At 49.0% G+C, this 144,179-nt stretch overlaps 1 protein-coding gene across 3 annotated transcripts; it reads left to right on the top strand.

Moving 5' to 3' along the window:
• The first annotated feature begins 7,322 nt into the window (after positions 1-7,322).
• On the top strand, positions 7,323-72,584 carry LOC146808927 (interferon-inducible GTPase 5-like). Of its 3 annotated transcripts, none has more exons than XM_085615728.1 (2): positions 7,323-7,437; positions 69,125-72,584. In XM_085615728.1, the coding sequence occupies exons 1-2, from the start codon at positions 7,340-7,342 to the stop codon at positions 70,362-70,364; spliced, it is 1,338 nt and encodes a 445-aa protein (XP_085471854.1). In that variant the 5' UTR covers positions 7,323-7,339; the 3' UTR covers positions 70,365-72,584. The 3 variants fall into 3 exon arrangements, with proteins under 3 accessions (XP_085471854.1, XP_085471856.1, XP_085471855.1); XM_085615730.1 differs by lacking the exon at positions 7,323-7,437 and adding an exon at positions 7,730-7,880; XM_085615729.1 differs by lacking the exon at positions 7,323-7,437 and adding an exon at positions 63,409-63,857.
• The last annotated feature ends 71,595 nt before the right edge of the window (positions 72,585-144,179 follow it).

A 144,179-nucleotide genomic window follows, 5' to 3' on the forward strand; every position in this document is an offset into this window, starting at 1 on the left:
ACAAGTTGGAGAACATCTCCCACCCGGGAGACCCCTCACATAGATGTTGATAATGAGGAGATTAAGGCCTTTTGTTGATTGAATCCTAATTACCAATATATCTGGGCTATCCATCGGGACCTCTACCACTGAAACACCCTCACATTGACGAACCCACGTGGTTAAACCACCCATCGGTCTACCCCTAAGACCCTTGACCACTGGTTTAAAAAAATTCAAAAAACCTGTACGGAATAGGGGGACCGTTGCCCAAGTCTCTTGAAACGACCAAATATCTATGTTGTCAATAAAACTTACCCAGTCTAGGATATCTAGCCTAGATACCAAGCCTGCAATATTCCATGAACCAATATTCAAGAACGAGCTAACAGGACCAGTTACCACCACCTGACAAGGCTCTTTCAAGGGGTAAGCTAAACAGACCCTAGGAGGCTGTAAGGTAATGGGAGAGTTAGGCAGACAATGAATTTCTCTAGGGAGCCATAACATGGCACTATCCGAACCCACATGACGTAAGGGAACCGAAACCCCAGGTGCTTTCGGCAGGGAATGATCGAAACTAACCCTGCGTCAATCGTTATCCTCCAAAGTGGATAAGATATCAAAGCGATTAAATGTCGGAATGGGCAGGTTTGGCCTTGTGGGGAAACTCGGCAAAACCCGGCAATCCCTCTTGAACTGGGTACTTCCTGGCTTAAAAAAAAAGCCCAGTGGGAGAATTTTGATCACATTGGGCACAATTGGCTGTTGAGAGGCAATATCTAATATATATTCAACCAGTGTCGGAGACCTGAAGCTCAGCACCACACAATCACCTGGTAGGGACTTATGAGACTGGCCGATCCAATTGATACGCCTCACCATTTTAAATTCATCAAACAAGGCCTTACAATTCCCTAATCTATTCCCTAGGTAGTGCAAGGATTTGTTCTTAAGGTTAGACCAATGTTCATAAGTCCCATCAGTGAGAGGTGGAACATTTGCTAAAATTATTGTGTAAGGGGTGGCTTCAGGGGGGAGGTGCAAATTGGGAAGTGTGTTAAAAACCCCAGCTCCCTCCTCCTCATTTCTTACCCTATTAACTAATAGAGGCCGACTTTGCTCAACATGGAGATTGGTACCCCTGTTAGAGACCACTTCCGTAGCTAAGATTTGATCCTTCACTTCCCTTCTAGGAAAATTAGCTACCGGGGCCCTAGTTGTCAAGGTCGATCTAACATTACTGTCCTCTATGGTAACGCCATCGGTCATTTCCCCATTCAACTGTGATGGTAGCCCTACAACAGAAATCTTACTACTATTAAATTTAGCTTCAATCATGTCTAACCTCTCTACCACCAGATCCAATCTATGTAAAACGGGTTTGTGGTATTCTGGATTCCCTAACGGGGAGGCTGGCCAGAAAACAACCCGTCGATTACCAATGCAGTGATTGTGACTTTATTTTAACAATTTTGGAAGGTTTGATAAAGGGTGTCCAGGTATACGCAGGGGTTGTAATATAATAGTCACAGGTAATCAACACAAAAACAAAACAGTCTCTGTCCGAGGGTTCTTCCTTGCGAGGGCTGTCCGCTACTTGGAGGGTTTTCGCCTTCTCTAATTCAGAGTCTGCCACTTGAGGGGCTCGCTAGATGAAGTGAGGGAAAAACAAAAGACAAAAGAAAACAGGTCTGAGTCAAGGCTACTCCTTATAATTCACTGTGTGCTACCATCACCGGAGGGGGTGTAGGGAGGGAAGTGCGGGAGTCCGGGAGGGTCTCACCCTTTTGTCTGGTGCCTTACCGCCCTTCACAACCTCCCCACCAACCCCACCCGAAAGGTCCCCGAAGAGCCACTTGCCTCGAGCCACGGCCCGTTCCCTGGACCGCGGCGCTGGGACCCGGGGCGTCTTCTCCTCCCTTCAGCTCACCGGGTTTGGTCGCAGTAAAGATCTCAATGTCTCTTCTGGGTCCGTCGTCTTCCGACTCTCCTTCCTGCACTCCTCTCGTCCGCCGTTCTCCTCCGCTCGTCGTCGCTCCTTCCTGCACTCCTCTCGTCCGCCGTTCTCCTCCGCTCGTCGTCGCTCCTTCCTGCACTCCTCTCGTCCGCCGTTCTCCTCTGCTCCTGGTCTCTTCATTTCCACCACACGCCTGCTCTCTCTCTCCGCTTCCTCCGGCCGTGTCTCTGCCTAACTCTGTGTCTCTGCTTTTCAGGCGTTCGGCTTCCTCTTCCGTCGTTTGTTCCTCCCCCTCGGTCGGCTTGAACGCTAGACCGTCTCCTACTTCCGGAGCGGTGCTCAGTGGCACAGTCCCGATCCGCTTCCGGTCCGTCTCGTACTCACAGGGTTCAATAAGGGCAACTAGTTGGTCCTTAAAGCTAGCACTTAGGGAATCCAAGAGAGGTTGAATCGTAGCCTGCGTCAGTGGTCTACCCTTAGAATCTAAACCCTTCCCCTTTACTAGAGACCCTCTAAGCTCTGGTTGGGCCAACAAAACAGTTTGCTTGCTAGCACCTTGCCCTTCTCTTTTTTTACTAGGCGGTTCTTTCGTTTTCCCTTTAAGGGCCATCCTCCCTCTCGTAGTGACCCTAGGTGAACTCGGTGTACTAACACAACGCTGGGACATATCAAGAGACCCCGTTGTAGGTGAGATAAGAAGTGGAAGAGGGGGGGTGCTGTCGTCAATACAGGGATTGCTGGTGGAAGGTGGAGCTACCGGGGGCTGGGCACAGGGCAATGAGAAAGGAGGTTCTAAAGAGAGTCTACGTTCAACAGCTTGGATCTCTTGATTCAATGCTGACTCTGCCCTGATTAAATAATCATCTAAAGTCCCCCCCACCCTGTCACCAACCTTCCTCTTGGTCATGTTGGGATGAGTACCAAGACCCACCATAAACAAAAAAAAACAAAAAACACTTTCCTTAGATACTAACTTAACAACCTACAGACGGAGAGCAGGAAGACAGTGGATAGAACAAATCCCAGAACGATCTCTAGAAAAACAACGATTAAATGGGCCCCACAAGGGTACATATGCCACTGTACCCGGGTCTTGTCACGAATGTCAGTCCTAGGCCGAAACCATCAGCTTAGAGAGCTAGCCCAGCCCAGCCTCTTCCTGCCACTGACGGGCAAGGACGGGCCCGGGCTTTGCCCGGGCGCGTCCCGCGCTGCGGGAGGCGTTCCCGGTATTTATCGTTCACTGCGCCCTCTAGTGACGCTTGACGTCGGCTCGCACAGCCCCCTGGGTGATGTAGGCGAAGCACAGGCCGTTTCCCTCACGGCAGATCAGGGAAGCAGACAGCAACACTGTTGGGAGGTTAGGAAGTTAAAAGCCCTCCAGCCGTTCCCCGCACGGCGTAGGTGAAATCAGGTTTGAATTTGGCACGTACCACTAAGCATATTGTGGCCTCCTGACCACCGCAACACCGCCAGGGAACGGCGGTTCTCTGGTGGCTGCGAATGGGTTGTGGCAGACTAACCGCCTAAATCGTAATAGGGCAGTAGGGAGATCACAACGCCTCCACAAGTCCGGCGGTCCATGGACCGCCAAACTCGTAATTGGGCCCTAAGTTGGGCAGTAAAGCCATGGAAGTGCAGAAGGAGAATTTGTCCTTTTAGTGCAACTTTTCTACTATTATCTTTTCCTAAATCATGGTAAATGTGTCTAGAAAGAACTCACAGGAGCAAGGGGGTTCTACTAGAAATAAGCATATAAACAAAAGTCCGATTGGCCGCACTCTGCTCGTCCTACCAGCGTGTTACCCCAAAGCATTGTGGTCCATGAAGTAGCGTCGGCGAGTACGCCTATGCCAAAGTTTAAAGTGAAAATGAGTGTCGCGTTAGCCATCCCTGGACACGTGTTTCGAGGTAGTTGCCTCTCGTCAGCAGGGAGTAGGTATGTGTGTAGGGTTGCTGCGTAGGCTGCCATAGAAAGTATTCTCAGGTAAAGTACCACTCAAGGCGCGCAGGTGCGTAGCCATGGGCTCGTCAGCCCCACCGGCTCAAGGGAGCCTGAATATAAACAAAAGTCCGATTGGCCGCACTCTGCTCGTCCTACCAGCGTGTTACCCCAACTCCATCAGAGATCATCAGTTCAACAAGTACTTACATGTACCAGCTTCCCTTGGGGCGACCCAGAGGAGGGGCTAGCGGAGTGCGGTCCATTGCGGTTGTTTCTAAAAATGGCTCCTTCGAGCTTTGAGCTGACGAGCTCCTGGACGACGCACCTGCGTGCCTGTGCGGGCACTGAGGCCTTTGACGGTTGCTTGGCGGCCCTCTCTTCCACCCCTAACTATTTTCTCTACTGAGGAGGGAAGTTATCCCGAAACCCGAGCCATGTCTCGGGCGATATTTTAAAACCCGGGACATGTATCGGGTCTAGAGATCATCAGTTCAACAAGTACTTACTTGCACCCACTGGGCTGAACCACTCAAGAACTTTATGTACCAGCTTCCCTTGGGGCGACCCGGAGGAGGGGCTAGCAGAGTGCAGTCCATTGCGGTTGTTTCTAAAAATGGCTCCTTCGAGCTCTGAGCTGACGAGCTCCTGGACGACGCACCTGCGTGCCTGTGCGGGCACTGAGGCCTTTGACGGTTGCTTGGCGGCCCTCTCTTCCACCCCTAACTATTTTCTCTACTGAGGAGGGAAGTTGTCCCGAAACCCGAGCCATGTCTTGGGCGATATTTTAAAACCCGGGACATGTATCGGGTCTAGAGATCATCAGTTCAACAAGTACTTACTTGCAACCACTGGGGTGAACCACTCAAGAACTCCATCAGAGATCATCAGTTCAACAAGTACTTACTTGCACCCACTGGGCTGAACCACTCAAGAACTTTATGTACCAGCTTCCCTTGGGGCGACCCGGAGGAGGGGCTAGCAGAGTGCGGTCCATTGCGGTTGTTTCTAAAAATGGCTCCTTCGAGCTCTGAGCTGACGAGCTCCTGGACGACGCACCTGCGTGCCTGTGCGGGCACTGAGGCCTTTGACGGTTGCTTGGCGGCCCTCTCTTCCACCCCTCACTATTTTCTCTACTGAGGAGGGAAGTTATCCCGAAACCCGAGCCATGTCTCGGGCGATATTTTAAAACCCGGGACATGTATCGGGTCTAGAGATCATCAGTTCAACAAGTACTTACTTGCACCCACTGGGTGAACCACTCAAGAACTCCATCAGAGATCATCAGTTCAACAAGTACTTACTTGCACCCACTGGGGTGAACCACTCAAGAACTTCATGTACCAGCTTCCCTTGGGGCGACCCGGAGGAGGGGCTAGCGGAGTGCGGTCCATTGCGGTTGTTTCTAGAAATAAGCATATACCAACTGAAACCAATGAATGTCAATAGAAAGTAAGCACTAGTTCAACGATTCAACTGGAATTTTCTCTATCACAGTTCATTATATGTCTAAAGCCCCAACTGCCTGTACACCTAAGGTAGTGGAAATCATTTGCAGCTAGTAAGGGCATTAGGATATAATGAACTTCAGTACTTCTGGAACAGAGCACAGAGCATTCCTTTCCTACAGTCTATGAAGCATGAGTGTACCAAGTGGGTAGTGCTCATCTGCTCTACCATTGTGCACCAGGAAAGAAATATGTATTTTACAAGTCTCTTATATCCACTGTTACTCTAATATTTGGGAGCAAGTAAAAAGATGTATGGATTCATGCTAGCTTGGCTGATGAGGGGTGATGCCCTGAAACCGGTCCCAGGGTGCTTGTTTCCGGTCCAGGGAGGACCTGGCTTGGCAGTTCGGGATGCACTGTTCTCATAAGGAACAGGGTCAAGACTGATTTGCATATGGCTGAGTCCAAACTCGGGTGGTGTGGTGAGCAAAAGAATGATGGATTAAACCCAGATCTTTGTGACTGGGGATGAATGTTTGCGTTGTTCAGCATTCCATCCACCATTTGTTCCTTTTACACAATTTAACAGCACACCACATAATCCAAATCCACAACATGCCACTGCACAACACACAATACCATTCCAAATAATAAATTCCATAACACAGTCTCACTCTACATAATTCCAGTACACTTTATACCATTTAATTACTATCCACATAATTCCACAGCACACCATGACATATATTTCCACTACACAAATCAACTCCACAGAATACCACAACTAATCCAATACAACCCAAATACATACACTCCATAACACATAGGGAAAAAACGTGGTCATTTACAATGCCAAATAGCTCAAACTCAAACAAATGCGATAACTATTGCATTTTCAATGCTTGTTTAGAACGAATTCCACTCAGAGGTATGGGGGCACCAGTTACATTATACAACAGGTTCATTTTTCGATTTTTAGGCACGCGGAAATAAGTGATTTGGCGAAGACCCAGAGACTCGTCTCGAACTAAGGGGCATATTAACAAGGAACAGGGAAAATTAACGCTAAGGGTGCTTAGCTGTAATTTTTTTAACGCCCGCTATCGCTGGATAATATCGCCTGGTTATCGCGTTATTAACAACGCTAACCGCCTAGGCGATAAAAAATCCAGCGATAGCGGCATTTTGGGAGGTTATCACTGGTAATGCAGCGAAAAAACTACCAGGCTAGGGATATCCTTGTTGATAGCCCATGGTGGATTTAGCCATGTAATCCACCTCCCATTGGATTACATGGCTAAATCTGAAAATTAGCAGACGCAAAAAAGCAGTATTAACCGTGGTTAGCGCTGCTTTTTTTGTATCTAACAGGGTTAGCGTGAAGCTTGATAATAGGAGAAATGTAGTTTAGCGACATTTCTCCTATTATTTCCACTTTGTGTCTCATTAGAGATGCAAAGGGAAGCGTAGTGAAAAAGGGTGCTAACATGCGATTTTGCATATTAGCACCCTGTTGTTGATAGGGCGATATTTTTATCTCTGCTTCTTTGGCTTTTAAAGCCAAAAATGCGGAGATAAAGCCCTTGTTATCATGCCCCATGGTTCTCCATTTCGCAGGTGGGCAGCTCCAACGTTATGCCACATCCTCTAGTACGTTCCCAAAAAAGTTAAACCTCCTTTTACATAAGTTATAAGTATTTTTGCTTCTTTTCGTATACATCGAATTATGAATGTTAATAAGAGATAACAGATTCCAAGTTTTATTTTTCACAATACCAGCACGTGCAATGTCCACGCGTGTTGCTTTCTTATTTAGTAAGGCCTTTATGCATTTCTCGAGATAGAAACCCACCATTTCCACACGTTTTTATTTATTTTCCGAAACGTTGGCCTAAACCTCGGAATAGACAGCAGACTCAACCGGCTTCCGCCCACCTCTATAAATAAGTCTCCGCCGCTTCGGTGCTACTGAAATTGAAAGAGGACTAAGTCGAGAAAGCTCCTCCAATGCTGAAGCATGGCCACCATCTTGGAATAGAAGAGGTTACCCGCAGATCATATGAAACACGGACAACCACAATTTCAAATCCAATGGCTCTGTCACGGTACTATTGCAAACATGTGTTAAGTTTTCAAAAAAGTGCAGTTTTTAACATCCTTGTTTTTTTAGATTTAAATACATGTAACAGGATTTAATAAAAAACCTACTAGTGAATAGAAAAATACGATGTAAAAAAAGGTTTTTAAGTTTAATTTGTTCGATGGAGATAGATAGGAGGAGGATCAGAAACAGATTATTCGTACTCCTGTTTGTGTGATGGATACTGTTACTGTCCGATTTTACTTTTCACAGCTAATTCTTCTATAGTCTGCTCTCGTCCTTGTGTGGGATTTCCCTATTGGGCAGTATTTTGCCACTATCTCGTCTAAAATAGATCTGCCAGTTTTGAACTTGAAAACGCATCCTCTCATGTTAGGAATTAAGCCAACTTCGGTCCCGCGGCTTTCTTACAAAAGGGGAAGTTAATACTACACTGCGGGATCTCAGGTAAAGCGACCTACTCGAAAATAATAATGTAAAACAGCAAGCAAGTCATTAATCCGTTAGTTTCTGGAAAGTATTGTCCTCAGATATTTAATCTGTGCCTTCCTCTGTAAAATATTGGTTAACAGTTTTTCACGTTCGGCGATATCACAATGACAAAACCCAAAACACGTAGAAAATTGTGTTACTGCGTATTCTTGTTCCCAAATTGTACTTTACGTGTATTTAAACACTGCCAGTGTGTGTGCTTCCATGCCATTCAGACACTTTGATTAGCCCTGGTTTACGTTGAATCTTTTTTAGGTCTCGCCTACGCAGCACATAGGAAAAAGACCTTTAGCCATCGGTTCCCTTTTTCGCCCACAAACGGGCACGCGTTGCATTGCTTTCAATTGCAACGCGTGCATGTTTGGCGATTCCCTTGCGGGATCGAGCAGCAGCGCCATATGTTATCAATTATAGCGCCATGCTGCTCGCTCCCGCAAGGGAATCGCGCAGGCCCCCTCCTCTCTCCCCTCCCCCTGCTGTTGCGCGTGCTTGTGCTTTTTTCTTTCTTGTCAGAGCTGCTGAGGGGCAAGAGTGGTGAACTGACAAACCCCAGTTGCAGTTCCGTGTGCCAAATCCATTATTGATAAACTCAGTTTTTCCGCTAGTGTGTTCCAAGCAAGCTGGCCACTGACTCCAAGTATTTTAAATCGAAAACACCACAAATTTGATGTGACTGCGTTGGTTAATGTTGCTCTCTTGTCTGAGCACATCTGACCACACTGTGAAAGGTGTCTTAATCAATCAATCAGTTAATTTGTAAAGCGCACTACATACACGCAAGGGTTTCAAGGCGCTGAGGGGAGGAGGGGGGTGCTGTTGCTACTGGTCGAACAGCCAGGTCTTGAGTTGTCTCCTGAAGGTTAGAAAGTCTTCGGTTTGTCGTAGGATGAGGGGGAGGGTGTTCCAGGTCTTGGCGGCGCGGTAGGAGAATGGCAAACTGCAGGACCAGTCGGTCATGTAATATTCCCGTTGGTGAGTTTGTGCATAATATTTACACAGAATAAATAGGGTGCTTACTAGGTAGTCCATATCTTTTTTGTAGAAATGAAAATCACAATGTAACGTTCTCGGAAAGATCTCGTTTAATAGTTCACCGTGTTCCCGGCTGAAATGCTTTTCTCCGGGCGAAGTGCAGGCAGCATATCCTGCCTTTATTATGTGGTGGAGAACGACAGGGTGGGTGTCGCCCAAGAGACGAGTTCTGCCAAGTTAACAGGAATAGCTAGGAGCTGAGAGACAAAGCCTACTGTCGCATGAAGCCCAAACGAGCGGAAGCGTCTGCTCTCACTGCCAGGTGTGGACTGGGGCAGAACATGCGCACCAAAAAATAGTTGCCCCAGTTGGCAAATTTGAAGATTTAAAAAAGTGACCACGTTTGAAAATAAGGCGAGACTGAACTTTTTAATACAGGCTTCCTTGGTTTGTTAGCAGGTCAAACTCATCACTTATTTGTGTTTGCTGCCTGCAATGCTTGTACCAATATTCACTATGTTCCTTCCCTGTCAAAAAGAGAAAAACATTGGCATGTCCCTGCGCTTCTACCGACAAGAGCTTTTTTGGGCCGCCAACCTTGCTTCAATGAGATAATAGCATCCACGCACTGTACGCATTTTATCAATCGGGTGCTCCTCCTCTCATCACGGGCCCTGCTATTCCACGTCTGCTGTTCTCTGCAAAACTTCAAGCTGCTGCGCCATTTTACTCTGGATAAGAAATGAAAAATGTTAATTGGCTGGGAGCACGCAATGCTTTGCAGCAGGCACGTTAATGGTTTGACATGTTCTATGACGCCACAAAACCAGCCCCACACACCGATGGCACAGCCAGATTTCCCTACAGGCCAGTCCACACCTGCTCGCAGTTAGCTATTTAAAATGCCTTAAAGTTCAGCATATCCAAGGTAGTGGGCCCTTGGAACATGCATAATCTTCGCGATACTAGGCCCATTCTCTCCTCATTTGGAGCCCATGTAAGATCTTGTAGCTGTGCTTATGTCCTCTTTGCAGGAGAGATTTTTTTTCTTAGATGAATGTCTTTAGCACGGTTTCATTTTGTTAACGCCTCACGTGTCGGGGTTTGAGTTTGGAGAGTTCCTCCGTGGCAAGTTGTGAGCTTTCCTTACATGTACAAGGATGTCTCTAGTTTTACATTTTTTCGTAGTCCATTAACGATGCTTGTTGCTGTCTGCATGAGGGTAGTGACTTGAGGCTTTGTATCAGAAGGCATAACTTTGGGGGCGTGAATCTTTAACCATTAATACTTCTCTGAGAGCGTGTGATGTCTACAAATGACAGCGAATGTATGCTTGTGCTGTGATATCAAATTAGTCTTTTCAGAACAGGAGAAATCTTAAACGACTCTTGAAGTAGGAGGATTCTGATTTTGAGAGAAAGCTCTTTAGGGTGTGTCTTTCACTTACCTGCTTTTTTTAATTTATTTTTTTAATACTGTATTTCTAACGTTTGACTGGTACTTCGTCCTCTTGTAAAAACTGTCGGGCGAGAGATTTACATTGTGTGATGAAAAAAATATCAACAGTTGGATACCCAGAAACATACCTTTTGTGTGTTTTTCCCAGACCAGGGTGTGCTCACTGTGTCACTGGAACCAATTACTGAGTCCATAAAATGGTCTTTCCAAAGTGCTAGGCAGGTTACTTGCTTCTTGTAGATAGGCATCGGGTTGTGAGTATTACATTTCCCCAAGCTCTCCGCTTTGTACTTTCATTCAATTTTTTGTTGACTTCGTGGGCCACATATGAAGGAGTAAAGCTTAGATAGCATGTTATACATCTGCAACTTAAAATATGCTTAAAGTGTGGGTATTGTTCGGCAGAGAAATTTCCCTGGTCATTTTCTGCTTTTACAGGATAATTGTTTGGCTGCCCTCCCTTTTGTATGTGAAGATCTCTTCTTGTCCTTGGTGTAGCCTTTACTGCGCCATGCTCCTGCTCAGACTGCTGCGCAGCAGAGGACAGCAGTCACTTATCCCCATTGGGGTTTTACCAGGTGGCTTTGAGTACAATAGCAACCCCTTGCCAAGGCCATGGCTTCAGCAATTTCTCAGCACTGCCAGGAGGGATGACAGTACAGAACAGGTGGTAGCCCTTAAGTAAGTAGCAGTGATGAAAAACGAAAAGTTCAGTAACTGAACTAAGGTTTCATTTTTCAATTTTCGTATTTCTGTTTAACTGAACTTCAGTTAAAACAAGCATTGGCATAGCCAATAGGTCTCGCCTTTGGGACCTTATAAGTGTTTAGCCATGCAACAGTTGATGTTGTTGCACCAAGGATATTGTGCTGCATAACTAAATACTTATAAGGTCGCAAAAGCGAGACCTATTGGCTATGCCAATGCTTGTTTTCCCTTGCAGTGTTCTTTAATAGCGCGAACCTCGCAGAAGTGCTTTGAAGCACAATATAGTAGACCCATACTTTCTTTTCCATTTTAGGCAGGGTACATTAAGGAATTTGGTCAGCATCACAGAGTTTGTGCCGAGATTGGAATTCAAGCCTGGTTCGCCATATGCCAAGGTTAGCAACTTTACCCTCTAGACCACAGTTCCCATCCATATAAAACAAGCATTTGCAATGCAATAGGTCTTGCATTTGTCTGAGTTAGAGCTATTGGCGTTGTAAATGAGAATGTCTTTTATCTATGTGTTATGGTTTGGAGTGTAGTGGATGTATGAACAGAGACACAGTTTCAGCACTGACCAGAGGACTTAGAATGAGGAATTACTGGCTTGACCAGAGAAGCAGCAAGCAGCACTGTCTAGAGGAGTTAAAATGATGAATTACTGACCAGACCAAAGATGCAGCTACAGCATTGCCTAGAAAACTTAGAATGGGGACTTACTGATGAGACCAGAGGAGCAGCTAGCAGCACTGTCTAGAGGGCTTAGAATGAGGAATTACTGACTGGACCAGAGAATCAGCTGCAGCATTGCCTAGAGGCCTTGGAATGAGGAATTACTATGGGGACTAGAAAAGCATCTACAGCACTGTGTAGCAGACAAAGAATGAATAATTATTTGATGGCCCATATGGCACCAATTTAACTGGTCTCAACTTGTTTTCTCAATGGTGGTGCCATTTGGGACTGCACCACTGGGGGCATAGTCTTCTGCTCTCAAAATCAGGTGACCTGAAAGCAGACGGGGTGGGGGTGAGGGGCTGGATATTCGCCTTATTGTGGTTATGTCTCTTGGTAATCCTCCTCTAAATTATGCCCTAAGCCTTTCGTGCTGGTGTTGCCTTGATGCTCCAATGGTGTAAATGGTGATACCCTATAGATAATCTATGATGGTAGCCGAAAATATTTAACTGAATGCTGTGATCACAGCAGGATTAGTCTGAATTTGGCTCTCTGAGGCAAGGACGGAAAACGTGACACATCTTACTTCTCTGTAGATAATGTTGACATGCACAATGTGATTTAATTCAGGCACCACGTCAATGCGCTTTGCTGGTATGCAGCCGGACACATTTTTTCCGGACCCTGTTGTGTCAACACTCGAAATAATAAATTAATGTGAATAGATTGTCTAAAAATTATGCTACCCAAGGTATAAGCAAACACATCCCCTTGCGCAATGCTAAGGATGATGACAGCTACGGCAGACAGAAGTAAAAGCAGCAAACAGAAACAGGCATATTTTCAAAAGGTCTCACTATTTTCTGCGAACATCATTCTGAAAAAGTCTCTGAAGTAACAAGGAAGAATTATTGTTTTTATGTATGGCAGCGGTGGGCCCTACATGCTACTCTCTGCAAAACCTGTCCGTATGTGGTCTCTGCTGAAGAGTGGAGGGCTGGAACAGGTCCAGATTCCCACCTCCTGGATTGAGAGTGAGTAAGGGACTATCCAAACCCAGAAGATCTCAAGGATTCTTCCTATTAAATGAATCTGTGAATCCAACAGGGACGTCCCGCAGGACAATGTCATTTCAAAGATGCATTACTGCACTTAACCTCCTCTTCCCTTTTAAAGGATTAGATCCTACTTGGCAACATATTATTTGTATGAAGAAACTGTTTCATATTAAAATGCTCGGTGTAATCCAAAGACATGCACATATTAGGATGCCTGAATCTTCATGTCAATAAATAAAACATGAAGGGGAGATGAACTACCATTTCGTACTTGGATAAGTTTGTAAAGAAGAATTACATTATTGTTTTGTTTGGCTATACATTAGCGTACTTGTATTTTAGTTTTTGAAGTGTGGGTAAGACTTTTTTGTGGCCTATGTGAGCTTCTGTTACTCACGTGCCCAATAATCATATTCAAACACTAATCTTGTTTAGGTCGAGTACTCCAGAATCAAGGAAAACTGAAGCAGTGGAATGCTGGACCCTGAATCTATCCAGGGCTCTCCAGGCTGAGATGAACACACCAAGGGGAAGAGCAGCAAGGCATGGTAAAGCACGCCATGGAGAAGAATCTAGTAAAAGCATAGAAAGAGATTTTCTGAGAGAGGCTGCTGTGCTTGCAGGGAAAGACCAATCAAAGCAATGCACAATTAAAACTGTAAAATGGCTGGTGACGCCTGGGTCTTCCTATAGCCCTAAAACATAATAAAACAGATGCTATAGGGAAGATAGAAGCACGGAATAAGCAGAAAGGATTCAGTGGTCCGCTCCCAAACAAATCCGAAGATCTTTAAAAAGAGATAATCCGAAGCAATGGCTTTACATGAGCACCAGTTACATTACAGGTCATTCCGTGCAACTTACAGGTGTCCATTCCAAAAATGCAGTTAATTGTCCCGGGGATCCGTGTGTAAACTGCAGGAACACATATTCAGTTCCTGGTAAAATATCTCATAACTGTGTGCACTGTAGGCATTTGTACGTCTAGAGGGATCCGTGTAAAAAAAACTCGCAAGCCTTGCCTTCATTACTTGTTCTTCTGTGGTTGAGTAGATGCATGCATTTCAATGGTGTATGTAGGAAAGTAGGATCTGCTTCTTAAGGTTACCCCCACATTTTGCTTGATGTTGCACTGTTCTGACCGGGATACTGCTAATCAGGACCCCAGTCTATCTGCTTTCTCTTTTAAATTGTTATGCATGTACTTTGGTACACTCCAGATTGGATACTAGTGACCCTTATAAGTCCCTCGTATATGGTACCCAGGGCATGGGTATCCCAGAGGCCTCCCATGGGCCAAATCATGTATTATGCGATCCATCAGTGGCCATGCAAAATGGAACTACAGGTCTTCTACGGCAAAGCTGGTGCTTGCACCACTCACTTTAGATATAGGTTCACTATATCTATAGGTCACTACACTTAAAACATATAAGTCACCCCTATAGCAGGCCTTATCAATCCTGAAGGCAGGGTACTGGGTTTTACGTGAGAAGGTGCCCCTGCATGAGCAGAGCTCCTCTGCAGCCTTCGGATACCATTCTCCTGGGTTGTCTGTGACTCAGCCGGACATATAGGTAGAGGTGCATTATAACCTTGCGGTAAATGCTATCTCGAAAACGGCTGCATACAAACATATCTTGTTTGGTATCAAACACCTTTGAATCATACCTCCCACACCAGTAACCGGTGTGGGAGGTATGATTCCAGCCTTCTGAATCGAGCTTTGTGGGGTCACTGGTCTATCCGGTGCCAACCTTCTCGACCCAGTCAGCACAAAATGGATGCTGCCGACCACAGACACATTTCTGCCCTCCTGCTGCTGAGCCAAGCTCGAGCAGAAGAAGGCAGCACTATAGGCATCCTGTCACAGGGAGGTGTAACCACCTCCCAGACAGGATTTAGTGTATTGGGGCTGGGTGGGTGCACTCTGAGAGTGCCTGAAAGTCTGCACTTGGTGCACATTTGGCGTTCCTGTGCATAGTCCAGCTGAAACCAATTCTGGGAGCCATTGGCTCCTGCTCTGGCGTGAAACTAGACAGAGGACATGGGAGTAACCTCCAGTCTGTACTGCCCCTCACCTAGGAGGTTCCCCTGAATCTGTCCAACCCTCTCCAGTGGGTACAAAAAGGCTTACCTGGCTGTAAGACTTTAGATTTTACGTGGACAAGATTCTACAAGAAGATGCCACTGACCTTCGACCGTCTGGACACTCGGGACATCGCTGGACTTCGACTGTGCTTCACTTTGTCTCCCTCTCCGTTCAAAGCTTTGTCTGTGCCCTTGCTCCATCCAGGCTCCATATAGGACCTGAGGTGCACTAAGGACAACTGAAGAATCTCCCTTGGAGTGAAGGAGTCACTCCGCTGCATTCGCAGGCACCTCAATGCAACTGACTGGTCTGCTGCTCCTGAGTTCCTGCAGACTCCCAAGATTTCAGCAACACAGGAGGTGGGTTTCTGAAGGTCCATAGGTTGATCTGCCCTCTCAACAAGTTTGAGGCCAGTATCCCTCGTGAGGACTGCATAGCCGTAACCCCTGTGCACAGCATCTATTTGCAAGGACATATGCTTGATGGCGATTCTCGAGCTGCCCCTGAAGAAGGGCGAACAGCCCGAAATGCATAGGGAACAACGTACATTTGGATGTTATTGAATAATTCAAGATTCATGGATTAAATCCAAGCGTTATTTGAACCTAAGGAGAATTAATTAAATTATACATATGATTTCAAACCAACATTGTTGAATAAACATTTTTTACTTCAAAATTAATACCCCACCTCTGTGGGTCCTATGTTGTGCCCAGGGGGCCGTTGCTGAGTCAAGCGCCGCAACCCATTGATATTCTCGAGCTTGTGCATCGGACTCAGTGTAGTCCTGACCCTGAGCAGTATTCCCACCAAAGAACTCCGGCCTCCTTGCACCGAGTGCTCCGTGGGCTGGTACTTTGTGATTTTGCTCGAGGTCCCCTCGCGACTCCTGCTCGTTCGGCCTGTGGGTCCTCCTGAGGGTCATCTTGAGTTCTATTGAGCTTCCCTGGTTGCTCCAGACGTGGCCTGACTCTCCATTTCTTGGAGAGTCCCCAGGACCTTGCTGGTCCTCGCCGTAACCTGCTTGACCTTCCTGCGTGGGTTGCTTTTGCCAAGGCTTGTTGGTGCTCCAGCTGGACACCGACCCCTCAGCACTCGACATCCTTCGTGGGACAGCTCGCGTCTGGCTCCTGATCATCATCAACTTCTCCTGGTCCTCATGGCTGCAGAGTAAAGCATCCCTTCTTTGCACCTGAAGCACCCGACATCGGTGGACATTCGTCTCCCGAGCCTCTGGTCACTCTTCAGTGACCCAGACTCTGTCCCCACTGCTTTCAGGTTCCTTCCTTCCAGAATCCAGGCTTGGATTCCACCGGACCCTTTTCACCTTCACAGCAGCAGTACTTATTCTCAGCCCTCCATTGAGAACAACGGTGGTTTCCAACACCACTTCAGACCTATGCACCCGGCTCCTCTGAGATAGGTAACTCTGGTACTATGGTATCCACGGGTGGGGTGGCTCTCCAACCTCTTAACTTCCAAAGGGTTTCCTCGAAGTCCTCCTAGAAGGGTCCTTAAACTGTAAAATTGCAACAGCAACTTCCCCATGGAATTGTACGGAGCCTGAGTTGTGTTAGCACACTGCACTCGTCCTCCGTGGGGTCCCTATCTACTCACCTTGGGTGGTTCCTTTGGATCCCAGCGATTCTATGTGCTCTAGACCTTGTCATGACCCGAGTCGTGGTTGTTATACCACTTGTTAGAAATGGGATTTCTGGTTGGCTAAGGCTTGCGTCAAAGCCAGGCAGAAACCACCATTCTAGTCAGGGCAAGGGAGGTACACACTGAAGATAACCCCTGCTCACCCCCTTGGTAGCTTGGCACGAGCAGTCGGGCTTATCTCAGAGGCAATGTGTAAAGCGTTTACACAACACAAACACACAGCAACACACTAGGCACACCACAAAAGAAACTCCACACAAGGTTATATTTAAAAAAAAGCCTTTGTATTACCATAGACACATTAGAAACCTAATCACACATTTACACTGTGCCAACTGGCACGGGCAATATTCACAGGGGATTATATACAGGACTGGGCCACGGTCAGAACCAAAACAATGCAGGTAAGTAAATCTAAAACACAACCAGTCACTACTGGTACTATAATGACCTAAGCATTATATCACATTAGTATAAACACATTATGCCTCACCAGCGTGACCACAGTATGCCATAACCTCCTAAGCCTACATACATTACACATTAGGTCAGAACATTGCTCATAAATATCCTAAGCATAAACAAGGTATGCGATCACTGTAGGCATCAACATTTATGCATGGGTCATCACGTTAGGGCCTGGCACCCTACCAACACTCTCAACTGACCCCCGGGCCAACTGGCCTTTTTTAGGGCTCGAATGCTCTATGTCCAGCAAAGTCAGGTCTACTGGCCCTCTGGCTGCCAATGCAGCAAAAAAGATGTGCGCAATGCACTGAGGCTTGGGGGAGTGTATCTCACCCCCCTCCTCATCACCAAAAATGCCCCCAAACGTAGCAGCTGTCCGCCACGGCGGTACAGCAGGGAACCAAACAAAGAGGCACGGGTACCACTGTCCCACTCCGGGACTTCTAACTACCAGCTATGGCCAAGTGAGCACCGATAATGTGCCCCGATTATCGCAGCTGCCCACTGTCAAGTGGGGCAGCTGAGGGAAATGCCTTGGCACTACTTTGCCCTGGAAACCCTTAATCGGTCCCAACCATTTAAAAGAGAAGCCCCACTCACCGGGGCTTGGCAGACTCTCCTCCCGCTGGGCTTCTTCTCAGGACTCCACTGGGGCTGAGGGACGACTCTGGCACTGCCTTGGGATCGGGCGGACACAGGCTGCGACCCCCCCCTGTTCTCCGCTCCCTTCTTCATGTGGCAAGCGGGGCTTCTCTCACTGATACGGGAACCCCGCCTCACATCCAGCACCGTGTCTGCCTGTTTTTCTCGCCGGCCGCGGGCTTCCCTCCTGCCTAACTTCCGGCTCTTATGCCCCGCCCTCAACCAGTCCTTCAATGCCTGACTTCCTCCTCTTCTTTATTGGCCAGGAGATGGGGAGCACTGCTTCCTTCCGGGAGGGTGCGATGTCCCGCTCTCGCTGACGAGGTCACCGCGCCTCCTCTCTACTTGGCACTGCCTCCGTTGGGCTTCCTGTTGCCCCGGCAACCGGCCGAGTCCTGCTGAGAGCCTCTGCTGCGGCTCTCTGCAACTCGAAAATTGGAAGCACTTCACCCTGCGCTAGACACCTCCTTGAGCCAGCGCTGGGGCTGGCAGACAGCGCCCTGATCAACGCTCCTCATCCGCTTCCTCAATTCAAAGTGAGGAGATAGATGTGCATGATTGCATTTGCCGAAACGTTCGTAGAGACGAAAGGACAGGTAGATCTGACTGATGTTCCCTTATCTGACCCACAAGGGGAACTATATGTTGATGGCTCTTGTTTTAAACTACAAGATGGCACCATCACTGCAGTGTACGCTATTACTACGCTGCGTTGTGTTGCGCTGAGACATCACGTGTTCCTTATCAATCGGCCCAAGCTGCAGAACTAGTTGCTCTCCTTCGAGCTTGCGAGTTAAGTGAGGGACTGACTGTCCATATTTATACTGATTGCCAGTATGCCTTCATGGTTGCCCATAATTGTGGGCGGCTCTTGGCGGAGAGGGGATTCTTGACTTCGCATGGGTTAAAAATACAGAATGGCCCACTGATACACAGGCTTTTGTAAGCTCTGACACTTCCCCAAAAGGTAGCAAAAGTGAAGTGCAGTGCCCACAAGGCAATTACTGATCATGTGGGGAGGGGAAATGTGTTTGCAGATCAGACAGTTAAGGAGACAGCCCAATCTAAAATGAAAAGAATGTTTGTGGCAGGTCCTGCTAGATGGGTACCTGACGGTGCGATGTTCGAAGATACATTGGAGAACATTAAAGAGATTCAAAGCGATGCAACAATTGAGGAGTTAGCAATATGGCAGGAGAGAACAGGGCGTTTAGACGAGGAAGGGTGCTGGACTGATAAGTCAGAGATGGATGTTACCAGATGCATATGTACTCCCTGTAGTCCCAATGGCGCATGGACCAGCTCACATTAGTGCAAAGAGAATATGTAAGTTGTTAGATTCTGTATGGCAGAATGATAACATCCCTAAGGTATCTGCTCATCTGGTGAAGTACTGCATGGTCTGCATGATGCATAATCCTGGAAGAGGCACCCCTACACCCTCTGGTAACTTTGCATCACCTTCCTTCTCTTTCGAGGTTCTCCAGATGGATTTCATGGAAATGTAACGAGTCAACAATTTGAAATATGTGTTAGTGGTGGTTTGTGCTTTCAGTAAATGGATTGAAGCTTACCCCACGAAAGAGAACACAGCCATGGCAATGGCGAAGGCACTCTTAAGAGTTCTTCTCACGCTTCGGCTTGCCCCGTTTTGGAGTGACAACGAAAGTCACTTCAACTCAAAGGCTATCCAGTTACTGTGCGATGGGTGCACATCAAGCAGAAATTCCACGCAGCTAACCATTCCCAATCGGCAGGTTTAGTTGAGAGGTACAATGGTCTCTCAAGCTAAAGTTGGCAAAAATCAAAGAAAGCACAGGATTGCAATGGCCAGATGCATTAAACCTAGCCCTGTTGTCCACAAGGGCAACATCCCACTCTAGAATAGGGTTGTCCCCATACAAGGTCGTTTTCAGCCACCGGTCACTGCCCGTCGTTTTTCCGAGATAGAATACCCTTTGCTTGTGGACTACTTGTGCGAGTTGACTACAAATTTGCATTCCATTCACTAACAGATTCACGAGGCTCTACCGCCAATACCTGAGGGACCAGGTCACGGCATTCGACCTGGTGACTATATCTTGGTAAAGAACTACCAGAGGAAGGGGAGTTTGGAGCCACGCTGGAAAGGGCCTCTGCAGGTCCTCCTCACCTCCCGGACAGCAGTGAAGGTGGACGGCCAAAAGCATTGGATCCATTCATCTCACTGCCGGAGAGTCCTGTTATCCCTCTACTACGACCAGTGGACGGCGTGGGGGACCATTGGACAGAGAATGTACCATGTTTTGTCCCCTTTTCTGATGCTCAACTGACATTGGCGCAAACGGAGGAGGAGAACGACGCTGTCTTGAATGAGGCAGTCCCCCTCCACAAGTAAGTGCTGCCCAGGATCCTCCTCCATCTTGCCCACAGGAACTTGAGTCCCAATCCTTTTGCCCCCTAAATTTAAGGTCCTTTTCTGTGATGACACAGTGCTCGGAGTGGCCAGGTACAATTTACGCCCCGATGGAGGGACAGTGCACCAAAGGAAAAGTCAGATGAGGGATGGACTGCATGGATGAAGAATAGGGTGTATGTACCCTGTCTGAGGTACCAACTATAGATCAGGGAAAGGGAGATTGGTGCATTGTCCAAGACACTGGACAGGATAGGTTGAGGGTGTCTTCCCAGGAGGGAGGGTACCCTATCCTGAGCGAAGTGGATTTCTTCGGAAAGGGCTGCGATCGCGCAGCTCCACCAAGAAGTGCTCAATAGCACCACTGTAACGAACAATAGGAGTCTACCGGCGAGGCTCAGAAGGACGCTGGGTTTTGTGCCTCTCTCCTTTGTTTTATCATCGTTGGCTCCATTGTATGATCTTTTCTCTAGTAGTCCGATTTAAAAAAATTCAATGTACCCATTTGACCGCCTTATTATAGATGACGAACAGCCCTTTGTAGCCCCATGTTTTGAGCAAAGTGGTCCAGGTTGGTCTAGTTGGTCCACTAAAAGCAAGACCGTTTTTGTATTCATTGTTCTGATCTTCTTAATTATTGCATTCGGGATTATGTGGTTCCTTGAGGAGAAATATCCTGTGCATTCTTCGATTGGTACTACCCCTGTTCCCCCAGAGCATGCATTTCTCACTATGGCCCCTCATAAGGAAAGATACAGACAAACGTACGTTGACAATGTTTTCTTACAGATGCTTCATCAGGCACACCATACCTCCAATGCTACTGATTGCTGGGTTTGTGGCTTGCTCCCTTCTGTGATGCATAAAAATGATTTATTAATTTCCCTACCCTTCTCTTATTTAGGGAGCTGTGAGGCATGGTTTCAACTGTTTACCATGGTAAATATCCATTACCACACTGATGCGATGAATATGATGTATGCAGACTATGAGACTGTGCTGGAATATATCCGTGTACACCAGGAGTTTACTCCAGGAGAGCAAAGGGCCCCTGATACTTTGCACCCAGATGCCTGCATAAATATTTATGAAGTCAAAAAGAATGGAACGTGGATCCAAAATGAAATGATGGATTTTCAAGATTTTAATGTCACTGAATACTTCAGGTCTTTTCAGATGCGGAATATTACCAAAGATGAAGCAATGCCAGTACCAATAGTTAACACAACAGCTAGTTTCTGTGTCCAAGATTTTGGGAGTGTTAAAGTAGGAAGGAGTAGTTGCAATTTTACCTATGATTTGAGCACGACCAATAGCCCACCCCATAATATGTATTTTGTTTGTGGGTCCCAGGCTTATATCGGCTACCCGGGGGTGGTCTGGCATATGTTATGTCTCTTTCCTCCCAGTATATATAGCAAAGTCCAGTTACCATAGGGATCATCGGTTACAGCGCAGGGGAGTCAGTCTATCCTGAGTTAGAAGGGGTATCAACTGTCAAGGAGGATAGGTGCTCTTACCAGGAACTTGCACAGGAACAGAAGTTTCTATTTCCCAACTCCCTCTCAGAGATACTTCGGAGACTGAGATAAATCTAATCTCCAACAGACCCCCAAGGGGGAAGGGGGAATTTTATAAAATAACAAATAAAGAAGAGACTGTCCTGGAATTCTGGCTTCCGTTCTTTCCCCTTCTATTCCAAAACTCATTCTTTCGTAGTGTTGTGGTAGAGGAAAACCTAGGAAACTAAAAACACAAGAGTTACTTTCACTTCTATTCTACTCTGGTATACTTCTTACTGAATTCCTTTCTTCCCTAATGTTTTAACCTACCCCAACTTCCTGGATACTGAGCTTCTCTTCTATTCTTGTACCTTTTTCTTGCACTGCTATGCAGTATTCTTTTCCTGTGTCATTTATAGACTTGAGCTCTAAAAAGACTAAACACACAATAAGTATTTTTCATACTTCTCTTTCCTTGTCAGCTTTTACTCTAACTCTTATGATATATGGGGCGTGGCCAAGATGGCGGCGAGGTAGGACGTGCCTTGCTACCTCTCTGCCAACCGCCGCCCTTTAGCACCGGCTTCTTAGCCATCCACAGCACCGAAGTTGGGGGCGGCAGCTTCCAATCATAGAGCTTCATCTGGGGCCCCCGGAGAGGGAATTGCAGCTTCCCCGAGCCTCACAGGTGGTGAGATCCGGTAGCCGGAGTCGGCGCTCTTACGGCGGCGGCGCGGCCTCTACCCCATCGGCCTCCGCACCGCGCTGACTCGCTGAGTCACCCTGCCTCGAGCGATCGCCCCATAGCTGCCCGGGGTTCGACGGCACGCTCTCGGAGTCGGGTGCTACCTGCTGTCTGGAACTGAGTCGCCAGACCCACCAGTTTACTCGGCCGCGCCTGGCTTGTTGCTGTGGGTGGCTGGCGAAGCAAGGACTGCGGTGAAGACCATTGGGTACCACGGGTGCCCCCGTAGGTGAGGAAGGCGCAATCTGGGATCCAGCTCTCTAGCGCCACCCATACCCTGAGCAGACTCTATGCGGGACTCTGGCATTTCAGGCCTTCCCCACGACTTCTGCGGCCTAGTCCCCAGGGGCATGGCAGCTCTGCCTGGTTGATCGGAGCCGGCCGCACTTGCCCCCACCTACCCTGAGTTTTGCCACAAGCTGCAGCTTTCCGGGGCGGACGCGACGGCGCAGCTCCCACCCGAAGCCTACACTAAGCGAGGCCTGAAAGCACACCGGAGCCATAGGAGTGAGTTGAGAGGGGCAGGCCGCTCACGACGCCACCATTCACCACTGCATCGGATATCGCCCGGAGCATGCTGCTTAATGGTCCCAGGTGAGCCCAGAATGGGATACGTGTTACGGGGGGCCCTCCCCTGATCGATGTGCATGACCCTCTGGGAGCGGGCAATGACCACCCCTGGGGAGCCTAATTCGTCACACTTTGGGTCTGGCTTCGCTTTGGTCTTGTGCTGGGGTTACGGTGCTCCGGCCGGCCATCCTGCTACAAGTCTGACCCGACACACGCAGCTATAATCCGGTGCTTTTCAGGGGTGGGCTTGCATCACTTGACCCTCCACAACACCAGTTTGGGCTATGCCCTCCACCCGGGCCAAGAGGAATAAAAACCTGAAGGACTCAAAACCAGACATAACATTGGAGGAACTCTTCTCTCGAACTCCCGCGGCTACGCAAGGACCCTTCAAGATGGCCCTTTCATCGCAGGGTGCCGCTGCCACATCACAAACGGAAGGTGCACGGGAGGAACCAGTGACACGTGTCTTCCTTGAGTCCCTCATCACGACGCTTCGGGAGGACCTACAGACGGTGAAGCTGGATCTTACCTCTGAGATTAAGGACATCCGTAGGGACGTTGATAGTATCAGGGAACGGGTGACTGCCCTCGAAGATAAAGGAGATAACAGGGACTCTGAACTTTCCACGCTCCAACAAGAGGTCATACTCATCCATGAGCAGCAGGTAGATCTCCAAACGCATCTCGAGGACCTTGAGAATCGTTCTCGGAGACATAACATCAGAATCCGGGGAGTCTGTACAAATGCGGAAGCAGTAGACATCTTTGCATATGTGAGGGGTCTGTTCAGTCATGTTCTGAGGAACTCACCGGATTCGACATCAAGATTGACAGAGTCCATCGGGTGGGGCCTCCCAGGGCTGACAAGGCAGCCCTGGCTGACATCCTGGCCTGCATCCAAGACTTCCGTACCAAGGAGGAGATCCTCCGTAGGACCAGAGCTATGCACCCAATTACCTATCAGGACCAAACTCCCACCTTTATACCAGGATCTTGCTGCGATCACTTTACAGAAGCACAGACTTTTCCTTCCTATCACGTCCCACCTCCGTCAACGCAATATTTCTTACTCCTGGGGCCACCTGTTCCGATTAAATTTCCGTCTTGATGGGAAACAATATCCGTTTCGCTCCCTGTCTGAAGCTAGCAGACTTCTTGTAGTCACCATTCCGCAGGAGGAGGTGGAGACCCACAGCTCAAACCCCGCCACAGGAGCACCGCCATCGGGATGGCAGCAGCAACGACGACGCCCCAACCGGCCGGACCCTACAGAAATTGCATCGGGCAGAGGGCTGTCCTGGAGTCCCTCCCTTGGACGCTGGCAAAGACTCACTAATCGTGACTTTATGGGGGACTGCCTGCTCATCATCCCATTGAGGCGGGAGGCGGGGAGGGTACAACCTTGGTCACTATGAACCCCATGACGATTTTGTCCTGTTCAGCCTGGGATGACGGACTATTTTGTTCAAGTTGTTGGTCATTTGTTGTTCTCTTTTTCCCTTTTGTGGGAGTCCCTTTTTTACCACTTGCCGAAGGACAGTTTTGATCCTGATTGTACTTTTTGTATTTTTGGGGCTTTTTTTTTTCCTTTCTTATTTCTTTTGGTGGCCCTCGTCCACTGTTTTTCACTACTGGCTCTGATGGGTCATCTCTGCTACCTGCTCATCGCTACTCTGTTGGCCTCGGTACTTAGCTGTGCTTGTGGCCTCTCAGCCTTTAGATGGCCCCCACGAGCCTCGTATTCTCACCCTGAATGTGCGGGTGCTCAATAATCTAGTTAAGCGCAGAGCGGTCCTCTCCTACCTGGAGCACTCTAAAGCGGACATCTGTCTCCTCCAGGAGATGCATCTACTGGCCCGGGATTGCTACCGCCTAAAATCCCGATTGTTCCCTAATCAACTTTTTTCCTCCAGCACCACTAAAACAGCAGGGGTGGCCATCCTAGTCTCCCGCACCTTCCGGGGTAGGGTTCTTCAGAAAAGGAGGCCGAGAACAGAGGGCGACTTCTTACATACCAATTTTCCATTGGGGGCAGACGTTTGTCATAGGGTCCATCTATGCCCCCAATGAGGGGCAAGAAAGTTCCTACATGAGGCCATGACCGAGGCCACAGCGACAGTATAGCGCAGAATCTTGTTGGGGGTGACCTAAACTTGGTACTTAACAACATAATGGACAGATCGGCTCAGCGCTCAGGCCAATCGGGCACGCTTTCCTCGTGCGGCCTGGACAGACTAAGGGACTTGGGAATGGTTGACCTGTGGCGCTTCTTCCACCCGCAAAACCACGAATACTCGTTTTATTCGAATGTATACAAAACTTATGCTCGCCTTGACTACCTATTTGGCTCGGAGGTTCTTCGGGCCCCGACAGTTGGGACGGAGATATTGACTGCCTCCCTCTCAGATCACGCACCAGTCGTGGTTACACTTACACTCCCCCCAGTGCAGCGACCCACCCGCCAATGGCGCTTGTGCGACAACTCTCCTCCACCACACTGAAGTGGTCAAACAAGTGCAGCGTGCTTTGGACGACTACCTGACACATAACGATAATCATGACACTCCACTCTCAACACAACTGGCAGCTTTCAAGGCAGTGCTTAAAGGGGAACTCATTGCGATCTCGACGACTGACAACGCCGAGCGCAAGTGCAAAATGGAGGACTTCACTCAACGAACCAAAGAGTTGGAGCAGATGCACCAACGTACAGGGGCACCCAGGATCTGGCGACAATTGCGCGTAGTGAGGGCTCAGCTGGCATCCATTGATGATGATAGGGCCGAAAATGCGTCCTTACGTGTGCGTCGGGCCTTTTACACGGGGGGAAATAGGTGCGGCCGCCTATTGGCTCACAAATTGCGCCAGTCCAGACAGCAACAGGGGGTGCAAGAGCTGCACGATGACACAGGCCGGAGGGTGACTGAGGATGCGGACATCGCCAAGGCTTTTCGTGATTTTTTATGCCCAACTCTACATGGAGCAGGCGCTGGACAGCTCGCTCGGCGAAGCGTATATTGCGGCGGCACAGCTCTCTTCTCTCACGCATGCTCAGGCTGACCATCTTGAGAGAGAGATACGAGTCGAGGAGGTCATAGCGGCTATCTCTTAAACTTGCCAAATGCCCGGACCCAATGGCTTTCCGGCCCCCTTTTATAAAACATTCTGTTCAACGATAGCGCCCCTCTTAACCGGACTTTGAAATTCTTTCGCTCTGACTGGGGCAATCCCAGAGGACATGCTTGAGGCAGCTATAGTGGTCATCCCGAAGGCCAGGAAGAACAAGGCTAGCTGCAGGGCATATCGCCCTATATCCCTCCTCAACATTGACCTCAAACTCTTCACAGGGATTCTTGCCTCCCGATTTGCGCCCTATATGCCAGGACTCATTGACCCTGACCTGGCGGGGCTTATCCCTCCAGCGCCAGTCATGCGATAATATCAAGCGGGTACTCCACCTCATAGAGAAGGCCTCCCAGACGATGGGGGAATATATGCTTCTTACCATTGACGCGGAGAAGGCCTTCGATAGGGTCTATTGCCCATCCTCCTCGGGGACCTCAACTTCCACCTGGAGAACAACAACGACCGCAACACCACCACCCTGCTGGACATCCTCGCAAACCTCGGACTCAAGCAGCTGGTGACCACCCCCACCCACTACGCCGGACACACACTCGACCCCGTCTTCTCATCCAGCAAGGACATCACCTTCATCCACGCCACCGGACTCCACTGGACGGACCACAGCTGCGTCCACTTCAGCTTCAGAAGGACCACGATCCACCACCACCAGCAACAGGTTGCACGCAGAAGCTGGAACAAGATCACAGCTGACCAGCTCGCGACTTCCCTGAGCAAGAACCCACCCACCAGCGCAACGAACCCCAGCCAAGCGGCCACCAACCTCACGAAGTGGATCAGCGACTGCGAAGACGACCTCACCCCCCTGAGGACCCCGCCTAGCAGACCCGGCAGCAAGAAAGTCCCATGGTTCACCGACGAACTCAAGAGCTCCAAGAAGAACTGCCGAGCCCTCGAGAGAACCTGGCGCAGAGACCCTACACCGGACAACATGACTGCACTCAAGCTCGCCACCCGAAAACACCACCAACTTATCCACGCCACCAAGAAAACTGCATTCAAGGAACGACTGGACAACAACGCACACAACAGCAAGGAACTCTTCAACATCGTTAAAGAGCTCTCCAACCCCAACGCCGGAAACAACGACATCACCCCTTCGCAAGACCTCTGCAACTCCCTCGCCTCCTACTTCCACAACAAGATCGCGGACATGCACAACAGCTTCAGCACTCAACCGACGCACGCCACGACCGAACCACCGCCCCCCACCACCACCCTCCGCGCCTGGACCCCGATCAGCACCGAAGACACCGTCCGCACGATGAACTCCATCCACTCCGGAGCTCCGACCGACCCCTGCCCTCACCACGTCTTCAACAAGGCCGACGCTGTCATCGCACCCCACCTGCGGGACATCATCAACACCTCCTTCGACACCGCTACCTTCCCGGAGAGCTGGAAGCACGCCGAACTCAGCGCTCTACTAAAGAAGCCATCAGCCGACCCCACCGACCTCAAGAACTACCGCCCCATCTCGCTGCTCCCGTTCCCTGCAAAAGTCATCGAGTAGACCGTCAACAAGCAGCTGGCCGCCTTCCTCGAGACGAACGGATCCCTCGACCTCTCGCAGTCTGGCTTCCGGGCCAACCACAGCACCGAGACCGCCCTGATCGCAGCCACCGATGCCATCCGAACCCTGCTTGACAACGGAGAAACAGCAGCCCTCATCCTCCTAGACCTCTCCGCGGCCTTCGACACTGTCTGCCACCGTACACTAGTGCAGCGACTCAGCAACGTCGGAATCCAGGAGAAGGCACTGGAGTGAATCATCTCCTTCCTCGCCGGAAGGACACAGAGAGTCCGCCTCCCCCCGTTCAGATCTGAAGCCACCGAAGTCCTCTGCGGCGTTCCTCAAGGCTCCTCGCTCAGTCCAACCCTCTTCAACGTCTACATGAGCCCCCTCGCAGACATCGCACGCCAGCAGAACCTCAACATCATCTCCTACGCCGACGACACCCAGCTGATCCTCTCCCTCACCAACGACCCCGCCACCGCCAGAGCCATTCTTCACGAAGGGATGAAAGAGGTAGCCGAATGGATGAAGAACAGCCGCCTGAAACTGAACTCGGACAAGACGGAAGTCCTCATCCTGGGATCCTCACCCTCCACCTGGGACGACTCCTGGTGGCCCCCCGCCCTAGGCAGCGCACCCAAACCAACAGACCACGCACGCAACCTGGGCTTCATCCTGGACTCCTCCCTCTCCATGACCAGACAAGTCAACGCCGTCTCCTCGTCGTGCTTCAACATCCTGCGCATGCTACGTAAGATCTTCCGGTGGATCCCCACCGAGACCAGGAAGACGGTCACCCAGGCCCTCGTCACCAGCCGTCTGGACTACGGCAACTCCCTCTACGCCGGAACCACCGCCTAACTCCAGAAGAGACTCCAGCGGATCCAGAACGCCTCAGCACGACTCATCCTGGACATCCCCCGTCGCAGCCACATCTCCGGACACCTGAGAGACCTGCACTGGCTCCCGGTCAACAAGAGAATCACCTTCTGTCTCCTCACCCACGCACACAAAGCCCTACACAACCAAGGCCCAGGATACCTCAACAGCCGCCTCAACTTCTACGCCCCCAAACGCCAGCTTCGATCGACCGGCCCGCCCTCGCCGCCGTCCCCCGCATCCGAAGAGCCACCACAGGGGGACGGTCCTTCTCCTACCTCGCCGCCAAGACATGGAACTCCCTCCCGACCCACCTCCGCCTGACCCAGGACCACCTCGCCTTCAGGAAGCAACTCAAAACCTGGCTATTCGAGCAGTAGCGGACCCCCCTCCCCTAGCGCCTTGAGACCCTCTGGGTGAGTAGTGCGCTATATAAATGGTTTGATTGTTTGATTGATTGATTATCTAGAGCAGGTTCTGACACATGTAGGGATGGGAGAAAAGATAAGGACCCTCATTCTCAATTGTTATCGACGCCCCACGGCCTCTCTCCGAGTTAACAGACACACATCGACCCACTTTCCTATTAGTAGGGGCACAAGGCAGGGGTATCCTCTCTCACCCCTGCTCTTTGCGCTATACATGGAACTCTTCGCTCACGAGTGTTCGGCACAATACCCTTATAGCTGGGATTAAATTTGGGGGCGACGTCCATACCATCAGCGTCTATGCTGATGACATCCTGGTATCTCTCTCTGACCCCGTCCCGGCCTTGGGTGCCTTTCTGATAGAATTAGACCGCTTTGCGCAGGTGTCGTGCTTTAAGGTCAATGTGGAGAAGTCAGTCGCCCTCAACCTCTCGTTGTCTCTCTCAACTCTGGCACATCTTCAGTTCACGCACCCTCTCCAATGGGCAGATGAGACTGTCCCCTATCTCTGCATTCAGTTGGCAATTACGCTGTCAGCGGTAGTCTCTGCTAACTATACTAAGCTGCAGACGCAGATCCGGACGGAACTGCGGTGGTGGAAATACTTCCCGATTTTCTGGCTGGGGAGAGTGGCTGCCACCAAAATGACGATTCTCCCCCAAATACTATATATTTTCCAGACCCTACCCTTGCGACCGCCCACGGGGTGGATTAAGCAGGTCTAATCTGAGCTGTCGCAGTTCATATGGCGGGGCCACAGACCCCGACTGAAGGGAGCCATCACAATGTTGCCCGCTGAGGAGAGTGGTTTGGGGGTTCCTGACCTCCAGCTTTACTTTCGGGAGGTGCAACTCCGCCATTTGGTCGAATGGAGTTCAGCTGAATCCGAGAAGCACGGGTTGTTTCAAGCGGTGGCGGCCACGCCACTACAGAAGATCTCCTTCCTACATAAGGCCCATAGGCCTTCCAATCTCTACGCCTCTAACATCACCAGGACGCTCTTGGAAGCCTGGGACCAGACTTGCCGGAAACACAATCTGACCACCTTCCCTTCTCTCCTCACCCCGCTCTTCGACAATCCCGATTTCCAACCGGGGATGGGCGAGTTCGCTTTTACGAGCTGGCATACCACACAGACTGCCGATCCCTGGGGCACCTGTTTGATTTAGATGGGATTCAAAGTGCGGACTGTTGGTGGGGCTGTGGGAAGCGTGGCACGCTGGTGCATCTTTTGTGGGACTGTGAACAGCTACACACCTATTGGACACAGGTCCTGGACGAAATAGATAAACACTTCGGCACCCAACTCCTGTGATTCCCAAGCTATGTCCTCTTGGGCCTCTCGAACCCTCTCACATACCCGCTCCGATCAAGACGGGGTTGCCAGATTGCGATAGCTCTGGGTTCCGCTACACAAAACATCCTACTTCACTGGTGGGCCACACGTACTCCCACATATATGGCTTGGTTGCAGCACTTGTGGCAGGTCTTAGGGATGGAGAAGATGACCCTCACGCTCGCTGGGAAGTGTTCCACTTTTGTCAATCTTTGGCAGCCATTCCTCACTCTATTGGCTTCGGAGTTCCGGGAGCTCACATGTCCAAGATATCTTCGCTTGCTGCGCCTTTCTGCTCCCCCAGTGGTAGAATCTCAGGAAGCCCGTTCGCAAAGTGCGGCATAGGCCTGTTTTGCATTGACACATTGGTCGGTGGACGAGGGCTGGGGTTGGGGGTGGTAAGGGAGGGTAGAATAAGTTTCATTTTTTGGTACTTGGAATTTTAGCACTGTTGACTCTCTCCAATATTAGCTCGTCATTAATGGGAAGACTGACTCGCTCCAGAGAACATGTATGTACCACACTGTTGGTTTTTGTTTACAATATGCAAATAAAAAGATTTAAACGTAACTCTTAGTATATGTAACAACCTACCTCTATCTCCTTAAGACTTTCTAATCTTTCTCTTTTTAATAAGTTCTTCTTCTGATTCACTGTTTCTGTAAATACACTCCCTATGTCCTTTTTAGGTCTCGCTGAGACAGCGAAAGCTGTCTCTTTGAGACATTTTGTAAGTGGGTTTTCAAAAGTGCTACCCACATGGTTTTGCTGGCCTAGAGCTTGAGTGCACGATGGCGTGCACGTGCACAGCTGCTTCTCTGCTCCTTGCATTTTCCGAGATTACTTTCACTTTCGCGGCCGTGTGGCCGCTTTGATGTTTGATCGATGGTCTATCGACGGATCAGGCGATAGAGTGATAGGCAGATAGATAGATGCAGAAGCAGAGTACGTACATGGAATTGCTCTTTATGTTTGGGCTCGGTTGCTGAGATGTGATGTCACATCTGGGACAGCGCTGTATGAAAAATATTTTAAAACACATTATTTTCTTCTTTGTTCTTCGCAAATGCTTCATTTGCACATAACAATCCTCGGTGAGACTGCCAATCTGCTAACACGTGCTTCGCGAAAATCTCTTCCTAGTTTCAATTTTTATTTTTCATTCATACGTAAAATTAACTCATATCTTTCTCTCAAACATCTTTGATTATATCCATATAAGCTAAACACGTTCTCCACAAAGTGTTGACCTGTCTGTAGCTTCACGCCTCAAGCACAGCGTATCTCCCATTATTTTGGCACCGAGTGATGAGTGACACACGGACGTCCTTGGTGCTCGCAGGCTGCCAAGGCAGGCTTTTGGTGTGGGCGAGCTGAGCCCAGGCCCAGGGCGCCAGTTGTCCGAGGGGCGCACAAAGCTGTCTGCAGTTAAATCCTGCGAACAGCAGCGTCCCTCTTAATTAACTCCAGTGATTTGGACAAAACGGCTTTTAATCCTCTTAACATGGGACAGGTGCCGTTTTCTACCCCATTGCCCCCCTTCCTTCCCCATCCATCTCTCTCACCCCCTCAGGCACACACCCACACTGCCGTTTACACCAACAACAGCATGTCGAGCTACACTGTGAGTGAATCCTAATATTTGGGGAGGTGACAAGAAGTTTGTGCTCACGGGTCCGTTACTGCTTTGATGTGAGACTTGACCTGTAAACACTAAATGGACCCCTGGTACGTTAATTTATTCACCAGATGTAGGGAGGGCGCCACGTTTCTTTCTGCCCAGGGCGCTATCTGAACAAGGGCGGCTCTGCGGACTGCTATTTTACAGGCATCGCATTCTTATACCATATGACTACTGCACATCATCAAGGACTCAATGGACATGGAAGATAGACTCTGTTCATGTGCGAAAGCACCTCATGTGAGTGCACGGTGAAAATGGCAAATTATTCTTTTTGTGGATGGCCACATGTTTACTGCAAAAGAAGGGCTGGCCTATCGTCGCAATTTTGTTTAGAAAAATGGCTAATGTTCGTTCAGGGGAAATGAGCTCAGTTTTTCAAAATTCAACTTTTGTATTTCATTGGGTAATGTCTGTATATTAGAGAGGGACAAGCTGATGACTTAGACAAATTACTGTTTCAGGAATAGGTTCAGATAGCACGGCCCTTCTATGCTTTATTGTACTTATTCCGGGTAGATGGATTCCTTTGATAATTTAATAACGTTTGTTGGAATGGGATGGATTCCTATTATAATTCACTCAGTAATTAAAAAGTAATGCCTGTGATTTTTTTTCCCCACTGTTCAGGATTTCTCTTGTACATCATAAAAGGTATCCCCACAGGGCCTGTGCTCTAGTCTGCTTAGCATGTCATAGAAAGATCCCCTATTAGGGGCCTTTAAATGTCACCTCCGTGACATTTAAAGGCCTCCCATTCCCAGTGGCCGTTTTTAGGTCTCGCTGAGACAGCGAAAGCTGTCTCTTTGAGACATTTTGTAAGTGGGTTTTCAAAAGTGCTACCCACATGGTTTTGCTGGCCTAGAGCTTGAATGCACGATGGCGTGCACGTGCACAGCTGCTACTCTGCTCCTTGCATTTTCCGAGATTACTTTCACTTGTGCGGCCGCTTTGATGTTTGATCGCGATTGCGATCACTTTCGCGGCCGCTTGTTTCTTTCTCTCTCTTAATATCTCCGCTACAATTGTTATCTCACTTCGCTTTTCCGAGATTACTTTCATTTTTGCGGTTGTGCGGCCGCTTTGATGTTTGATTGCGATCACTTCGTGGAGGTAAAATTACTCTGGCGGTGCAACCAGGACACAACCCCTTTGTGTATGCAAATATTTCCATTGCGTAATTGATTAACAACCCAATCACGGCTTAATACTATACACCTGCTATAAAGCGTTAGAACAGGATGTAGTGATTAACAGATACTTAATTTGCACCTGATTTCAATTGCACTCCTCGGTATAGGGAGGTCCTGCAAATAATATCCGTTTTATCTCACCTGCATTGCGTAACAGTTGCCTTGTCACCCAGGTTTGTATCAGACTTTACCTCCCGCAAGTCGGGAGGGTAAATACTCACACGTCAAGTGTAATTTGCCACTAACCTGTGATGCTGTTTTGGCCACAAACGACTTTGCTCAAGATATAGGAACGCATCAAGTTGTAAATGGGGCCGAAGTATTTCCTCATGACTGTGCGCCAAGTCAGTAGGGCTAGTCATCATTCGGGCTAGCCATCATTCGGGCAGCAGGTGCAGCGGTACCGCGGCCAATGAGGTGTACTTTGTACCCTAATTGTGACTGTACTTTACTCCACATCACGTGGCAAGGGGACCGTTTGCCTTTTCTGCATAAAGCTCCTTTCCACACCACTGCGCAGACAGTCTCATCTATTTTAGCGTCTAATGCTGCCCGGGGCTCGCGACGTGATGACGCATCATGTTGTTAAAGCCGCCTTATCCTTTGCCAATTGCGTTGTCATTGCTGCCGTGAAAGGGTATTGCTCGAAACAGCAGAAAATATGTTTTTTTCTCCATCTCTTACTTACGCGGATAGTATGCCATATGCTACTTAACTCTCCATGGTAAAGAGTGAAGAAGAGTTAACGTTTAATTTAATAAAAATATGTATGGACTATTTATAACAAAAAAAAGCATTGGCATAGCCAATAGGTCTCGCCTTTGGGACCTTATAAGTGTTTAGCCATGCAACAGTTGATGTTGTTGTCCCAAGGATATTGTGCTGCATAACTAAATACTTATAAGGTCCCAAAAGCGAGACCTATTGGCTATGCCAATGCTTGTTAATAACGTGTCGCTCTTTCTTTCCTTTTCAGCCAGGCTCTAAAGGATGTACATCAAGGTTTGACTTTGATTCTTTGTTTTAACCGTATTCTTATGTACAAATATTCACAACAGTTTTTAATTGGCTGTAACGATAAGGTTATACATCTTGTTATTCTCGTTGTCTGAATTGCTCAAACAGCTGCTAGAGATTTTCTTATGTCGCTGAAGATTTTTGCCGACTGGCTCCTCTCGACTCATTACCTTCAAGAGACGGTTTCTATGGCCAGAATGAAGAAAGCATGAGTTCTGACGAGAACTACACTCCCACAAACCTCGCTCCTGCCGTTGGCTAATGCGCAGACTCCCAAGTCGGTATGAACAGGGAATGCCTAGACCCAACGGGCAATAGGACGGTGAAACCTAACGCGAACTAAACCATCGTAAAACTAAGAAACCCGAAGAGTAACGACAGAGCACTGGGAACAAGGTACTGGTGAGGGAAATTGCTTCAGTGAAGTGCGCAATTCAAAGGAACCGTGCGCTTCACCTGGATTCCAAAGCGCTCGAGACAACAACAACTAGACCGCGCATCTGTGTAAAGGTTCGGCAGACATCTTGGAATTTCTTTGGTGCCATAACCTGTTTCAGGTGCGTTTACTCGATTTGACTTTTTCTTCTCTTAAAGGTTTTGCAGGCCAGTACCGTGCAAACAGTTTCCGCTGGCTGATCTGGAGGCCTGACATCAACACAGAAGACATAGATCAGACAGACACTACTCTGCAGCAGTTTACTGATGCTATGAAGGGTATTCTGCCCTCCTGGCGTCCTATGTCCAATAGCCTTAACATTTGCTGACTCTCAAGGGTTGTGGAGGGTGTTATTAACACCACGGCAGGAATACTGACTAACATTACAGCTGAGCTTCAAGCTACAAGACTTGTTGCTCTTCAAAACAGGATGGTGTTAGACGCCATCCTTGCTGATCGGGGTGGGGCCTGTCGCGTCATTGGCAGTAGCTGTGCATACATACTGGACTATGCTCCGAATGTCTATGCAGCAATACAGAAGTGGAATCGACTTGCATCCAATATTCACCAAGAGAATGGCACCTGGTCCCTTTCTGGTTGGTTCTGGGGTTTGATAGCATCCTGGGGTTTTCCTAGTAGCCATTGCGGGTGTGATTTTCACTTGTTGCCTGTGTATTAATTGTCTTCCTGCCTGCTGTACATATTGTGTTAGCAAGTTAACACCTGCACCTAAGGCCCCAGGGCATGGTGTTAAGCCCTCAGCAATAATGATCCAAATCGTCCATGACTTGATGAATATAGATGTGTATTTTTGAACATTAACAGTATGTGAATTGCCCTGCATAAATGATTGTCTTATTATGCTAGAATAGACAAAATTGTTAGCAAATGCTAAAAGGCGGGTCTGTTGGACTGCAAATGCGTCTAGCCGACTCCTAGCATTGTGCTAGTTAAGTTAGCATTTGCGGTGCCATTTTGTCTTTAGCCGTCATTTTGTACTGTGATCAAAAGTAAGCCTCTGTCTCATGAACTGTCTGCCTCAGCGAAAAGCTGCTTCGAGCTGCTACTTTTTATCGTATTCAAGGTTGAGTCCTAATGCACTAATAAATAGCTTATACTGTTTTCACATGCCGTTCCTCTCTCGTAGCCCTGCTCCCACACTAGAGAGCGATGAGCCTGAACAAGACCACCTTGAGAATGTGATAACATGTACCCGTTCTGTAGGTGGTAGCTCATCCTTCTGTACCTCCTTTGTTCATCAGTGCCTGAGCTGGAAAATTCCAGTCTGGGTGGGTCTTTAGGGGTGTTGGAAATGCATATTATGTTTTAGCAAGTGTTCTGAAGTCAGTCCCCTCAGTAGCATCTAAGGAGGCTAGTCTGACTAGACTCCGCTTGAGCGCAATTGCTAATAAATAACTTTGTTTGTATTCTCTACTGTCTCATCGACTCTTCATTTCTCGGAAGGCTGAGAGGTGGTCGCGATTGACCTGGGCGGCCCAAATCGGGTCACTTCCTACATTCCTTACCACTGGTTGGCTTTGCTGTCACTTTAATTTGCCTGCTTCTTATTGGTTTTACAGCTTATCAATCTTGTGTTCATCCCTATCATGGAGCAAAGCCTCTTTACCGGTCTCTTGATTGGCTGACTTCTATGCTTCTACTGTTTGCTTTTCAAGCACTCCTTTTTTCCTTTTTGACAAAGTACTCCATGACAGGGCATGCATTTTATGGTTGTCTCCCTTGTTGCCTTCCACTGCACTACGTGTTGCTCACTATTGCCAGTGTGCTTCTTCCTGCTCCCCTCTATTTTATGCTTACTTGTGTGTCGTCCCCCATTTCTTTCTCTCCTGTGTGCTTCTCTGCCTGCATTGCTGTCTTTCAATCAATCAGGGTTTGTAAAGCGCTACTACTCACCTGTGAGGGTCTCAAGGCGCTTGGGACGGGGGTGTGAGGCGTCTCCTTTGAGTACTGGGGTCATCCGAAGAGCCAGGTCTTGAAATCCTTCCTGAACTGGGACAGTGTGGGGGCTTGCCAAAGGTGCAGGGGGAGGTCGTTCTAGGCCTTGGCTGTGAGGTAGGAGAAGGACTCTTCTCCCGTTCTGGTCCTGTAGATGCGTGGGACAGTGACTAGAGAGAGGCCGGGTGATTGGAGGTTGTCTTTTGGGGATGTTGAAGGAGAGCCGCTTGTTCGGGTGTGTTGATCCGGTGTTGTGCAGGGCCTTGTATGCGTGGGTGAGCAGCTTGAAGGTAATTCTTCATTCGAGTGGGAGCCAGTGGAGATCGCGGAGGTGTTGGGTGATGTGGCTGTGACAGAAGATGTCAAGGATCAGTCTGGCTGCAACGGTTTGTACAGTCTGGAGTTTGTGAAGGAGTTTCTTGTTGATTCCAGCGTAGAGCATGTTGCTGTAGTCTAGTCTGCTACTGATGAGGGCATGCTTTGCGGTTTTTCTGGATTTGGATGGGATCCATCTGAACGTCTTTCGGAGCATGAGGGTGTTGAAGCAAGTTGAGGATACGGCGTTGATCTGGTGGTTCATTGTGACCAATAAGTCCAGTATGATGCCGAGGTTTCGTGCGTGGTCCGTCAGGGTGGGGGGGGTTTCCAAGGGCGGGGACCACCAGGAGTCGTCCCATGCAGAGGGGGTGGAGTCCAGGATGAGGACCTCTGTTTTCTCGGACTTGAGTCTCAGCCAGCTGTTCTCCATCCAGGTGGCAACGGCTTTCATCCCTTGTTAGTTGTTTTGGTGATGTTGGGTTCGTTAGTGAGGGAGAGGATAAGCTGGGTGTCGTCGGCGTAAGTGACGATGTTGAGCCCGTCGTTACCAATGATGGTTGCAAGGGGGCCCATGCAAATTTTGAAGAGGGTAGGGCTGAGGCAGGAGCCCTGGGGCACTCCACAGTTGGTCTTTGCAGGGTCCGAGGGGGTAGGTCGGGAGTCTGACTCGCTGGGTTCTGCCGGTGAGGAATGAGCATATACAGTCGAGGGCCTTGTCACGAATGCTGTCATCGTGGAGTCTTGTGGCGGTGTGAGACCGCGTTGAAAGCAAGCGAGAGGTCCAGGGGATGAGGGCTGCCATTTCACCTCGGTCGAGGAAGGAGTGGATGTCGTCGGGGGTGGCGAGTAGGGCGGTCTCGGTGTAGTGGTTACTGCGGAATCCAGATTGGGAGATGTCCAGGACGTTGTTAGCATTGATGAAGTTTGCTAGCTCGGCGTTGAAGGCCTTTTCTAGGACTTTGGCTGTAAATGGAAGCAGCTAAATGGGCCTGAAGTTTTTGAGGTCTGTCGGGTCAGCAGAGGGTTTCTTCAGGAGGGGTTTAACCGTGTTTCCAGTTGTCGGGGAAGGTGGCGGTCTCGAGGGAGCAGCTGATCGTCCAACGTAATTCGGGTGCAATGGCTGAGGCAACGCTTTCTGTTTTGCATCCCCCACCTGTTGTTTCCATCACCCTGCATCATCCGTGTTGCTCCCCCAAACCTGTGATTTAAAAAAAAACGCAGAAACATTTGTACATGTTTTTTTAAGTTGGTGATCCACATTGGATTGGCAAATAAAAAGAAAAAAAGTAGCTGCTGCATTTTGTGGGTACATACCTACAAAATGATGAAGTTAGCCTTGGCATAGGCTTTTTTTTCTTATTTAGCCGTGCTGCACAGCATCAGGATGCTGTAAAACATGGCCAAAACCCATTGACAAAGACAATAGGTCTCAAAGAAGAAATGTATTGGCTTTGCCAATGCTTGTTAATTTCTGTCTGTACTCTGCACAAGCAGGACTCATCTCACTTAACGCTCTGGCTTCCATGCTTGATTAGGTCTAGTTCATCACTGCGTACCTGTTAAAGAGGTATGGCGCAGCGGCCAGGGTGCCTGACTCCGGACTACGGGGTTCACGGTTCGATCCCCAGTGCCGGCGGCAGGTTAGCCCAGCACCATGTGACTCTGGGCAATACCTTGCTTAATCTTCCTGAGGGCCCCCAGCGCTGGAACACCACTTCGGAGGTAGCTGTGCGCTTTACAAATACTGGTATTTTATTTTCATTTCATTTTCTTTTTTTTTTTTTTTATTTTTTTTTTATTTTAAATAAACACAGAAAAAACACACAACAAACCCCAGCAAGGCAGAACATTGAAAGCCCATGGCGAAAGCCCCCAGGGGAGGCCGGACCCCACTCATCTACTAAGTATAAGACTGTGTGCGGAGGAAGAAGGGGAACAGCAGAGGCCCAGAACGGTTAATAAAACCAAACTGTGCTGGAAAGTAGGTCAGGGGGAAAGCTGTTCCTCGGGAGGTTCCAGTTCCGGGGCAAGACATATTCCCCCCCTGTATTGGTTCCACCGCCCCCAGATGGCATGCCACTTCCGGGGGCGACCTCTAGAGCAGTAGACCGTCTTCTCCCTAAACATGCTCCAATCCATGTTCTCCTTCCACGCGGTCAGTGTAGGGGGTCCCGAGGAGCCCCATAATCGCGCGATATCCCTTTTAGCTACCATGTTACCCAGAGTCACCCATTGGGTCTGCGCCTCATCGAGGTCAGTGGGCCCCCAGACGTTCAGGAGGCAGCACCGCGCCTCCGGCTGTACCACAATGCCCGTCACCTCCCCCATAACTGCATGGACTCTCCTCCAGAACTCCACAATGACACCACATTCCCAAATGATGTGCAGGAAAGTACCCACCATACCACATCCCCTTCTGCACAGGCCGTCCTCCGAGAATCCCATGTGGACCAGCCTTGGCCCCGTCACATACACCCGGTGCAGTATTTTAAGCTGCACCAGCCTCAGACGCGATGGGATCGCAACCTCCTTAGGCGAAGAAACCGCTGACTGCCAGTCCTCATTATCCAACTCAAGGCCATCTCTGGTCCACTGTTCTCTCAGCCCCAATAGCAAGTCTGCCCGGACGTTTATCAACTTCTTATATATGAGCGAAATCGTGCTCTCGGGCATATGACCATCAAGGACTCGGTCCTCAAGGGGAGAGGACTCCGGCACCTTCTCACCCTCCACGAGGACTGATCGGAGGGCGTGACGCAGCTGGATATACCTAAAATACTCTGAGGGCCCTAGCTCAAACTCAGTCTGCAACTCCTCGAAGGACTTCACCCTCCCCTTATGCAGCACATCTCCCACCTTGGATATACCTATCAGATCCCACTTATCAAAGCCCTTCGTATGCCAGAGTCTTCCCAATCTTTCCGATTCAAACAATGGGGTAGCGAGGGTTAGCCTATCCTTCCAGCCCAGCGAGTCGGTCGCCATCTTCCATACGCACACCGCCACACCTGTGGGCCCCGTGAGGGACGAGTCTAAGGACCGCGAATACAACGCCCTGTAGTAGTTGCCGCCGCGCAGCAGCCACCTATCCATGGCATACCCAGGGCTAAGGGCAGGGCCATAAAACCCATGGTTGATCGCGCTCAGCTGCGTGGCCCAATAGTACCGTCGGATGTCCGGGAGCGCAATGCCCCCATCGTACCATGGGAGCGTCAACTTTGAAATAGCTATTCGCGGCCGCCCATCCCACAGCAACGTCCGTTGGAGGCCTTCGACCTCCCGAAAGTATTTGGCCGGTACCCAGTCCAAGGTGTTCTGGAGGGCGTAGAGGAAGCGGGGAAGAGACATCATTTTGAACAGGGCCGCACGCCCAACAAGGGAGAGCGGCAGCCTCCGCCAACCTTCAACATCTCGCCTCAAGCGTGCCAAGGGGGGGAGCAGATTCCTCTCATAGCGCACAGCAGGATCCATGGATATCAAAATCCCCAAATACACGAAGCCCTGCTGGGCAACCTGTATCGAACATGTTCTAGGGATCGGTGGGACCTCGCCACTAAGAACGTACAAGTGCGATTTGCCCCAATTAATCACCAGCCCCGAGTTCCTGCCGAACGATGCGAGTACGTCACAGACCACTATAAGTGACTTCTTAGGTGAGGCAAGATACAGCAGGATATCATCGGCATAAAGCGAAATACGGTCCTCGTGATCAGGCGACCACCGAAGGCCCCGTATATCCGGGTGCCAACGTATCCACGCAGCCAACGGTTCGAGGGCGAGAGCGAACAACAGAGGCGACAGGGGGCAGCCCTGCCGAGTACCCCTACCAAGCTGAAACGGTGTAGATGCCCGACCATTCACCACAACATTCGCTAGTGGCCCCTCGTACAACAACCGAACCCAACTCACAAACCCGCGACCGAAACCAAACTTGGCCAGCACGGCCCATAAATATGCCCACTCCACCGTGTCAAAGGCCATCGTGGCATCAAGAGATGCCACAACAGCCGGTTCACGCAGCGTGTCCGCCCTGGCGATGACGCCATGTAGCCGCCTAAGGTTCAATGCTGTGTTTCGGTGCGGGATAAAGCCAGATTGATCCGGATGGACCAAATCGCCAAGTACCCTAATCAAACGGGTAGCCAGGAGTTTGGCCAGAATTTTCGGCTCAGCGTTGAGGAGTGAAATGGGCCGATAGGAGGCGCATCTATCTCGGGGTTTACCCTCTTTATGTATGACCACGATCGACGCCAGCCGCTGATCCAACGGAAGGATCCCATCCCCCCGCGCCTCCAAAAACATGGCGCGCAGGTGAGGGGCGACCCTATCCGGGAACAATTTGTACAGGTCGATCGGCAGTCCGTTCGGTCCAGAGGCCTTACCCGAGTTCAACACGCGAATCGCCCCCGCCACCTCGTCAATCGTGATGTCACCATCCAAATCGTCCCTATCTATGTCAGAGAGGCAGGGCAACTCGATATCACGGAGGAGATCAGACGAGTCCTCGGGCGGCCTGTCCGACACAGAGGAATAAACCCTATGAAAATTCTCCGCGAAACACTCCACAATCCCCTCAGGTTCCACGATCGCCTCTCCCCCCTCTCCAATCAACTCTGGCACCACTCTATTGACCCGTTCTTTCCTGTCTAACCACGCCAGGAGTTTCCCTGCCTTATCCCCAACGTCATAAAGGCGGCCCTGTTGTTCCCTGCTGAGGGTCTTGGCGGCGTTCGTCACCAGGTCCCTATACTCCGCCTGCTTCAGGCAAAGCTCATGCAATGAAGACTCTGTAACATCCTCCTCCATATTCCCCTCAAGGGCCGCAATCTCCTCCTCCACTTGCCGCACCTCGCAATCCCTCCGGTTTTTGGCAGCCACCACCAGGGAGAGGGCCTCCCCCCGAAGCATGGTCTTAAAAGCTTCCCACAGCGACACCGCCGAGTCCACGGTTCCCAGATTGTCCTTAAAGTAAGTATCTACCTTCTTTACCAGGGCGCTGCGCATCTTGGGGTCTCGGAAATACCATGGGTTGATGGGGGCCACCCTCCCTCCTCCCTCCCGACCTAGATCCAGCCGGATCCACACTGGTGAGTGATCAGAGATACCACGTGCCATGTGCCTCGCCTCGGATATCAACGAGGCATGTGCGGCCAGAGTGAGCAGGTAGTCAATCCTGGAGAGGCTACCATGCGCCCCGGAGTGAAACGTGTATTGACTCTGTGTGGGGTGCCGGAGCCTCCAGCAGTCTATCAGACCAAACGTATCCAGGAAGTCTGGAAGCCATTTCTGAGCCCCCCCTGTGTCCCTGGGCGGGTATCTATCCAACAGTCCGGAACCCACAGCGTTGAAATCCCCTCCCACTACCAGCATTCCCCCCGGGAGAGTCAGCAAAGCCCTGCCCAGTTCAGCAAATGTGGAGGCCTGCAGGGCCGGCGGGACATAAACCGAAACCAAAACCAAAGTCCTTCCTTCCCACCTCCCCGCCACCGCCACAAACCTCCCCCTATCGTCAACAATAGTGGAGTCCACCTCAAAAGGCAACGATGCTCTAACGAGGATGCCCACACCCCTGGACCCAGAAGAGAATCCCGAGTGTGCAATGAATTTATACCCCTTCCTATTCAGGGCATAGCACGTATTGCCTATGAGATGCGTCTCCTGCAGCAGGACAACGTCTGGCATTGAACGTTTCAGAAATTGCAAAACAATCCCCCTCTTGATGCGATCCCCCAAACCATTAACATTCCAGCTTATAACACTCAAGCCTCTACCCCCCATCCTCAAACGGAAAGAAGCCCACCCCACACCCGAGGCACCACCATGGAACAGTCCTGAGGATAATCATCATGCCTTGCAGAAATAAACCCCCCAACAACAAACTCAAAATTCCCATACCTCCCCCCACCCTGCACCCCTGCTGCAGCTTAAAAAGCCCCCCCAACTTGCAGTGTGCCTGTCGCCCTACAAAAACAAAAATCTACAAAAAGTACCCTAAGGGAGGAAAAGAGCACCCCTCGTCCTCCCGCAACCCTCCACAGTTACTGCACTCTGTTCAAATCTTCAAGTATGGTCAAATCAAGTCAGGCCGGCTTTGAGATTTCAGCCCTGTCCATCCCGGCCACTGTCTCCATGCTCGGCTGTATCGTCCCCGGTCCGTCGCCGGGGCAAAGCGTCCAGCCATTCGTCGGCCATAACAGGAGAGTCAAAAAAGAATGTCCGATCTTCATGCACCACCCGTAGTCTGGCGGGGAAAAGCATGGCATACTTCAGGTCCAGTTCCCGAAGTCTCCGCTTCACCCCCAGGAAGCTCTGTCTCTGTCTCTGCACCTGCTGGGTGAAGTCCGGATAAAAATTCACCGACGCATTCTGGAAGGGGACTGGGCCCGTCACCCTCGAAGCTTGCAGGATAGCGTCCCGATCTCGAAAATGAAAGAGCCGGGCGACAATCGGCCGCGGCGGGGCACCCGCCTTGGGCCGTCCGCCCGGCACCCTATGGGCCCTTTCCACCGCAAAAAACTTTCCAAGGCCCTTAGGCTTCAGATGATTGAGGACCAAATCTTCCACAAGCAGGTCCGTCGAAGCCTCATCCGAGGACTCCGGGACCCCGATGACGCGCACGTTGTTGCGCCTGGACCGGCTCTCGAAGTCCTCCAGCCGGCGGGCGGCTAGGTCACTCTCGGCCCTCAGCTTCCGGACCTCGTTCTGCAAATCCGCAACATCATCAGTGAGGCCCGTGGTCTTGTGGTCCAGGTCCTTAACGCGTTCGTTTGTCTTGCCCAGGTCCGAGCGGATCAAGTTGACATCCACCAGGATGGCATCCACCTTATGCGCCAGGGCCTCGAATTGCCTCCCCATCGAGGTCTGCAACCCATCAAGCACGCCCATGACATCCTGCAGGGAGAGCTCCGGTGTCCCAGGCGAGTCCTCCTTCTGGGCATCCGGCGCCTGGCTCGATCCACTCGGCGATGTCTTCAGGAGGGCGTAGCGGTCCATACTGTTGACTTGGGAATACGTTCCCCGCCTGGTGGACTTAGTCTTCAGCCGATCCCCTTCTGCTTTGCCCGACATAATGGACTCCAGGCAGTCCAATGCAGTGAAGACCGTTCCCTCTCAGAGAGAGGAATAAGGAGTGAGCAGGTCCGCCTTGTGCTGCCAGAGTAGCCCGCCGAGCGTCCTTGGGGTTATAAAGCCACCCAGAGCTCTACAGTGTCCGGGCAGACAAAGGGAACGAAATCGAAAGTGAAAGAGCGAGGGCCTCCGTCCGACAGTTCACACCTCACCAGGCCGTTGTTGATCAACTAGGAGTCGGGCATCCTGCCAACTCTAGCCCCTGGCATCTCCGGGAGTTAGGCCGCAATCTTTCGCCAGTCATAAATCCGGTTCCCGATGGGCGATCCGACCGCGGGTAGCATCAATCGCCTCCCTGACAACTCAGCAACACGGTGCCATGCATACCAGCAGGATTAGAGACAGGATAGTCGACGGAGGGCGCGAGGGTCTCGGGAGCTCTAAGCTCACGCGGCCATCTTGGTCAAGCGCTAGGCTCCTCCCCTCTTCATTTCATTTTCAACTAGGCCCCAGGTGACAGCCTTTCTTTACACAGTGGTTTGTCTCTGCTCATGTAATCACTGCGCACAGGCGCAAGTGGTCATACCATGCTTCCTTGTGAGCCTCTCTGCCTTTGGTCACCTGTAGGGTGACTGATCCTGTATCCAGAATGCCTTCCTGTATGGACCAGTGTGACTCTTGTTATCTGCTCTGTGACTGCTAAAGTGTGTACCTGTGGCTAGGTGGACTGAATTCTTGCTGGCCAGTTCTCCTCTGCTCCATCTACTCTGGTTGGAGTGAGTGGCAGCATCCTGTGGAACTTCTTTCCAGCGTGTGGTCTTCCTGTGCTTTCCGTACAGGCCCTGTTGGTTGTCGGTGCTGAGTGCTGATCCACTATTAGATTGTCAGGCTTCCTTCCAGTCCACTGCTTCCCCTCCTGTCCACTGCTTCCCCTCCTTCTGCTCTCCTGTACTCTAGGCCCCGGTCGTCGTCATGCAGAGTGTTCCTCTACCATGCCCACCTCCGTCTCCTGCCTTATACATTGAGCGCTTGAGTGTCTCTGTGGAGTGTGGGTGCGCTGTCCGATTGCCAAGCTTCCTTCCAGTCTACTGTCCACTTCTATCTTGTACTCTACTCCCGAGGTCAGGTCACCGACTTGTCAGTCCTAATTCCTGTCCACTGTCCACCTCTGCTTGCCTGTACACTAGATCCTAGGCTTGCCAGTGCAGTGTCTTCTGCATCCACTGCCCCTCTGTACACTAAGCCCCCTGGTTGCCAGTGCACTTTATGACTTCACTGTTCACCTAAATGCTTCTGTGCATTGCTATGTTATGTTATATTGATTTTTATAGCACAATAATCATCCAAGAGGGTATCCAGGTGCTTGATATTCAATGGGGCCTAGTGAGGAGCATGAATCCGCATTTGGGCATCTTTGCAGTCCACTGTTCGTCTCTGCCTCAGTATACACTAGACTATGTGGGTTGCCAGTGCATACTATGCATCCATTGCCTGCACTAACAACTCAAGGGCCTTGTATACAGGCCAGCTACACCAAAGCGTGCATCCACTCTCCACCTCCCCTGTTGTGCATTAGGCCCGATGGTTCAGTGTGGAGTGTGCTTGTACTGTCTGCATCCGCTCCCCTGTACTCTAGGCCCGATGGTTGTTAGTTCAGAGTGTATACCTATTGTCCGCCTCGACTCTGCTCTATAGTATGCTGAGCTCCCCTCTACTCTGGACCCTGTTCCCCTGGACACTAGACCTCGCTGATTGTCTGTCCTGAGTGTGCATCCATTGCCTGTCCTGCTCTCCTGTGCATGGGACCCCGCTCCCATGTACTCTAGGCCTCACTGATCATCAGTGCTGAGTGTGCATCCATTGCCTACCCAGCTCTCCTGTGCATGGGACCCTGCTCCCATGTACACTAGGCATCGCTGATTGTTCTGAGTGTGCATCCATTGCCTACCCAGCTCTCCTGTGCATGGGACCCTGCTCCCATGCACACTAGCCCTCACCGATTGTCTGTCCTGAGTGTGCATCCATTGTCTGCCCTGCTTCTGTGAGTTTGAGAACCTGTTCCCCATGATCACTAGGCTCGCCGATTCTCAGTCCTGAGTGTGCGTCATTTTCTGCCCTGCTCCCGTGAGTACGGGACCCTGCTCCCATGTACGCTAGGCTCGCCGATTGTCAGCCCTCAGTGTGCATCATTGTCTGCCCTGCTCCCATGTACACCAGCCCTCACTAATTGTCAGTGCTGACTGTGCATCCATTGTCTGCCCTTCTCTCCTGTGCACGGGACCCTGATCCCATGTACACTAGGCATCGCCGCTTGTCTGTCCTGAGTGTGCATCCATTGCCTACCCAGCTCTCCTGTGCACAGGACCCTGCTCCCATGTACACTAGCCCTCGCCGATTGTCTGTCCTGAGTGTGCATCCATTGCCTACCCAGCTCTCCTGTGCACAGGACCCTGCTCCCATGTACCCAGTCCTGAGTGTGCATCCATTGTCTGCCCTGCTCTCCTGTGCATGGGACCCTGCTCCCATGTACACTAGGCATCGCTCATTGTCTGTCCCGAGTGTGCATCCATTGCCTACCCAGCTCTCCTGTGCACGGGACCCTGCTCCCATGAACATTAGCCCTCGCCGATTGTCTGTCCTGAGTGTGCATCCATTGTCTGCCCTGCTCTCCTATGCACAAGACCCTGCTCCCATGTACACTAGGTATCGCCGATTGTCAATGAATAGTGTGCATCATTGTCTGCCTTGCTCCCGTAAGTAGGGACCCTGCTCCCTTGTACATTAGGCCTCACTGATTGTCAGTGCTGAGTGTGTATCCATTGTCTGCCCTGCTCCCATGTACACCAGGCCTCACCGATTGTCAGTGCTGAGTAGTGTGCATCCATTGTCTGCCCTGCTTTCGTGAGTTCGAGAACCTGTTCCCCATGTACACCAGGCTAGCCGATTCTCAGTCCTGAGTGTGCATCATTGTCTGCCCTGATTCCATTAGTAGGGACCCTGCACCAATGTACACCAGCCCTCGCCGATTGTCAGCGCTGAGTGTGCATCCATTGTCTGCCCTGCTTTCCTGTGCACGTGACTCTGCTCCCATGTGCACCAGGCCTCACTGATCATCAGTGCTGAGTGTGCATCCATTGTCTGCCCTGCTTCTGTGAGTTCGAGAACCTGTTTCCCATGGTCACTAGGCTCTCTGATTCTTAGTCCTGAGTGTGCATCTGTGAGAAGTTGGCCTGATATATGCTGTCCACTAGTTATAGTGGACACCTTGTATCAGTCCAAACAAACCCCCCTGGGATCATTTAGTGTGAGTATGTATATTGTAATATTCACACTCATGATCTCAGAAGAGTTTATGACCCGTCGGCGTGCAGACTAAATATTTTGAAGTCCTGGAGAAAAGAAGCTTTGAACATATTCACCGTTGGTAAATATTTCGTTATTGATCTTTGTGAGAAGGTGGCCTGAAATATGCTGTCCACTAGTTCTAGTGGGCACCTTGTATCAGTCCAAACACCCCCTTATGGTGATAGGTTAAAGACAACCTTTATTGAAAGCTATCCTAGTGGTAGCTATGGAGAGCAGCCTTCAGGCTAAGTCTTGAAGGAATGTAAAGCAGCTTGTTTTACAAGTCTATAATCTCTTGACTGATCAATTGAAAAGACAAACACACCAGGTATATATTTAAAATATATGTATTTAAGATAAAACACACCCCTCCAGGCTGTTTATGAGGCTGGAGTTCGAAGTACTTAAGTTACAAGTCAGCAATCAACAGTATTAGCACAAATACACGTTTGAGCCCTAGGGGCGTAATAAACCATATACCAATAAAATGGTATAAGAACCAGAGCCTAGAGCCTGTAGAAGTGCTTGGACCACAAGGAACCACCCAAGGTAGTGACACAGGGGACCCACGGGGGACGTGTGCAGAGTGAGAACACAGCCGCGAATCGCCGTTTACTTCTATGGGGAAAGTCGCGGTTGGAAATTTAGAGTTTAAGGACACTTGGAGGATATCAACGAGCGAACCCTTTTGGACTTAGAGGTGTCTAGGGCAACACCCACGGGAGCACCGGAGTACTCGAGTTACCTCACCCACGGAAGCCGGGTGCATAGGTGTCAAATGGTGTCGGGTCGCGTCACTGATTTCAATGGAAGCTGCTCAGGAAGTGCTGCTGCCGTGAAGAGGAGAAGTGTCCGAAGCGATCCAAGGCTGGATCGAGAATGGAAGGAACCTGAAAGCAGAGGGGACAGAGTCTGGGTCACTTACCAGTGACCAGGGGCACGATAGTCCAATGCCCACAGATGTCGGGTGCTTCAGGTGAGTTGACGGGTGTCTTGATTCTTCAGCCACGAGGTCCAGGAGGCATCGACGACAACCAGGAGTTGGATTCGACCTGTCCCACGAAGTCTGTCGAGTGTTATGGTGTCGGCGACCAGATTGGACCTAACAAGCCTTGGCAACGGCAAGTCACTTGGAAATAGAAAAAGGACGTCGGTGCAGACCAGCAAGGTCTGGGGGACTCACCCAGCGAGGGTATGTCGGGGCACGTCTGGAGCAACCAGGAAAGCCCAATCAGAAGAGGAGTTGCCTTTGTGGGGACCCACTAGCCAACGGGCTAGCGATCGCGAAGGAGCCTCGAGCAGTCGCACTTGAAACTGGCCCACGGGTCACTCGTGGAGTGGAGGCCAGCAATCTTCATTGCAGGAGGTGCTCAAGGCTGGGGCTACTCAGAGCCCAAAGCACAACTTCGAGGAAGACCAGGAAGATGATGGAGCTGCAAACGTTCACGGTGTCCAGGGGTCATGATTCCACGTCACCCACGATAGCCACGGGCCTCAGCTTTGCTGTGGACTCAGGGTAGGCTCGGGGAAGTCTGGATATCCACCTCTGGGGATGCAGAGACTTCGGCGTACAGCGGGAGCTTCAGAATTGCAGACCGGACAGTTGTTTCTTTGGTGCCTGCCAAGCAGGGGAGTCACTCCTTGACCCCAAGGGAGATTTCTTCAGTCTTCTAGTTGAAATAGAACGCCGAAGGTCCAGGATATATATTGCAGAGTTTCGTCCAGGGTAATCTAAACTCGCAAGGACTGAGTTCCCATACTTCTACAAAGTTTGGGGGTTGGACATACTCTAGGGACCCACCTATGGGAGGGTTTGGAAAGAGGGGTGGTTACACCCATTTCCTTCGTCCAGTTTCGCGCCAGAGCAGGGGCAGGTAGCCCCTGCAACAGGTTTGAACTGGACTATGCACAGGGACACCAAGTGTGCCCCCAGTGTAGGACTTCAAAGCACCAGAGAGTGCTCCTGCCCAGCCCCAATACACATCTGCCTGTATGGGGAGATGGCTACACCTCCCTGGGACAGGAAACCTATTGTCCAGGCCTCCCCTGCCGGAGTTTCGGTCAGCAGCAGGAGGCCAGACCCGTGTGTGTGGTAGTGGCATCCATTTTGTGATTGCAATCACAAGGGGAACTCCACAGTGTATGGAGAGGGGAACGGGAGGCGTGGGGTTTTAGGAGCTAGCGGCCTCCATTACTGAATGATTACCACAGAAAGCTGCTCCTAATGAAGTGTGACCCTACTACAGTTAAAGACCTATTGTGAGTTAGGGCATCTCACAAAAAGTGACGGACTGATCTCACACACCACCTGGTGTCATGCTTCATCATCGGCCAGTCCTCGCCCTCCAAAACCTTCGTTTGATGGAGGGCGGGCATACACCTGGAGACAGGGATGCACTTCTAAACTAAAGAGTGGGGGCCCGTGAGGTGGAACGTGAAGTTAAAAATCATTATAGTTACCAGAGAAGTTTTTAATGTGGCCAATAACTATATGATGCTAAAAACAAAAGGACGGTGAGTGGGGTATTTAGTGTCCCCTAACCGTCTTGTGAAAGGTCGACATGTTTCTGCCTAGTTGGCCCGAACGGGTCCAGGGCATTCATCAGGACCTAGGTTTAGAATTGGGGCTCCGTTCTTACCAACAGGTAGCAAGAAAGTACCACTGTGCGGGTGTGGCGAGGGCCGCACTCCGCTTCCTACTTGGCTTCCAACCGTCAAGCCCTAGTTGAAACAACTACTTGCCACATGGGGGGAGGGGGAGGGGGCACTCCTGTTCATTTGTCTCAGGGAAAGAGTCCCGTGTTCAGCCTACGGTGTTGTTCCCGGTCCTCCCGAAAGTTTTGTGATGCCAGGGCTGTAGAAAGTCTTTACCGGGTTAGACCAGTGTGAACATGTCTCTTCCTCTAGAAGGGTGGAATGCTACCCCCGCCGCCAGAACTGGCGGGGGGGTGGGGTAGTATTCCAAAGCATTTGAAACCAAACACGAAATATTTCCGTGCAGCCAGTCCAAAGTTAGCATTTACCGCGAGGTTATAATGCACTTAAGAGTATATGGTCAGGCTGCACCACAAGCAGCATCAGAGGAGGTACTCCGAACGCTGCAAAGAGGCTCTGCTCATGCAGGGGCACCCTCTCACATAAAAACCAACCACTCTGCCTACAGGATTGTTAAGGTCTGCCATAGGAGTGACTTATCGGTTTTATATGTGTGTGCAATGGTAGTGATATAGGTAGCCTATACCACAGTAAGGGGTGCAAGCACCACCTTACCCAGGCTGCAGTAGCAGACCTTTGGTGTCATTTTGGAGTGCTTCCCAGGGGTGGCATAATACCTAGTAGGCCTCTGAGGTACCTATGCCCTCGGTACATAGTATACTATATACTAGGGGCTTATAAGGCACTCCAGAATCCAATTAGAAATGTACCTAATGTACATGGAAACCATTTTAGAGAGGAAGCAGCTAGGCTGGGGTCTTGATTAGCAGGGCCACAGCCAGACTAAGGTCGAAAACCGTGAAACACCAGCAAAAAGTGGGGGTACCCAGGTGAAGCAGATCCTACTCTCCTACAGCATCATTGTCTGCCCTGCTCCCGTGAGTACCGAACCCTGCTCCCATGTACACTAGGCTCGCTGATTGTCGGTCCTGAGTGTGCATCCATTGTCTGCCCTGCTCCCGTTAGTAGGGACCCTGCTCCCATGTACACCAGCCATCACCAATTGTCAGTGCTGAGTGTGCATCCATTGTCTGCCCTGCTCCCATGCACACCAGCCCTCACCGATTGTCAGTGCCGAGTGTGCATCATGGTCTGCACTGCTCCTCTGTGTGCGGGATCCTGCTCCCATGTACACCTGGCCTCACCGATTGTCGGTGCTGAGTGTGCATCATTGTCTGCACTGCTCCCCTGTGTGGGATCATGCTTTCATGTACACCAGCCCTCACCGACTGTCAGTGCTGAGTGTGCATCCATTGTCTGCCCTGCTCCCCTGTGCACAGTACCCTGCTCCCATGTACACCAGCCCTCACCGATTGTCAGTGCTGAGTGTGAATCATTGTCTGCACTGCTCCCCTGTGTGCGGAACCCTGCTCCCATGTATGCCAGCCATCACTGATTGTCAGTGGTGAGTGTGCATCGATTGTCTGCCCTGCTCCCCTGTGCACAGGAGCCTGCTCCATTGTACACTAGGCCTCACTGATTGTCAGTGCTGAGTGTGCATCATTGTCAGCCTGCTTCTGTGAGTACAGGACCCTGCTCTCATTTACACTAGGCCACACTGATTGTCAGTGGTGAGTGTGCATCCATTGTCTGCCCTGCTCTCCTGTGCACAGGACCCTGCTCCCATGTACACTAGGCCTCACTGATTGTCAGTGGTGAGTGTGCATCCATTGTCTGCCCTGCTCCCCTGTGCACAGGACCCTGCTCCCATGTACACTAGGCCTCAGATTGTCTGTCCTGAGTGTGCATCCATTTTCTGCCCTGTTCTCCTGTGCACGGGACCCTGCCCCCAATTGCAGTAGGCTCTGCAAACGTGTGCATGTGGCCATGCGGGTTGTCAGTGCAGTTTGTGCATATATTAGCAGTTGCTGCTCCCCTCTACACTAGGCCCAACTGATTTTTAGGTCAGAGTGTGCCTTTATTGTCTGCCTCTTCTTCCCTGTACACCAGGCCCTGCTGTTGGTTGTCAATGCAGAGTGTGCACTCAGTGTCTGTCCCTGGTCTCCTGTACACCCAGTCAGTTGCAGTCAGTGCAGAGTGTGCATTAACTGTCCATCTCTGCTCTCCTGCACACCTGGTCCGTTGCACTCAGTGTAGTGCATGCACTCGCGTCGCATCTCTGCTCCCCTGCACACCAGGTGCGTTGCTGGCAGTGAAGTGTGTGCACTCACTGTCTGCCTCTGCTCAGTCAGTGCAGTGTGTACACTCACTCCCGTCTCTGCTCTCCTGCGCACCAGGTGAGGTGCAGCCAGTGCAGCATTTGCAGTCTCTGTACATCTCTCCTCCCCTGCACACCAGGTCCTAGGTTGTCAGTGCAGTGTGTGCGCTCACTGTCTGTCTCTGCTCCCCTGCACACACAGTCCATTGCAGTCAGTGCAGTGTGTGCACTCACTGTCCGTCTCTACTCCCCTGCACTCCACTCCTTGGGTTGTCAGTGCAAAGCTTGCCCTCACTGTCCATCTCTGCTCCCCTGAACACCAGGTGCATTTCAGTCAGTGCAGCGTGTGCACTCACTGTCCGTCTCTGCTCCCCTGCACACCCGGTCTGTTGCAGTCAGTGTAGTGTGTGAACTCTCTGTCCATCTCGGCTCACCTGCACGCCAGGTCCTTTCCAGTCACTGCAGTGTGTGCACTCACTGTCCGTCTCTGCTCCCCTGCACACCAGGTCCTTTCCAGTCATTGCATTGTGTGCACTCACTGTCCGTCTCTGCTGCCCTGCAAACCAGGTTCATTGCAATCACTGCAGTGTGTGCACTCACTGCCTGTCTCTGCTCCCCTGCACACCAGGTTCATTGCAGTCAGTGCACTGTGTGCACTCACTTGCCGTCCCTGCTCCCCTGCACACCTGGTGTGTTGTAGTCTGTGTAGTCTGTGCACTCACTGTCCATCCCTGCTCCCCTGCACACCAGGTCCTAGGTTGTTAGGGCAGTGTGTGCGCTCACGGTCCGTCTCTGCTCCCCTGCACACACGGTTCATTGCAGTCAGTGCAGTGTGTGCACTCACTGTCCAACAGCCCATCTCTGCTCCCCTGTACACCAGGTCCTTTCCAGTCACTGCAGTATGTGCACTCACTGTCCGTCTCTGCTCCCCTGCACACCAGGTCAGTAGCAGTCAGAGCACTCTCTGTCCATCTCTGCTCCCCTGCACACCAGGCCATTGGTTGTCAGTGCAGTGCCTGCACTCACTGTCCGTCTCAGCCCCCCTGCACCTCAGGCCCTGGGTTGTCAGTGCAGTGCGTGCACTCACTGTCCGTCTCTGCTCCCCTGCACCCCAGGCCCTGGGTTGTCAGTGCAGTGTGTGCACTCTCTGTCCGTCTCTGCTCCCTAGGCCCTGGATTGTCAGTGCAGTGTGTGCACTCTCTGTCCGTCTCTGCTCCCCAGGCCCTGGGTTGTCAGTGCAGTGCGTGCACTCTCTGTCCATGTCTGGTCCCCTGCACACCAGACCCTGGGTTGTCAGTGCAGTGTGTGCACTCTCTGTCCGTCTCTGCTCCCCTGCACACCAGGCCCTGGGCTGTCAGTGCAGTGTGTGCACTCTCTCTCCGTCTCTGGTCCCCTGCACACCAGGCCCTGGGTTGTCAGTGCAGAGTGTGCACTCACTGTCCGTCTCTGGTCCCCTGCATACCAGGTCCTGGGTTGTCAGTGCAGAGTGTTGTGGGACCCAGCCTCGTGGCGTGGGCCTCTCTGACCATTCGCACCCCAACCCGACTCATGCACCACCCCTGATCCCTGGTTATAGCCGCCCGGCCTCCCCACCCCGTAGCCACCGAAGACCCCCGGCCACCATGTCCCGATGTTCCGATGGCCGGCTCCCCGAAGATCACCCGATCGACAGTTCCTTCCCACCAGAGCCCTGCGGACGTGGTCGCGGCTCGAGAATACACTGGTCCGGCTGGACCTGAGACTGTACCGTGTCCCCCGGCTCGAGGATTGAGAGCTGTGCGAAGGATACTCGGCATTGACTCTGAACCTAGAACTGTCCCGCTACCCCAACCCCCCTGTGAAGGAATTACCAAGCTTGTTGTATCGACCAAAGACTACCTTGCGGATCATAAAGGTCCAAAGCATCTTAGATAAAGATCTCCGTCTACTGAAACCTACTGTGTGGTGTCTCTTTGTCAAGTAGTGCGAGCTCAGCGCGTGCGATCCTAAAGTACGAGACCCCTTCCTGAACGGGCCTCACCGCCAGTGCTCGGCCTGGTTCTGGGAGAGGTGGGTCACGGGGTGGTCAGGAACGTGTTCTGTAACCCCCCTGGGATCGCCCCTTCCAACATTTGGTGGCAGGCGACGGGATCCGAGCCGACACCTAGAGATCGCACAGTAAACGGCTGACGCACTACCGAACAAAGATGGAGGAAGGAACTGACATGAGTACCACAGGAACCAACGCGAGCCCTACGTTCCGAGAGGACCGGTTGGAAGAGTATACGCTCCGAGAATTAAAACAGTTTTGCAAAGACCTTAGAATCGCTACCACCGGATTAAGCACGAAAGAAGATTTCCAGAAAGCATTGAAAGCCTGGATAGAGTCCGGAGCTTCCCCTTCCCAAACCGAAGGAAACGCTCGAGAGGGGGAACTGCCGAACGAACTCCAAAGCACTCCGGTGAGGAGCAACGCCCCAGAGGGGGGCCTATCCCCGGAGGAACTAGCGGACCGGGAAAGGGGCCGCAGCCACGAACTAGAACTGGCCAAGCTTAAGATAGAGGGAGAGCTAAAATTGGCTGAAAAAAAGTTAGCTGTAGAACAGTTACGCTTACAAGGGGAACTAGAGGAAAAGAAACGCCAGCGAGAACACGAAGAAAGAAAACTTCAACTGGAACACGAGCGCAGCCTAAAAGAGATCGAACTCAAAGCCAAGAATAAGGAATCCAGCCCCTCGGGGAATCAAGAGCTCTCTCCCCCAATGGAACCAAAGGTACACATCCCCAAGGATGTGGTGAAAGAGTATTACAAAAACGACGACATCCAGCAATGGTTCAAGGCCTACGAAGTCGCCATGACCTCCCACCGAGTTCCACAGAAGGATTGGGGGGCTGGCTTGTGGGGCCGGTTCCTGAGTGAGGGGAGAGACACCCTACTGGACCTGCCGTCCACCGTGCTAAATTCCTACAGCCACATGAAAGAGGCCTTATTAGTGAGATATGGACTCACCCCCCGAGATGTACCGGCAACGGTTCCGAGACTGCAAAAAGATACCCGGTACTACGTGGGTGGAGTACGTAACCTTTTACAGCAGAGCCTTGGACGGGTGGATCAAGGGCAGCAAGGTCTCCACCTTTGAGGAACTGTTCGACCTAATCGCTTGGGAACATTTGTCCGCCAATTGCTTTGTTAGTTGTTAGTTACGCCAGCACCTCCTCGACAGCAAGCTCACAGATCCTCGGAAACTGGCTGTTGAAGCTGACCGCTGGGTGAACACCCGGGCCCCCCGAGGCCCCGTGGGAGACTACGGCCGCCACAGTCAGGGACCTCCCCGCCAGAGGGGTGGGGGGAACCAGGGAAGACAGAGGGACTTCCAGGCAGGCCCCCAGCATAGTCCCCCCAGCAACCAACCCCTGCACTTTCCAGCACCCCCTGCAGCCAGCACGGGGCCCCCGGGGAGACAGGGACCCCGAGTCAAGATCACCTGTTACCGATGCCAACTGACTGGTTGCTACGCCAGTGACCCCCCAATGTCCCATGTACCAACGGGCAGCAGCGACCACTCCCCCAGCCCGACAGATGGCCACCGTGGCCCTAGGGGAGGAGATGGAGGACACCGAGGAGTGGGAGCCTGCAGCCATGGCCCTGGTCTCCCTATGAGACCGAGAAATGGTTCCCGGAACTCCCTTACCCGCCAACACCAAGAAATACCGACAGCAGGTGACAGTCAACGGTCACCGAGTCGAGGCCCTCCGCGACACCGGGGCGAGTGTCACAGCGGTCCACTGCCACCTGGTCGCCGAAGACCAGATACTACCCGACGCCTTCTGTCCGGTTATATCCTCGGACAATTCCGAGAGCCTCTGCAGGATGGCCCTGGTACCCTTCGAATGGGGGGGGAGTAACCGGTAAATTGAGAGTGGCCGTCCGAACCTCCCAGCCAGTGGACTGCCTCCTGGGCAACGATCTCGAGAGCTTCCTGTGGGGACAGGTGGAACGAAGGGCCCACCTAGGCATGAGGGCCTACCCGAATGGGTGTGCGCCACCACGCGCTCCATGTCAGCCCGATCGCCTCCCCTCGAGGGAGGTGAGGCCCCAACCCTGAACCCAGTCACCATTCCGAAGGGACGGGACGGGCTACCCGAGCCCGGTGACCTCCCCCCAGAAGGGGAACCTGTCCCCGACGACGGACCATTATATCGGAACCCCGAGCAAATGACGGAGCTAGGTGACCTGCCCGAGTTGGCGCAATGGCGCTTCGAGGGGGGCCCCTCCCGGCAGGAGTTCTGCCGAGAACAAGCCGCCTGCCCTTCCCTCATCGGACTCCGGCAGCAGGCCAAAGCCCAGGCGGCAGACGACAGGTCCGGAACCCATTGGGTGTATTGGGAAAACGACCTCCTGTACAGTGAGCAGAAGTCTGCCGAGCTAGGATCGGCCTGGGTACTGGTGGTACCGCTGCGCTTCCGAGACTTCCTCCTGGGCCTAGCCCATGATATGCCCCTGGCGGGACACTTGGGGCAAGACAAAACCTGTCATCGCTTAGTCACCCACTTCTATTGGCCCAAGATGCAAGCTAATGTCGAGGCCCGCTGTAAGTCATGTCCCACGTGCCAGGCCAGCGGAAAAAGTGGCGGGAAGCGCAAGGCGCCACTACAGCCCTTCCCCGTCGTTAGTACCCCCTTCGAGCGGGTGGGGATAGACATCGTGGGACCTCTAGATCCAAGGACCGCCCAGGGCCACCGGTTCATCCTCGTACTGGTGGACCATGCCACACGCTACCCCGAAGCCATCCCCCTCCGAACCGTGACGGCCCCCGTGGTGGGAAGAGCCTTGATGGGGATATTCTCCCGCGTGGGGTTCCCTCGCGAGGTCGTGAGTGATCGCGGCACTAACTTTATCTCGAAGTACATGAAGTCCTTACGGCAGCAATGTGGGGTATCATACAAATTCACCACCCCGTACCATCCCCAGGGCAATGGTCTAGTAGAACGGTTTAAACGGACCCTGAAGGGGATGATCATGGGCCTCGAGGAGCCCCTCCGTCGCAGGTGGGACGTCCTCCTTCCCTGCCTCCTGTTCGCCTACCGGGAAGTCCCCCAAAAAGCCCTGGGGTTCAGCCCATTCGAATTGCTCTACGGGCACCCCGTTCGGGGACCCCTGAGCCTGGTCAAGGAGGGCTGGGAGACCGCCCCCCGAGGCCCCCCCCCCAAGATGTATTCCTATACATCCTGGCGCTCCGCAACCAGACTCGGAAATTCCGAGAGCTCGCCGAAGCAAATCTCGAGACTAGCCAGGAGGAGATGAAGCGCTGGTATGACCAGAATGCCACTCTGGTCGAGTTCCAGCCGGGCCAACAGGTCTGGGTGATGGCCCCGGTGAAACCCTGCGCCCTCCAAGACAAATGGACTGGACCCTTCAAGGTCCTAGAGCGGAAGAGTCAAGTCACTTATTTAGTTGACGTCCAGTCCCCTCGGAACGCCCTCCGGGTCCTCCACGTGTACCGCCTCAAACCTCACTTCGTGAGGACGGAATTGAGTTTCCTCCTGGTCACCGACGATGGGGCCGAGGAGGACACCGAGCCCCTCCCGGACCTCCTGTGCGCTAAGGAAAAAGATGGCTCTATAGAAGGAGTGAGACTTTCCTCCTCCCTCACACCCCAACAATACGACGATTGCCGCCAGCTATTGGGGCAATTTGCAGACCTCTTCTCCCTCACCCCCGGGGTCACCGACTGGTGTGTCCACGACGTGGATACCGGAGACAGCCTGCCAGTACGGCACAGAGCCTACCGTGTCCCTGACAGGGTCCGAACCTGCATCCAGGCCGAGGTAGCCAAAATGCTAGCCCTAGGAGTGGTCGAACCCTCCGACAGTCCATGGGCCAGCCCCGTGGTACTGGTTCCGAAAGCTGCGGCCCCTGGGGTCGCCCCCGAACTAAGGTTCTGTGTGGACTACCAGGGGCTCAACGCGGTCACCCGAGCTGACGCTCACCCCATTCCCCGCGCCGACGAGCTCATTGACCGCCTTGGGGATGCTCACTACCTCAGCACCTTCGACTTGACCTGCGGGTACTGGCAAATTGCGCTCACCGAGGGAGCCAAGGAGCGGTCCGCCTTCTCCACCCCAGATGGGCACTATCGCTTCCGAGTCATGCCCTTTGGAATGAAAAATGCCCCGGCCACCTTCCAGCGGCTGGTCAACAGGGTCCTGGCCGGGCTGGAAGAGTTCAGCGCCGCGTACCTAGACGACATTGCGGTGTTCAGCTCCCAATGGACCGAACACCTCCTGCACCTCTGACAGGTGCTGGTGGCCCTGCGCCAAGCGGGCCTAACCGTCAAAGCCAGCAAATGCCAAATTGGACAAGTTCAGTGGTTTACCTGGGACACCAGGTCGGGAGCAGGCTGGTTGCCCCCATTCAGCCCAAGATCGACGCCATCCTGGCCTGGGAACCCCCTGCGACTCAGACAGAAGTTCGGGCCTTCTTAGGCCTCACCGGCTACTACCGAAGATTCATTAAAAACTATGGCAGCATAGTAGGCCCCCTCACAGAGGTCACCTCCAAGAAACAGCCGAAGAAAGTGCAATGGACCCCCCCTGCCAAGAGGCGTTCGACGCCCTAAAAACCGCCATGTGTACTGCCCCCGTGCTCCAAGCCCCCGACTACTCCAAGGAATTTGTAGTCCAGACGGACGCTTCGGAGCACGGCATCGGGGCCGTCCTCTCACAATTCAACGAAAAGGGCCTAGACCAGCCTGTAGCCTTCATTAGCTGGAGGCTACTACCCCGTGAACGACGGTGGAGCACCATTGAAAGAGAGGCCTTCGCAGTAGTCTGGGCACTAAAGAAACGACGGCCTTACTTGTTCGGAACCCACTTCCGAGTCCAAACAGATCACCGACCCTTACGGTGGCTGATGCAAATGAGAGGAGAAAACCCCAAACTGCTGCGATGGTCGATCTCCCTCCAGGGGATGGACTTCACTGTAGAGCATCGCCCAGGTACTGACCACGCCAACGCTGACGGCCTGTCCCGATTCTTCCGCCTCAGCGAGGAGAACCCCCAAGAGGATGGGTAGTTCTCCCCGACTTTCAGCTGGGGGGGATGCGTTTGGGACCCGGCCTCGTGGGGTGGGCCTCCCTGACCATTAGCACCCCAACCCGACTCATGCACCACCCCTGATCCCTGGTTATAGCCGCCCGGCCTCCCCACCCCGTAGCCACCGAAGACTCCCGGCCACCATGTCCCGATGTTCCGATGGCCGGCCCAGGGCCCCAGCGAAACCTAGACCTTAGACGCGCCATGCCCGGCCGGGGGAGAGGGAATCCCCCCAGCGGGACAGGGAGGAGTAGTCTCTGTCACACCTCTGACCTCCTCTCAATGGAGGGTTTCGATCGCCCTCCGGGCCCGCAGCGAGCTGGCTCCCCGCATGCTGGGTGTCTGGAGTCCCTCCCGGCCTAACTTGAAAGGATCAAAGAGCCGAGCGGCAGGAAATCCCAACACACCGCCCCCAGACGCCAAGACCCCTCTCTGTGAGGATGCCGGACTTCAAAGGGAAGAAGGCGTATAACAGAGGGTGCTGAGGGGCCTGGGGCAGAGAAGACCTGGAACTACGAGAGCCCTGCGGACCTGGTCGCGGCTCGAAGAAACCCGATAGAAGGACGCTACCTGATCCTTGGAAACCACCGGAGCCCTGCTGATGCCGTCGCAGCTCCCGAGAACACTAAGAACACCGGAGCCTGCTGAGAGACTCGCAGCTCCCCCCGACCCTAAGACTATCGGAGCCCTGCTGAGAGACTCGTGGCTCCCACCAACTCAAGACCGGCTGAGCCTGCCGAGTGAATCGCGGCTCCCTGAAGATCACCCGATCGACAGTTCCTTCCCACCAGAGCCCTGCGGACGTGATCGCGGCTCGAGAATACACTGGTCCGGCTGGACCTGAGACTGTACCGTGTCCCTCGGCTCGAGGATTGAGAGCTGTGCGAAGGATACTCGGCATTGACTCTGAACCTAGAACTGTCCCGCTACCCCAAACCCCCTGTGAAGGAATTACCAAGCTTGTTGTATCGACCAAAGACTACCTTGCGGATCATAAAGGTCCAAAGAATCTTAGATAAAGATCTCCGTCTACTGAAACCTACTTTGTCAAGTAGTGCGAGCTCAGCGCGTGCGATCCTAAAGTACGAGACCCCTTCCTGAACGGGCCTCACCGCCAGTGCTCGGCCTGGTTCTGGGAGAGGTGGGTCACGGGGTGGTCAGGAACGTATGCTGTAACCCCCCTGGGATCGCCCCTTCCAACAAGTGTGCGCACAGTCAGTCTCTGCTCCCCTGCACCCCAGGCCCTGGGTTGTCAGTGCAGTGTGTGCACTCACTGTCCGTGTCTGGTCCCCTGCACACCAGGCCCTGGGTTGTCAGTGCAGAGTGTGCACCCTCTGTCCGTCTCTGCTCCCCTGCACACCAGGCCCTGGGCTGTCAGTGCAGTGTGTGCACTCTCTGTCCGACTCTGGTCCCCTGCACACCAGGCCCTGGGTTGTCAGTGCAGAGTGTGCACTCACTGTCCGTCTCTGGTCCCCTGCACACCAGGTCCTGGGTTGGCAGTGCAGTGTGTGCACTCTCTGTCCGTCTCTGCTCCCCTGCTCCCCAGGACCTGGGTTGTCAGTACAGTGCGTGCACTCTCTGTCCGTCTCTGGTCCCCTGCTCCCCAGGACCTGGGTTGTCAGTACAGTGTGTGCACACACTGTCAGTCTCTGCTCCCCTGCTTCCCAGGCCCTGGGCTGTCAGTGCAGTGCGTGCACTCTCTGTCCGTCTCTGCTCCCTAGGCCCTGGATTGTCAGTGCAGTGTGTGCACTCTCTGTCCTTGTCTGGTCCCCTGCACACCAGGCCCTGGGTTGTCAGTGCAGTGTGTGCACTCTCTGTCAGTCTCTGCTCCCCAGGCCCTGGGTTGTCAGTGCAGTGTGTGCACTCTCTGTCCGTCTCTGCTCCCCAGGCCCTGGGTTGTCAGCAGGCGCGGTGCGTCCATTGGGGCGTGGGGGCGTAGCCCCCCCGCCCGCGCCATGCCCGCAGCTGCAGCTCCCTCCTCTGTGACTAGTCTGTGAATGTCCGCAACCGCTCCCGAGTCCTCCCTCTGTGAATGTCAGTCAGCATGACGTCGGACCGTGGGCGGTCCGGTGTCATGTTGACTGACATCATTGTCATACGCCTTTGGGAAAGGCAGCACAAGTGCGCATGAGTGGTCATGGAGCTTAATTTTTTACTCCGTGCCCAGTCATGCGTACTTGTATTTTTGCTGCCTTGCGCATGCCCATTAGGAGCCCCTCGGTCTCCTAAATGGGCAGGCGGCGGGCGAGGAGTAGGCGGTGCCGTCAGCCAATCCTGGCGCTGCTGCAGCGCCAGGATTGGCTGAGGGCCGGGTTGCAGTCACTTGCGTCACGTCACGTGGACGTGGTGTTCCGGACCGTTTGAAGGGGCAGAGAGGCGCCAACGCGGACCAGGAGAAGAGGCGGTCAGGTAAGTGTTTTTTAATTTTGGTTTTAGGGTAACCTATAGACGCTGTATAGAGTAAAATTATATCCTCTGACTAATGTTCATATTTAATGAAGAAGCCCTCATCATAAAACGAACTCGTTAGTTTCTCCTTGTCACAGAGCGAGCATTAAATGTCACTCTTTACTCCGGCCCCCCTACTACGCTTTCCCTAAACTGTTTGGTAGGCACACTTGTCATATAAATCCACATATAATTCTCTCTTTTTCTGTACAGGTAAAGAAAATAAACGTGTAAAGGCAGTTACTGGGAGGCAGGCTTAGGGACTGCTTTAAATTCACCCCTTATTGAGTCTGGGCTGAAAATCATTCAATTCTGCTGAGGACACACGGGCAGAGTGTATATAAATATCTCGGGCTCTCCAGATAGCCGGCAGATTTATTCCGCTGCCAAGCCTGCAGAAAATTGACTTGTTTCATGGAGGCAGGCTATTGACACATTACCGCGAGGAGGGTTAAGAGAGAAAGAAGCGAGACCGGCTCCCCTCTATTATACGATAATGTAATCAGCAGTGTGGGAAATGGCTGTGGGTAAAATGGCATCACTGACATTTATATTAGAGGATATTGATGGCAGGAGCTGTGCCCGCATCTATCCTGCCTCTCGCTTCCCGGGGATTGACACACAGGCGCTTGTTGGCTGCCTTTCCTCCCCAGCTCCTACGGCGGAGCGCCTGTCCTCGCGCCTCCGTCTTCTCTTTCACTTGCCCCCTCTGTCGCTCCCGCCTGTGGGTCCCCCTATGCCGCCTCTTCCATCCCCGCAGATCTTTCCCACCTTGCCTCAGTCCCGCGGACACCCCTCTCAGTGCTCGCTCACTACTCACTGCCACCTTGTCCTTTTTTACTTCCTCTTCCCTTTCTTCCCTCTCCCCGTAGTCCCCTCATACTCTTTTTTTTTGTCTCATTTTCTCACATTCCTGTATGTTCACACTCCTTTCACTAAACCGTCCTTCGCGTGCTCATTCTCTATGTGTCTGTCACCCTCCTTGTGAATACATCAAGTGAAGGTGATGCCCGTGCACTTTGTTAAGTCTGATACAAGCTGCTTGTGCACTTATGGGGTGAGGTACATACACGATGAAGAGTGGCCACGCTTTCTGCACGCTATGCTATACATATCTTTATGTAGATGTAAAGGCGAATTGCTAGGCACTGCCGCCTGCTCTACTTCAGCGCATTCAATTTTCAGTATTTGTATAGCGCTTCACAGCACTTGTGTTGTGTGGCTCCGCAGCACTGTTCTGGTCCGGTTAGAAGAGGCTTCCCATGGTTGGTAGAGTGCATGTTCATAGTGGTGTAACCTGCGGGGGGAGCATTGGGCATCGTGTGAGAGCCGTGGGGATGCTCCCCTTGTGTAGGTACGGATTTGGCACAGCGCCTACACGTGGCAGTGATGCCAGAGGGTGTAAGGTGCGTGTAGTGGAGTTTGAGTTTACGTACCATCATCTGATGGGCTCGGCCGTTGGGTCGTTTTGAGAGTGCGTTTTGACGCGACTTTGTTATGGGGCACTTTTACGCCCCGCCATTTTCAAATGTCACCAGCCGCCACTGGTTGTCAGTGCAGTGTGTGCACTCTGTCCGTCTCTGCTCCCCAGGCGCTGGGTTGTCAGTGCAGTGTGTGCACTCTCTGTCCGTCTCTGCTCCCCAGGCCCTGGGTTGTCAGTGCAGAGTGTGCACTCCCTCCCCGGCACACCCGGTCCGTTGTGGCCCGTGCAGTGCGTGTCGCACCCACTGCCAGGTGACGCAGTCGCTCCTTTTACCGCGGGCACAAAGGTCGGCGCCTGGCCTGGTTTCGTTTCCTCGCCTCTGACTCCCTGAGCTCAGTGGAGCGGCGGCTTCAGCGAGAGGAGGTCCCTCCCTGAAGACAGCGGAGGAGGGACGAGAGGAGGTCCCCTCCCTCCCCTCTGGAGACTCCGGAGGAGAGACGAGGAGGTCCCTCCCTGGAGACAGCGGAGGAGAGACGAGAGGAGGTCCCTCCCTGGAGACAGCGGAGGAGGGACGAGAGGAGGTCCCCTCCCTCCCCTCTTGAGACAGCGGAGGAGAGACGAGAGGAGGTCCCTCCCTGGAGACAGCGGAGGAGAGACGAGAGGTGGTCCCTCCACTCTGTAGACCGCGGAGGAGGGACGAGGGGGGTCCCCTCACTCCCCTGAGGAGACAGCGGAGGGGAGACGAGGTCCCTCCGTGGAGACAGCGGAGGAGAGACGAGCGGAGACGCACTGAGGCGTCCACCTGCACCCATACACCCTCTGCGCCCGGGAGCGGCTCTGACGGGTCGGTACCTCAGGGACATTAATACATTAATATCGCTCCCCGCCAGGCTCGTATCATCCTGGCTCACGAGGTTGGGCTGCTCGACAGAGTCAGGCAGACCTCGGATTGGAGAGTTCATTTAATGTTCGTTTCGCACTTTGGAGGGGGGTTAGACCCGTATCTCTTTATTAGCATTCGAGGGCATGGGGGGTTGATGCATTACATGCAAATGGCAGTCTGGATACATTTTTAACGTTTACTGAGATTCCTGTTCTATTTGTAATTTTTGGGTCGACCCTCAGCCATGGTTTCCAGTGGGAGCTGTGGCCATGTTCACCAGTGGATCGATACAGTCCACATTTGAAGTGAGATTACATAAAACGCACACCTGCCGCTCTAATGTCCCCACTCCCCAATCCGGACACCCGTGCCGGCACCCCCTTCAGTGCAGGAAACCCGGGGGGTCCGGCCAGAACCGGCGGCTGTTGTTGAGCGGGTCCCCAGTGTAATTCGCTGATTTCCTTCCAGTGTAATTCGTCAACCTGGAGCCACAACGCATCAGCGCCCCCACACTGTCTTTATTTCTTACAGGGGGCTTTCTTATTTCCACTTCCAGGTTGGCCCAAACAAAGCCCCGTTTTAAATTGCCACTGCCTCTCCTTTTGTTAAGCATCATCCTGGCGTGGGGCTGTCTGAACCCTAATACCTCGATGCACATGCAATTAAAAAGAACACAGGCCCACAGCTCGATGCACATGCAATTAAAAAGAACACAGGCCCACAGCTCGATGCACATGCAATTAAAAAGAACACAGGCACACAGCTCGATGCACATGCAATTAAAAAGAACACAGGCACACAGCTCGATGCACATGCAATTAAAAAGAACACAGGCACACAGCTTATCACTTCACAAGTATTTGAGAGAAACTGTAATTTGGAGGCAAGCTTTTGACTTTGTTCAGGCTTTGTATATGGGAAATATGCATGCACTGTAAGATGTCGGGTGTGTCAGTATGACTAATAAATACACAAATAAGGATATAAATAGCACTTTATAATTTTTTCACTTAAATTCTTTTATAGATTCCCTCATCCCGATGTAGGGTGTTAGAGATCTTCACATCACACGCACACATTATAAAGAGACAATAAATCAATTTACAGGAAATTTTACCTAAGACTAAGAGCATTACAAGGTGTAAGAGTCACTTTTCATATGATGTGCGTTGGGGTACAACTCCTGTTTTAGTGCGGTCAGGCCTATTAGGATGAATGTGGGCCTTCACTTAAAACAACAGTAGTTGACAATTGTAGAGCAAGCGAAGGAGGAGATACTGGTGAACGCGTCGCTTGCCGTAAAGATACCCTATTTAAGCGGCCTGTTGGGCTTCATTCGGGGACAAGCGGAGAGTAGTCCACTCCGACTGTGGCAGAAGAAAGTAAAAATTAAGTTACTGAGAAATAGTTGGTGGCGGCAAGCGAATCTGATAATAGCACAGCAACCTTTCTCTGACAATAGCATGGCATTTACAACATTATTTCATTACCACGCTTACTGGGTCCTTAAATATACCTAAAAGAATGTATAATTTCCTTATCAAAAGAGTGTAATCAAGAAATGATTATAACTTATGAGCATCTATCATATCAAGCACAATATTTTGATATCAGTATCATAATGTTTTGCTTTCCATGGTCTTTTTTCTATTATTGCAGTTACAGGTACTACTGACCAGTAACCATCCAGAGTTCTAACCGTCTCACTGTGAAGAAGGGTAAGTGCATTACTTATCCCTCACGTTACGAACGGTCATGTGCACCTATCTGGTCCTGAAGAAAGCCCCCAGACCCGATTGGGCAACAAAGGGGCTGAAACATGTCGACCACAGATCTTTTTTTTAAAAACAGGTGCTTTAGAATAGTAGCCCTTCTATCCACGCACCACCTTTTCTTTTTCACTTACCCCACCTCCTACAAGAATAAAACAATATTGAGGATTGGAGGTATTTTTAATTTCACTTGAACACCTACTCACTATTTCTGATCACTACTGAAATTACCAGTTGGTCTACCTCTAGGTGGAGGAAAGCACAATAAAGACCCCATGATGATGCTTTTAACGTATTATCTGAAGCGGAGAATCAAGATGTATCGCTCCGACGTTTTCTGACATGAATGAAGGATTTTTTGATGATAAGGTGAAAAAAACAGGATACGTGATCTATTCCCATTTTGATTATGTGCCTATTGAATGGAATCCGAATGGATCTCAGCTTCTCTCTCCCCCTATTGATTACGTGACTGCCAACCTGACCCACCTTGGGAATTGATATTTATTCCTTCTTGTAGCAATGGTGGGGAAGATCTCTTAACCCTTCGTTAGCTTTTTCCAGCTTCTGGGTGGTCTAGCTGCTTCATTAAGGGTTCTCTCAGACACAGCAACTCTCAGAGTATTTCCTCCTACAGTGAAGAATCATTCAGTCGGATGCGTGCTGTCTCAATACCATGCTCATGGAACACTTGCGGCGTAGCGATCTCCGGGCTATCGGCCTTGTATATCCATAAAGGAGAAACAAAAGCCACATTCCTTCCAATAAGTTTAGAAATTTACTGGAACCCAAAGACAGCTAAATGCACAACCTGGTATCTGGAAGGGAACTCAACAAGAGTAACTGGATGCCCCCCCTGCAGCCCTCTAGTCTCCATCTGAATGTTCACTCACTTTGTTTAGGGAAGTGGGTGTCAGTCTCATTGCCTGAGTACCAACCGGTGTCATCAGAGGATATTGGCACATACTTAACCATATATATTCGGATTGTCTCTCTCCTGATGCTCTAAAGCTGGGACCTCATTAGTCCACTCAGTCACCACCACAATCCCCCTCCACAACCATTCATCACATATAAAAAATTGACCTGTAAGCACGTCACGTCAAACTCTCCCAAAGGACCCATGTCGGACAATATTTCACCACAAAGCTCCTCAGAAAAGGTTCTTTCACTGGCGGTGTGGACAATGCTTCGGAGTTTGCTCTCAGCGTGGCTCATACATGCATGACGTCTAATGCCTCTAAGAGCTTTCCGATGTTGCAGTTCACAGAAATACTCCTTACGGGTCCATTTCTGGTTTAATGCGACTAAAAATGATTCACACAAAATGTCTTGATAATTTCCTCAGCTCCGTGACCCCATAATAATAATAAATAGTGAGATTTAAATTTTATTCTTCCCCTTATGGCCCATCCTCCGTTTGAGCCTAAAATGTGGTGCTTTTGTGATTTTTTTTTTTTTTTTTTTTTTTTTTTTTCTTTTTTTTCCTCGTGCGCTTCCTTTCAAGTGGTTGTCACCTTTAATGTACTTCTGGTGACTTTCTCTCAGGCCTGTGTATGGTCTTTCACGTATGGGTGAACACCATGGGTTTATGTTTGGATGGAAGGTACTTACACTCACCTTGCATGGTAATGTATATCCTGTACAGGGAGGTACTTGGTCTATACTTTGGACTTTTGGCATAATCCTCCTGAGCTGTCGTTTTTTGTCCTGAAATGTCCCAGCATGGATTTCTGATGTTCCATTGATCACGGCCAGCCTGGCCACGGATGTCGCTGGGGTAGTGCTCACAGTGGGATGGTTATGGAGATGTTCCCTGTCTTCTTTGTTTTTTGTTCAAGCATGTGTTCTGAGAAGGACTTGTCGCAAACACAGTGTGCACTTGTTGCCAAAATGCATGTTTTTCTACGAAATACGAATTTATCTTGTTCGCGTACATTGAGCCCTATATATATTTCCTTGCAGAAATGTTGGGTTCTTCTTTCCCCGATCTCCCGAATGAGATCTTTTCTGCTTTTCCCATCTGTTGGTTGTGCCCCGAGGAAGGTGGTTTTCCATCCCGGTGTTCACCGAAACGCGCGTCCGCGCCACAGGGATTGGAAAGGGAACCAGAAGACCACATGTTATGTATATTAAAAAAGGAGTTTTTTCGTTTCTGACCCATATGTATTTGTATATATATATATCAGTTAACGCTCATAGATGCATGCAGGCATCACAACGAGAAAGGGACACTCCAATACGCTGATTCTGCTAGTCAAAATTTCGTTTTTTTATTTTTAAATATTAGCGGTGCAAAGCGGTCATTACGCGTTTCGGCCAATGCAAATTTGTATTTGTTATTGAAAGATTCATGTGTTTATGATATCAGCTACAATGTAGAGAAACACATTCTGTGGTGTAATGTAATCTGGTTTCAGTACATTCAATTATTTCTAATTTATTTAGTTTGTGTGCGGTCAAATGAATGAAGTTTGATTGATACAAGAGTGTATGTATATGTAGTGCTTTTAGTAAGAGTGGGATGTCGGGCGACTATGTTAAATAAAAGGATTTTGGTTTTGTATGTACTCTCGCTAAATGAAAGCTATTGTTTCGAATGTAATGTTGTAGAAGAGGAACTGTTATTGTGAACTCTTCCGATACTGTCAGAAAGAAATATTTAATAAATTCTGTTTTGTCCATTTGTGGGCTCAAGACTAGATGATATTGAATGTAAATTGAGGATTTTTCCCAGTGTCTTGTATTATGTGAGTTGGCAGGTGGTATAAACTTTTGCAGCTGGCCTTCCACAGAAACCTTGTGGTTTCATCAATTCCAGATTTTAACAACATACAAGCTCTTCTCTGCCTTCCTGTTTCCCAATTGCTCATGCTGCAAGGGCTGAGGAAACGAGCCTCCATTTCCTATTTCGAAATGCATATTATACCCATCTACCCTACGTCCAGCTACTGTACTTTATAGATTGTTCATCTATTGAGGAGTAATTGGGTATCCCACCGAGCTGTTAATAAATGGCTACGGACCGAGTTTGTGTATTTGATCTTAAAAGATAAATGTAAGCGTCTTCCTAGATAATTTTACAGCATTAAATTGATGCTTACTCACATGGGCATTCGTCTGAACCCCCGTCCCATCCCCCAAAGGTTTTTAGGTCGTACAGAATTGTCTTCCTGAATGAATTAAGCCCCAGGAGATGCACACGTTGAATACAATTTGAAAAACAATGATGACCCTACCTCCTGAACCCAATTAAGGGAGAGTATTGGAAAATGGGTGATTAAATGGGGTGGGGGTATTGCAGAAATAGAAGAGGGATTTTGCGAGAAAGAAGGCACAGAGTGAAGTAGAGACTGAACGATGGAAGTAGGTCCAACCTGCCTTTGCATGACCCCATGCATTAACCTGAATTAACTACTATGTGTTTTTAAATTGTTTTTTTGTGACCTTTTTCAGATCTACAATGTCCGCCATACAAGTTCGGGAGGAGGACCTTCTCGAAATGAGCGCTGTGCTCAAGTCCAGCGTCGTGCTTGAGGTCACTAAACAGGTGCAGTCCCTGATGACGTCGCTGGAAGCCACCACTCTGGATATTGCAGTCGTAGGTGAATCTGGTGCAGGCAAATCCACTTTCGTCAATGCTATGCGTGGCCTTGGGGATGACGATGTTGGAGCTGCCCAAACTGGGGTCACAGAGACCACCACAGTGCCGATCGCATACCAGCACCCAAAGCTGACAACTGTTCGCCTTTGGGACCTCCCAGGCATTGGGACTTCCAACTTCCAAGCAGACCGGTACCTAGACCTGGTAAACTTTCAGAGGTATGATTTCTTTATTATCGTTGCCTCAGAACGATTCAGGGAGAACCACATCAGGCTAGCTTGCAGCATCCGGGCAACGAAGAAGCACTTCTACTTTGTCCGTACCAAGGTTGATCTGGATGTGAATGCCTGCAGGAGACGCAGAAAGACGCAGTTCAGTGAGGAGAAGGTCCTCAATGAGATTCGTGCTGAATGCACACGATGCTTAGAAAAAGAAGGCAAGGGCCATCCCAAAGTGTTCCTGCTCTCTAGCTTCGAGCTGCACAAGTATGACTTCCAGAAGCTGCAGAACACCCTCGAGCAGGATCTCGATGAGCAGAAGAGGCACGCCTTGCTTCTGTCTTTTCCAAACACCAACAAAGAGATCATTAGCAAGAAGAAGCGCTCCTTACAGAGGCAGATCTGGAAGAAAGCCATACTGTCTTTCTTCACATCATCCATGCCATCCAAACCAGTGCACCTTAACATGCCTATGCTCATGGAGACCATAGCATCCTACAAGGAGGCCTTTGGACTGGACGATGAGTCCCTTGGCTCTTTGGCATCCAAAGTTAACAAATCCCCCCACAGCCTCAGAAATGAGATCATCAGTCCTGTGGGGAGAGGCATGAATGAAGATTCTGTGAAAGCTGCATTACGTATGGCGGCTGTAGCAGGCCACACAGCTTCCAACCTAATCGAGAAGCGGGTCTCCGTCGTTGGCAACCTCGTGGCTGGAGCAATCTCTTTTGTGGCTGTCTACTTTCTTCTCCTCAGTTCCTTGGACAACCTTGCCAAAGATGCTCAAAAGGTCCTGGAGAGGGCTTTCTGCTCCGAGGAGGAAGAAAGGGTGGAGGCCTACCAGCGACTAGACCCAGGATTTCTGTATGACTGATAGCTGCCGCAGAGTTTGAGATGTTGCTCTTCATGAACCCGTAAAAAGGCTGAATGCAAGGCAGATGTCCACTGTCTGTTGAAAAGGAGCTTTGTTCTGTCTGGTTTAAATGCAGCCTCTTTAGAAGGACCCTAAATTGTTTCAGCGCTGAATGGTGTACCACACCCACAAAAAGGTATCGCCTTCTGTTTTTTGTTTTGAATAAAGTCGAAAAATGTGTTGGGACACAGCAGTGAAATTTTTAAGACTCTGAATTAGGGTGCAGTGTTATCGACTGTCAAAAATATCAGTTTTGCTTCTGCCAACACCCTGGACACATTTTCTTGGAAATTATGTAGTCTGAAACCTCCATGCATGCAGCTACGCCATTGTGTTGTGTGAAATTGATTGGACCTTTCAAGTCTCAAAACATCAATGCATGTTCTATTCCTCCCTCTGATTGTGGAGCTCTAACGTTTTTTAAACCAGCATAGTGGGTTCCGCTCTAGCAAAGGGCTGCTTCCCATTATTATGCTGTGGTTGCTGCTGTTGACTTTGGTCTCACCATCTTGTGTTAGCTGATTGCGTTCAAGTAAATCTTGTACTATCCAAAGCATATGCTTTTGACAGAATATCATGTGCAGCATCAGAGCTTAGAAGTTAACAATTCTAAACCTGAAGTTGACGGTGTTGTCCACAAGTGCCACAGCCATGCCAGATTTTCAGAATTTCCACAGAAGATACATTTATATACATTTAATCAAACTATGAATAAGTGATATAGGTTATGTTGAAATTCTGAGAAAGATTCGGGTTTCACATTGATCTTGACAATTGACGTTCTCTACGTCAAGTTCAGTCACCCGCTTAGTAATGTCTTTTGCCTCTACCACTGTCTAAGGACATGCCACTGGCATTCTCTAAATGCCAGAACCACTGGATTTGCCCTTAACCCATTCTGATAATGGAAGCCTACCCTAAACAACCTATGGTGGCTGTACGTGGCACCCTGATAATCACCAAATGAACGAAATCGGGTAGAAAAATCCATGCAGACTTTGAAAGAAAAAAACCCTGCAACTAGACTTAGCAGCCCTAGACCTAGGCATGGTGGGATTGCCTGGAGACAGCTGCAACACATGCAGCTTTCCCAACCAAGAAACAAGTCAGGAAGGTGGCACCCCATTTGTGCTCTCCTTCAAGTCTCTGGTAATTCAGTTTGACGCCCAGAACATTTTGCATGCACGGTTTGTCTGATCCAGACACACCTTACCATTGAGTATTTCTTCAGAAGGACTGTCCCAGGCCATTACACCAAGATGTGCATCCGAAAATGTAACAAACTGAAGAAATCACAAAAGTCTGTAACCACATCTGTAGGACATCCACCCTGATCTAGAGGGAAGCAAGAAGTCTGCTACTGCTGCGGAAAACAATGCACAACCGAATCTAGGAAGATCTCAGAATTCTCTTGGCACCGCTGAATGCTGTTTGTCTTGAATTAGGAAGTGTTCTTAAATGTTTGCTAAAGTAAAAGAGGACATTTCTAAATCTCTGTTAGTCGACCTGTTTCGACTTCTCAATGTTGGCAGTTATGAGTGTGTGATAGTATTTAAGCTATACACTGCAGGTACTGAAACTCCTCGCTAGTCTGGCCTTCTTTCTGTTAATGTCTGTAGAATCATGTTTGTGGTAGGGGATTTTCGGTGGGTGGATGGAGGCTCCGACCACATTGCCAGAACACTGTGGGCTGCCCTCCCATGTACTTGTACACTGTGTGTTTGTCTTGTCTCTAGCAATCATTTGATCCAGTCATGTTTAGAAAATTGCTTCCCTGTCATTCTAATATCTATACAACGATTTCAACTGAAATGCGCCTAAATTAAATATATATGTAATATTTTCTATGTAGACATATTTTTTCTGTCTACATATTTTTGTATGTTCGAGTTGGGTTTGGGGTTATCATGCCCATATTGGAGATAGTGGAACAAAGCGTTATTGATTCTGCTGAACAAACTTCAGTAGAGGGGACCCAGACTGAAATGGCATGTCTCATGCAACTGAAATGAATTTTGCTCACTAAAGTGGGATTTGGAGGGCAAAATAATGTTTTTACAATAGTGCTTATTTTATTAAATGAAGGTTGTTTTCGAGAGAGTGAGATAGTAACAGCACTGTAGAACAAAGAAGAATATTTTATCTCTTTATTTTAATAATCAATAAAGGATTTATTCAAAATGGCTTGGGTACGGTTTTGCTTTATGTGGCCTGTGTTATTCTCATGCGTTATACAGGCCTACTTCGCTTTGATAATTTTCCAAATTGTAGTATAGCCATTGACCACCGTACAAATATACATTTGGGTAAAATTCAAATTAATGGTAATGTTGGATAAAATCCAAGGTCCCCACCCCAAAAATAAAATTGTAAAAAAAAAATTATTTTTTAAAAGAACAGAAGGCAACACATTTTTAAAATGCAATTTACTCAAGTGGTGCAGAATCGACACATTGATATCAGGTTGCGTAAGCGTCATAACTTATAAGTGACATGTAGAAAACCCACCAGGACTTAGATGTATCTTGCCCAGTCTTTATTTTGTTATGTAAACACATTTATTGGGTTTTCTGCCACTCATACTCACAGCACATCAGTATAGCCCCACATTCATTTATGCACTCTCTCCCAAGACACTAAATGACCAGCTCAGCAATATCCAGTCAATCGGCAGTGTAGTTTAATAACTCGATTTCAGTGACCTACTACAAGGGTAGCTGTTAGGGAAATGCTTGCACCCTCCCAGGAGCAAATGAATGAAACTCATCAGACACAGCAGGTTGCTCAGAAACAGAGTGAAATTTATTTAATGGTACCAATGCATGCATCATTGCTGATCAGCAAGGAAGAAGTCAGGTCCCCCGCCTTAGGGGCTCTCAGACTGCTTCTTCCCATTGTGACTGGTTTCTGGGTGTTATATGCATTTTTAGTAATGCCATGTCAGCGGAACTAGAATAAGGCACCAAGCCAAATAGGGCTAACAGGGATGTGCAAGATCTGCACCATGCCAATTATAAACAGCTAGATATGGGCAGACCAAGAAAGGCCGGCTCGGCCCTGTGTAAGCATATTATACAACCAGATAAGGAAACTATCATTAAGTCAGGACAAGCAAAGTGACTTCTAAGGTGGTTCAGAATAGCTATTGAAGCTTGTCCAGGCAAGGGCAGATAGGAAGTCCTTGGAGCTCTGGGGCTCATGTTAGTGTGATATATCTAAGCGTGATATCGTTGTAGTGCATACATATGAATTTAAATGGATATATATATATTTTTTTTTTCAACAATCCTCCCTTTAGGATACTCCTATCCTTCATTAGTATAAAACCAAAATATATACCTATATATAGGAAACATAGTTACATATCTTTGGATGGCATTACACATTGTTTGCATAAAATGCATATATTGTCACATTGATACATCCTGAAGAGATAATTATTTTAACATAAACCCAATGATATTCTAGTATTCAATTCATACTACTTCCTGTGTGCATAATTATATCAGCAGGCTGGCGTGATACCGGCAGCATACTCGTAATTAAGTGTCCAACAAATATTGTTTGCTCTATGCAATGCATATGGCTATAGTGTCACTTTTGTCACTCAGTTCCCTGGCACTTTCTGCAAGTGTCAGTAATTTAAAGGCACGCACTGAGTGGTCATCTGCTTCTCCTCCTGGTCCGCAGTCATCTTGTTCAGGGGCGGTTTCACAGATTTGCCCTGTGTTGTCCTCTTCAGTATATTTTTCTGCAGGTGCAGACCATCACCTTTCTTCGAGACTGCGTCGTGTACTTCACTCAACAGCATCAGTTGATGTCGCGTCCCTCTCACACTTTATGATCGTAGAAATTGTCTGGTCTGTCCTCTCCTTGACTGTTGTGTTGCGCAGGTCCTCTGGTGACAGATGGTCATCAATTTCTAGTACAATCGTCTCAGGTGTTAGGGTGTTGCCCTGCATCTTATCCCCATAATCCATTTGTGCGTTAGTTCACCGTCTGCGTTCCAGTCCACCTAGAACTAAGAAAAACGGCTTTTATTTTTCTCACCATGACCATGTCTCCATAGTTGCTTTAGAAGTCTTTGCCCCTATTACAGGCAGTACTAATAGCAGAGCATCAGGCCATTTAGGCCTGTTTTATCCGTTGCCTTTAGTAATAATCTATGTTTTAAATTTTTTATTTTGGACCTCATCTTCTCCCTCTGGCCTCAATGTTGGGCAGTGGTATGGGGAATGCAGGTTATACCTTATTCACAAAAGCAACATCTTTTGCATAAGTGCAGTCAATAAGTGATCTCCTCTATCTCTATTTATGCCCTGGTGAACCCCCAACCTCGAGATGGCTTTCCTGAATCACTGCGCACCCATTGCTGCATCATTTTTCCCTGTTGGACACACCTCTATTCATTTTGAAAACGTATCCACCCACGCCAGCAAATATTCCAATCCATTCACTGGGCAGCAAAATGCATCTGTGCAATCATCCTCCCTTGTGCAATATCAGAGGGTCCCTGCTCAAGTCTTGTAAGGGAAAGGAACATACTGTGTGGGGCCACAGGCATCTCATCTAAACCTGGGCAAAGCACTACGCTATGCTCGCATAGTTTGCGAAGTTTGCGCTACTTCGCACTACGCGAATTGCACACAGCACAGTGCACACACGCATAGCGTAATGCAGCGGTCATTTTTTGCTTGCGGTCCTCAACGTCAAGTTGGCGACCGCGAGCAAGCAAAATGATATCACGGCAAGACTTTTTCCTCGTTCGCGATCAGCAACATCAATTTGCCGATTGCGAGCGTGGAAAATAAACCTCCCGGCGAGCTTCTCCACGCGGGGAGGTCAGGTTTCTCATTGCGAGTGGTCGCGTATGCTTGCGACCGCTCGCGATGAGAAACTACCAGTCCGCGTTGAGAAAGCTGCCGCTCGAGTAGAAATCTACTAGAGCGGCAGTAAACGACCGCTTGCACTGTGCAAGATGCAGTTTGCACTGATTGCACAGCGCCGGATGCTTGTCCGCACTGTGCAATCAGTGCGAACAGCATCTTGCACAGTGCACTACGCAGTTTGTGAAGCTACGCGTGGCTCGCGAAGTGCACTTTGCGTAGCTACTCGTAGCGCTACTTCGCAAACTACACCCAGGGTTAATCTCATCCTGGTATGCCCACACTCTCGTCATTATTCGGCTCACATCCATCATCAATCCTCCCTCTATGTTCCTCTGGTGTTGCAGACCATTGTGCTTCCTTTACATTAGCTTGCCTTAATGCTTTTAATCATTAGTCCCATCTGCTGTGTCAGCGATGGCATTACCTTTGGCTAACTTAGTATTAGCTCCTGTGTAGGCTTCACATTTTATTACCGCTATCCTGTTGTGTAATAGTTTCGATTTTAACAAGCTCCTTACTAAAGGACTATTTTCAATAAGGCACCCTGCTTCTGTTATGAATCCGCGATACTTCCACAGTTGGCCACAATTTAGAACTGCAAAGCATAATGTGAGTCAGTGTAAATGTTAATAGATTTTCCCTTGATTATTATTCATGCTTTTGCTACAGCATACAGCTCATCTTATTGGGTAGATGTTCCAAGTGACAGAGCTGCACTTCAGATATTGCTATAGCATACCCTGCTCTGTAATCAGTGTCTATCAGTCTGCCGAAGGAACCATAAGTGTACCACTGATATAGTCTGCCTTTCCTAATAGTGTCTAATCTTTGTGTGGTGCCGTTTTCTACAATCTTAACACCAACATACTTAAGGATCTCCTCTGTCTCTAAGAGAATGGATCTCATCAGAATAACTTATTGCAGGTAATACTGTGGCCAAATTAACAGGTGGGCATTTTATTATGATATTACAGTTAGACAACATGGTGCCATTATAACCTGTGTGCCTGCCAGCAGAAAAATGTTGTGTTGCTCCAGATGACAACAACAACTGTACCAAATGTGGCACCTAGACAATACAAGTGTAGTCCAACACAATGAGGGCCGTCCTCTCCATCATCACAGCTGCCGACCCCCAATCACTGCTGAAGGCAAAGTCACACAGTATTATCCCATAGGCCTTTCTTTTCCAGTTGTGTCAGCACACCATTGGCAACACCACATCATTTGCAATGTCATTTTGCTTTGAAACAGAGATGAAAAGGCAGTTTGTAGTCAGGCAGTCCCCATGATGGCGCAGTACACAATGTCTCTTTCAATTTCTTGAAACAGTTAGCAAATTCATTAGCCATAGGATCTGCATTCAGGGACCCATTGGTGGGAGTAGTTCATTATCCCCAGGAAGGATATCATTCCTTTCTTGGTGGGCAGGAGCTGAATGCCCTGAATCAATTTTATTCTGTTAGGTGGCATGCGGCTTGTACCTTGGAATATCTCATAACCCAGGTCAGTCACCTCGTTTTGGCAGCACTGGCATTTTGACAATGAGGCTTTGTGTCTTCTCTCCTGGTAGTACAGCAGAGCTACAGTGTCTTTTTTCATAGGCTTTCACAGGCCTCAAGTGATGAAGATGTCACAATGAGGTCATCAGCTTACTGCAAGACGATGCTACCACCTTCCTGGCATAGGTGGTCCAAGTCTCTCTTTAGTGCTTGCACATTGACCTTGGGACTCACAGTGAATGAAGTGTACTGGGTATCTTAGCATGAAGGCAAAGAGGCTTTCACCCTGTGGATGGACTTTAATGCCTAAACCCACTGAGGGGAGAAAAATATTCTGCCTCTACAGGTATAAATAATAATATAGTTCCGATGTCAGGCAACAGGCTCTAAGGGAACCACAGGTTCATAAGGCCATCACTTTATGGGTGGGGCATTTTTCCAAATCACTCAGTTCCCTAGTTCTAGAACCTTATTGTTACTGATCTGTACAGCCATTTCCCTTTCATATTTATCAAACTTCAGTCTAACATCATCATTTATCATCTCTCAACACATCCACAAGTGCGCTACAGGGGGTGCATACAACATTCATTACTGAAGCTGCAAGTGTCCTGTTCTAACCTATCTTTAGGTATTTATGAGTAAATTCCATTTATTCCAAAAATATACGGCTGCAAAATTTGTTTCCAGAGAGGCCATATTCATTCATATTAAAACTGTGAAATGTATCCCTTCATCTCCCACCTTAGTGGAAACATCTCCCACCTTTGTGGAAACATGAGATTCTCTTCGGGCGTGTCTGATACCTTCATCCTGAAACACTGGGCAACAATAACACTGATACCCTACTCTTATGTACCCTCGGGTATCTACGCTGCGCCCCTTGATAATTTTATTCAGTAGGATAAACCCCACCCTGCATATCTCCTACAAAGGTATTATTTCTCAAGAAAACTGTGATATCCCCATCTGCTCCCAACAGAATGTGCAACATTTCCTTTAGCTAATGTTACCTAAGACAGCTCTGTGGTGTCCAATCTAGTTCCAGGAAGGCTTAATCAAGGCCATAATTTCATTGTAACAACTATGTGAATTCTTCCATTTATTAAATGTAGTTAAATTACTAATGACGATATCCAGAATATCATTAGCATGAATTGAGCATTAATTTGATCATAAATGAGCAATTTGTAACTGCTATGATCTTTGTACATTACCGTTGGTGTGTTATTCTACAGTGTTATAATCAGGAAATTTTATTAATACAAAGGAATTAAGTTATTGTTAAACTACTCTTCAACATTACAAGCATGTACTATATATATATATATATTTTTTTTTTTCTATTTAGAACAAGTTGCACTTGAGGGTGCTTTTGCGTAACACGTGTTACAAGTTTTCTACACAAAGCATTTGCTGTAGCCCAAAATAGAAGCAAAACTGCTAAAAAGGAATATCTTCCCCGTTCAACCAGATACAGCCCGATTTATTGATTTATTTTTATTATTCCTACAAGGGCTATAGACTAATGTATAACTTGCATTTACACAATAAAAATGTACATGTATACATCAGGACCTGCTAACATTATGCTTTCATAGTCTAATGTAGGCCCTTAAAAGTTGAAATCACACACAATCGTTTTCTTTTTTTTGAAGATGCTCTAAAAGTTCTGACTTACTTTATTTCTTCAAACACTGCTTTTAGCTTGCACTAGAGAGCTTGTGCGTGTGACTCTCTGAGCTTGCACTAGAGAGCTTGTGCGTTTGACTCTGAAATCATTTAGATAAAATAAATGTTATCAGTTATCTGCAAACAACTCGTGTAAAATAAGGACTGGCACAGTAGCTAACGCCAAATTAAAAAAAATGCACAAAACCCCCTACGTCCACATTTTGCTTTCAGCAGTGCTAGTTAGTGGTAAATACAGAACTTGACCTCTGACACTTAAAATCCGTTGTCATAAATTCAAGTCCCTTGTCTGAGCAAGGTTATCCCCATGTGGCCATCACAATTCAAAGTAACTCTCCAGAAGCATGACTGAGGATGCCTCCATACTGATATTTTAAAGGTAGGATGTAACTTTTGCTGTTTTATTCTTTATTCCTGTGCAGTATGGCTCAAAAATTTAGAATGCTAAAATGCGTCTAGAAATCCTGTGCATAAAGGCTTGCAATGTAATTCACATGTCTGTACAGCTACTCTTTGCATAACTTTTAATAGCCTTTGAATTTGAGACTGCAGCTATTAGGCCAAACTAAAAATTATATGTTAAGTTTGTCACTAAGAGACAGTAATATTGGCGTTAGGTAAACTAATAATCGGCCTTTAAATTTAGTACACGACTAGACATAGACATTTAGACATAGAAATCTGAAAGCGCACTTTGCACATTTTGAGTTTTTTTACATTGCTATTTTTTTTTCCCCAGTAGTTATTAGACATTATAAAGATCATAAAAATGCAAAAACGATTTTAGTACATTGAATGTTAATAATATTTCACATGCAGTCGGTTCGGTTCAGTAAGCTTTATTCGGTTTGTGTAGCAACCATAAAAGCAACAAATATACATATACAGACCCTTAAATCCAATTACACAGATATAGTTTTAATTGATTGGTATATTAAAATCATTTAAAAACTATTAAAAAAACAATACTTTTTCTCGCATGAATTGATTTTAAAATAAATGTCGCAACAAAAAAACAATTCTCGGTCTCTCTTAGTGTAAACAATAGGCTCATAGCTGCATTGTTAGTTATAACGTTATATTTCTTGAACAGGGGTTTTAGATAGACAAGCCTATGGTTCAGCTATAGATCACATAAAAGTAGAAAGTGCATAGTGCTCTGTTTGGAATGCTCATCACATGGGCATGGAGGGACAGGCCGCATTTTCATTTCGGTGAACGCAACGAAGTGGTGGACAATACCCAATCTCATCCTTGTTATTACAAAACGATGAGAGGGTCTTGTAACTAGTGACAGATAGCTTTGGAAGCCATCGATATCTGTAATCAATTGGTAAAGCAGGTATGTGGTTTGTTTCCCCACGAGTCTTATCCTGCACTCCTTTTTATGGGCCAAAAATGTGTTCTTTATCTCCTGTTTAGACAGGCCTATCACATCGGTTGGGCTTTCCCGGATCATGAACATAAATAAATCTCTGTTAACATCTGCTATATATTTTAGCCAAGGGATCATAAAACAATTGTCTAATCGTAGGCAATCCTTGATAATTGATTGAGTGATTATTGTCTCCTCTTTAGACCAAATTGATCTCCAGAGCATTAGGGGTCTCAGAGCGGTCAGATCTGACAAGTAATTTAGCCCCACTTCACGATGGATAAGAGGATGCTGATGCAGGCAGGCATAAAAGCTTTTTTAATAAGGAATTTTCCTCTAATTGCAGTTCCTGATTGGTAATGTGGCCCCACACCCCTGCGCCCTATAATGCAATAGAGGCACATCTGGCTTTTTATAGATGTATGTCATGTCCTTGATACATCGGTCCCCCAGTTTGGATGCAAACCGGAAGACCCCATGCACACTTTTTGACATCTTTACCCGGACATTACACATTTCACATGACCATTTACCATTACCAGAAAAAGTTAGCCCCAGGTAACAGAAATTTTCAACAGTTTCCACCCTCGCCCCATCTATTAAAAAAGTTTCAATTTCCTGGGTTTTATACCACAAACCATTGTATATGTTTTGGCCTTATTAATTAGCAACTTCCTTCCAGTAATAAAATCTGCGAACCTATCTATTAATCACTGTAGGCCTACCGTAGTTCTAGATAAAAGCACAGCATCATCTGCATAAAGCAGAACCGGTACAGCCTGGCCCGCAGCTTGGGGTGCATCCGCCTGCACCAACTTAAGAACTGCGTCAACTTCGTTTATAAATAAAGTAGAAAGCAATGGTGCTAAGACGCAGCCTTGGCGGATGCCATGTTTGACCTTGAAATTGGGTGTACATTCGCCCTGTTGACCATACCAGACTCTAGTCGATAATTTCTCGTATAGCCTTGCAAGGAAATAAATAATGGGCTCCGGGTCACCAAGATTAAGTAAAACTGGCCAGAGTATAGCATGATCCACTAAATGAAGGCACTACTAAGATCAGCAAAGCATAAAAAGAGACTCCCTTGTTTAACACATGTATATTTACCCATTAAAAGCTCTAAATTAATACATTGTTCTATCGTACCCAGCCCCTTTCTAAAACCATACTGAGCCTGTGATAAAATCCCATTCTCCGCTACCTACTTTTCCAATCTTACTAATAAAACCCTACTCATCACCTTGTTTCCATCAGAGTGATCGCCTAAACTGGCATCCTTCTCCCTAATAAATGAATGTAAGACGGATGGATGTGTAGCCTTGAGTGTAAACGAAGGCATAATTACATTTGGCTTAACGATGTTAGGTATGCTTTCTCCAATTAACTTTACTCCTGCCGACCCGTCACCATCAAGTCTAACCTCCACGTTGGGTAGATGGGCAGTGCTCTGTCAATCATTATCTTCAAGTGTACTGAGGGATTGAATTCTATTAGATATAGGTAATGCATAAATATGGTTGCGCTGGCACTGCCGGTTTAGCTCTAAATGTCTCCTGGTCTCCTCCACTATTGGGTGCAGGCCTAAGGTGTCTATGAAAAAAGCCTAAAGGTAATAGGAATACATTGGGATCGTTATGTAATGGTACAACCGCTCTTTCCAGGGAGATCCTGGCCCAATTAGAGATCCTAAAATTGATGATCACACAATCACCTTGCAGTGTCTTTTCCAAGGGGCCAAACCAGTTTACTCTTCTGGTTAAGAGTATCTGGTCAGCGGAACCCACTAGGTAGCCACAGTTCTTATTTAACGAGTGCACCACTTTATTTTTTAAAGTATCCATTTCGTTTTGGCCAGGCTCAAGTTGGGGTACATTTACCAAAACTGCCACATATGGGCAGCATTCAGGAGGTAGGTTTATTGACATACCAGTTCTTCCCTCTGGGGCCCCCTTCTCCCTTAGTTTATTTGGGGTCTGAATTAACTCCGCCCTTTCAATCCTATCCCCTCTAGCAGGGCGGGATTGATTGATCATGGTTGCTCTCTGGTTAGGGCGGGTTGAGTCATGTTGGCACCTGTTTTGTTCACTAACGGTTTTCTACTTTGGCCCCCACAGCCCCTATTATCCCTATTATTGGTGCTTAAGGTACTAGTTAGCAGCGGTTATTCCTCATTGTAGTCGTTCATATGGTCCCCCTAGTGACCCATTCATATTCTCCCTTGGGTTTAATATACCGCTAAGTTTAACAGCTTCTCCATTGAGTTTGTCTAATTTGTCATGGAGTGATTTTAATGATGCTTCTAGCTTTTGGGTTAAAAGGGCAACAATATGATTAATTTGTATACCCGGCAGAGTCCCTTGATCAGGGGCTTCTTCCGGTTCATTGACAATTGAGTTCGATTGCGAACCTTTTTTGCTTTTATTAGTAGTCCCTGTTTTCACATGACTTTTTACAACCCCTTTTCCTTTTCGGGGTAGGTGAACCACTAGGTGAGTGCAGTCGGGGCATATCAGATAATGTATGTAAATCTGTATCAAGATTCCCTGTACTCACTGTTGTCGGGCGGTACCTTGTTGCTCATAACAGGTGACAACCTCTGCTTCATGCTGTTGGATCCCACAACCCAACCCAGCTGTTTCTTCCATCACCATGCTTGCACCTAGTGAGAGGCGGCGGTCCGCCCTATCTATTTCGACGATAATAGCGCTAACCGCCGTACTAAGTAGGAATCAATGGTGGTGCATGGGGGGTCAACTACAAGTTTATGTGATTTTTGTAGTTTGAGCTTCGACATCCTGATTATTGCTACTGTATCGCAGAGAACCGTGTCCTTAGAGTATAAGGTGCAGAGGGCAAAATGCAGAGTACAAGACGTGCAATGTGCAAAACTGCTAACTGCAAAAATGCAAAGTGCAAGAGATGTAAAGTGCAAAAAGTGCCAAAAAAGTGCAGAGTGCAAAGATAGGGGATTTCAACCCAGGTATAATAAAAAAGGGCTAGGTACGATTCAACAATATCCTAGGGGATTTTAGCTAAAAATCAATATAATCAGGATAAAAGACCAGTTAATATATGCTAATCACCAATAATTATTTACAAGCATTCAATGCACAAAATAAAATGTATAATATACTACACAAACCCTAGCTGAACCTTATCCCTGTCTTTCTTACAGGTTTAACCTAACTTAAAGTCATTAAGTGTCGCACAGTCTTTAGAAGGAGGAGAGGCACAACCAAATTAACAAGGATAAGTTATTTCGCTTATTAGCTCACCACCTTTCTGCTAATCAAAGTTATTGCAAGGAATTGCCTGACAGGAGTTCAATCCACTCTACGTTTAGTAAGGGTTCCAGCCGATATCCAACACCTGGGCCGCCGAGTCACAATAATAAAAACCAAATGGGGTGACCCTGCCCTGGCACGGACGGGCACAAACGGGCCCGCCCTTGGACCGGGCTTTGCCCCGGCGCGTCTCGCACTGCGGGAATGCCGGCAAGTTCATGTAGCGGCGCAGGGTGGGTGACGTCCCCTCCGGCGCAGTGCACAAACAGGAGCCTGTTGGGGGACCGAGTCCCACCCCAGCGGTGTTGCGGTCTAATTGTTCCTGGCTCCCCTGAAGCAGGTCAAAAGCGTGGATGGGCTCCCAAGCCGTGGCTGTACTAGTCCTTAGTCATTATTGAATAATATTCACTAACCTTTCATATTGCCTTTAAATGCATTTATTTATAACACCTACAAAACTTATTTTAAAACTAAGCACAGAAGCTTTAATGAAACATAGAAAGTTTGTTTTACCCTTTAGAAATAAGGTATTATTTACCATCAGAACCACAAATGTGCTTCTTTGGAAAGAAATAGTAGAGAAAGTCCTGGCTTTCATCCTTTTTCTTTTATCCAAAATAATGTAACTATATTTCTAACTTTCAAGACTAGTTGTCTTTAATCACGTGCTTTTATGTGCCACTTCATACTAACTTACAACCTAGCGCTGCTCCAAGTGTTTATTTGCAGCCTGTGTTTTGGTAGGCCCTGGCTTATTTATTTAGCTGTTTTCATGACCAGCAGATGTCCGCTTTCACCGTTTTGCAGGAGGGAAGTTCCTAAATTCTGTCTGTCAATAAATGACACCGGGCCCCTATGATGCTATCTGTTTCAAAAATAAAAATAAAGGTATATATTGGACTGCCATTTAAATTAGCCTGGGCGAAGCACTACGCTACGCTCGCGTAGTTTGCGAAGTTCGCGCTGCTTCGCACTACGCGAACTGCACGTAGCACAGTGCGAACACGCGTAGCGTAGTGCTGCGGTCATTTTTTGCTGGCTCACGGTCCTCAACGTCAAGTTGGCGACCGCGAGCAAGCAAAATGACATCCCGGCGAGACTTTTTCCTTGTTCGCGATCAGCAACTTCAAGTTGTCGATCGCGAGCATGGAAAATAAACCTCCCGGCGAGATTCCCAACGCGAGGAGGTCAGGTTTCCCATTGCGAGTGGTCGCGTATGCTCGCGACCGCTCGCGATGAGAAACTACCAGTTCGCGTTGAGAAAGCTGAAGCTCGAGTAAAAATCTACTCGAGCAGCAGAAAACTACAGCTCGCACTGTGCAAGATGCCATTTTCAATGATTGCACAGTGCCGGTTGCTTGTCCGCACTGTGCAATCATTGAAAACGACATCTGGCACAGTGCGAACAAGGTACTACGCAGTTCGCGAAGTGCTACGCGTAGCTCGAGTAGTGCGAACTTCACTTTGCGTAGCTTCGCGAAGTGCTACTTGGCGAACTACGCCCAGGCCTAATTTAAATACAAGTCTCCCAGCTGTCCAATATGACCGCATTGTGCTGTATTGTCATGTCCTCACAGATACACATAAAGGGCGATAAATCACTCATTACCTCTCTCTGGTCACACGTGCCCCTTTGGACAGACAGTTCTTGCTGGTGCTGGTAATGAGCTCAGTTTATTCGATTAAAGCCAGGCATTCCTAACCAGTCAAAATCTATTATTTGCAGTGTGATAAAAGGAGGACACTTTTTTTTGTTCAGCAGTTAACCTCTTCAGTTCAATTACTCAAATAATGTGAATGCTTTTAATATTTAATATCATGTATCTAAGAAGTCAAATCTATGCCACAATAATGATAAATTCAGCTTAGCTTTCTAATATTTGTATTAACAATTTTACATGGTGCATACACTATTGATATATTGAGTTTACTAGAAATTTAATTATAAAGTCTATGCCATTAGAGTGCTGCAACATTTTGCACAGGAGCCTTTTTGAAACCCTAGCCCTGTGTGCGCATTTTACTAATACTTTGACTTGGCATATGAAACTACTTTGCCAAGCTCTCAACTCCTATTTTTCTGCATACAAGTTACCCCTAAAGTAGATGCTAGTTAGCTGATAGGCAATACTAACAAAAGGTGGGGCATCTATTTTTAATTTTTGTTACGTCCTAGTTGTGTAAAACACACATTCGTTTTTCTTTGTGAGGCCTACTCTTTTCCTGTTTAGTGCCTTTTTCTAGGTAAAGTTAGTTTTAACATTACCATTTTAAAATATTATTATTTTTAGTATTATATAGCTCTAGCTTTACCCAAAGGTATCGGAGCACTTTATTTGTTGTGAGATAACGTATACAAGAGGTACATAAAACATGAACAACCCTGCATACATTAATCATGTACATAAACAAACACAAAATATCTTCTCTAAAACATAGGATAATGTATGCAAAGTCCATTCTCTTTGTAGATGGAATGCTTGGCATTTCTGCTTCGAGTTTTAATTCAAATTTTTACCATTCTGGGAATACAATAATTGAAGTTTCACACATCTATACTTTGTTACAGCTAAACTTTCCATAGTAGCGCGCAACTACTTAACATATTTTATATAATGTATATTCTTACCTTTATTTGCAGGGCTATTTGGGGATGATTTGTTTTGAACTTTTCTCTCCTGCCAGTTTTTAAACGGCTTTCTAGTGTGCTTACTATGATTTTCCTCTGCGATCCGTTCTTGTGAAATGTGCTTTTTACTCACAATGTTCACTTACACCCTGAAAGATAATTACAAAAGGTCTCCTACAAGGGAAAAATGGTTAAGTAGTGGATAGAGGTAGTGAAAAGAGGAAAATCAACTGTTATGGACCACTCAGACATCACATAAAACAATGTTGCTTCTCTAATGCAGTAATGCTCTATTTTTCATATAATTCAAAGAAACATTTCAAGTAAACATAGTGGCCCAGTACTGTTGAAGATCAATACATTAGTTAAATGCAGTCATTCATCCATGACATATTACGCATATTTCAAAATAATTTCTCTGTGTTCCAGTGCAACCCGCAAATCAGAAGCTCCACTCACTATATTCTGGGAGGGTTTCTTTTTCTGGGGAAAATCAATACCCCATCTTGGCACAGGCTATTCTGCAGTGGACCTTATAAGCCCACGAAGGGCTGCCACTTGTCAGTATTTACTGACATAAAGTAACTTAGTTACTTATCAGTCCCCTGTTTCACTACTTCTAATATGTGTAGGTACACCTCAATTCAATATTTAACTACTAACCATGTGTGGGGGTCTTAAATTATTCTCTAGCCCAGGCTCTCCTGCAGTGGAAGTTAAGAGATTCCGTAAACCTCTGCCACATATCAATCACTATTGATACAGAGAAATGTTTTAAAACATTCTCTACAGTCCCCTGTTTAGTTTAATGCCAGTTAATGCCCTTTTTTTTATTAATACTATGTGTTAAATACGTATTTGAAAGGCAAGATATCCCACTTCTGACACCATTCTGTTAGGGAAATACTTGCACCCTCCCAGGAGCAATGAATGAAACTCACCAGAAACAGCAGGTTGCTCAGAAAAAGAGTGAAATGTATTTCTTGGTACCAATGCATGCATCTTTGCTGATCAGCAAGGAAGAAGTCAGGTCTCCCACCTTAGGGGCTCTCGGGCTGCTTCTTTCCAGAGTGACTGGTTTCTGGGTGTTCTATGCATTTTAGTAATGCCATTTCAGCGGAACTAGAATAAGGCACGAAGCCAAATATGGCTTACAGGGATGTGCAAGATCTGCACCATGCCAAATATAAACAGCTAGATATGGGCAGACCAAGAAAGGCTGGCTCGGCCCTGTGTAAACAAATTGCACAACCAGATAAGGGAACTATCATGAAGTCAGGACAAGCAAAGTGACCTCCAAGGTGGTTCAGAATAGCTGATATATCTAAGCATGATATCTTTGTAATGCATAAATATGAATTTAAATGGATATATATATATTTTTGTTTTTCAACAGTAGCCACAGTCTGCCCCCTATCACACCAATTGTTTACTTCCTTATTCAATTCTACAATTCTTGTGTATCTTATTTAAACTATCCACAACTATTCCCCCAACCCGGCCTCCCACCCAGGTGTGTCACAGTAGTCACTACATTATACATGTAATGCAATGGTAGATCAGCTCAACTTTCAATGATCTCTAGTATAAACTCAGTTAATATCTGTGCTATCAGAGGGAGCACTTCAATCATAGGCATGCTGCTTTTTAGGTCTCGCCTGACCCAGCGCGTGCGCTGGTCTGGCAAGACTTTTTGTGAGGGCTCCAAAAAGTGCTACCAGGCCAGCCTAGAGCTACAGTGCAAGGGCGCGGGCGCGCGCGCCGCGCCCGACCGCGGTTACTTTCACTTTCAGGACCGCGTCGTGCTTGTTTTATTTCTATTATCCTGAAAAAAGGGAGATTTCTGATGCTCGCACTTTGTTTCGCCGGGGCCAGCGCTGAGACAGATCCGTAAATGTTGTTTTCTTAAATTTCTAGGCACTTGTTTGCTTTGGGAATTCTCATTTGTCAGGCGCAAAAAAACGAGCGTGAGAAAGAATAGCTCCCTAATAGTGAAGGAGGTGGGGTGATTGCGTTCAACCGCTTGAGTTATAAACAAAGTTATTTAAAATAAAAGTTTGTATAAATGGTTTTACTGTCATCCTTCATCTTCTCGGAGCAGATGGAGCCTTTGTGTCTTAGCACTGCGTTCCGAGAAACGGCACAGACGCTTCTCCTGAGTCCGCATGTAAACATCACGGGCCCACATAATTGGTCGATTGATTGTTGAGCCATTTTGTTTAATCAACCGTACTTTCTTTAATATGCCAAATCGAAAAGCTCACTGGGTTAATGTGCCTGCTGTCGAGATCTGTATGTAATTACTTACTGCTGCATTGGATACAGGCTATCCCTGGTATTTTACAGTCTAAAAACCTACTGGATGTCCGGGATAGGACCACCTCTGCTCTGGTATTAGCCTAGACTGCCAAAAACTAATAATATCCATTTGCACTTCTGTGAGGCAAAGCTTTATTTGTGCTACCGAGCACTTTGGGGGGGCCCATTCCTGACCGTTCCTCAACATGTTTTTAGTGGCGCTAATTGAAAACTGTTAAATCTGAATTTGCTGGTCAAAATGCACACAGCCCAGGCACCGCTGGTCACTAGACCTGACTCCTGTCCGAGACCAGGATATGTCCCCTCAGATCTCTCCCAGGCTTCCCAGACTGGCAGCGGGTGTCTTGAGGTTACATCTGTGCATAAGAGACCTACAGCTCACAAGACCATCTGAGCCGTTCATCCTCCAGAGTTCGATATGATCAATAGCGTTGAATTGGGTAATAGTAATGCCTGTGGTTTACAGCGCTTAGAAACTGACAAACTATGAAAACAAGTGCTGTATGTATTATAATGTGTGCATTTCGACAGATGTTTTGAAACCAGGGTATGTGAAATCACGTGTCTAATCTCCAAATCCTACTTAAGTTTTTGAAAAAATCACAGCTTCCTGCCAGTCACGCAGTTTCGAAGTGCTGTGGGCGCTACTAATACTAATTTCAGGTCTATGTTTATGCAGGTAATCCCGGCTCCGCCGTTTGGGCTCGTTGTGTGATCCTGTACGACAGTTCCAATATCTGTAGGTATTGGATGATCTCAGAAACCCGAATAGCCAAATAAGTTAAGTGCTATTTAAAGACGGGGACATTCGTTCATATTTCGACACCAAGCTCAACGGCTGCTCACCACACGTAGGTATTCCTACAACCGATAGGATATTTCGGTAAAATTTAGAAATCTCAATTTGTTTCCGTTGACTAAAGTAAATCCAAGGAAACCTGGTAATTGCTGCCTCCTTTTCGACATCCGTAACCATGTACCCCGCTAATTCAAACGCTTTAACGCTCCCCAAATTTCACATCTCAGGGTGTAAAGCGGGAACACGACGGAACCTTATACTATACATAAAATTCTTGAAAAGTTAACTAAAGTCACACATTGGCGGATGGGTTGGGCAAGGGCCTACGACAAACGGGCCTTGCTGGCAGGTGCTCGAGCACTGAATATTCGGGAGTGTCGGTTATCTTTCACTGGACTGTCCCTCCCCACTACATCCATCCAGATACATGAATTTGTGTCTTTTTTCTCCTCTTGCGCCATTTAAGTGTACTGCCAGCGCCCAGATGACTGGTCTGCAGGCGCAGTTCACGATATAGTAAAAAAGAGGGCCTCTCACCATTCGCAGTTCATGCTAGATTACAAATCATACAGCGCCCAGACGGCCGGTCTCCGGGCGCACTTCATGCTATAAACACAAATAAGTGTTCGCCTCTGCGTTTACGCTTTAGACCATTACAAATGTGAACACAGCCACAGGGGAACTAGGATTAGAACTATATATATCTGTTGGTTAACCTTCCAAAAAACTCAAAACACGGTGTGCCCAATTTCACAATTATTACTGTAAACCTTTTAGTGAGCCCCAGTTTGCATAGCCCAGGCGCTGTCCTAGTGAAAACAGATTAGCTCTATCAAATGTCTGTCACCACGCTGTTACCAGGCACTTTCCTGAAGTTCGCAAGTTTCATATTTTTTTTTTTTGAAACCGTTTATTACAAGACTCAAAAATATACAAATATGGGCCTACAACCTTCCGGCCGGCCGCTAGCAATGAAAGGAGCATACGATATACATTTATAAAACACATGGTGCTGTGGCTGAGCATGCACAGGAGTTAACATCGTTGCGAGCCACACTATCCAGACCCCACTATACGGTTCCATTTTAAACTTAAAGAACAACAAATACAAACAAACCCACAAGGCAATCCTCAATCGGAAATAGCAACACGTGCTCCCCTAGAGGGGGGATCCTAGCCATCCATAGGAATCTCAAGAGGGGGGAGAGATCAGAACTAGGGCTGGGTAAACCCAATGCCCAGGTACCGGGGGGATGAGTTGGCTAAGGGGACGGGGCCTGCGACGGATCAGGCAATAACGGTGGAGCACAGATTCCCCCGCGGTAGGCGTTCCAGGGGCCCCATACTTTCACCCATGTCCCAGGCTTACCTCTCGCCACATACACCACCTTTTCCCGAAACATGCACCAATCCATATGTTCCTTCCATGCCGAGACAGTCGGGGGCCTCTGGGATCCCCACAGTTGGGCAATATCACGCTTGGCAACCATATACCCCAGAGTCACCCACCACGTCTGCGGCACCGAGTAATCGGTAGGCTCCCACACATTCAACAGGCATCTCCTCGCTTCGGGCAACAGCGCCACATGCGTAACCACTCGCAGCACCTCATGCACACCACGCCAGAACCCCTCCACCTCCGGGCACTCCCACAAGATATGCAGAAAAGTCCCCAACGCACCACACCCACGCTTACACAAACCGTCCTCAGCATAGCCCATACGCAGGAGCTTTGGCCCCGTCATGTAGACCCTGTGGAGTATCTTGAGCTGGACGAAACGAAGGCGAGCCGGTATGGCCACCTCTTTCGGGGAGGCCACCGCGGAGATCCAGTCCTCGTCGTCCAGCTCCAGCCCATCGGCTACCCAAGCCTCACGAAGGGCAGTCAACAAGTCTGAGCGGTCGTTGATCAGTTTTTTGTAGATCAGTGAGATCGTGCTGTCAGGGACGTGTCCATCCAGCACTCTATCCTCCAGGGGGGAACACTCCGGGATGGAGGCAACGTCCGGAAAGACGGAGCCCAGCGCATGACGGACCTGCAAATACCGAAAGTACTCGCTGCCCTGCAACTGAAATTCCGTCTGCAGCATCTCGAACGTTTTAAATCCTCCCCTTGTCCAGAGATCCCCCACTTTGCTAATGCCTATTATGTCCCACTTCTCAAAGCCCTTCGAGGTCCACAAGGAGCCCAACCGCTCAGACGCGTATAGTGGTGACGCCCGGGTCAAACGGTCCTTCCACCCCATAGCTGCATTGGCCGCGTGCCACACTCGCACCATGACACGCGTGGGGCCCGTTAGGCGAGCGTCGGGCGCGCTAGAGTAGAGCGCTCGATTATGGTCACCACCTGGAAGTAGCATCCTATCCATTTCAAACGCCGGGTTTAAGGCGGGCCCATATAGGCCCTGATTAATCGCAGCTAGCTGGGAGGCCCAATAGTACCGTTTAATATCCGGGAGGGCAATCCCCCCGTCATACCATGGGAGCGTCAGCTTCGCCAGGGCGATACGTGGCCTCCCGTCCCAGAACAGGCGGCGCTGCAAACTCTCCACTTCGCGGAAGTAGCGCGCTGGGACGAGGTCCATAGTGTTCTGCAACGCGTACAGGAAACGCGGCAGCGACATCATTTTAAACAATGCCGAGCGGCGAAAGCGGCAAACGCCGCCAGCGCGCGACATCCTCTTTCAGACGCTGGAGGGGGGGAAGCAAGTTCCGATCATACTGAGCCTCCGGGTCCAGAGTAATGAAGACACCCAGGTACCTAAATCCCTGCGGGGCGACCTGGATCGGACAGCCCCGCGGGAGGATAGGAGCCTCCCCGGAGAGAACATACACACACGATTTAGCCCAGTTGATGACCAGACCGGAGTTACGACCGAATGAATGCAAAACATCAACCAGTACTATGAGTGATTTACGTGGGGAAGCTAGGTACAAGAGGATGTCATCAGCGTATAGGGATACGCGGTCCTCATACTCAGGGGTCCAGCGGAGACCACGGATGGAAGGCTCCCACCGCAGCCACTCCGCCAGGGGCTCCAAGGCAAGTGCAAAGAGGAGCGGCGATAAGGGGCAGCCCTGCCGTGTGCCCCGGCCCAGCTCGAACGGAGCCGATACTCTTCCGTTCACCACCACCTGCGCCAATGGGCCCGAATACAGCAATTTGACCCAACTGATGAACCCTGGGCCAAATCCAAACTTCGCAAGCATCGCCCAGATATATGGCCATTCAAGCGTGTCAAACGCCATGGTGGCGTCTAAGGACGCCAAAATGGCCGGCTCCCGTATGAACGGGACACGTGCGAGCACACCGTGCAAACGCCGCAGATTAAGGGCTGTGTTGCGATGGGGAATAAAGCCGGACTGGTCCTGATGAACCAAATCGCCCACCACGCCGACCAGCCGATTGGCCAGTACCTTGGCGAGAATCTTGGGCTCCGCATTCAATAGCGAAATGGGCCGATAGGATGTAACCCGGTCCCGAGGTCTCCCCTCCTTGTGGATGACCACGATTGTAGCCAGACGCTGGTCCAGCGGGAGGGAGCCCACCGAGTGTGCCGCCAGGAACATAGCCCGGAGGTGGGGTGCCAGCGTATCCGGTCGCAACTTGTACAACTCGATAGGGAGACCATTCGGACCCATGGCCTTGCCGGAAGCGACTGAGCGTATGGCGAGGGCGATTTCGTCGGAGGTGGGAGCGGCGTCCAGCGACACCCTGTCATACCCGGAAAGGGACGGCAGCGCGATATCACTGAGCAGGGCACGGGAATCCTCTTCCGAGCAGGGAGACACCGGGGAATACACCCCACGGAAATAATCCGCGAAACAGGAGACGATTTCTTCTGGCTCAGTTACAAACACAACATCCGTTTTCTCAATCAGTGGGACCACACGATTCGCTCTCTCTTTTTTGTCCAACCACGCTATAAGTTTACCAGCCTTATCACCCACATCATACAGTCGCCCCTGTTGCTCTCTACTGAGGCCCCTGGCCGCCTCCGTGACGAGGGCCCTATAGGCCGCTTGCTTGAGTTGGAGGACATGCAATGCGGCATCCGTCACCCCACCTTCTAGATTACCCTCCAACTCGGCTATTTCAGCCTCCATCCGGGTCACCTCCTCCCGCTCGCGCCTCCGGGCGTGGGAAATAAGGGATAGGGCCTCCCCTCGGAGTACTGTCTTGAAGGCCTCCCACAGCGGTACAGCCGAAGGCACGGACCCCACATTCTCATCAAAATATCGCTGAAGGGATTTAATCAATTCAGCGCGAATGGTGGGGTCGCGCAGGTACCAAGGATTGATTGGGACCACCCTACCCTCACCCCTCGGAAAGACATCAAAGTGCAGTAGGAGCGGGGAGTGGTCCGAAATACCCCGTGGCAAATGGCGCACCTCTCCCACCCTCCCAACATAGGCCGCCGGGACAAGGACATAGTCTAGTCGTGAGAGACTACCATGGGCTCCCGAGTGGAAAGTGTACTGCAGCTGCGTGGGGTGTTTTAAACGCCAGCAGTCCACTAATCCAAATGTATCCAAGAGGCCGGGTAGCCACGCCTGTGCCCGGGGGAGGTCCCTAGGGGGGTGACGATCCACAGTCCCAGATACCACCGCATTGAAATCCCCCCCCACAACTAAAAGCCCCCCCGGAAGGCCAAGGAGAAGGCGCCCCAGGTCTGCAAAGGTGGTCGACTGCAGCCCCGGTGGGATGTATACTGACACAAAGACAACCACTTTGCCCTCCAGTCTTCCCACCAAGACCGTGTAACGTCCCCTGTCATCGTGGAGCACCTCATCAATCTCCAACGGGAGCGAGTTCTTCACCATGATGCCCACACCCCTTGAGCCAGACGTGAAGCCCGAGTGAGCCACTAGGCGATAGCCCCGCCGATTCATGGCGCAGAAGGAGTTGCCAATGAGGTGTGTCTCCTGCAGAAAGACTACATCGGGCGAGATTCGCTTCAAAAACTGCAGGACCACACCTCGTTTGATCCTGTCCCCCAGTCCATTCACATTCCAAGACAACAAAGTTAATTCCCTACCCCCCATCATATACAGAAGCCATCATTCGTCCCCCGGAGAGCACTTTAGAACTAACACAAAAATACGTTTGCCTTGTGATAAAAACGAACAACACCCCATCCCTACCCACCCACCCCAACAGAACTCCCCCCTCCCTGCACCCCTGCATGAGCCCGAACAGCCCCCCCAACGTGCAGTGTGCCTGTCGCCCCATATATAGTTAAACTAACTAGACCCCCTAGAGGAGGAGGGAGAACCCCCAATAGACCCAACACAACCTCCACAGGAGGGGAACTTACAAAGACTAACGCAGAATCGAAAGTGGCATCATTTTCGTCCAGAGTGAGGCCCAATATTAAACCCTCAGTCCAGATCCAGCGTGCCGTCTCCCCCCGCCGCCCCCCGCCCCCCCGATCACGATCCCCGGGCAGAGTGTCCAGCCAGTCCCCGGCCGCTTCGGGACGATCAAAGAAGTGCGTACGACCATCCACCTCCACTCGCAGCTTGGCTGGGAAGAGCATGGCGTATTTGAGGTTTAGGTCCCGAAGACGGCGTTTGACGCCTAGGAAGCTCAGTCTCTGCTTCTGGACCGCTGGGGTGAAATCAGGGTAAAAATGTACCTCCATATTGTCAAACTCGACCGGTCCATGCAGTCTAGAGGTTTGCAGGATAGCGTCTCTGTCCCGAAAATTGAAAATCCGGGCAATGAGAGGTCTCGGAGGGGCTCCGACCTTCGGCCTTCCCCCGGGAACCCTGTGGGCCCTCTCCACAGCGAAGAGTTTACTCAGCCCCCGTGGCTGGAGATGGGTAGCAATCAGGTCCTCCACAAAGAGATCCGCCGCCGCCTCCTCGCGTCCCTCGGGCACCCCGATGATGCGGATGTTGTTCCTCCGTGCCCGACTCTCGGAGTCCTCCAGGCGTCGATCCATAAGCGCACTCGCCTGACTAAGCCGGCGCACCTCTGTTTGTAAGGCCGCCACATCTGTCGTTAGGCCCGATGCGGTGTGGGCCAAAGAATCTACTCGGTCGTTGGTTTTGGAAAGATCGGCCCTCACCAGGCCAACATCCACGAGGACCGAGTCGATCTTCTGCGCCAGTGTATCGAACCGCTGGCCCACCGAGGCCTTCATCTCGGCAATGGCGCCCATGACATCTCGCAGAGTCAGATCTGCGGGCAGGTCTGGGGCATCAGGAGGGCTCTCAGGGGACTTGCGCGGTCCATCGGGAGATCCCTTCTGGAGGGTATAGCGGTCCATACTGTTGGTCTGATGGACGGCGCCACGCCGGGTCGATTTGGTCTTTGCCCGGTCTCCATCTTGTTTCGTGGCCATGGCCACCAGTCTCCCAGTCGCACCAGCCACGTCGTGTAGGGCAGGAAAGCAGGGCCACGAGCTCCGGGGGGGGCCACCTCAGAGCAGCGGGGTGGATCACAGCCTGCAGGCAGGCAGGGTCTCCCAGCAAGGCCACACCAACACCAAGGGCTCCGCGACCCAACCTCGCAGAGACGGCAAGGGGGTGTGCAAGCGAAAGCGAAAGTGCGGGGTACGCGAGTCGCCAGGCCCTGCCTGCCGCTGTTGTTCACTTTGTCACTGGACCACCCCACAGCGCAAATCCGGGGTCCGGCGAGGGGAAGGCCGCAAACCTCAATCGGTGCTCACTCCGGTGTCCGAGGTCCGATTCGGAAGCGGGAAACGGGTGCCACCTCAGCTCAGGTTCACCAACATAGTCCCCTCATCCAGGGCAGGATAATTTCAGGATAATCGTAGGAGGTTGCGGAGGTCCTCGGGAGCCTCGCACCTACGCGGCCATCTTGGTTGCGCGCTAGGCTCCTCCCCCAAGTTTCATATTTTTAAATATGTATTTTAATTACAAATTCAGTAGTCCCTGTCACCACTATACATTTTATCCTGCATTTTTAGGTCACGCCTATTGTATCCCGCAGGGATGGATAGGCTAGATTATAGTAAGCAGTCCGAAAAGTCTACCTAGCTGCGGATCGCGTACAGTTCATGTGAACACAATCACGCGCATTGTCAACAACTGCCACAACCACGCGCATTCTTTACAGCTTCCATTTTCTACCAGACACTTCGTGCGCGCGCGCCGCGCTCTCCCTCTGTTGCCACACGCATTCAGCTCACCAGGCTGCACACCCCCTCACTCTCCATATGGTTGCACGCCTTTTCTTTGATCTCCGCCGCGCGTTCTCACAGGCTCCTCTCCGCCCACGCGTCTCTCCCCTTCCGTGTAGTTCTGCCCCGCCTTCTCTTTCTCGCATTTTTTTTTTTTTGGGCTTTGTGTGACTGACTACTTGACCTCGTGCCTATGAGTTTTGCATGCGTCTATTATATTTATTTACTTTGAATGTGTTTTTTTTTTAACCGCCCACGCGTCTCTCCTCTTCCATGTAGTTCCCCTCCACCTTTTCTTTCTCGCATCTTTTTCTGATTTTCGGCTTTGTGCGACTGACTACTTGACCTCGTGCCTATGAGTTTAGCATGCGTCTATTATATTTATTTACTTTGAATGTTTTTTTTTATTTAACTTTACGCACCCAAACACGTTCATTGTTTCCTTTCCTTCTTACATTTTTATGCACTTTTATCCTGTCTCGCCTCTGTGTTTTGCTGTCTGCCCTCGTCTTCAATAGTTTCCAGCCTCTGTGTTCTGCTTCACGTATCCAAACACGTATGCTTTTATCTGAGTTTCCTGCTTAGATTCTCATGCAAAACAAACAAAAAATCACTCTCTCTACAAACAGCACTTTTATCCTTTTATTCTGTTTTGCCTCACACAATGCCCTACACACATTAGACCACACAAAATGCCACCTCACACACTGCCCTACACACATTATACCCCCCAAACTGCCACCTCACACATTACCCTACACACATTAGACCCCACAAAATGCCAACTCACCCACTGCCCTACACACGTTAGCCCCCTCACACTCTGCACCCCCTCACCCTCAAATACATAAGAATACAGTTTACTTCCAAGGCACTGCAGTCATTTACGTGAGCCAGTGTCAGATTGTGTATTTTTTGTCAATACTAATACAGCCTTTAAAGAAAATAGAAATACAGTTTACTGACAAGTCACTAACCAACACTGCCCCCTCTCACACAGACCACACACAATGCCCCCTCACACAGACCACACACACTGCCCCCCTCTCACACAGACCACAAACACTGCCCCCTCACACATACCACTCACACCTACCCCTCCACACAGACCACTCACACTTACCCCTCCACACAGACCACACACACTGCCCCCTCACACAGACTGCACACACTGCCCCCTCACACAGACCACGCACTGCCCCCTCACACAGACCACACACACTGCCCCCCTCACACAGACTACACACACTGCCCCCTCTCACACAAACCACACACACTGACCCCTCCTCACACACTGACCCCTTGACACACTGCCCCCACATACACTGCTCTCACTCATTACCCACACACAGTACTTTAGGTCACACACACTGCACCCTTACACCCCGCACACACACACAGCCCGCACCCTTACTCACTCACACTGTGCCCTCATACAATTCCCACTCACACACTGCCCTCTTACACACTGCCCCCTAGTTTGTACGATGTCAGTAGGTGCCTTTTCTAAATTTTAACAAAAACACAAACGTTACAGGATCAAAGCGTTTCTAAAACGCATCAGTAGATTTTGGTTTTTTTTCGTAGGTTAAGGTCTATTGGTGCTAGGTGTTTTGTGCTTAAATTAGAAGTATTGTATAACTTTATTTAACAAATTAACAAAGTTCACACTGCCCCCCTCTCACACAGACCACAAACACTGCCCCCTCACACATACCACTCACTTACCCCTCCACACAGACCACTCACACTGCCCCCTCACACAGACTACACACACTGCCCCCTCTCACACAGACTACACACACTGCCCCCCTCTCACACAAACCACACACACTGACCCCTCCTCACACACTGACCCCTTGACACACTGCCCCCACATACACTGCTCTCACACATTACCCACTCACAGTACTTTCGGTCACACACACTGCACCCTTACACCCCACACACACACAGCCCGCACCCTTGCACACTCACACTGTGCCCTCATACAATTCCCCCTCACACACTGCCCTCTTACACACTGCCCCCTAGTTCGTACTATGTCAGTAGGTGCCTTTTCTAAATGTTAACAGAAACAAAAACGTTACAGGATCAAAGCGTTTCTAAAACGCATCAGTAGATTTTTGGTTCTTTTCGTCGATTAATGTCTATTGGTGCTAGGTGTTTTGTGCTTAAATTAGAATTATTGTTTAACTTTATTTAACAAATGAACAAAGTTCACGTGGACGTTGCGGTCTGAAAATTTTGTGGCGCGCCTGCGCCGCGCTCTCCCTCTGTTGCCACAGGCATTCAGCTCACCAGGCTGCACACCCCCTCACTCTCCATATGGTCGCAAACCTTTTCTTTGATCTCCGCAGTGCGTTCTCACAGGCTCCTCTCCGCCCACGCGTCTCTCCCCTTCTGAGTAGTTCCGCCCCGCCTTCTCTTTCTCACAACTTTTCCGGAAACTCGGCTTTGTGTGACTTACTACTTGACCTCCTGCCTCTGTGCTTCGCATTCATCTCTTATATTTATTTACTTTTGAATGTGTGTTTCATTATTTTACTTTACGCACCCAAACACGTATGCTTTTGTATGACTTTCATTCTTTGCTTTCCTGCTTACATTCACTCTCTCCACTAACAGCACTTTTATTCTGTTGCACCTCTGTGTCTTGAGCTCTGCCCTCGCAAGTCGCCTGCAACTGGTCCTTCACATACACTGGCCCCTCGCACACAGACCACACACACTGCCCCCCTTGCACACAGCCCACACACTGCCCCCTCTCATGCAGACCACACACACTGCCCCCTCACACTCTGCACCCCCTCACACTGCCCCACTGACACACTGTACCGATACACTCTGCACCCTCACACATTACCCACTTACACTACTTTAGGCTACACAAACTGCACCCTTACACCCCGCACACACACACACAGCCCGCACCCTTACACCCTCACACTTTACCCTCATACAATGCCCCCTCACATACTTCCCTCTTACACACTGCCCCCTATTTTGTGCAATGTCAGTAGGAGCATTTTCACTTTTTAAAAAAAGTCACAAACGTTACAGGAACAAAAGGTTTTCAAAACGCATTTTTAGCATTTTTTTGGTTTTCGGTCAATGTTTGACGGTGCTATGTATTTTGGTGCTTATTTTTTGTATCATTTTATTTAACAAATCAACAGATTTCACTTGGAGGTTGCGGTCTGGAAATGCTGTGGCGCGCACGCGCCGCACTCTCCTTCTACTGGCACACGCATTCAGCTCACCGACCTGCACACCCCCTCACCCCCCTATGCGCTACCACAGCATCACTGAACGCCACAGCATCACTCGTCACCACCACAACATCACTCAGCGCCACCACAGCATCAATCTGAGCAACCATTCAACAACAACTGGTTCAAATATGTTCTCTCAATGTTTCAAGCTTTATTACAAATGTCACAAAAAGATATTAATATTTCACTTCTGTTCTTGGATTTTCGTCACAATAAAATACACTAAACATAATCTTCACAAAAGTTATTTACAAAAGTTTAAGCTATTGCCTTTATAAATTACAATAACTTTTATTTAAGTATTAATTATTTTAAAAAATTTAAAGCCATTGTTATTTGTAATATCAATACATCTAAGTCACGTAAATACAACACATATTGCCTTACAAATGCTGTAGGTGTCACATTTGCAAAAGTTAAAACGATTGGAATTGTAAATGACAAAGCTATTAATTTAGCTATTTTCAAAACCAACACATAAATACAAAATTTGGCATTTACAATACCAATAGCTCAAACTTTCCTAATGCGAGACCTATTGCATTGCAAATGCTTGTTTAGTTCTGGTACAGAGGAATCAGCCATTCGGTTTGTGGACCTATCCCACCTGATCTACCACTCCTATAGTTACGGGGTTCTTTAACAAGTCCTGCAACGCTGCCCATGCTCTAGCTGACTCCAGTGTCTTCTCATTTCCCGTCCTAGCTATTTGCAACCTGACAGAACTTTCGCACTCAGCCCATTTTATAAACTCTCTTTTCCACCTAGCTGTGCTAGGCCCTAGCCTCTCGTTTTGCAATGGCTGGGAATATCTCTTTTAGCCAAGACCAACCCCAGGTCTTGGAATTTGCTTGTTACTTTATTCTTAGCAGTGTGGGGGAACAAGTGCAGTAGGCAATAAGCCGGGGTATTTTCTATCTCCTTTTCAAGCACTTCTGCCATAGTCGTGGTTACCTCCCCCCAAAGGGTCCCTATGCTTGGACAGCTGCAAAACATGCGTAAACATTCTGCCTTCATTGTATGGCAGTGCGTGCATGCGGCTGTTTGCGTATTAAAGTATTTATTGATCTTATCCGGTGTGAGGTACGTCCTATGCAGCACATAAAAATGTATTAATTGCTTTTCCATGCTCTTTCCATCAGTATCCCCCATTCCTTGTCCGCTATGGGTTTGTCCAAATCTGCCTCCCACTCCCTATGTACCTTAGGGGAGTGTTGTGTATGTAAGGCGACGATACAGACATGTGACCGCTTTAAAGGTACCAGCCGCAGAGACCATATACTGGCACACCATCGAGGTTCCTGGTTCTGTGAATCCCTCCCTCCAATGTTTTCTTATGGCTGCTGTAAGAGCTGAGTGTAACAGGAAATCGCAACCCGGTATGTCACAACAGTCTTTAAGATCATCGAAAGGGATCATATTGCCCTCTTCATAGAGGTCCCCTATTGTAGATATTCCTAGGTCTCCCCATGCTTCTAATCTACGCCAGTCGCCTCCATGGGGGAGTGCCTCGCATATAATCAACGGTATTACTGGCGCGTAGGGGTGCTTAATCTTGGAACGTCTCAGGCTCCTGTTCCAGCATTTACGTGCTGTCTTCAGGTCGTTAGGGGTGTCTCGATCTCGGCAAAGGAGTCTCAATAGATGTTTTGATAAAATCCTCAGGTTTGGGGCCTCCTCTCTCCTCTCTGCTGGCTCTCTTAGTTTGACCGCTACCCATTTTGTGAGCCACTACAGTTGCGCTGCTATATAGTAGTTCTCAAAGTCAGGAACTGTCAACCCTCCCTCTGCCCTCGGTCTCATGAGAGTAGTGAGTGCAAGTCTCCGTCTACTGGCCCCCCAGATGAAAGCTGTCACTAGCGACTTAAGTTGATTGAACATTCGTAATGGGATCCAAACCGGTATCACTCCATAATAATACAGTAGTCTTGGAATTGTCACCATCTAATGGAGGGCGACTCTACACGCCACCGATAAAGGCAGGGCCCCCCAGAAATCGAAACTACTCTTAACCCCTCTCAGGGCTTTCCCTATCTTCCCTTCCAGTAAATCCCCATGAGAGTTATATATTCGGGAGCCTAGGTATGTCAAACAGCGAGCTTCCCACCATACCCCCTCCGTTTCTTTTGGGCCAGCTCTATCTGCCCGGACAGGAAATCGAGATGATTTGGCCCAGTTTACTTTCAGGCCCGCTACTTGCCCCTATTCATAAAGAAGGTCTTATTCCCCCTCTCAGCGCCCTACCCGCATTTGCCAAGAACAATAGCAGACCATCCGCATATAAGGCAATATGGTGAATCTGGCCGGCCTCCTCCAGACCCTGGAAATAGTTTCCTGTACGAGCTTTGGATGCTAGCGGCTCCATAGCCACAGCAAACCGCAGGGGCGACAAACGGCACCCCTGTTGCATACCTCGTTCTATTCGGCATCTTCCCGAGATCAATCTACCTGTCTTGACCCGGGCAGTAGAGTCTGCCTACAACAGCGCCGTCCATTTAATAATTGCAGGTCCAAGGCCAAATCTCTTCGTGACCTCGAATAGGTAGGTCCATTCAAGGCTATCGAAGGCCTTTTCAATATCCACAGCGAAGATGGTCTCACTGTTGGATCTCGCCTCTAAGACCCTGAGAAGCCGTCTGAAATTTAAAGCGGTATTTCTGGTGGGAATGAACCCCGCTTGGTCACTGTGTATTAATGTGGACATATGGGGTAGAAGGCGAGTAGCCAATATCTGGGTCAGAATTTTATAGTCTAGATTAAGCATAGAAAACAGCCGGTAGGCTGCCGTGTCACATGCTAGCTTCTCTGGCTTCAATAGTGGTATAATTAGCGCCTCTCTCGTTGTGCAGGGAAGATGACCCTCCTGTTTCGCATGACTGTACAGTTCTACCAATTTAGGAGCGAGTAAGTCAACATAGGTCGAGTAGAACTCCACCAGGAGTCCAACTGTACCCGGCGTTTGATTTCTGGCCATATTCTGTATGGCCCCCCTCACCTCAGTCATCTCTAGGTCTCCTACTAACGTCCTTTCTGTTTCTTCCGACACAACCGGTAGGTCTACATCATTCATGAACTTGACCAAGTCCTCAGTCGTTGGAGAGTGTTTGCTCTCTTAGAGGTCTGTGTAGAATTCAAGGCAGCTATTGTTAATGTCCTGCTGGTGATATAATGTTTCATCCCCTTGCCCCTTTAATTCTAGAATCACCGATCTCCTTCTAGTCGGATTTGCCAACCAGGCCAGCCGGGCCCCAGATTCGTCTCTTTCAGAGTGAGCCCTGGTGATATAGTTTTTATACTCAAAGCAGCAGAGCCTTGTTCAGCCACCACTTCCCTAGCTGCTAGGAGTTCCTCCTGCTTATCTGTCCTTTCAGGTCTTTTCCTCTCCAGGTCCCAGAATTTCTGCTCCGCTGTTATCGTATCTTGCAACAGCGTCTTGCGTACCCCCCACTGTTTCCGAGATACACGATCTCGTATAACCATTTTGAATGCATCCCATTCTATTAATTTAGATGTCGCTGTATTTGCGTTTTCTTCAAAATCTTGCCCAATTGCAGTACCCACTGTCGATCAGAAGACCTGATTCTCGAAGGCTTCTGGCTTCAGTCGCCAAGTCGGAATTTTAGGCCTTTCGCAGGACCAAATTATTCCCTGTAATACTGGATTATGATCTGAAATTGTTCTAGCGAGGTATTCGCTAGTTTGTACACACCCGTGAACTTCTGGGGAACCTAGTATAGAATCTAGTTTAATATGGAGCACATGTAGGGCAGAAAAAAAGAAATAGTCCCTTTCCCTAGGATGCTGCGCCCGCTAGGAGTCCACCAACCTCCACCTCTGTTGCCAGTTCTGACGCGCTTCCACTAGTTTATGTGTGGGAGCATCTGGGAGTGGTGAATGCGATCTGTCCAACCCAACATCAGTAACGCAATTAAAGTCTCCTCCCAACAATATCGAGCCCGTCAGTACAGGGGCCAGTGTTCTGGAGAGCTGTGTCAGGAACTCAGCCTGCTCCGTATTGGGTCCATAAAGGCTACCCAGGGTAATGTCTCTACCATTCAATTTACCTGAAAGTATGAGGTATCGTCCCTCAGTGTACCATTTGGTTGGTACACTGGAAGGGCACCCCTGCTCGCACCCAAACCAGGACCCCCATGCGAAGGCTGCGTAATTAGTATAAAACACCTGTCCTCTCCAGCTACGCTGAAGTGCAGCCCCCTCCTTTGCCATAACATGCGTTTCTTGAAGGAATGCAATCTGTACTCCCCTTCTAACTAGATAGGCATGTATCCTTTGTCATCTCGACGGTGTATACATCCCCGTACATTCCAAGATATGCATTTGCGATCTACGGGGGTACCATTGGATCAGTTGCAATACCTTACTAGCGATATCTTTCATAAAAAGTGCCCAGTCTTCATGTGTACAATGCATGGCATATTGGTCACTCTTGGACTTGCCCTCTCTGTAGGGTCACCCTCAAAGTTTTTACCTTCTCCCCTCCTGTTTTCTTAACGTTTTTTGTTGGCCTTTAGGGCTCTGTGCACATTTCTACTGATAACCAGTGCTAAAGTGCATATGCTCTCTTATTTAAACATGGTCAAATTGGCTTGCACCCAATTGTACGTCCCTAATAAATTGGTACTGCAGGTACCCAGGGTCTGCAAATTAAATGCTAGTAGTTGGCCTGCAGCACTGATTGTGTCACCCACTCAAGTAAGGTTTTAAAACATGTCCCACGCTTGCCATTGCAGCCTGTGTGTACAGTTTTTAACTGCCATTTCAACCTGGCAAAATAAACCTTTTTTCAGGCCTAAACCTTCTGTTTTAATACATGTAAGGCACCTCGAGGATAGGCCGAAAACAGCCCATAGGGCACAGTGCACTGTATATAAAAAGTTGGACATGTACTTTTAAAGTTTTACGTGTCCTGGTAGTGAAAAACTCAAATTCATTTTTAATTATTGCAAGGCCTACATCTCCCATAGGGTAACATTTGGTTAGCTTTTTACATTTTAATATGTGATCATTTTTGATTGGGAGCAAGTGGGAAAATCGTGTGTGGTGTCTGAGGAATTGCAAGTTAAAAAACCTCTTTAATGGTAAAGTCAAATTTTAAGTCACAACTCTGAAAATTACACTTTTAGAAAGTTTTCAGAAAGTGATGGATGGAATGCTTGAATTAATCTCAGCCACTGGCAGTTACTCAGGCCGCATCCCAGTCAATTGTTATTTTGCACTCCATGCTGCATAAGTTAGACCCAGCTTTATGCAAATCGCTCTTGACCCTACTCCAATGGGAACTGTCCAGCCCGAACTGCCAAGCCAGGTTCTCCTTTGACCGGAACACAAGCAACCCAGAACTTGTTTCTCTCTTGTTATCGGGTCATCAGCCAGGTATAGCTTGGTTCTAATGACAGTGTTCATGGGACCTACATCTGGGCATACCCGTCCCACTTAGGGTGACATATTATATAGCCTTATAGCCCACCGTAGCGGGCCATACTGGCCATTAAAAACCCTGTTCCAGCATTCGGTGAGGGCCTTTAATGGGGATTAGGACTTTAATGCCAGTATAGCCCAGCTACACAGGGCTATAAGGCTATTAGAACATTCCACCACTAGAGGGCAAAATGTTCTAACACAGAAAACAGAGGTCTCACGGAGCCTGAGAGGATCGAAATCCCCTCGGGCTCCGTGAGGCCTTTGTTCACAGCAACAGCTGTGAAAAGCAAACATTGGATTGTTGGAGCCCCAGGCTTCTACCAGCCATTAGAATACCGGAGCACTCCATTGTTTTCAATGCAGCTCCCAACATTCCAATGCTCTAATAAAGTATACAAAAAGAGATAAAACGAATACTTGAATTCATCTCAGTCACTGATATTTACTCAGGCCTGCATCCCAGTCCAACTTTATTTGCTCACCATGCCACCTCAGTTTGGACCCAGCTATATGTAAATCAGTCTTGACCCTGCTCCAGTAGGAGAAGTCCAGCCTGAACTGCTTAGCCAGGTCCTCCCTAAACCAGAACACAAGCAACCCAGGACTGGTTTGCCCTTGTTATGGTCTCATCAACCAGGTGTACCTTGCTTCCAGTGGTACTGTGAGCACTGGACCCACGTCTGGGCATACCTTTGTCCCTTAAGGTGGTGAATCAAACACACAAAATGTGATGGGAGGAATGCTTGCAATTTGTTTAAACACTGGCAATTGCTCGGGGTAATATCCCAACCCATCGTTCTTCTTCTCACCATGCCACCTCAGTATGGACCGAGTCATATGCAAATCAGTCTTGACCCTGTGCCTCATGGGAACAGTCCAGCCCCTACTTCCATTTTATGTCCTCACTGAACCAGAACACAAGCAACCTAGTACTGGTTTCACCCTGATAAGGGATCATCAGGCAGGTACAGCTTCTTGATTTTAGTGCCACAGTGCGCACAGGATCCATGTCTAGGCATACTCTTGCTACTTGGACTGTTCCCATTGGAGCAGGGTCAATTTTGATTTACATATACATGGGTTCAAACTGAGGCGGGTTGGTGTGTAAAGTAACGATGGACTGGGATGCGACCCGAGTGATTACCAATGGCTGAGATTAATTCAATAATTCCGTCCATCACTGTTTTGTACAGTTGAAGGAACGCCATTGAAAGGTGGAGGGAGGGAATGAGGGCAGAAGTGGTCCATTGTCTGCTGCTTGATGCTGCCGACTATGATTCCCAAAGGGAAAGCTATCCTTAGGGATGGGTTACACTTTCCAAATTGGTTACCTTCCGATCTTTTGTCTGTAAATCATCAGTGACTTGCAGCCACACCGATGCATACCTCTGCGGAGGATGGCTCTTTCATTCCCCTCTCCTATTTGCAGTTTGCAGTTGGTTGTGATAGCCAGTTTGCAGGTCAGAAAGTTGCTGTCACAACGCATTTTGCAGGTTGCACACATTTATTTAGCAATTGCAAAACTTGTGTTTTTGTGAATTGCAGATTTCTGACCTTAGAACCGCATGACCCCCTGTGCCCTTGGCTAGAAGATCACTGCTCTGGCCACCAGCGATAGATGCTATGGCTCCTTCATAAAACACAATGAGATGGTATTCGAAGGCCAGCCCCCAGGTGATTCTTGGACCCCCCAGGATCCCAGCTCCAGAGGAAACCTGCTGTGTATTCCAAAAAGGGAGGATTAAATGTTAGAAGGCATGCTTTCTGCATCTGGGGGGTGCGACTGGAAATATAATGATCTGCAATTCAGGAAAGTGTTATGATATATCCAGATTTATCCATGTACAGGGTAAAGAGGCAGGAGCTCAGTGCCACAAGCCGGTTTAGTTAGTAGTAGGTACGTTTATCTCTCCCTTGCATTGCTTTGAACTATCACGCGCACCCAGTGCCCGATGTACATTATTTGCAGTGCTCTGTTCCGTATATAATGTTCGCATCGTTTGGATGGTGCAAATCATGCTGCCCCACTGGCTACTGCACATGTGCATTGGTAACACGGGCCTCTGAGCAGCCTCACAGCTCCTCGGGCATTCTAGTTGGACCAGTGCTTGAAATGGAAAAACCATTTAAAGCACAGAGTTGGACAGATTGGATTATAGATGCCAGGCAATGCGGACCTTGTACATGAGACACGGGCTGCTGTGATTGGCCACTGGATGGAAGTCTAAGAAATAGATATTCTTTTCGATGAATTCGACACCCCTATTTGTACTTGCATCAACTCCAGATAGGATGTGCGTGCCCGTTCATTGTGATGTTGTAAGTACACATTCCAGTAGTGGTAGGGGGCACGCCTCAGTTGCACCCGGGCCCGTCTGCTGGTGCATGGAAAACACTAAACACTAGTCCCGCACAGAACGCGTTTCTGAAGTAAAATCCTCAAACGCACGTGCATTTGATGCTTTTTGTTCGAGTTTCAGAGGTTTAAGTGGACCGGGTCGTAAACCCGGTAATAATTAACAAGCATTCACAAGCATTGGCATAGCCAATAGGTCTCGCCTTTGGGACCTTATAAGTGTTTAGCCATGCAACAGTTGAGGCACTGGATTGGATCATCTCCTTCCTCACCGGAAGGACACAGAGTCCGCCTGCCCCCGTTCAGATCAGAAGCCAAGGAAGTCATCTGCGGCGTCCCTCAGGGCTCCTCGCTCAGCCCCACCCTCTTCAATGTCTACATGAGCCCCCTCGCGGCCATCGCACGCCAACACAACCTGAACATCATCTCCTACGCCGATGACACCCAGCTGATCCTCTCCCTGACCAACGACCCCGCCACCGCCAGAGCCAACCTACACGAAGGGATGAAAAACGTGGCCGAGTGGATGACGACCAGCCGCCTGAAACTGAACACAGACAAGACGGAAGTCCTCATCCTGGGCTCCTCACCCTCCGCCTGGGACGACTCCTGGTGGCCCCCCGCCCTGGGCAACGCACCCAAACCGACAGACCACGCACGCAACCTGGGCTTCATCCTGGACTCCTCCCTCTCCATGACCAGACAAGTCAACGCCGTCTCCTCGTCCTGTTTCAACATCCTGCGCATGCTACGTAAGATCTTCCGGTGGATCCCCACCGAGACCAGGAAGACGGTCACCCAGGCCCTCGTCACCAGTCGATTGGACTACGGCAACGCCCTCTACGCCGGTACCACCGCCAAGCTCCAGAAGAGACTCCAGCGGATCCAGAACGCCTCGGCGAGACTCATCCTCGACGTCCCCAGACGAACTCACATCGCCAGACACCTGAGAGACCTGCACTGGCTCCCGATCAACAAAAGAATCACCTTCCGGCTCCTCACCCACGCACACAAAGCCCTACACAACCAAGGCCCGACCTACCTCAACAGCCGCCTCAACTTCTACGCTCCCAAACGCCACCACTGCTCGACCAGTCACGCCCTCGCAGCCGTCCCCCGCATCCACAGAGTGACAACAGGAGGAAGATCCTTCTCCCACCTGGCCGCCAAGACTTGGAACGCCCTCCCGACCGACCTACGCCTGACCCAAGACCACCTCTCCTTCAGGAAGAAGCTCAAGACCTGGTTGTTCGAGCAGTAGCGGACCCCCCCCCCTAGCGCCTTGAGACCCTCCGGGTGAGTAGTGCGCTTTATAAATGCCTATGATTGATTGATTGATTGAGTTGCATAACTAAATACTTATAAGGTCCCAAAAGCGAGACCTATTGGCTATGCCAATGCTTGTTTAAACATATTGCATATGGTTTTAAAATAAAAGCAATATGAAACAGTCGACTCTGGCTGCGTCATGGCATTTTTTTTCTTGACTTTAAGTGAAATGAAATGAAATGAAAGAGGTCTTTATATAGCGCATGGCTACCCGGGAGCATCCCAGCGCTGCGGATTATCGCTAGAGGAAAGGATGACGTTACGGGAATAGCCAGGTTTTTAGGTTCTTGCGGAAGGTGAGGAGGTTGGGTTCCATGCGGATGGGGGGAGGGAGTGCGTTCCAGAGCCGGGATGCATTGTATGAGAAGAGGCGTCCACCTGTCCGCGCCTTCTTGATTCTGGGTGTATCAGTTAGGTAGAGATCATCTGACCGCAGATTTCTGGTGGCTTTGTATGGTTTGATCAGGTTCTTAATGATCGGGGGACCCTTGCCCTGCAGATTTTTGTGTGTGATGCATAGGGCCTTGAATTGTATTCTCTCCTGTATGGGGAGCCAGTGAAGTGTTTTTAGAGCGGGTTTGGCGGAGCAATGGTTTTTTTTTATTAGTGAGGAGTCTTGCTGCCGAGTTCTGGACCACTTGGAGCTTGGAGATAACCGATACGGGGGCGCCTAGATACAGGGCATTGCCGTAGTCCAGCCAGGAAAGGACAAGCGACTGAATCAGGAGCTTTCTTGAGTGGGCAGGTAGGAGGGGCAGTATTTTCCGTGTAGTTCGAAGAAGACCGTGGCAAGTGGCAGCGGTTTTTCTGGCTTGGGTTTTAAAGGTGAGCTCGTGGTCGAGCCAGATACCGAGGCTTTTTATTTCTTTTTTGGGTGTAGGAGCCGGTCCCATGCATGACGGCCACAATGAGTTGGGGTTGAATGATGGTTGGTTCCCCAGCAACATGAGCTCTGTCTTTTCGCCGTTGAGTTTGAGGTGCGATGCACTCATCCAACTGTCTACTTCTTTGAGGCAGGTGCATAGATTCATTGAGGACTGTTCCGACTGATTGAGTGTTACGATTAATTGGGTGTCGTCTGCGTAAGTGACTATTTTGACACCAAAGGGGGTTACTATCTCAGCCAGAGGAGACATGTAAACATTAAAAAGAGAGGGGCTCGGGGATGAGCCCTGGGGAACCCTGCATTGAAGCGGCACTGGTAGGGATCGAGTGTTGCCTTCAAACACTTGGAAGGATCTTTCTTCCAGGAATGATTTGAGCCATGCTAGGGCCGTGCCTGTTACTCCTGCCTTTCTGAGACGGTGGACCAGAGTGCAGTGGTTTACCGTGTCGAAGGCTGAGCTTAGGTCCAGGAGGATAATGGCTGAGGATCCTCCCGAGTCTAAGATCTTTCTGGCCTCCTCCACTACCGCTATAAGCGCGGTTTCCGTGCCCTGGCCGGGGCGGAAGCCAGTTTGAGAGGAGTGGAGTCTTCCGGAAGACTCAAGGTATGCGGAGAGCAGTTGATTGACATATTTCTCTGCCATCTTGCTAACTCCTGGGAGTAAGGAGATGGGGCGGTAGTTAGCCATCTCTGTGGGATCTAAGTGGGGCTTTTTTAGTAATGCTTTAACCATGGCTTTTTTCCATTCTTGTGGGACCAGACCCTGTGATAGAGAGGCATTGATTAGTTTAGTGATGGGAGGGATAAAAGTAGGTGTTGCTAACTTCAGAATGTTTATTGGTGCGGCGTCCAGAGGGGATCCGCTCTTGATTGAATCTAGGATGGGGGAAAGGAGTTCTTCTGTGAGTGGAGTAAAAGATTCCAGGCATGTAGGGTCGGCCTGAGATGTTGAAATGTGATGTTCACAGTGGGGTTCGTTGTTGTTGAATGGGAGGTGTGTGAGAATTTTTAGAATTTTGGTATGGAAGAAATCTGCTAGTTCTTCACATCGCTGGCCAGATGGGTCGGGGGGGGGGGGGGGTGGAGGGTCGGGAACTTTCATGAGTTTTTTTACAATTTGGAAGGTTTCTCTGGAGGAGTTGGATGCGAAAAGGATTTTTTCCTCATAGTATGCTGCTTGGGTTGATTTTATTGCCGCTTTATAGGAGGCGATAGAAGACCTATATGTGGTCTTAGTTTCGCTGGCAAAGTCTTTCCTCCAGGCTCTTTCAAGTTTTTTGCATTGTTGTTTTAATTTTCGGAGTTCAGGAGTAAACCAGGGGAATTTATTTGGTCTAATTTTCTTTTGTATGTCTTTTTTTGGAAGTACTAGGTCTAGCGTGTTCTCGATCCATGAGGAAAATTTATTGTTTGCAACTGAGGGGTCGGGGTCGTGGCTGGGTTGAGATGCTTCTAGTGCCCGCGTCCAATCTTCTATGTTTAGTTTTGGCCAGGGCCGAGCTTGGGAGCGAGGTAGTGGTTGATGGGGACCTGCGGTGGGAGGGTGCCAGATGAGCGGGACTAGAAAATGGTCTGACCAAGGAAGGGGGATGGGGGCCCTGCATTCTAAGTGAGTTATATTGGAAAAGATAGGGTCAAGGAGGTGACCTTTAATGTGTGTTGCTTGGTGAATCTTTAGATGTAGCTGGTAGGCTGCTAGATCTTGTGTGAGATCGTCAGCTGCAGTGTTTGACGAGTTCTCAAAGTGGAGATTGAAGTCTCCGAGAAGGTTGAAATTGGGTGCGGTACTGGCCAGGGAGAAGACGGATTCTAGTAGGGAGGTGCGGAATCGGCCCTGTGCTCCAGGGGGGCGATATATGAGGATGCCGGAGAAAGAGAGTAGCGGAGTAAATTCAATGGTGAATTGGGCGTTTTCGCAATCTAGGAGGGGGCTGTCCAAGATACGACAGAGTAGGTGATCTTTATAGATGATTGCGATCCCGCCGCCTTTGTTGCTGGTTCTATCTAAGCGCTGAATCAAGTATCCAGGAGGTAGAGCCTGAATAATGTCAGGGTCTGAGCATGGGGTTAGCCATGTTTCCGTTAGGAACAGGACGTCGAGCTCTGAGTCGTTTAATAGCAAGTTTATTTCAGTACTGTGTTTTGGTAGGGAACGACAGTTTAGAAGTGCCATTTTGAATGAGTTCTCTGTTAGGTGGGGAGTTAGCCTTTTTGGGAGTTCATAGGGGCAGTGGGCACATTTGTAGAGGAGTTTTTCGACTGTGATAGAGTGGGAACATGAAGGCTTAAGATTGCTGGATAGGTGGAGTAGGTGTTCCCTTGAGTATCGGAGGGGGAGGGGGGAAGCTGGGGCATTAGGACTGGCCCCTGGGCCCGGTCTGGCGCGGACGGGCGCAGACGGGCTTGCCTTTGGCGCGCCCGCTGCGCGCGTCCGCTGCGCGTCGAGGCAAGCATGGGGTTTTAAGCAGTTGGTTAGGCAGCTAGACCACTAACCTTCCCTGTGCCGATTTGAAGCACTTCCGGTGTGCGTTAGCCTTCCCTCCACTCAACCGGAACAATCCGTGGTGGACCGGGGAAGACGCTGACCTGTGCTGGTGTGCGAGTGAGGGTGGGATAGGGTAAGTGCTCTTTTAAAAAACTGAAAATCCTAGTATAGCTACGACGATTTAAAATGCAATTTTTAAAAAGGTGCAAGCAGAGTCAAGCTGTGAGCGTCACATAAATTTCACATTGCTTTCCACATAGCTTTCCACAAATACTGCTGGTAACAGAGTGATAGCAGAATAAAAAAAGTTAGGAGCCCTTTACCAGGCGCTCCGTCCACTTCAGGGTTACCGTCTAACTCCTCTAGCGCGTTCGCTGCGCGTCGAGGCAAGCATGGGGTTTTAAGCAGTTGGTTAGGCAGCTAGACCGCTAACCTTCTCTGTGCCGATTTGAAGCACTTCCGGTCTGCGTTAGCCTTCCCTCCACTCAACCGGAACAATCCGTGGTGGACCGGGGAAGACGTTGACCTGTGCTGGTGTGCGAGTGAGGGTGGGATAAGGTAAGTGCTCTTTTAAAAAACTGAAAATCACAGTATAGCTACGACGATTTAAAATGCAATTTTTAAAAAGGTGCAAGCAGAGTCAAGCTGTGAGCGTCACATAAATTTCACATTGCTTTCCACATGGCTTTCCACAAATACTGCTGGTAACAGAGTCATAGGGTGTTTTTTTGTCTGGCAGATGGGCGGGACAAGGAACACAAAATGGGAGTTTGGTATGGTAGGTACTCTTGCTCTGATCTGCATTGTGAAGTATGTGCAGCCCCCCCATACTCACTTTATATCACATTGCTGCTTTGTTTTTGCAAAGCAGCTGCTCATAATAATGTTTCAAATGGCATAAGCCTTGCTAATGCTACATTAAAAAAACACACACACAACTGCATGGCAGGGTTATATTAACATCTCTGCATACACCAATGGTTTAACGCAAAAACGATTGTTTCTAGGGCAGAAAAAAGCCAAATGCTCCATTGAGAAATAAGTTTATGGAGGGATTGCCGAAAAAAAGCAGTCATGCCTATCAAATTAGTAGCATGGGGGGTAAGCGTGTATGCAGACACTACGAGTTCACCAACCACACAATTTGTTGCCTTTACAGAAGAGGAAGTTCGAAAAAGTGAAATACGCACATGGTTTTGTTAAATGTGGACAAATACAGATACATTACTAGTACGCTGTTGCTCAGGAGTGAAACAATATTTATTAAAAGACACGCATTTCCAAAACAAACAATACACAATCATTACCCGATACGATCTACTGAACATCAATTTGGCGCTGACGATTTCACCTAGCAGAATCTAAAGGTTAGCAAGTACTGATGAGACTCGATCTTGAAGTAGTCTGCACGCTGTAAAGTAGCACCCCTATTCTCTTTTTCATGGTCCTCTTTGATTCCCCGTTGAACAGCAGCCTGCACTGCTGTGCAACATGTCTTAAACACATTGACAAAGCCTATTGGCTTTTCCAATGCTTGTTTGTTAACTAGATGCCGAGTATGACGGCTAAGATTTTGCCTTTTGTTGTGAGTGCATTCTTTTGAATGGAGAGTTCCCAGATCAGATATTCCCCCTTATGTCCTAATTAATAGACGTTATAAACAATGGCTTTTCCCATAACCAAGAAAGTATCCACTAGGTCTATTCAGATGTACAAGGACACGCAGGTACAGATGTGCATTAAAACCAGGACCAGAGTAAATACAGCCAGGCCGACAGTATCTGACACTAAAAGCATCAATAGACCTAGAGCCACCCAGGAACAAGCATTGGCCACGCGATCGTAAACGCGCGGCCGCGAAAGTGAAAGTGATCGCGTTCGCGATCAAGCGCTGCGAGCGATGCGCTTAATGAGCATGAGGAGGAAAGCCTCTGCTCGCAAGTGCGCGCCCGCGCACATGCACTGTAGCTCTAGGCCGGCCATGGCAGCATTTTTTTAAGCCCTCACAAAAAGTCTCGCCAGATCAGCGCATGCGCTGGGTCAGGCGAGACCTAAAAAAGGCACATCTGTGAACCAACATCTACCTTCCTGCCAAATTTGGTGTAATTCCGTTTAGCAGTTCTGGCTGTAGCCGTGTCTGAAGGTCCTATGGGAATTAAGATGGAGAAAATTAGCTTTTAAGCACCCCTTGGTTCTTGCCTCCTTGGTTCTTGCCGGATCACCCTGAAATATTCACTATATATATATAGAGAGAGAGAGAGAGAGAGAGAGAGAGAGAGAGAGAGAGAGAGAGAGAGAGAGAGAGAGAGAGAGAGAGAGAGAGAGAGAGTGCGAGAGGGAGAGTGATAAGTGATCAATGAGGAGAAACGAGGTTTGAAATATTAATAACCATGCCTGATTATGCCAACCTGTCTAATTTCATGCTGTGAGGTATAAGATGAGAAGTAATCAGCTTTAAAATGTCATCAAAGGCTTAGGTAAATATTTTAGATTTCCTTTCAGAATCTTTTAAGAAAGCATGTGAAGCCCGCACTCGCAATGTGTGGTATGAGAAGACGATGAGAGACCTCTCGTGAACTGCACCATGATTAATGTCACTGCGGACAAAAGGCCTGTCAACGAGTTTATAATTATGCAAATCTCAGTTCAGTTTTTTTTTTCTTAAACTATTTTTCGATTAGGTCGCGAAGGAATTCGGATAACTAGTACTAACCAATACTTTCTCATAACAAATACAGAACTTGGTAATTCGATACAGGGTATTTATTGATGGTACAGTAAAAAACGCTGACTTCTGCGAAAAGCGAAGGGGTAGAAAGAACTTTACGACCAACAAAGAAGAAAAAAATAAAGATTAGATGATGGGCTTTTTTTATTGAAAGCAAAACCAAAGCATGGAATTATTGCCAGAGGCTCCGCAGTGACAACAGGAAGTTGTGAAAGCGCTGTCAGCATGTACGATATTAGTGACTCACTTTGCAGAGAGCTGAGGCTATATCCAAAGGTCTGTGCGTTGCGCGAGCCCTCGTTCATGTAGTTGCCCATTAGCAACACCAGCTCCTTGCTGAAGCCCCGGCTTTTCCTTATCTCTTCACAGGCGGTACTGACGGCCATGATGTCAGGCTTGATGTTAACCTGCTCCTCAAACTGCATCTTAAAGAGAATTGCGCTGAGTCGCGGACACAGTCTCTTCACGCTGCTCATCTGATTGAATGAAGAGACAAGGTCCATGCCCTATAAAAGCCTTTAACACTCAAACACTTCCATTATTGTAATGCATGATTGGGTAAACTTAGTATGATCATATTTTATAGTTGCTGGTTTGAAGAATTGCATTGTTATCATTGTAGTGATCGTCCGATCAGCATTCTAGTGTTCAGCATTTTGTAACACACACTGAACACCCACCCAATACAGGCCTCGCCAGTCAGGTGACCCTGGCAATAAAAGGGGCCGAGCGCACGTGCTCTAGGGAAGTTATCTACCCCATACTATCTGTGTTTGTGTCCCTCATTTAGCAGCATGTGGGCCTAAGGCCCAAATACTACAATCGTGACCCATTTTAATGTCCTTTCCTTCATATTCGGTTTGCATTTTAATAAAGATTTTAAAAAACGGGTATTCAATTGATTGAGGCCCAGATTTTATGATATTATTTACTGGGTGATATTTTACTTTGATAACATTGTACGTTTTAATTAACGGAACAATAAAGTAATACTTACTTACTATAACTCCCTTCGTGCAGTTAAGCCCAGGAAGTTGCAGGCTGGGAATCCCTTGGCGGTAACACCCAGGAACCGGGCCGATTCTCACTTCAGCAGCGGCAGACGACCGGAACCCCAGCAGTCTCACAGTAAACTATTGTGTGCAAATGTTGGCTATGACGTACCTATGGTTTGAAGTTGTTGACGCCCAGGGCACCGTTGGTACTATACTGCAGAAGATCACTTCAGATTCAATATTAAAGAGTTTCCGAGGGAATCACGATTTTCTTGCGCCCATGAAGTAAGGACAATATTTACGAAGTTATCACTAAATGTAAGTCAAATTTTCTTCTGAAAAACGCCAGAACTTGTGATGAAGGAGGCCAAAATGCGTACAAACGTGTGCCAAGTTTACACACTCAAATATAAGCATTATTCATACATACATTTAGGCTTCTATTAGTCCAGAGGGTGTCCCAAGATGAGTGCCGAAATAAAGTGCACACGAACAACGTTGTAATTAAGTCAGTATTCACAAACATTTTGTAATGACTTTTCCACACACACATTAAAATCAAACCTGCCCTTGAAAGTTCTGGTGTACGTGTTGCAATAATTGCGCTAAATCGTGTACAAATACCAGGCTGATGACAGAAAAGCAAAGCATTTGTGGAAAAACATTTTCTAACAAAAAGTCAATGAAAAAAACCTTTTAAAAGTTCCTAACCACATGCATTCATATTTTAAGCAATGTGTAGAATGTGTACACATGGGGTGGGGAACGGTTTATAGGTCATGAATGTACATAACATACACAAATGCCATACACCAACAAATGTAAACCGAGGCGTGCGTAATGTATATTTTTTATCTAAACAACTTTAACCACAATGTGCATGCATCCCATGTCCGGAGTACGAAGTCGTTTCTTGCAGTTAACTAAACTATATTATTCATTTCACTTAAAGCTCCCTCGGGCTACAAGCATGGCTGTTCTTGGGAGAAAATGAAACATAACAAAATACATGGAAAATAGATACGGGAGCTACTTTGAAATGTATACATGTGACAAAAAGAACAAGTGGTTTGGAAATTAAATGAACTCTTCGGCGCAGCGCGCCTTTGATAGATGGCTGCGCAGTTATGGAGTGCGTGCGCTTTAATGGCTCTTCCTATGTCCTGCCTAGATAAGGGATCCGATGGGCAGCAGGTGGGTAGGTGAGAAGGGTGGGGGAGAAGGTTTGCATGTAAAACAAGCATTGGCCGCGCGGCAGAAAAAGTAACGCCGCGCGGCCGTAAAAGCGAAAGTCATCGCGATCGCTCTGAAAGCGAAAGTGATCGCGATGACGCGCTAAAGCACGAGTTTTCAAAGTGCTGCTAAAGGCTAGCGGTTCGCGCGTGCACGCTCGCGTGAACGCAAGTGCTAGGCCAGCCAGCAGCACTTTAAAAACTCACCTCCAAAATGTCTCTCCGAGCCAGCACATCGCTGGGCTCAGCGAGACCTAAAAATGCAATCGGTCTCGCCTTTCATTAAGTTAAAGCCATTTGCTTTGCTATACAATATCATTAGCAAATGGCTTTAACTTAATCAAAGGCGAGACCTATTGCATTTTCAATACTTGTCTTTCCTGCCTCCCTTCTTTGCTATTCTCCTTCATTCCTTCCTTTTACCCATCTGTTGTCTTTCTTCCCTCCCCATCTGCCTTCTTTGCTTCCACTTTTTTTTCTCCCTGCCTTACTTTCGTTTTGCTTAGTTTATCCGTCTGCCTTCTTCCGTCCATTCTTTCCAACTTGCGTTGCTAGTAGTGTTCCCTCCAGCTTTCCCTACTTCCTTTCTCTGTCCTTTCTTCAAGCCCTCCAGTCTGGCTTGTTTGCTATTCCTCCTCCCTTACTGCTGCCTGTCTGTCGGGCCTCCTGCCTGGCTGTCCAGCGCCCTGTGGGGTTGCGTGAGGACTGCCTACGTTCTAGTCTGACCTGGGTACAGATGGGCACATGCCTCCCTGGCTTGGCATGATCATGGGACTTTCTGCAACCCATAGTGGCACAGAAACCAAAACCTCATGTGATCACGACCGGACAAAGACTGTATTTCTTCCCGAATCTGCTGCGGAGATCACTGTGCGACTTCCGGATCACAAGTCTACCTGTGAAATAGCTGAGTGGGTTAAGCGCGTGCAGTACAGAGGTGTTTGTGTACGCTGCAGGTGGCTTGTTAGAGTCCCGCGGATGCGACTATCTGATTGGTTGGATTTCTGTGTAACCTGCAGACGATGGGAGGTAATTCCCGCAGGGCCGCCGGCGCCTGTCATCCTTCCAAGGTTGATAAAAAGAGTATAATTGCGTTTGCTAGTATGTATTACCTCCTCGTCAACCCTCCCCGTCCCAGTCCTTACTAATGAGCATAGCTCCTCCCACCAGAAACTTTCAAGCAACTAAAAACCCATCCCTTCCCTCCAGGCCACACCCATACCCTGAGGTATATAATCCTGTGACCCGCCCATCCACATCCTGTTTGTTTTTTCTGCAGAATAACTTCCTGTCAACTTCGTCATGGGGGGTGCTGGACCTGTGCCTCCGAACCGGTCTGCTCGACGGCCGTTTAATCCCCTGAAGTACCTGTCTTTCCATGTACGTTTGAGTCCCTGCTTTAGCGGGACCGTGGGATTGGGGGGTCCGGACTGCCTGGTGTGGGGTGGTGACTCCCTGCTGCGGCCTCCCCTCTTCCAGGTTCATTCCCTGCTCTAGCGGAAACACCTGGGGAGGGAGGGGGGTGTGTTGGTCGCGGCTGGCTTCTCTGCGTGCCGGAGGCGTGGCAGTTTGGCTCTTCCTCGGAGGTGTGTGTGTGAGGGGCTCGGTCCTCGTCTCATTTCGAGCCCGTGTTTCCCATTTTTAGATCTCGCTGAGACAGCGCAGGCTGTCTCTTTGAGACATTTAGTTAGTGGGTTTTCAAAAGTGCTACCCACATGGTTTTGCTGGCCTAGAACTTGCGTGCATGATGGCGTGCACGTGCACAGCTGCTCCTCTGCTCCTTGCATTCCCCCTCCCTTCTCACCTAGCCCTTTGATGCTCTGCTCGCATCTCCCTTCTCCTCTTTTTTCCGTCACTTGTATTCAAGCTCCTCGCATTCCCCCCTCCCTTCTCGCCCTCCCTTTTCGTTGGTTTCATTTGCCTGTACTTCTCACTGGACACTTATTCCTTTGACTCATGCTGCTCTGCTTGTTTTCTGGTAGTAGCCGGACATGGGCATTAACATACAATACAATTCTGAATTCAGCCAGCGCACACATATAATTTGAGACCAGACACGCAATGAGCCCTTGTAAATCATAAAACTCGTCAACCACAGATCACTCCCAACCTGCAAAGTGGCCAGCCACCCACATAACTGTATTACTCAGAACATTGTCATTGAAAAAATGCTTCAGTGCATGATATCTAGTGAAATGCTGCTTTCTTGAGTAACCAAAAGAGGGCACCCAGGAAAAAACTATAAACATTCATTTTGATGTGAAAAGGCCTCTGCAATTGAATATTTCTTACTAACTTATACAACGGGAATGACTTTTTAAAGCAGTTTTTTATAGTACATTCGTCACATATTTTAAACATTACACAGTCTACTAGCTGAATGTCAGGTCTTTTTCCTCTTTAATTCTCGCAGTAAACAGACAACAGGGGCCACTGGGCGTGAAGGCAGACAGAGCCATCCTGCTTGATTAATGTTAACTGGGTCTAATTTTAAGGAGAGTATGGTGGGCTCATCTCAGCGTTGTACAGTGTTTGCATTAGTTTATGGATTACAGCAGATTTAAGAGTTAATTTGTTTTAAGCAAAATAATTCTTTGGTATTTACACACAAGGGGAATATACCTGACCAGAAAAAAAATCCCTGCACTTCTATCTAACTTACATCTCAACATACAACACTCTGTAAATAACTGTCACTTCTCTATACCAGCAAATACATTTCTTTCTAAAACCCTAATCCACCTTTATGTCCCATATCTCATTCCTTTACATAAACACTCCATTTTTAGAAATATATTTATACATGACTAGGTACCTACCACACTATTGCTCTAGCCTTAAAAAATCTCTGTACGTAACACCTCTCTTTCAATAAACCTCAGTGCACCACTGCACTTACCTTTCATAAACTCAACTTACAACCTCACTGCGAACCTAACTCTAGATCTCTAACTCTCAATCAGCTCTCTGGCCCTATCTTCTCCTCAAATCTCCCTCTCACTCTCCCTCTTACTCTGCATCTCTCTCCCTCCTTCCCTCTCTCTCTTTCACTCTCTCTTTCACTCTCCCTCACCCTCTCCCTCACCCTCTTTCCCTCACGCTCTTTCCATCACGCTCTTTACCTCATGCTCTTTCCCTCACGCTCTTTACCTCACTCTCTTTCCCTCTCTCTTTCCCTCACTCTCCTTCTCTCGCTCTTCTTTTCTCTCCTCGCTCTCCTCGCTCTCCTCTCTCCCCTCTCTCTCTCGCCTCTCTCTCTCTCCCCTCTCTCTCTCTCCCCTTCTCTCCCCTCTTTCTCCTCTATCTCTCCTCTATCCTCCCTTCTCTCTCTCTCCTCTCTCTCCTCTCTCTCTCTGCATCTCATCCCACATCATTTCTCTTACATTTACTTCACCTCCCTCTTAAATTCATCTCTTTCTATTACACTTTCTACCATTTATTACAAACATTTTTAACATCTGTACATTACCTTTAACTACCTCTTTCTAAATCACCATTCTCTTTCAATTCTCTCTCTGCCTCTCAACTCACTGCCTCATCTCCATCTTCCCCACCTCACAGACACTATCTAGCCTCTCAATTTACCACAATTGGACTACCAGGTCTCGCTTATTATTAATGTCACCTTGCTCATTATTTTATTAGTTTATTTCTACAATACTCTCTCTACCTCTTACACTCCATCTATCACGACCATTGTTTTCATCTCTCTTTCTATCTCATTCACTATTACCATTCAATCTCTGCTTACGTCTCACTCGTTTAATACATCGATCTTACCTCTATCTCTCTCTCCCAAATTCTACATTCTATACTTCTCCCTCGCCCATCCTCTATATTTTACACTCATCTCTCTACCTCATCTTCACCTCTTTTCTCTCTACTTCTCATAACTTTCGAATTTTAATCCCACCGGCTCTACCTGCCTCCCTGCCTCGCAACTTAGGTTAAAAACCCCTGTCATTCTGTGCTTCACCTTTCTATTTGTGCTATCTTATTATAACTCACCTCTCTTACTAACTTATTTCTGTATAGTCCTTGCCCGTCGGCTTGGCACCTTTCTTACTAGCCTACATTTAAAAATGCATGCCAGCCCTCTAAAAACAAGCATTGGCATAGCCAAAAGGTCTCACATTTGGGACCTTATACGCTTTTAGCCATGCAACAGTTCACGCTATTGCACCAAGGATATTGTGATGCATAACTAAATACTTATAAGGTCCCAAAAGCGAGACCTATTGGCTATGCCAATGCTTGTGTTTTTCTTCCTGCTGTTTCCGCATAATGGTCTGCGCCTCGTGTCACAAGCTCAGGGCCAGTGCTTTAGAAAGCCAGGGCGCTGTATTCCAAGGCTGCGTGGCCCTGGTTTCACCCCAGGCCTCTTTAACCTGCCATGTGACGCTCCCTGTCCAAGCAGTCTGAAATCCTCAGTTGGGAGAGCGTTTGACTGATGATCTGAAAGGTCCCTGTATCAGATCCTGGGTTTCGGCACAGTTTGAACTTCTGCTTTCAAATTTAAAACATCGCGTTTTTTTTTTTTTTGGAGCAGTGTGTGCCAGATTGTACGAGGGCTGCGTGTGCTTTCAGATGAGCGCTTTTGTTTGTCAATACATGGGGCGGGGGCACCCTGGTGGAGGGTTTCCCGGTAATTTGAGTCAGTTTTCTCTGAGGTGTACTTCCTGCACAATGTGTCTCTGTGGCCTTGTGGTTAAGGTCTCTTACTCTCACTCCAATGGATATGTGTTCAAATCCTGGTGTTTAGGTTGTTGTGCTTTCTGTGCTACGATTATAATGCATGTTATATGGTCGTGGTCTGCATGGGCTGGTTCCTGTGGCTGGGGCCTCTGGGCTCCTTTCGGGTTCCTTCCGATTGAGGCCTTTTTAGTCGTTTTTTTGGTGTTTGTGTCCCAGGTGGGCCGGCCTACTGTCCTTTTGGGGTTTGGCGTTCCCTGGTTGGCCCTTATGGATCTTGCATTGCTTGGTCTGGGGTAATTTGTTGGGTGCTGGTTTCTCTGTTCTGTTAAATCGTGGAGTTGAGTGGTTTGGGCGTGAGTGGGCTGCACTGTATGGGGAGGTGGGGGTCGCTGGGTCTTCCGCTGCTCCTTCCCTAGTGTCATGTGCAAGATGCCTCGGCTGACATGGCTCCGGACATGGTTTCGGATGAGACCTGGGGGCAGGCTTCGCGGTGTTCTGCTAAGTGTTCGGGACGGGCAATCACCAGTTGATGGGACTTGTAGGCCTCCCTCTTCCTGAACTCTGTGAGTAATGTGCTAGAGGGGGAGTGGAAGGATGATGTCAAACATGTTTTTCCCCGATTTCTGGCGGAGGGGTATCCTTTACAGTGGTTCGCTGAGGTTTCCTGGCTGTGGTGATGGTGGATCCCTGCTGCCTGGTGGTATCCATGGGGGCTGTTCCTTCTTCTCCTGTGGTCCTGCAAGTTGAAGGGGCCTTGAAGCGGGCTTTTGCTGCCTCTGGTCTTGCAGTTCGGTCTGCGACTTGCCCCTGCTTTCGGGTTCAGTTGCTTCTGTATGGCTGTCAGGGTTTTCTGTGCAGTTCTTGCTGGATGTGGATCCCACTGAATCTTTTTCCGTGTTGGGACTGCAGTTGCATTTCCTGGCGGTTTTGTCCTTCAATTCCCTTAGTACGGCGGCGGCAGGGGCTAGGACCTCTGTGGCTGCTCAGTGGCAGTTGTGACTTTAGTCTTGGAAGGCAGTGCTGCTCGGAAGGCTGCCATGATGGAGCTCCCCTTCGCGGGCTCTATACTGTTTGGGAATCTGTTGGAGGCCTTGATTGGTATGACGGCTGAGGACAATAATTTGTTGGCTCCAGTCCGATTTCTCGGTATGGGAAGTTTGCGGGTTGTGAGCGGGCCTTGGGCAGCGTTTCATTCAAATTGGCCGCCCAGCCCTTTTGTAGTGTGGAACGGGGCCGGGTGGTCCCTTCCTTCCACATGTCCCAGGGTCGGCGGGGTGCTTCCTCTTCTTCTAGTCCCTCCTTGTTGGGCTGGCCTACTGGATGTGTTCTATGCTGCCCCTGTTCCCAGTTCTCTTGTGATGTGTCGGGCTCTATTTCATGGTGTTCGGGACTTAGTTTCTGATGGGACTGTGTTGTGGGTGCCTGTGAGTTTGCAGGGTCTGGGCGGGGGGTTCCTCGATCCTGTTTCTGGTCTAGAAGCCATTTTGGAGCTACCGTCCTGGTTGTGAAGGCTGTACACATGTCTCCCTCATTGTTCCTTCATAATGGTGTCTCTTCGGTAGTTTCTTCCCTTCCTGTCAGTGGGGGGTTTCCTGGCTTCTCTGGTTCTCCGGGAAGCCTACTTTCATATGCCGGTACACGCGGCTTCAGGGTGATTCCTATGTTTCGGTGTGGGAGTGTTCTGCTCGATTTTCCCGGCCTTCTTGTGAGGAAAAGATGATTAAATGTGACTTCAGTCTCTTACCATTCAAGTCTAAGGGTTAGAGTAGTGAATGGAGCCTATTTACTAGGCACTTCGACATGATCCTGTGCTCTTCCCCATAGATCAGGGCTTGCACACATAGCCTAGGGGATAGATTCGTTAGTATTAGGGATAACCTGTCCTGTAGTGAGGGTATTTCATGGAGCCGTGCTGAATTCAGGCCTGGTAGGCCTCAAACGGGAGAGACTCCATCTTTCTTTCTGCTCCGGCAGCTTGGGATGCTTCTAGGTCAAATGTAATGTTTTAGTTATGAGGTGTTATTCGCTTGGAGAGAACCGGTTCAGGCCGGCCCTTATCGAAGGATTGTATTTTTCTTCATGCCGAAGACACTACATCAGGCCGGCCGGCTGGGAACGTGTCCTTGGTACGGGAAGGTACAAGAATTTGGTGGGCGGCAGGTTACGGGCCGGAATTTTCCATGAGGAAACGCACCTCTATATTAGTGAAAGTCTGAGGCAGTTACATGTTCAGTCCGTAGGCGGCATCTAGCCGTTAGCAGTAAAGCTACTACTTATTCCAGGGAAGACAGACGCCATCTTGAAGGCGGAGAAGAACCGAGAGACAGATACTCTCCTAGCAGAATAGCCAGAGAGGAGAGAGTAGCCGATAAGGAAGAGGTCCCAGTGACTCGGAGAAGGGTGAAGAGAACAGCGCATAGTGGTGCAGACATGTATCCGTGACTGCGGAGGTGTGACTTCCAGGCGAGCCGAGGCACAGACGAGAAGGGAACCTAGATGACCACTGAGTGCAGGCTACACACTACTAAGGTGATGTCGACCCTTTCTTATTAGAGTGTACAACTTAATCTTTCACTTTTCTTTGCAGGTTATGTGTTATATTGTAATGTTATGTGATTGCGTATGTAATGAGTAATAAAGTACCCAGTTTGTAGTGAACCAACATGTGCTGCGTGTTCTTGTATGAGAGGGTAGCCTATTCTTCTAGTCCGCTGCGGCTACATGAACAGATGTTAACCCTGATCAGGTAAGTGGTAACTGAATAAGGGAAAGAGGAGCCCCTCAAACCGGAGAACAGGCTATGCTCGAACTGGCAGTCCTTGTGTGATCTGATGAATAGTGAGACTGATTCCCTTTTTGTATGTTATGGTGATCATAGGATGAACTGTCGTATGAGACTGCCGTCTGGGTAGAGAGGTCTGGATTCGTATGGGATCGCGAGGCCGCCACTTGTGATCTGAGACTGCCGTCTGGGTAGAGAGGTCTGGATTCGTATGGGATCGCGAGGCCGCCACTTGTGATACTGTCGTATGGGCAGAGAGGTCTGGATTCGTATGGGATCGCGAGGCCGCCGATTGTGCTGAGACTGCCGTCTGGGTAGAGAGGTCTGGATTCGTATGGGATCGCGAGGCCGCCACTTGTGATACTGTCGTATGGGCAGAGAGGTCTGGATTCGTATGGGATCGCGAGGCCGCCGATTGTGCTGAGACTGCCGTCTGGGTAGAGAGGTCTGGATTCGTATGGGATCGCGAGGCCGCCACTTGTGATCTGAGACTGCCGTCTGGGTAGAGAGGTCTGGATTCGTATGGGATCGCGAGGCCGCCACTTGTGATACTGTCGTATGGGCAGAGAGGTCTGGATTCGTATGGGATCGCGAGGCCGCCGATTGTGCTGAGACTGCCGTCTGGGTAGAGAGGTCTGGATTCGTATGGGATCGCGAGGCCGCCACTTGTGATACTGTCGTATGGGCAGAGAGGTCTGGATTCGTATAGGATCGCGAGGCCGCCACTGGTGATACTGTCGTATGGGCAGAGAGGTCTGGATCCGTATGGGATCGCGAGGCCGCCGATTATGAGAGGTCTTGGTATGTATAGTAGGAATTCCCTGTCCTTAGGTGGTAGATATATGTGGTTGCACTATTGTAAATAGGCCCTAGGGAGGGGGTAACGTTCTGGCTGGGTTAGGGAGGCTCTGATGAGCGGGTTCTATCTGATCCGAAAACCCAAGCAGAACATTTGGCGTCACGAACCGTTTACGAAACCTGTGTGCGTTGTGGTTGTATCGTGTTTGCTTTCGGCGCGTCCGTGGTTTCGTTTGTATATTATTTCTATATAATTGTGAGTGTAGTTTTTTTTTCTCTTTCTTCTTTCTTCTTTCTTTTTTTCTCTTTTTCTTTCTTTTCCAAGATGTTTTCTAGAAAGTCGAAATCTACTTTTAAGTTGCCCGTTGATATTCCCGGTTGGGATTCAACGCCTTATGAAGCCTTAGCCCGTGAGTGGGCTGATTCTACTGGTTTGAGTGAGAATTGGAATTCTTTTTTGGAGCTGGCGGAGCCGGCTAATGTGATTACTTGTTTACAGAAGGCGCCGGTATCTAAGGGTGATGAACTTCCCGTTTTGGGGCGCAGAGGTTGGATTGTTCTGTCTGCGTACAGGATCCTGCATGAGATGTTGTTGAAGTTACAGAATGTGCATAAGGATGTGGAAGCGAGCTTTGTTGAGATTCAGAATGCTCATACTTTGTTGCGGTGTCAAAATAAGTTGCTTGCTGACAAACTTGATACGTACCAAACTATTGCCGAGAGGGCGGCTGTGCGAATTGCTCGTTATAAATACAAGAATAGGCGTGGTCGGGTTTCGACGCGAAAGGTGCGTCTGGTCGTGGCGAAAGCCGGACTGGATTGGAATCCTGATGAATGGGATGGTAATATCTGGAACTCGAGTGATTCTCCTTCCTCGGGTGAGGAGTCTGCCAAGCGCGAGTCCTCTCGCTCCGGCAGTGATTGTAAGTCTGCTTCTTGCGCCTCTGATGGTGCACCCCATCATTGCGCTCGTCCTTCGAGTGGGGTCGATGCTTCTTACACTGATTGTTCCTCTACGTGTACTGGTCGAGCTCCTTGTGATGCTCGTCCCGCGGTCTCGGTGCATCCAGTTTTTCGGCGGAAGTTGCAGCAGGCTCCCGGTGCTCCGAATGGTATTGCTTTAGACTCTTTGGAGGATTTTACTCAACAAGAAATTAGTGATATTTTGCAGCGATTTCGGCAGCGAGCTGGTGAGACCTTACTCACATGGATGGTGCGCCTTTATGAACTGGGCGCTGCTGGCATTATGTTGGATGCTGCCGATTGTTTGAAGTTTTGTTCCTTGAGTTCGGATTCTACTGTACAGGATCATTTTCGTAACTTTAATGTTGGTGGTCAAATTTCTTTGCTTCAATTGGCGACTGAGGGTTGTAATCTAAAATATCCTACTGAGTCTGACTGGCCTGTGAATGACAAACCGTGGTATACTTTGCGCGATGCTGCACAACGTCTCAAAGAGGAGGTGATGAAAACGGCAATTTTTCTGAATACTGCTGACAGGTTGCTTGATGGTTTGTTGACATCTTCTGTGCGGAATCGTATTATTCGTTCTTCCCCTGTTGCTTATAAGCAGGTCATGATGACTTTATTGATTAATCAGACTGGTAACATATTGTCTATGGTGCTGGAATCGGTACGCCAACTCGGTGAGTTGGGTGAGTGGTTTAAACCTGAACGGCAATCCCGGCCTGACACTCGTACTCCTGGTGACAATAAACTTACTAGACGTGATATGTTTTTTGGTCTTATGGCCGATGGTGTGCGGAAGGAGGACATTGACGGTGAGACTACTTCTCGTTTGTGGGAAATGTTTCGCAAACGTGGCTTGGATCGAAAGGAGGGTGCCCGGCGTGTTCGGACGACTGAGTGTGATCGTGGTTTTTCTGACGGTAGCGGTGATGACGACCGCCGTGGGCGCTCTGATCGTCGTGATGATCGACGTTATGTACGTGATTTGTCCCCCCGTCGTGAGAGAGACAGGGAGAGAGAGGGGGAAAGAGAGAGGGGGAGAGATGATTATGTTAACAGCAGACGTAGAGATGATAGGGATCAATCCCCTGAGTTGAGAAGGAGAGAGGATCGACACAGATTGGCCGATCGAAACCTGCAGTACAATGCAGAGGACAGGAATCCATTTCGTAATGGAGATGGATATGAACAGGAGGTATCGATACCTGGGAAACGTGAGAGTCTTTATCCTGATATATCCTGGTACACAGAACGCAGTAAAAATGACTAGGAAATAGGTCAAGCTCCAGTACACAGATGGGCTCACAGAGATAATAGACCCTATGTAGATATTGATATTTATTGGAGACATCGTAATGTCCAAAGGGCCCGAGCATTGGTAGATACAGGAGCGGAGGCCACTCTTATTCATGGAAAATCAAAGAAGTTTAAAGGTCAGCCTTTTACAATTACCGGATTAGGTGGAAAGGAAACTCCCGCAGTTCAAACTTTACTTGAAATGAGAATAGGTAGAATTCCTAGAAAAGAATACTCTGTATTAGTGGTACCACTCTTAGAATTCATAATTGGAATTGATATTTTGAAAGGAATGACTTTGCACTTAGATGATGGATGTTACCAATTTGGAACTAAACATTATATATCGTCCAGGCCTGTACGGGTTGGTCGTTTAAGAATGCCCCCCATAAAAGTTCCCCAGGCGACAAAAGTGGTTCGTCAGAAGCAGTATCGTATTCCAGGTGGTCATGAAGAGATTAGTACCACTATTCAGGAGTTGGTGGATGCAGGAGTTATAACCCCAGTTACTTCTGCTTGGAATAATCCTGTTTGGCCTGTACGTAAGAGTGATAATTCTTGGCGCATGACTGTTGATTATCGAGAATTGAATAGACACACACCCTCTTTGACTGTTGCAGTACCGGATGTTATTACCCTAATTGAAAGAATCCAAAAACATCCAGGTACATGGTATGCGTCCATTGATATTGCTAATGCTTTCTTTTCAATTCCGATTGCCCCTGAGTGTCAGGAACAATTCAGTTTTACGTGGAACGGGCGTCAGATGACGTTTAGAAGTCTTCCCCAGGGCTATGTGCATAGTTCTACGATATGTCACCGGCTGGTGGCAGAGCATTTGGCTGAGGTACCGGTTCATCCGCAAATTCAGATATGTCACTATATTGATGATATTTTGATCCAAGGCGAAACACAAGAGGAAGTTCAGACCCAATTGGACAGAGTCATTGAGTGCCTGCGTGAGAAAGGTTGGGAAATCAACCCGGATAAATTACAAGGTCCGTCCCAGGCTGTGAAATTTTTGGGTATTAATTGGCATGAGGGGCACCGAGAAGTGATCCCTCAGGTTAAACAGAAAATTCTTGATTTTGCAGTTCCGAGGAATAGGAAAGAAGCCCAAAGCTTCATTGGTTTGTTTGGTTTTTGGCGCCAGCATATTCCTCATTTGAGTCAAATATTGGCCCCTTTGTACCATGTCACTCGTAAAAAGAATGCATTTGAATGGGATAAACCACAGCAAGATGCGTTCAGTCTGGCAAAAGAAGCAATTCAGCATGCTCTGGATTTATGGCCTGTATGTGATGGTGATGTAGATTTGAATGTGTCTGTACAAGGCCTTTATGCGAATTGGAGTTTGTGGCAGAAACAAGGCAAGAGTAGAGTACCGTTAGGTTTCTGGACTAAAAAGTTACCTGATGCTGGTGAGCGTTATACACCTTTTGAGAAACAGTTACTTGCATGTTATTGGGCTCTGGTGGATACCGAGCAATTGACTTTGGGACATGATATAGTTTTGCGACCTGAAATTCCTATCATGCAGTGGGTTATGAGCTCGCCGAAAACTCACCGAATTGGACACGCTCAAGAGGCGAGTGTGATTAAATGGAAATGGTATATACAAGACAGGGCACGTGTGGGACAAAAAGGAGTTGCATCTTTGCATGAGCAGGTGGCGCGGGCGCCATCGACTGAGACTGAGAGTGAATGTTCCGTACCTTTAGTACAGGAGTCTCCTGTTAAGTGGGGTAGACCTTTTGATGATTTGTCCGCAGAGGACAGAAACCATGTCTGGTTTACGGATGGTTCAGCAAGGTTCATAGGGACGAAACGGCATTGGAAGGCGGTCTCCTATAATCCGATCACACAAAAATTGCTGAGCACAACTGGTGAGGGTAAGAGCAGTCAATTTGCTGAACTCTATGCTGTTTATCAAGTTCTGAAACAAGAGTTACCTGGCACATGTCATATTTTCACCGATTCTTGGTCTACTGCCAATGGACTGGCAGTTTGGTTACCGACTTGGCATTCCCATAGTTGGAAAATCCATTCAAAAGAACTGTGGGGAAAAGAATTATGGCAGGAGATTTGGGAAATGCTCCCACAGAGTACTGTTACAATCTTCCATGTGGATGCTCATACCCCGATAGACTCTCTTGACAAATTCTTTCATAATATTGCAGATGAGAAATCTAAAATTGCTGAGGCAGTGGTGGACAGGCAAGATTCTGATATTGCGGGATTGGCGAAATGGGCCCACCAGAAAGCAGGACACTTTGGAGAGAAAGCCACTAGCAGGTGGGCTGCTGATCGAGGAATTTATATTCCCCTAGATTTAATCAAAAATGTTATTCTACATTGTCCCATTTGTCAGCATATCAGGCAGCGCAAAGTGCCCCAAACTGTTAAAGGTCATTTACATCGCGGGAAATTGCCCGCTCAAATTTGGCAGATTGATTACATCGGTCCACTTCCTATGAGTAGGAATTGTCAATATGTTTGCACTATTGTTGATACATACAGTGGCCTGTTGGTGGCCCTTCCCTGTAAGCAAGCTACCCAATTGAATACTATTAAAACAGTGGAATTGATTATGATGTATTATGGTGTGCCATTCCAAATTCAATCTGATAATGCATCCCATTTTCGTGGAAGATTGGTACAGGAATTCTGTGTGGAAAACAATATTGAATGGGTGTTTCATATACCATATTATCCACAGGCCTCGGGTCTTGTGGAGAGGTTGAATGGCCTGCTGAAAGATCAGTTACGTAAATTAACAGATGACAAGTATAAAAATTGGCGAGACTTTTTGCCTCAAGCGCTATTGATTTTGAATAACCGTCCTTTTCTAAATGCTGAATCCCCACTTATGCGTTTGTTTCCTCCGAATGTTGATGCTAAGCCCAATGAAATCAGAGAGACTGTGATGTACTGGGAAATTACTCCCGGAGCTTTGGCTCCATGTAGAGCGACCCCAGGGTCGGCAGGTTTAGACTTGCATGCCATGGATGACACCGTTATAAAAAGTAAGGATCGAGTCATCATTGAAACTGGTGTTGGTGTTCATATACCAACTGGGAATTTCGGATTAATCGCCCCTAGATCGGGGCTGGCTGTAAAAGGCATTCAGGTGCTTGGAGGAATCATTGATAGTGATTATCAGGGAGAGATTAAGGTGCTCCTGCTGAATAGCAGTGAGGTTGACTTACTGATACATCAAACTGACCGAGTGGCTCAATTGCTAATAATGCCTGTTTTCAGTGGTGAGATCACAAAAGGCACTGCCCCAACGTTGCTAACTGTACGAGGCCAGAAAGGTTTTGGCTCCACAGATAATCCTGGGGCCAGAGTTTGGGTGCAGTCGCCTAAGAATCCCCCTGAACAAGCAGAAGTCATTGCAACCGGTCAAGACAACACCATTTTAGTTATGAGACCAGGGAAAGATAGCTGGGAAGCAGTCCCGGCTGACAAATGTTACTTACGAGAATGAATAATGCCTGTATTTGATTCTCTTTCAGATCATTCTTTGGACTGTTGCTGCAGGATGTGTCGGCGTTTGACTCCTTTTGGGCTGGTACGACGAGAGAGGAGGGATCCCATCAACCCGGGCTGAGTTGAGAACCCGAGTGTCGCGTTCCTTCGCTGTGTGGGATTCGTCGTCGAACTTTTGGATTACATTAGCCAAACAAGTGACTAAAGCCCCTCATTTCTGCTTGACACCGATGAGATCGGTGTCTGACATTCTAGCGACTTGTTTAGTTGCTGTCCCTGCTTCATTGGAGACTTTGACTCATATTTTTAATATATCGAATGCTCGCCCCAATGTTCTTCTGGGCGATTTTGCTGCCCATGAGTATTGCCCCTTGTGTACTGTACTGTCAGACCCGATACCCCCCATCCAGTCCCAAATAGTTACCTATAATATCACACAGGGTGATTTGTGTTTTTTCCTTACTTGTGATCCTAGTGCGATTTCTGAATGTATGCGTTTAAGATTGAAAGGTGCCACTTCATTCACCGCTCATGAACGAACTTTGTGCCTTCAAAGGACACCGAAAACATGTACTTCTGTTCAGAATAACATGACTTGCAAGAGTTTGGTAGTTACCCCCAGTCATTATCGCACGATGTTACTACCTGCCGGATGGCTTTTCTCATGTGGTAATACTTCCTGGCCATATATCCCCGCAAATATTTCTGGAGGCCCTTGTGCCATTACTAGACTGAGCTTGTTGATGTTTTCATCACATCCGAATGCCAACTCTCGTGTGATTCGAGATACAGTGAGGTTACAGGAGGATTGTGACTCATCTTTGCATTTATATTCCAAGTCTGAATACCTTAGCCTGGCTATTTCAATTGTTGGTGTTCCTGCTTTGGCAGTTTATAATGCCAAATCTATTGGGAAAATGGCCTGCTGGATGGTAAAATCCATTAATCATACTTCTACAGTCCTGTCTGACATGCTATTAGACGCCCAGGGTGAACGTAGAGCTATCTTGCAAAATCGAGCGGCCATTGATTATCTTTTGCTTAAACATGGACACGATTGTTCTGATTTTGAGGGTCTTTGTTGTTTTAACTTGTCTGATCATACAAAATCCATTCAAGCTCACATTGATAAACTACATGACTTGACAGAAGAAGTTAGAAAACACATTGACCAGGGCTGGTTTGACTGGCTCTTTAATTGGTTACCTGATTTGCATATGTTACGTCCGATATTAGGAGGTATTCTGGTTACTATCGGCATTTTGATTTCTATCTGTTGCTTTATTCAGTGTATTCCTTCACTACTTCAATTCTGCACACCTGGTACTAGACATAGATCAGTTAGTTTTGTTTCATATTATTCTTCCACAGATATTAGTTCTGTTTAATGAATGTATAATAGACTGAAGTCAAGGGTGAAATGTTCTGCTCGATTTTCCCGGCCTTCTTGTGAGGAAAAGATGATTAAATGTGACTTCAGTCTCTTACCATTCAAGTCTAAGGGTTAGAGTAGTGAATGGAGCCTATTTACTAGGCACTTCGACATGATCCTGTGCTCTTCCCCATAGATCAGGGCTTGCACACATAGCCTAGGGGATAGATTCGTTAGTATTAGGGATAACCTGTCCTGTAGTGAGGGTATTTCATGGAGCCGTGCTGAATTCAGGCCTGGTAGGCCTCAAACGGGAGAGACTCCATCTTTCTTTCTGCTCCGGCAGCTTGGGATGCTTCTAGGTCAAATGTAATGTTTTAGTTATGAGGTGTTATTCGCTTGGAGAGAACCGGTTCAGGCCGGCCCTTATCGAAGGATTGTATTTTTCTTCATGCCGAAGACACTACATCAGGCCGGCCGGCTGGGAACGTGTCCTTGGTACGGGGAGGTACAAGAATTTGGTGGGCGGCAGGTTACGGGCCGGAATTTTCCATGAGGAAACGCACCTCTATATTAGTGAAAGTCTGAGGCAGTTACATGTTCAGTCCGTAGGCGGCATCTAGCCGTTAGCAGTAAAGCTACTACTTATTCCAGGGAAGACAGACGCCATCTTGAAGGCGGAGAAGAACCGAGGGACAGATACTCTCCTAGCAGAATAGCCAGAGAGGAGAGAGTAGCCGATAAGGAAGAGGTCCCAGTGACTCGGAGAAGGGTGAAGAGAACAGCGCATAGTGGTGCAGACATGTATCCGTGACTGCGGAGGTGTGACTTCCAGGCGAGCCGAGGCACAGACGAGAAGGGAACCTAGATGACCACTGAGTGCAGGCTACACACTACTAAGGTGATGTCGACCCTTTCTTATTAGAGTGTACAACTTAATCTTTCACTTTTCTTTGCAGGTTATGTGTTATATTGTAATGTTATGTGATTGCGTATGTAATGAGTAATAAAGTACCCAGTTTGTAGTGAACCAACATGTGCTGCGTGTTCTTGTATGAGAGGGTAGCCTATTCTTCTAGTCAGCTGCGGCTACATGAACAGATGTTAACCCTGATCAGGTAAGTGGTAACTGAATAAGGGAAAGAGGAGCCCCTCGAACCGGAGAACAGGCTATGCTCGAACTGGCAGTCCTTGTGTGATCTGATGAATAGTGAGACTGATTCCCTTTTTGTATGTTATGGTGATCATAGGATGAACTGTCGTATGAGACTGCCGTCTGGGTAGAGAGGTCTGGATTCGTATGGGATCGCGAGGCCGCCACTTGTGATACTGTCGTATGGGCAGAGAGGTCTGGATTCGTATGGGATCGCGAGGCCGCCGATTGTGCTGAGACTGCCGTCTGGGTAGAGAGGTCTGGATTCGTATGGGATCGCGAGGCCGCCACTTGTGATCTGAGACTGCCGTCTGGGTAGAGAGGTCTGGATTCGTATGGGATCGCGAGGCCGCCACTTGTGATACTGTCGTATGGGCAGAGAGGTCTGGATTCGTATGGGATCGCGAGGCCGCCGATTGTGCTGAGACTGCCGTCTGGGTAGAGAGGTCTGGATTCGTATGGGATCGCGAGGCCGCCACTTGTGATACTGTCGTATGGGCAGAGAGGTCTGGATCCGTATGGGATCGCGAGGCCGCCGATTATGAGAGGTCTTGGTATGTATAGTAGGAATTCCCTGTCCTTAGGTGGTAGATATATGTGGTTGCACTATTGTAAATAGGCCCTAGGGAGGGGGTAACGTTCTGGCTGGGTTAGTGAGGCTCTGATGAGCGGGTTCTATCTGATCCGAAAACCCAAGCAGAACAGGGAGTTGGTCATTACTGGTTCTGGGTATTGCCTTTTGGGCTTTCTGCGTCTCCTTGGGTGTTTGCTGAAGTTTTAGAGCCCTTGGTGGTTTTGTTGCATGCTCGGGGGATCCAGGTGTTCCCTTCCTTGAACAGTTTGTTGTTCTTCCTCTTATTTCCGTCCGGCTCAGACTTTTTCACTGGTTGTTTGATGGCTCCTCCCTGGTTTGGTTTGATTCTAGGCTTGGAGAATTCCATTCTTTGCCCCACTCAGGAACTTCTGTTCGTTGGGGGGTTTTCAGAGCCACTGTGGGTGAGGTTTTCCTGTCGGTGCCCTGCGGACTGGCTCTGTTTCGCGAACTGAGGTGGTTGTTGGGGGCTCAGTCTTCCACTGCTCACCGGCGGCTCCATGTTCGGGGGCTGTTGTCGGCTGCTATGGTGATTATTCCTTGGGCCCGTTGGCGCTTGTTCCCCCTGGTGTGTCCTGCCCTGGTGCTTTGAGATCCGGCATCTCTGGATTGTGAGCTGTTGTTTCCGGCGGGTGTGGCCACTGGCCAGGGGTTGTCCTGATGGCTGGTGGTTCGGGTCCTCTTGCAGGGCTCGCCCTTTGTGTCCCGGGAGCGGTTGGTCCTGAGTCTGTCTTAAAATACTGCCTTGGGTCCTCCAGATTGGTGGCCTGTTGGCCTGGCACGGGGTCCCGGTGGTGGACCTGTTTACGTCTCCGGGGATCACCTTGGGGTGAGGTTTGTTCTCTGGTTCGGTCGGTTGCTGTCTGGAGGGTGGTTGCGCTGTCCTTCGGTGGGAGGGGGCCTGCTGTGTGTTTTTCCACCGATTACTCTGATTCCGAGGGTCCTGCTGCAGGTTGGACTGGGTCGGGCCTCGTTTGTCCTGGTGGCTCCGGTTTGGTCTGGGATGCCTTGGTTCCTTCTGTTCTTGTGGTTGGTGGTGGGGCCTTGCTGGAGATTTCCGGTGGTCCCTTGTTGTTTCCCCCTATGTGTCGGGGGAGTCTACGGCTTTTCCACCCTGAAATCACTTGTTATCTGTTGTTAAGCAGGGTCGGAACTGGTTGGTGCCTTGCTGGGAGACCACCTGGGACTTCCATGTGCTGTAGACTTAAGGTGGCTGTGGTATGGCTGTACCTCGTGGCTTTGGGGGGTTCTCCTTATGGGGCTGAATTTATTCAGGGGTCCAGGCGCCCTTCGACTCTCATGTCCTTTGCCTGATACTGGATTACAGTTCGACACGGGGTGGGTCTGCGTTGGATCCGGTGTGTGTCTTGGATTTCTTGTTGGTTGGCTTCGACTTGGTCTGGCTGGTCTTCCCTATGGGCGGCTGTGTGGGCCTTTCGGGATTCAGCCTTTGAGCCGTTGGTCCCTTTGGTGGCCCGGTGGTTGTGGAGTTGTTTCCTCCTGAGACCGGTTTTTCGTTCCTTTGCTCCTTGTTGGGTTCTCCTTGGGTTGGAGGGCCTTGCGGGGTGCTCCTTTTGGGCCTCTGCATGTGGTGTCTTTGCAGTTGACGTTAAGGGTGCTTCCTGGTTGCTCTTGCCTCGACTCGGTGATTTGGGGAGTTGAGCTCCTTGCTTTGTTCTGTGCCCTTTTTGCTTTTATCCTAATGAGTTGTTCTGCGGCCTGGTCCTTCCTTTGTTCCCAGGGTTCTTCCTTGTTTCGCTGCTCGGAGGTTCTGATTTTGCCTGTTTCCTGCCTGATCCTCTTCTTTCTGGGGTTTAGACGCCGCTGCTCTGTTTGGCCGTTATACTGGCTCTGGAGGTGTGCTTCCTTCATGCTGTGCCTTTTCGTAGGGTGGCTTCCCTTTTTGGGTCCTCTGAGCTGGCTGGTCGAGGTCTAATGCCTTCTGGGGCTGCTCTCAGTCAGTGACTGAGTTGGCTGTGGGGCCTGCATTGGCTTGTGGTGTCATGGCGCATGGGTCAGTTCGTGGTGAATCGGCTCGGGGGTGGCTGCGTCCTGGGCTTGCTTCCGAGGGGCTTCCATGGTCGTGTTCTGTGTGGATGCTGCTTGGTGTTCTCCTCACACTTGTATGTCCCGTGGTCGTTGGGTGTTGAGTGGGACTGTGTCTCCTGGGGTTGGGGACGCGGTGTTGCGTTCTGCCCTGGTTGTGTGACTTTCTGCTTGTTCTGAATAAGTCTGTTTTTGCTACTGAGTGAAGCCGATTCTTGCTTTGGTATCTGCTCATTAGTAAGGACTGGGATGGGGAGGGCTGACGAGGAGGTAATGACCGGTTACTCACCGGTAATATTCATTACTCCGAGTCGTAGCCCTCCCCATCCCAGGCCAGGTTCTCATCCCTCCATCCCTGTTCGGCTTCTTGTGCTTGGTGGTACAGGATGTGGATGGGTGGGTCACCGGGTTATATACCTCAGGGTATGGGTGTGGCCTGGAGGGAAGGGATGGGATTTTAGTTGCTTGGGAGTTTCTGGTGGGAGGAGCTATGCTCATTAGTAAGGACTGGGACGGGGAGGGCTACGAAGAGGAGTAATGAATATTACCGGTGAGTAACCGGTCATTAGTTAAGGAGCCAAGAAGAAATGTGGTGTGTCCTGAACATGATCAAAATAATTATTATTTTGGTATTTCACGTGCTCAGTTAAACATTATTCGGAATGGGGGGAGGCTTTATTCATTCTGCTATTCCACGGCGGGGACTGGAGAAACACAAGCTGGTAAATGTCTGGCAAGCAGACTCGCTTCCAGCCACCTGCTCCTTGATGTGAGGCGGAGACTTCCAATCAGGGAAGGAATCTGGGTGAGGAGGGGCGGGCAGCCGGAGCAGGGAGGGGGGTGGTGCAGAGGAGGCTCCTAGGTGGGGCTGACTTTATTCTTACGTCCCTCCCCCGTTGCGTGCTGTCCTTGAAGAATTTCCTTACGGAAGGTGGCCTCTCAACTGGGAGTGAATGAATGGGAGGGGAGGGGGGGGGGGGACAGAGAAGCAAATACTCCTGATTGAGGCGCCCCACCCAAATGAAGATACCCCTTTCATGAAGGTACTCGTTCACCTAGGAGATTGGCGGATACGTAGGGGGGTGGTGTGTGTGTGGATGGGGGGGGGGGCATGCGGGTGACAGGAGACATGGGCACAGAGAACTTGCCGTTTCAAGCTAACCCTTTCATAAAGGTGGCCTATCACCTGGGATGAACGGCGGCCAATGGACATATTTAGCGCTTGGAGAGTGGCACGGAGATGCCGAGGCTCAAGTAGATAACCCTCCATCTGAATATACCCCTTCATGAAGGTGGCCTCTCACCCGCGGGATGTGTGGGGGTGTGAGAAGTTGGCCTGATGTATGATGTCACTAGTTATAGTGTACACCTTATATCAGTCCAAATACCCTTATGGTGATTGGTTGTAAAGTCAACCTTATAGACCAGCTATCCTAGTGGTAGCATGGACAAGAGCAGTCTTAGGCTAAACTCTGAATGGCATGTGAAGCCAGCTGTGATACCATATATAATCCCTTGAATACCAAATGAAAGGACACCACAACAGATATATATATAAAATAAAGTGTATTTATTCTAGTCAAACCCTCAGCACTCTTTATGAGATTAGAGGTAAGTACAACACAGTCTTATTTAAGCATACATTAAGTCACACAGGTAAGTAATACAGTTAGGCCCTAGGGGCCACGCAAACCATATACTAAGTAAGTGGTATAAGAACCACTGTCACGGAAATAGAATAGGCCTAGGCCTAGAGAATCGCTTGGGCTACACTACACTAGCGTTAGTTAGGAAGTGGGAGGCCCACGGGATTCGTGTGCAGAGTTGAAACACTCACGCGTAATGCGTAAAAGTCAATAGCAATACTACAGTTTAGAAAACGGTAGGTTTAGGACACTTCCGGAGTAGCTAGGAAGTTGAGACTTGAAAACTAGACACCTGGATAGTCACTATCCTGATGAGCACCGGAGTACCCAAGTTACCTAGCCCACAGGCTGCGGGTGCATAGGGGTGAAGATGCGTCGTTTTCGTCGTCGACTCCTATGGATGCCTGAAGAAAGATGCTGACAGGCAGTCAGTGAAGAGTGTCCGGTGGATCCCAAGGCTGGGATCAAGAAGAAAGGAAACCTGCAAGCAGAAGGGACAGAGTCAAGGTCACTAGCCAGTGACCACGTGGAACCAGGAAGGAACCAGGCGATGTCGTGAAGATTGCAGGTGAAGGTGAAGCTTGTCGCTGCAGCCAGGAGGACCAGGAAGCGTCGAGGACGACCCGGACCAGGAGGCGAGCTGTCCCACGAAGGCTCTTGCTGTCGGCGGCGTCGAAGTTGGACTAGGACTCACCAACCCTTGGCAAGCGGAACCCACGAAGAACGAAGAACTTGCTTCTGGTGCAGACCAGGAAGGTCTGGGGTGCTTCTTCTTTGCATAGAAGCGGGAGCCAGTCTGGAGGAGCCAAACCAGCGCAGAAGATTTCAGGGTGCGTCGTCACAAAGGCCACTAGCCAGCGGGCAAGCAACCGGACAGACGCGGCAAGCAGGAAAATGCTGAAGGGCCCCACGCAGGACTCGTGGAGTGTGGGGGGCTGATCTTCGGTGCAGATGGTGCTTGGGGTTGGGGCTTCTCAATCCCCGGTGCACAACTTCGAGGGTACCTCAGAAGCTGCGCTTTAAGTTACTAGCCACTTTTTCCAGGTAGCCGGTCCCACGTCGCTCGTCGCCTCCACGGATCTCAGCTCTGCTGTAGATGTGGATCAGGGTCGGAGAAGTCTAAAAGTCAAGGCTCTGGTCAGGCTCTGCAGTCGGTTCCTCGTAGAACGTGGGCAAAGCAAAGGGTAGTCTCTTGATGGTGCCTGTTTGCACAGGGTAGCCACTCCTTGGCTACAAGGGAGATTCTTCAGTCTTCTTCTTTCGTCGAATGTCGAAGGTCCAGAGTTTCTGTTCAGTTTTGCAGGTTCAGGATAATCTAAAGTCTTGAGGCCCAACTCCCACTCTTATACTAATCTGGGGGGCTGGGATACCTGCTAGGTCACGCCTTATGGGTGGGACCTGGGAGGGGGTGGTTACACCCACTTCCCTTTGTCCAGTTTCGCGCCAGAGCTGGGTCTGGAGTGCCCCAGCGCCGGTTTGAACTGGACTATGCAAGGAACACCTTGTGTGCCCCAGGCATGTCTCATTCCTTTCAGCCCACCCTGCCCCAATACACTAAAGGCTGTCTGGGGAGGTGCTAGCACCTCCCCAAGCAGGAAACCTATTGTCCAGGCCTCCCTGGCTGGGATCACTCCCAGCTGCAGGAGGTCAGACTTGTGTCGTGGCAGCAGCATCCATTTTGTGATGCTGAGGCTTTGGTCAGAGGCTAACAGTTGAAGTATGATTTTAGCATGTCTTTCCCTCTAGAAGGGGGGAATAATATTCTCATGTCCAGAAATGGCATGGGAGTATTATTCCACAGTGTTAGACACCTTACACGACATGTTTCGATAAAGCCAAACCATAGTTACCATAACCGTCTAACATTATAAGGCACTTTAAGAGTATATGGTAGGCTATATCATAGAACAGCTATAAGGACAAGGTTCCGAAAGCTGCAGACAGGCTCAGCTCATGCTAGAGCACCATCTCACATGTTACCAAGCACTCTGCCTCCAGGATTGTTAAGGCCTGCCATAGGAGTGACTGATAGGTACACATGTGTCTATATGTAAGTTAGGTATAGGAATACTACACCTAAGCAAGGGGTGATTACACGACCTTGCCCCAGCTGAGTGATCAGCCAGTTGTGTCAAAATGGAAGGCCAGGCCAGGGGTGGCATAATACATGCTGCAGCCCCTGGTAGGCCTAGGGTACACCTATGCCCTGGGTACCTAGGGTACACTGTACAGGGGCCAATAAGGTGATCCTATCCAAATGGGTTATGCACCTAAAGTACATAGTATTAATTTAGAGAGAGAACAGCAGGGCTGTGGGTCTGATTAGCAGGCCCACAGCCACATCTAAGTCGAAAACCAGTAAAGCAAAAGCAAAAAGTGGGGGTGAACATAGAAAGCAGACCCTACTCTCCTACACAACCCCCCCCCCCCAAACTTAGGGACATTAAACTAACCTTGACCAGTTGAGTCTTCATGTTCTAAGTGGAAATATCTGGAGAGTCCATCTGCATTGGCATGGTCAGTCCCAGGTCTATGTTCCACTGTGAAGTCCATCCCCTGTAGGGAAATGGACCACCTAAGAAGTTTGGGATTTTCACCCTTAATCTGATTTAGCCACAAGAGGGGCTTATGGTCTGTCTGAATCTTGAAGTGAGTGCCAAACAAGTATGGCCTCAGCTTCTTCAGGGCCCAAACCACAGCAAAGGCCTCCCTCTCAATAGCTGACCAACGTTTCTCTCTAGGGGTCAGCCTTCTACTTATAAAAGCAATGGGCTGGTCTTGACCATCTACATTCAGTTGTGAAAGAACAGCTCCCACACCTAACTCAGAAGCATCTGTCTGGACAATGAACTCTTTGGAGTAGTCTGGACTTTTCAGAATAGGTGCACTGCACATGGCCTGCTTCAGGTCATCAAATGCTTTTTGACAGCTTACTGTCCACTGAACTTTCTTTGGCATCTTCTTGGAGGTCAAGTCATTAAGTGGTGTCACTATGGACCCATAATTCTTAACAAACTTTCTGTAGTACCCAGTCAGGCCCAAGAAAGCTCTGACCTGAGTCTGGGTAGTTGGAGGAGCCCAGTCCTTTATGGTCTGGATCTTGCTCTCCAGTGGTTGAACCTGACCCCCACCAACTAGGTGGCCCAGGTATACAACCTTGCTCTGCCCTATCTGGCACTTAGTGGCCTTGATAGTGAGGCCTGCCTTTTGCAGGGCCTCTAAAACATTCCTCAGGTGGACCAGGTGATCCTCCCAGGTGGAGCTAAAGACAGCAATATCATCAAGATAAGCTGCACAATAATCATCCAACCCAGTAAGGACTTGATTCACCAACCTTTGGAAAGTGGCAGGTGCATTCTTCAAACCAAAGGGCATTACCACAAATTGATAATGTCCTCCTGGGGTCGAGAAAGCAGTTTTGGCCTTTGCACTCTCAGCTAGTCTGATTTGCCAGTAGCCTGCTGTTAGGTCAAATGTGCTCAAAAACTTAGCAGCTGCCAGTCTGTCAATGAGCTCATCTGCCCTAGGTATTGGGTGGGCATCTGTCCTAGTGACAGCATTGAGACCTCTGTAGTCCACGCAAAACCTCATCTCTCTCTTACCATCTTGGGTGTGAGGTTTTGGCACAAGAACTACAGGACTAGCCCAAGGGCTCTCTGAAGGTTCAATGACTCCCAGCTCCAACATCTTTTGTACCTCAACTTTTATGCAGTCCCTGACATGGTCAGGTTGCCTGTAGATTTTACTCTTCACAGGCAGACTGTCACCAGTGTCCACCTCATGGGTGCACCAGTTTGTCTGACTTGGGGTCAGAGAGAACATATGTCTGTAGGATTGCAGAACCTGTCTGCAGTCCTGTTGCTGATGGACAGTGAGGCTGTCAGAAAAGACCACACCATCAACTGAGCCATCATCAGGGTTCGGAGTCAACAGGTCTGGGAGAGGGTCACTCTCTTCCTCCTGCCCCTCATCTGTAGCCATGAGTAGCCCCATGTCTGCCCTGTCAACATATGCCTTCAATCTGTTGACATGAAGCACCCTGTGGGGGCTTCTGGGAGTCCCAAGGTCCACCAAGTAGGTGACTTCTCCCTTTTTCTCAACAATAGTGTGGGGTCCAGACCGTTTGTCTTGGAGGGCTGCTGGGGCCACTGGCTCCAACACCCACACTTTCTGTCCTGGCTGGTAAACAGTCAGTACAGCCTTTTGGTCATGCCAAGCTTTTTGGAGTTCTTGGCTTGCCTCAAGGTTTTTAGAAGCCTTCTTCATATACTCTGCCATCCTGGAGCGGAGACCAAGTACATAATCCACTATGTCTAGTTTGGGTTGTCTGAGAGGTCTCTCCCATCCTTCCTTCACCAAACACAGGGGTCCTCTTACAGGATGCCCAAACAAAAGTTCAAAAGGGCTGTAGCCAACCCCCTTTTGTGGGACCTCCCTGTAAGCAAACAGAAGGCAGGGTAAAAGGATGTCCCATCTGCGCCTAAGCTTGTCTGGTAATCCTTTTATCATTCCCTTTAGGGTCTTGTTGAATCTCTCAACAAGCCCATTGCACTGTGGGTGATAGGGTGTGGTGAACTTATAGTTAACACCACACTCCTTCTACATTGCAGTCAAGTATCCTGACATGAAGTTGATACCTCTGTCAGAAATGACCTCCTTTGGAAAGCCCACTCTGGAGAATACTCCAAGCAGGGCCCTTGCCACAACAGGAGCTGTTGTGGTCCTCAGGGGAATTGCTTCTGGGTACCTGGTGGCATGGTCCACTATCACCAGTATGAATCTGTGCCCAGATGCTGTTTGTGGGTCCATTGGTCCTACAATATCTATGCCCACTCTTTCAAAGGGGACCCCCACCACAGGTAGTGGTATGAGGGGGGCCTTTGTGGTGCCACCTTATTTGCCACTGGCTTGGCAGGTGACACAGGAGCGACAAAACTCCTTAGTATCTTCTGACATATGGGGCCAGTGAAAGTGAGGGACAAGCCTGTCCCAAGTCTTGTTCTGGCCTAAATGTCCTGCAAGGGGAATATCATGGGCCAAGGTTAGAAGGAAGCCTCTGAACTTCAGTGGTATGACCAACCTCCTGGATGCACCAGGCTTGGGGTCTCTAGCCTCTGAGTACAGTAGCCCTTCATCCCAATACACTCTATGGGTACCTTGAGCATTCCCTGCAGCCTCAGCAGCAGCCAGCTGTCTGAGGGGTTCAAGAGAGGGGCAGTCTAATTGAGCCTGCCTCAGATCTGCCCTTGAAGGTCCCCCTGTCCCAAGAAACTCAACCTGATCAGGTTCAAGTTCTTCTAGGACAGTTCCTTCAGGGCTCTCAGAATCATCCTCCTGGGAGGGCTGATCCACCACCTGAGGCAGGGGGGAAGGCACAGCCTTAACCCTACTGCTCTTTCTCTTGGGTTGTGACTGGTCCATAGTTTCAGGATCCAGCACTTGTTCAGTGGTGCACTTTTTGGCCTGTGACCTGGTCACAGCAAGGACATGTGCATCTATCCCCAGCATTTCTGCATGGGTCCTATACTCCACTTCAGACCAAACTGAAGTTTCAAGATCATTGCCCAGTAAACACTCTACAGGAAGGTCTGAACTAACAACAACTTTCTTGAGGCCAGTTACCCCTCCCCAGGAGAAGTTAACAATAGCCACACTATGGGAGGTAGTGGCATTGCTAGCGTTGGTCACTAGGTAATTCTCACCTAGTATGATCTGTCCAGGGTCCACAAAAGCAGGTGTCACCATTGTGACACTAGCTCCAGTGTCCCTGTAGGCCTGAGCCATTCTTTGGTTGATAAAAGGTGTCTGTCTGTACTTGCCCAGGTTACTGGGGCCTACGGTAGAGGACAAAGCTAAGTCCCCCATCACAGATCAGAACAGCCTGAGTAGGTACTCTGACTAGGCCAGAATCCTCCTCAGTTCCCAGGGTTAACCCTACTACACCCTTTTGCTGGGAACCACCACTTACAGCTGAACTAGGGGGTACAGTTGCCTTAGGGGCAATGGTGGCTGGGGGCTTATCCTTTTTGGTGCACTCACTAAACCAATGTGAGTTGGACTTACAATAGTTGCACCATGGTTTCTTTTGGCCATCTTTCTTTTTATCCTTTTTGGGACCACCCTCCCCCTGAGCCTTTTGGGGGCCTGGTGAAGACTTCTGGTCTTTTTGTTTCTGCTCATTACCCTTCTGGTCTGCCTTTTTCTGATCACCGCCCTGGTTCTGGTTTTTCTGCTTAACTCTAGTCCTGACCCATCTATCTGCCTTCTTTCCCAATTCTTGGGGAGAAGTCAGATCAGAATCAATCAGGTGTTGATGCAATAGCTGGTTTTGACAGTTGTTAAGTATTTGCTCTCTCATGATCAAATTATACAATCCTGTATAGTCCTTAACCTTACTTCCCATTAGCCAGCCTTCCAGAGCCTTAGTGGCACAGTCTACAAAGTCAGTCCAGTCCTGAGTCTGTGTCTTCTGGGTATCCCTGAACAACAACCTGTATTGTTCAGTGGTTAGGCCAAACCCATCAATCAGAGCACTCTTCAGGACAGTGTAATTATCTGCATCCT

The sequence above is a fragment of the Triturus cristatus genome, chromosome 7, assembly GCF_964204655.1.
Source record: "Triturus cristatus chromosome 7, aTriCri1.1, whole genome shotgun sequence".
Taxonomy (NCBI): Eukaryota; Metazoa; Chordata; class Amphibia; order Caudata; family Salamandridae; genus Triturus; species Triturus cristatus.

Excerpts from the sequence above, each read along its gene's own strand:
- LOC146808927 (XM_085615728.1), top strand. The coding sequence starts at position 7,340 with ATGCTGAAGCATGGCCACCATCTTGGAATAGAAGAGGTTACCCGCAGA. Across the intron at positions 7,438-69,124 it reads AATCCAATGGCTCTGTCACG|ATCTACAATGTCCGCCATAC; the intron begins GTACTATTGCAA and ends GACCTTTTTCAG.